We start from the raw sequence: 118,336 nt of genomic DNA, 5'->3' as shown, positions 1-118,336 counted from the left end.
GTTTGGTCCATGAAACAGATTAGTCAGACTGAATCTGTCTCTTCAACTGTCTGCATTTATTAACAGAAAAACCTAAAAGTAGATTACTTTAATATTTGTACTTTAATGTGTTAAGTAACTAAAACATTAGAAATTTGAAGCATAATTTCCTGAACCTTGAGTCAGACAGTTTTCTGCATCCCTGTAGTATTATCATCAGTTGCTGAACTGTGAGAGTTATCTGAGCCAAACTAGGGCCAAATCTTTTAACAGAGAAGTCTCAGTCAGATTTATCTGCAAAGTGTTATGATCCATCTTTGTTATATTAGACACAGTCTCGCAGTAAATATGTAAAAAAATACTTATCTAAGTATACCAATGCATTAATTAGAATAATCTGTTCAGTTCAATCCTCCATCTTGAGCTAAAGGCAGCGACAATGAAAAAAACAAACAAAAAAACAAAAAAACAACAAAAAAATTTAACATAAAGAAACCCTAGTCAGACTAGGAGCTATCTTTTAAACTAGCTAACATTAGCCTAGCTAACTTGGTCTCTAATTGACTTCAAAGAATCAATTCAATTCAATCCTCCACCCTGAGTTGCATGTGGTGACAGTGGAGAGGAAAAACTCCCTTTTGAACTTAAAGCAACGATAGAGCCTACCTGCTATCTGTTAGCCTAGCTAACATTAGCCTAGCTAACCTAGTCTAGCTAAAGGATTCTAAAAAACCTTCTCACCAATTTATCCCTCCACCCTGACCTGCCGAGGTGACAGTTTAGAGAATATAAAACACCTATTCAGCAGGAAGGAAAAACCTCCTTCAGAACCAGAACCAGGAAGGGTGACCATCTGCCTGGAACTCAACCTCGACTTTTAAAATGCATGTAAACACATTACTCCAACAGAAAACTGGATTAAAACACTGGGATAATATGGATGGGAATCAAATCCTTTATGTAAGTAGGGCAGAAATAATTGCTGTGATTTGTAACATCACATTTGTTGAACAGATCAGTTCTGCTGTTAAAACTAGCTTCTACTTGTAACTTTTTGCCAAAGTGAAGACATACCGACTCTATTACAACTTATAACCTGACTGGATTATTGTAAAATCCCTGTATGTTGGTTTGGATCATCTCTTAATCAGCTTCAGTTAGCTCAAGACAATGCCATTTGTTTCTTGATTGGAACCACTCCATTGGTTTGTTGTCCATTTTAGAATAGTTGCTGATCCCATTCTCTGTAACAGCTTACATCTACAAATAGGAACAGCTCAGATTGTGGCTACATGTAAAACTCTCCTGAAAACACATTTTTACTCATTGATCTTCAATTCTAGGTTCTAGAAGCTGTGTATGCTTCAGTTGTTTTGCGTGATTTTTTGTTTTTTCAAAAAATTAACTAATAAATAAATAATAAACTAGGGGTCAGTCAAAGCCTTCTCAGACTTTTAACATCTCTGATGTGAATCTTAATTTTTTAACTACGTCTGTCAAAATCAAATTTTAAGTAAGTTAAAAAACTTCTACAAAAATTAAAGCTGTATTTACAACAAGGGCTGTGAATCAACTTTCTTTGATCAGCTGCTAATGTCATTGGTAGATTCCTAAAGTTACCAGCCACTCAGAATTTCCAATGTTTTTTTTTCTTTTTTCTTTTTTTTGAAGGAAAATTAACCATTTTATTGTAATTTATTCCTCATTCAACAGTATTTTATTAAGGCAGTAGATTGTAAATGGCACCATGTGCTAAAGTAAGCACAAATGTAGGTTAATATATAAGATATCATGGAAAAGTTCATGGGGAATGTTGTGACAAATATACAAAATGTTTGCTTCATTCATCAGCTGTAAATTAGACAGTATGTTTTGATTTACACCCACTAAAATTAATTTTAATCCATATTTGGCATGTTGTTAAGAGTTAATTTAGAGCCCTGCTTACATGTACCATAATCTTCCACAGCAGAAGGTTGCTTACTTGGTTACATTTAGGCATGAAAACTATTTTGTTACGTTTAGGCATTTAAAATAATTGGTTAAGTATAAGTAGTAAAAACTAATTGGCCAAGTTTTGCATTAAAACTACTTGTTTAGGCATAAGCATTACAACTGCTTTCTTTAGTTTAAGCATTAAGCCTACTTGGTTTACTTAGATAAGTTTAAGCATTAGAAGCTACTTGGTTAGGTTTAAGCATTAAAAACTATTTGGCAAATTTAAGCATGAACTCTAATTGGTTAAATTTAGGTATTAAAAATACTTGGTGAAGTATAAGTAATAAAAACTGCTTTCTTAAGTTTAAGCATTAAAAACAACTTGGTTAAGTTTAAGAAAACATAATGGACTACATAAAACCAGACATAAAATAACATCCATCCACCGTCTACATCTGCTTATTCCAATGCAGGGTCGAAGGTAGGCTTACTTTTACATACACTATTATAACATCATCATCATCAGGTTTCCCGTTCTGGTCACAGATTTGACTAATTGCATATTTAGTACCCATCTCTGTGGTGCATTAACAATACAATTCAATCACATACATCAGTTCTACCATGAATTAAACTCTTCATTTTAAATTTTTTATTTTTTTTTTAGTTGTTTTGTGTTTTTCCTTAATCATACTTCATGTTTGTCATGGAAGTTGTAGTTTTTAAGTAGGAATACAGTAGGAATACAGCAAATGTATCTTTACTGGGATCAGTATGTCATTGCTACCACAGTAGAGCTGCCTGCTCGTCCATTATCCTGTCTGAGCAGCTCCACTCAGGCGTGAAGTAACGATTTGTTCAAGTATGACTCAATTAGTCTTGACAAAGTTCAGTCAGAAGAGCAACCTTCGAAAATCCCCCAGCCACAGAGGACACAATATAACTCAGCTCACCATCAATTGCGCCCTATTTATTTATTGACAGAGTATGTCAGTGTGAAAGGCTACACACACTCACAAACTCTCATTGGTGCTGATGGACTGGGCCTTCATCAGTAGGGTGTGTGATTAGGATGACTCCTGGTTGCCTCCTCTTGGAGGCTTTCCAGGCTTATTCTACTGGGAGGAGACCTCATGGAAAACCCAGGTCTCACTTAGGCATAGAGCTAGAGGGGTGACCCTCTAAAATTTGACTGGAAATCCAAGTGCCACCTCAGGTGACTGACAGGTTACTGGAGGAGGAGGAGGTCAGTAAGTTTTTCAAGGCACACATGGATCAGTATTACTAGTCATCCTTTAAAATATTAACATTTTAAAGAAATTATTTTGTCCCTGTAAAAGTAAAACTGCTAATGTTCTGTAAGGCTATTAATCTAATAATAGCATGAAGCTACATAGCAGTGCTAATCTAGTGATGTGGTAGATTAGTTTTGAGATAATGTTTGTTTGTTTGTTTGTTTATTTTAGATCCCCACTAGCTTTTGCATAGCAGCAGCTATTCTTCCTGGGGTCTGTACAATTTATATGGTGACTATACAAAAATACACATTCACACTACTTATCACAACACATAACAATTACCTAACATAACATATAATATAGGAAATACATAACACATCATAAAAACACACACCTTTTTGCAAGCTCCAACTGAATCTATAATATTATATAAAACAATCATTTAACTTTAAGTATTATACAAACATAAATTAAACAAAATAACATAAAATGCCCATAGGTTCATTACACACCAAAAATACCTATTCTTTTCCAAAATTCCCTCTTAAATAATGCTCTCTAAGTATCTTTTTAAAACTATATATGTTGTTTTGCTGTATAATATATTTTGGTAGAGAATTCCATTCTTGCATTGCTCTCTAAATTACTGTGCGTTGAGTTGACAAAGCTTTAGATTTTAACAATGTAAAACAACCTCCAGCAGCATGCCTTGTAGAATAATTATGTGTATGTTTACTGAAAAACTATTTTTTTGTGGAAAAGACATGGGATTTTTGTTGTTATAACAGTCCTAATAAAACCATCAACATATACAGAAATCTACTTTTTACTTCCAACCAAGCAAGACATTCATGCATGTTAATGACATTCGCTCTAAACCCACATAAAAGAGCTATCCGTGCTGCTTTATTCTTTACCAGTTGCAATTTCCTTATATTACCTAAGGAAGTGTTGGACCAAACTATTGAACAATAATCTAAATGAGACAAAACCAAAGCTTGAGTTACTTGTTTGATTGGTTGTTGTGTCAGATATTTTGCACATCTCTTGATTACTGATAAAGTGTTTCCCATCTTAGTTACTATTCCCTGTCTATGTTTGTCCCATGAATGTGTGGAAACCATGTAATTTTTGCTTTCAAATGAGTGTATTTAGGGACTAAACATCAACTCAGTTAATTAAGATTTTCACATTGGATCTGAAAATAAACTATAAAGATGCTAAAAGAGTACCTCAGCATCAAAGTTACTCAGCACTGACAAAGCTAAAGCTACATGATCCAGTTTAATTTAAACAGGAAGCTAGCAAAGCCACAGCATGAAAATGTGGTGAAACATATCTTGTAAACAGTCTGATTAAGGAAGGACTCAGACTAAGACAGATTCCAGCCCCAGTATTAGCAGCAAACATGGAGCTAGTCACACAAGGACCCAGTCTACCATCACCATCAAAAAGCCAGAACTGCTTGATCTCCTACAACAACATCAAGCTCCACATAAAACACCCTAAATTAATCAACCAACCTAGCTTTCTATGGACCTTTACAAATATTTCCACTTGGTGATGCAGATTATTGATGTAAAGATGTTTTTATTTCTCATGACTCTGATGTGACCACAGTTATCACAGCAGTGTGACCTGTGTTAGAGAAAGGAACATAATAATTTCCTTTCTTACAATTTGCCCCCCTGATAAAGCCTTGCCCACCCTCATGTAGAAAAGCCTAGCTTCACCACTGGACTCATAGGAGGGATCATATGTTCCCTCTAGCCTGGAAACATCTTATAATCCCCTAGGAGGAGTGTGTTGATAGTATTAGCTTAGAGATTTGGGTCTTATGTGAGTCTCCCTCCTAAATCTGACCTCATAAAAGTGAAAGAGATGGATACATATAAGCACAAATGAACCAGCTACTCATGGATTGACCCACCCAGAGTGGTTATCCTAGGGTTAAACAAAAATGGATATTCTATCTAGGCAATAACATGACATGCATGGATGCATCTGTTAGGCTTTGTAGCAGATTAGATGAGAAGACTTAGAACCCACTGCACAAGTGGTCCCAAAATGGGATGTGGGAGCAACACCAGAGGATGAAAACTAAATGGGTTTGTAGAAGACAGCTTTAGAGGCCAACTCAAAACCATTCGCACAGATAGTATCCACCAAGGAGAGGCTCTGTTCTGCAGACATGAACCTGCTGAGCCTGCTCATCGGATGAGTGACTATGGATGTCAATCCAAAGAGGTGCAACCAAAATGGATGTTGTTAAACTTTTGCACTCAAACACTGACTCACTGATGCACCTCACTGGGATATACTGCAGGTACTACAGGATCAGCTTAATAGGAAGAGCAAAGTCTACATCAGCATGAACAATATATTAACAAAGTACTGGGACACCCCTCCAAATCACTTAATTCGGGTGTCCCAATCAAGGTCCATAAAGACATGGATTAGTGAGTTTGGTTTGGAGGAACTTGACTAGTCTGCACAGAGTCCTAACTTCAACCCAACAAAACACCTTTGGGATGAATTAGCGTGGAGAATGCGAGTCAGACTCCTTGTTCAACATCACTGCCTGGCAATATAATGTTTGTCCTGTTAGCCACCAGATACCAAACTGGTACAACAGCCTGGCCAAAGGAGGAAATGAAGGCTACTACAAGACAGACTTCTTCCAATATGTGGAGGGTTTTTTTCCCAGGTCCAGCATCATGAGACTGTACATTACAAAGGAGGAGGGAGGCTGGGGGGCTAGCGCGTGTCAGAGCCAGCATACAGGATGAAACAATGAAGATCCAGGATCACATCTGTACTGAGATATGGATGGAAGTCTCAAAGGCAAAGTGGACTTAAAAAAGCTGGTCTGGTCTCAATAAATCCGCTGCGTTCCCCCTTAATTGAAAACTCAACAAAGTCTTGGTGCTAGCGTAGCATCACTTTTTCAGTGCTGTAGCCAGAGTTTGGGTGTTTGAAATATAAAACTGAACCAACACTGGAACCACTTTGGTGCAAAATCTCTTATCTAGATAAAAAAACAGTAAATGTTTGACAAAATCTTCAACAATGCCAAAAGTCAATCACATTGTTATCCCCAAATCAATATGAGACGATCACAAACAAAGACCATCTGTGAGCTGCAGCATGAAGAAGCAGGATGAAGTGGGACAGGGATGTGAGTTGATCGCTGATGTGATTCAGAGTTCAGAGGGGCAGAAACACTCCCGCTGTTTGTGTATTACAGCTCCATCTGTGGTGCTCAGAGGATGAAGGACGACTTTCAATGGGGTGAAGAGATTTAACGTCAGACACAGACACCATATGTAAATGATAAATGCTGATCTGCAGCCAATCAGAGTTGATTATTGATCACAAAACAGTATGAAGCTGTAATCGCTGAGGACTTTGAATGCAATTTGCTTTAGATGTATATGTAGATAATGATTATATCAGCAGGATCTCTGCAAAACATTCTGGGTGTTTGAAAAAGGCTGTAAAGTAACCAAAAATTAAATATCTGAACTGGACAAATATGCAAAACCAGAAAAATACCTCAGCATGCAACAAGGACTGGGAACAGGACGCTATTACTGAAACATTTTGTGTAATTTACGTCCATATCTGATCAGCAGAAATGGTTCTACTGGAGCCACGCCTCAGACAGTTTACTGGTTTACCCAAAGTATGGAGAGATTTTAAAGCTCTCTGATTGGTTCATCTGGAGAGTCTCGCGGTTCAAGGCTGGGAAGAAACTCAGGGCTGCAGTTCAGGATGTCAGAGACCCAAGTGGATACTAATGGTATGGAGAGAGAGAAGAAAGGGATTAGATGAGGTAAAGAGGGAGTGATGTGGAGAAAGATAGAAGGGTGGAGAGAGGAGGATGGATGCAAGGATGAACAGGTGAAGGAGAGAAGCGAAGATAAAAAGATGAATTAATGATAGATGTTGAGGATGAATGAATGGATGAAGGAGGAAGGAAGGAGGATGAATGAATGAATGATGGATGGATGGATGGATGGATGGATGGATGGATGGATGGATGATGGGGGATGAATAAGAGTGTGAGAGAACCAGACAAACAGATCTGAGTGGGTAGAAGAGACCCAGTAGGTGGTGGAGGTGTAGCTAGTTAGCACATTAACCAAAGTTAACCAAGTTAAAGGGTTAACATGTAACTTCATCTTGGACCAGGCTGGTTCTGACATGAAGTTCAGGATCTCCTCCATAGCTGGACCAAACGGACCACAGCAGGTCTCCAGACCCATGCTGATGCTGTGAGGATGTTCTTGAGTCCGAATCATCTCCTGAACATTTTACGGCTTTAAGAGGTTTTAAAATAATTTCCCCAGATATTTCATTTAGGTTAGAAGCATATTTAACCTGGATCATTTTATTACTTTATTATTATTAACGGTTCCACCGGGTCAATCAGGCAGATTAAACAGCTTTCATACTAAGTGTGAGTTATGTACTTCCATTATGTTCTCGTTTAGATAACTGTAATTATCCTGCTTTCCTCTGAGCTGTGACAGCACTGAGCTGTAATTATAGCTTTAAACTCTATTCCTCTGTACTTCATTTACTTATTCTTTTGTGCCCCTCTCTCTTTCTCTTTGTCTTTGTTTTCTCCTCTTCAGAGTGATGGATCATTGGGCTGGTGTCATAACCATAAACAGTGCTCAAAGGTATGGAAACTTTTTAAATAACTGCAGCAGCAATCACATCATATTCAAGACAAGGGCAACAAATGACCTGCCTTTAAGATGTCCAGCCGCCATGTCTATCGATGGCTACAACATAATCAGCTTGTTCTCAAATAATAATAATAATAATAATAATAATAATAATACATTTTATTTATATAGCACTTTTCAGAAACCTGAAGATGCTTTAAAGGTTAAAATAAGGCAAAAATACAAGAAAGCAGGTAAAACAGCACAAAGAAAATGAAACACAAAGAAGTTTAAATGAAAAGTTTATATGCTAAATCAGAGTGAAACTTGAGGTTTTAACTTTGTATTTGACGGCGGGTCAAATGTATTGTTGGAGAAATTTCCAAAAGGGTGGGGACAACAGCAGAAAAGGCCCCATAATAGAAAAAGATCATTTCCACGTGTGTCTCAATCAGAAAACAGAGGATTTCTGAGACCTTTAGAATATTTTTTACAGAATAATGACATGCAGGCTTTCATTGAGTTTAAGTTTGGAGGATTTATTGATCTTTGTTTTCTCAAATTAATGATCACACCTCTTTCCGGGCACAACCAAAAACAGTGTAACTAGTGGAAACGGATGAAAATATGCATTTTACTGAGCTGTGATGTAGCTGATAATTTCAGTTTAATTGTCCTGATATATTTTTCATGTAAAAGTCCAAAATGAGCAATAATTTTATACGTTATAAAATCTCTGGAGAGCAGATCAGTTGCAGAAAGAAAGTTGATTGGATCAAGCTTGACTTTTTCCAGATGAGTGAAATAATGAGAAGAGATAATAAAGAAACGGCTGCAATTAACAGCTTATTTACCAGTAAAATATTTTTTATTTGATTATAGCTTTGTGAGATGGAAAATTATAGCCCTGTTTCCTCCAAAGGGTTTCTGTCTGGGCTGGTGATTTTTGTGTTTCCGTAGGCAGAAAATGGGACAGATGCCAGAATATCCTGTGTGACCTATCTTACATTTTTGCCACCCTTCCATTTGGGTCCCAATCTTATTGATCCAATAGGGTCACAAAAAGTAAGGTAGGTCAAATTGAAGATTCCCTTCCCAGTTTTTGCCTGTTTAAATGCAAATAAATGTGTACTGACCCATCCCGTACTGAGCCAGACCAGTTAATTACCTGGTACCAGGTGCTACTAATACTAAATACTTGTGGAAAAGGTCCATCAGAAATCAATACATCCCCCTTAAAAACATGTGTGCAGTTGGTAAAACTTTCTCTGGGACACGTTATAAATAAATTCTGAAAAAAAATCCCAACCTAGGATCTTTGTCTTTGAAAGCATCTCTATCAGGACCAGTGCTGTGCTGCAGGTTTTTAGATGTTTCCCTGCTTCAACACACCTGATTTAAATTAAATGGATCTCCTCAACAGGAATTCCTGTTAATGTCCCAGAAACCTGAGGCAGGTGTGTTGAAGCAGGACACATCTAAAACCTGCAGGGCAATGGTCCTCAAGATCTGGACATCCATGCTGTAAGTGAACGTGTCAGATGCGCAAAAATTCAGAGCCAGCAGGCGGAGGTGTGGAGTGGATTGGCGGGACCACCCCAACACAAGTCTGCGTCTAAAGTAGCACAAATGTTATTAGCTCAGGAAAGTGCATCAGCTTGTGAAAAAGAGCAGAAAATGTCTCCTTTAAAATGTAGATGTGAACGTTCCCTCCTTTGAAACGCAGCTCCTTCATCCGATCTGCAGCACCAGAAACCAGTTTTTATATGCAGAAGCTCCACTGGGATCATGATGGAGCGTTGGGTGTTTCTTCAGTCACATTATTTGATCTGATTTCAGTGTCTGCTTGCATTAATTAAAGGGTCAGTTCAACCACATGCCAATTATCTGCTGCGAAATCACCCTTTAAGGCTACTTTTTGTAGCGTATATTGACAAAACTGCATATATAGACTGAAATACGTGCAATAAGATAGCTGCGTGAGTTAACAGAAAAAGTCTCTGACGTCTATAAAACATTCAAGAACTGAAGAATATAAAAATTTATTTCAGGCTCCGTTTGACAATTTCTTCTGAATGTTTTTGGACATGTTTTTGCTCAATGATGAGACATTGATGATGGATGGGAAAGGATGTGTGCTGCATCTCTTTTTTGTCTCGGCTACCGGTGGGGTCTCTCCTCCAATCTCAGCATCATCACCAAGTTTCTGCTTGTCAAATGCATTTCCAGCGTAGTGAGATGTAATTCCTGATGTAAGCATGAAATGGAGCAGAAAACTAACCGACGCAGAGGCACAGGGGGAAAGGCGTAAGAGTGGGAACGTCAGTCTGGATTAGTGGAAGAGCCCACTGGTTGAGATCGAGTAGGAGAGATTGGAGATGGCAGGGCTGGAAAGAGACGATCAGACATGCTTACAGACATTTTTCACTGCATACCAAGAAGAAACTAAATGTAGTCTATGTGCATTTATTAAAGCGAAAAGAAGTTTTTCCTCCTCATCTCCACACTGACCTGCAGTGTTTCATGTTGGTGGCTCTGACTGAGGGCCATGTTGACACTTCAGTTTCTTTTTTAGTTTTCAAATAAGCCTCTTAAACCAGGAGTTTTGAAACATTTTCTTTTATTCCTTTTATCTTTAACACATAATTGTATGACTATAAATGTAAAATAATGGTGCAGGTTTAGAGCTAATGGAGCAAAATCCTGCAGTTTTCTTCTGTATAGAATGGGTTCATTGCACTATTTGAGGCATTAATACGTTTTAAGGGGAGATCAAATGGGCGTAAAATGTAAATAAAAACAAAATAAATCCAAAAAACTCATTTTATTCCCAATCGAACATAAATAACTCATCAGATGTTGAAACTAAGACATTTTACTATTTAATGGAAATATGAGCTCAATTTGATGGCAGCAACAAGGACTAAAAAATTGAGTCCTTTGTTAACACAATTTGCAAAGTGTTCACAGTGTCTCCAACTTTCCATTTGACAGTGTCCTTGTGATGCTGTTGTTTATTCCTCTTCTCCCCACTGTTTCTCACTACAGCATGAAATTACAATCAGTGTTGACCGGCTCCCCTGGGTGGCCTCTGCTCACACGGACCTCATGCTGTTAATACTTGTTATGCTCCAGAAACAAGCTGAGGACTTCTTTATCTTTCTAACTTTTTTCTATTTAACAATTTGAACAGCTGCAGCATAAAACTAAAATGTCCATTTAGACTGTACTGACTAGTAGGATCATCCAGCGTGTGCTAATGTAAGCTAGCACAAGACGAGCTGGGGCTAACAAATACTCTGTGTTGTACAGCAGAGGGGACAGTCAAGGAAACCTGAGACTAAAGTTGGTCTAAGTTTTATCAGAAAACATACAAATATTTAATTAGGCCACCAGCCACATGATGCCATGTGATTGGCTGATTGGATGTTTATGCTAACAAGTAGCTTGACAGGTGGGCCTCTGAATCGTTCTGACCTTAGACGCGCCATCCTCCTCTGCATACTCGGCTTTCTTTGTTGAAGGCAAAACTTCCTCCTGCTGAATGGATAATCGGATATTAAAACTCCTCTAGAATGTCAACAGACTCATCCATGAACGACTTCCTACAGGAACCAAAAGTCATTTAGACACCTTCTCCATTAGCAGGGTCGGTGGGTCGGTGGGTCCACACAGTTTATTCATTGGTCTGACTGGCCCATAGAACTCAATAGATTGTAGAGGTGTGTGTATTGATCTAAATATCAATAATATCAATGCAAATGTTGGTATTGATCAATACCAGTGTACTGAGATTGATACTTTAGTTTTCAGTTTCGCTCCTCCACCCTTGATAGACCAGAGGAGGAGAATATTTCAGTGGGTGTTAGTGGTGAAAGTAATATTTTAGTCATCTTCAGCATTAGTTAATGTTCTAGTGCAGCTGGTTATTTGGTACTTCAGCCAAATAAAAAAATATATATATAAATGATGTCAAGACTTTTGTATAAGTTATCCCATTAAAATATTTTAATTAAATTACTAGATTCACTGGAAATGAAATGACTGGTTAACTGGTGAAAACAGCAGATCTTAAATTTATTTTTATTTTTTTTTTATCTTCCTGGATGAAATCATCTTATTGAAAGTGAGATGATTTTTAACTATCACTCATCAACATTAACTGTGAGTCAGCAGATTTATGGTCCTCTTTATCTGTTATTGGCTGCGATCTGATAGTCGGATACTTTTGGGACAAACTGTAGCGGCGTCTGTGTAGGTGTTAATGAACCCTTTTTAAGGGCCTCTGTATATGTATATTTTTCCATATATTATCATGTTTTCACAGTGCCTGGAGCCCTGCAAAGATTCCTGGAAGATGAAGAGGAAAAACAGCTGCAGAGAGCTCTGTGAGGTACGTCATAAATCAAAATCAGGACTTTTCATGGGATCAAAAATAGCCAAGCTGTACATTTTTTTATTTATATTTCTGCCCTTGTGTTCATCTTCAGAGTTACTCCCCTCTGACGATCTTTGTGTACATGCACAAAACAACAGCTGTAAAATATCACACATCAATATGCTTTTCTACTTATTTTCATAAATCACTCAAACTTTTTCAACAATATATTTTTTTAGGATTTTAAACCCTTATATTTTAACATAAATTAAAGATTTATTTAAAAAAACAAACATAAAAGATGAGTTATATTCCATGTAAAAAGTAGGAGGATGGAGCAGTTCTTAGAAATGTCAAAGATCAGTAAATTGATCTGATAGCCTTTATATTTTTTATGTAGTGTCAGTTCTGGACACCTTTTTGGATTTTTAATTTATTCATTTATTCATATTTGTTTGAAATAATTTCTAAATCAACATCTAATCAACATTTTAATGATCATAAATTATTTTGCAGACAAACACAAGTGACTTTTGGTGCATCTTGTGGTCACATAGCTTCAAATAACTGGAAAAAACACACTTCCTTTTTATTTCTTTACAACATTTTTTAAAAAATAAGCAGAATTGTGACTTTCCGACATTTTAGAATATTTGAAATGAAGTCAAAGAAGCTTCAAAGTAAGGCAAACACAAATAAATGTCTTCTGACTGTCCAGGTAACTTTGGGTAATTTTCTTATCTTTCAGTCTCTAGGTTTTATTGGGTTTAATTAACTGTTTTAACAATACATTTTTTTCTTCGTGGTTAAACACCAGTCACTCAAGATCCGAGAGCCATTTTGTTATAGAACATCCTTCTTTTCTTTGGTCTTCTTAACCACATTCGTACCCTCTAAACATCACTTTGTTTAAATTTCGCTCCTCATTCAGCTGAACTTTGTCCAGGCTTGTAAATGACGCCACACACGGCAAAGTCAGTGGATGATCTAGGTCATGGAATAGAGGTAATGGCAAAGGTAGGGATAACACTGCCAGGACAAATAACTGAGACTAGCTTCATTCATCACCTGCCAAACTGGACAGTAAGTTTCCATTTATCCCTTGTCAAAATAAATCTGGATCTTATTTGCTGGGTGTTAATCTAGAGTCCTGATCCATATAATGTGTGAAACAAACAGGAAAGATCATCTGCTGGAAAGGCCATGTACCACTAATACAAATTTAAACGAACCTAAGAAACAAACCCGGTCAACTTGAAGACAAAAGTTTAGCTGTATGCTAATGAACTCAAGCTAAAGTGTCAATTACTTGCACTGCAGCTTAACAAGAGTCTCACTTTACATCCTCTATTTATTTTTCTCTACATCATCTAGCGGGTGTTTCCCAGGAAGCACTGGGAGTGTGTGACAAGCTGCGAGTTCCTAAAGTCGGTCCTAGCAGAGAAGCAGGGCAGCTGTCCACCTCCAGAGAAAGCCAGCGGTTTCGCGGCTGCCTGTGTAGAGAGCTGTGATCATGACAGAGAATGCTCCGCCCTGAAGAAATGCTGCTCTAATGGCTGTGGCCACACCTGCCAGTCCCCTAAAGATCTCTACAAGGGTAAGCTGAACCAGAGGAGCTGGTGCAGGGACAGGAGCACCTAAATCAAGTGACCTAAACTTAGTATTTCGTATTTCTAGGGAATGTTATATGATCTGGGCTCAGTCAGCCTTCCTCAAAGTAAAATATCCCACCTCTTTATGACTGGATGGATCTTGTTGGTATTAACCAATCTTTAGGTTCTGATACAGATTCTTAGTAATATTTAGGTCTGTGATTAAAAAATTCTTCTTAAACCATTCAAGTGTATCTTTAGCAACAGGCGGAGGGTTATGTCCTGCTGGAGGGTGAACCTCAGTCCCAGTCTCAAATCTCTAAAACACTTAAAACAGGAAATTTCCCATCATTCCCTCTGTTCTGACCCTACTAATGAGAAACATCTCCACAGCATGATGCTGCCACCACCATGCTTCACAGTGGGGATGCTGTTCTTGGGGTGATAAAAAGTGGTTGATTTTTTTATTTTATTTTATTTTATTTTATTTTTATTTTTATTTTTGATGTCTGAAAAAAGGAAGTTTTAGTGTCCTCTGATCAGAGGACCTTCTTCCATTTCTTCTCCAAGAAATTTCTTCTGTGAGCAGTGTAATTTTTGGCCTGTATTCAGTTTTATTTATGTGTATTTGTCTTTGTAGTGTATGCATATTTGTGGTTTCCTGTCTCTTAATTAAAATTGTAGATTTTAAACATAAAATAGAACTTATAAACAACTTAAATAAAACAGTCAAATGAACAGCAAAACTAATGAAAAATAACTAGAAGTCAAGCAAAGCTGACTGAAATATAGAATATAAAAAACTAAAAACTTTAAACTCAAAAGACAAACTCCAGACAGCCTAAAAACTATCATCCCTATGGCTTTTTCTGAAATAAATGAGGAAGTTTCCGGTTATAAAAGCTCTGTCCTGAGGAACGCTGTGTGGCTGTGAGGCTGTGAGGCTGACTCAGGTGGAGCTTGGCCTACTTAGGTTTCCATTGTCAGAAAAGGATCAAAGCTGAGGGAAAAACAGGCATCGCTGCAGGTTCTGCAAATGATGAGAGAGGAAAGATGTGGGGATACTCACTTTAACTGTTTTCATACCCTGGCACCAAGTAAAGCTGAGAATCTGCACCGCCATGGGGAACGCTAACTGAGCTGGGACAGAGTTAATACAGCCGGTGCTGACAACTCCTGCAGAGAGACAATTCTCCGAGGGATGCAGGAACTTTTCAATAAATATGTTGGGTCACCAGTTCTCTTCAGCAGAACAGTGAATGCATCTTATAAATGTTTTCATCTGGAATCCAAAAAAGTCATAGTTTGATTTTCCTAATGAATATTCCCTATGGTGCATCAACACTGAATGAATGAATGAATGAATGAATGAATGAATGAATGAATGAATGAATGAATGAATGAATGAGAAAGATAAATTTAATTAATGACTGAATAAGAATGACTGAATAAGAATGTTTCAATGAATAAATAGATCAATTAGAATATTTAAAGAAATAAATTAAAAATAAGTTAAATTAATGAATAATTAAATTTATTGTTAAGCAAAGCTAAATAAAATACAAATGAATAAATAAAAATTAAAAACAATTTAAATAAACCAATAAATGAATACACAAATTTGCATGGATAAATACATCAAACAGAATAATTAGATAAATAAATAAAATATAATTCAAATAAATAAAAAATACACAAAATATTACAATTAATCATTCAAAATAAATACATAAATAAAATAAAAATCTATTTAATTTTAAATTAATTTAATTGAATAAATTATTTAATTATTGGTTTGTTTGTTTTTTGCTTGTTTTTTGTCTTTTAAATCCTCTGATTTGCTTTTGTTGCACGCATTTTCATGGCTTGATAAGAGGAATTTCCCATCCAGGTGTTCCTCTGAAGCCAAGAAAGGAGCTCGACTTTGAGGAAGTCTCCACTGGAAATCTGGAGGTGCGCTGGTCTTCCCGCTTCAATGTCTCAGCTGATCCGGTGGTGTACGTCCTGCAGAGGAGGTGGAACTTCGGCATCCAGCCCAGTGAGGACGCTGCCACCTCTTGGCAGGTGGTTGCTCAGGTAAGGCGTCTGCAGCTACTGAAAGGTCAGTTTAACAGATGTGGGTGATAAAAGGTATGAAACAGGGCTTAAGCACTAATTTAAAACTAAATCAGCTCCTGAAATTTTACATTTACAATGGCAGACATGCTTGTTTGACGTCTCAGTGTGTACGTGTGTGTCCTTATCTATCATATAGACCACAGAGCAGGGAGTGCGGCTGTCCGACATCCGGCCGGGTCGCTGGTACCAGTTCAGAGTGGCAGCTGTCAACACCCACGGTACCAGAGGTTTCACCACGCCCAGCAGACACATCCACTCCCACAGAGGTAAGACAGCTGTTGAGGTTTGTTCTTTTTCTTTTCAAATATTAGAGGACAAATGTTTCTAAATCCAACTCTCCCCCCTCAGACCCATCCAACCCTCCAGCCCCCACTGAGGTCAAAGTTTCCAACATGAGCTTTGGACCCGGCAGGGCCGTGTCAGCCAGGATCAGCTGGAACGTTCCGGATGACCTCGACGTTCCCATCCACCACTACAAGGTCAGCTGGAGCTGGACGGCAGGTGGACATTCCTTCGCTTCATCTGTGACTAAGAGGAGGAAGCTGGTCAGAGAGGTAAAGATGGACACATACTGCAGTGATTTACTTGTTTTAATCTGCACGCTCACCTGTACACGTGTGTTCCTGCAGAACCAGGTGGATCTGGACAGCATGCGCTCTAACAGGAGTTACACTGTAGAAGTCCAAGCTGTGTCCTACTGGGGACAAACTCAGCTGAAAGGTCCACGAGCTGTCCTCCATTTCAACACACAGCATGGTGAGTCCATACATGCCTCTGAACTGGACTATCCAAAGTATACTGTCAGTGGTGGGGTAGTAAGAGGAGAATAAACCCACTCAGGGTCAAGACGAAGGGGTCGAACTTTCAGAAGGCACCATAAAGACGTTCAGAACAGCTACAAATGCCTTGTCATACCACAGCAAAACTCACATTCCAGACAGGGAAGGACGAAGAAGTACTTACTACGGGAATCAAAGCATACTGAGAAATTATTACAACTGCATTTACTCACCAAAAGTTTCATGTACAGTGTGCTAATATTCTGTTGTATCTTCTCAAGCTAACAGCGCCACTCCTAAAACGCCTACTGGTGACATCCTGGATGTTGGAACACCGTTTTACCAGGACGGACAGCTTCGGGTTCACGTTTACTGGCAGAGCAGCACAGGTACGTACAGGTCCACCATGAAAACTGAATTTCCTGTCATGTATGAGTCCCACTAATAACCAGTCACAACCTTGTTGGAACTGGATTTTTTTTCAATAAGATTAAAAAAGTTCAAACAGAGGAAACGTGTCAAATTAAATTCATGGTACTCATGGTGTCTAGGTGTAGTAATGACCACTTTCAGCTGCACTGCAACCAAGTGCTGCACATATGGTTCATTTCCTCAAATTCACTCATCCTGGAAATAATTATAGACGTGAATTCCAGATGAAGAGTAGCAGGTGGGCGTGACCCTTTAGATCCTGTCTGAAAGCAGAAAGCTAGCTCAGAATAAATGCTGGTTTGTAGCATAAAAAAGGGGTTTTTCAGAATAATTTATTTTTGTAAACCAATAATAACTGTAATTATTTGGACCAGTCCAGTAATCTAAGGGTTAAAATATCTCAGAGGTTTTGCTTCATATTTAGATGACAGCATCACACAGTTGCTGCAGGTTCGTCAGCTGTATCCATGGTGAGAATCTCCGTTTCACCACATCCCAAAGCTGCTCTATTACATTAAGATCTGGTGACTGTGGAGGACGTTGGAGTCCAGTGAACTCATTGTCATGTTCTAGAAAGCAGGTGGAGATGATCTGAGCTTTGTGACATGGTGCATTATTAGTACAGAAGATGCTACACTGTGGTCATAAAGGGATGGACATGTTCAGCAACAATACTCAGGTAGGCTGTGGTGGTTAAACCAGGCCATGTTGGTACTAAGGGGCCAAAGTGGGATCAGAAATTATCCCCCTCACCATTACACCAGCAGCAGCCTGAAACACTGATATAAAGCAGGATGGATCCATGTTTTCATGATGTTTCCACCAGATTCTGAGCCTACCATATAAATGTGGAGCTGAAATGGAGACTCATCAGACCAGCAACGTTTCTCCATCTTCTATTGTCCAGTGTTGGTGAGTGTGTGTGAATTGTAGCCTCAGTTTCCTGTTCTTAGCTGAGAGGAGGCACCCGGTGTGGGCTTCTGCTGCTGTAGCCCATCTGCTTCAAGGTTGGACATGTTGTGTGTTCAGAGATGCTGTTCTGCAGACCTTGGTTGGAACCAGTGTTTATCTGACTTCCTGTTGTCTTTCTATCATTGTCTGCCCATTCTCCTCTGACCTCTGACATCAACAAGACATTCTGGTCCAGACAACTGCTGCTCACTGGATATTTTCTCTTCTTCAGACCGTTCTCTGTAAACCCTAGAGATGGTTGTGTGTGAAAATCCCAGAAAATACTCAACAACATGCTACAATCAGTCCCTTGAATCCCCTTTCTTCCTCGTTTTGAAGTTCAGTTTGAACTTTAGCAAGTCGTCTTCATCATGTCTACATGACTAAATGTGTTGAGTTGCTGCCCTGTGATTGGCTGGTTAGATATTTGTGTTCACAAACAATTAAACTGGTGTGCTTCATAAAGTCGACATCAAGTGTAGATGGTGTCAGATATTTTTTTAAAACATCCATTAAGACTTTAACAAACACTGTCACTGTTGTTTTTACAGACCCTTCAGTTGAATTCTACAGAGTCCAGTGGGGACCAGAGAATTGTGGACACAACAAGACCAAACTCATGGAGAAGACCAGAACTCAGGTAACCTCTTAAAGTTAAGCATCTGTCTTTTGCAGCACATATTAAGCACATATTTTGGAATTTTGGTAAAGGACAAGACAATCAATGTTAGTTTTTTCATTAAAATACATTTATTAACAGTTTTTTCTGGATTGTGGACTGTGGTAAGGCCTGATCCCCTTCTTTCTGCTTTAGGAGAACTTCATCAGCCTGCAGGGCTTGCTCTTCTCCTGTAAGTATAAAGTCCTTCTGCAACCAGTCAGCAAGAAGGGTCGTTCTCTAGCAGAAACCACCACCTTCCTCACTCCTTCCTGTGCTACCATCCAGGCCAAGAGCCCAAAACCCATCACATGTCCTGGAGAAACTGGTGAGATGGGAGCCTTCTGGTGTTTTAGCTTCTTTTGAAAGCAATAAGGACAAATTGTTCATTGATTTAAATTAAACTCACCTGTTGTGTTTCTTTTCAGCTGTGTCCTCTCAGAAGGTCCTGGTGAAGGCTGTCAACCTCACAGCATCCTTCCAGATCCGGGCCAGTAACGTGTCGGCCATTTTTAGCTGGGATTTGTCCATGAAGGCGCCCAGCCAGCAGCTGACTGGTTACCAGGTGACCTGGATGGAGGTCGTCCCCACCAGCCGCCACAGTAGCAACAAGCTGCCCCACAGCCTCATCTCGCAGTCCCAGATCCTGCCGCCGGTCAGCAGCTCTGATAACTTAACAGAAATCTGAGCTTAGCTGAGATCAGTGCAGACGGGGGAAATAAAGGGGAAGCTAAGCTAAGCTAACGACTACTTCAAATAGAGTCTCAAAACTACAGGAAACATCAGCTAAAAAGAATAAATGAAATCCTGTTTACTCTGCTCCTTCATTGCTAACAAGCTCTTTCCTCTCTTTCAGGATGCTAATGTCCTGGTGGTGTCAGGCCTGCACCCTGCCAGTGTGTACCGGCTGGAGGTCCATGTCATCACAGCTGAGGGTGAAGGTCCAGCAGCCAGCAGGACCTTCCAAACTCCTGGATACCAAAGCATCCCGAAGCAAAGTAATAAACCAGGGGGACATTCATATAAGCTACAAAACACTCATATTTGAGGTTAATTCTGCTGTACTTCTTGATTTCAGACAAGTTCAGTCTTTATGTGTTCCTCTGTCGGCAGAATGGCCTCCATAAGTTGGTACAGCTATAGTGATGGAGAAACTAAGCAGTGGCCTATTTAAATATGACTGGTTTGGAGCAAGAATGTGTCAAAGCCTCACAATTACAGAGATAATTAACTCTTTAATTTCACTATGAACCAGTATACCCAGCAGTAACCTGGAGCAGGAATACTGAAGGACTAATTATAAAGGAGAACCAGGTGTGACAGGAAGTTAACTGAATACACAAGAGAATAAACCCTACAAACTAAAACAGGAAGTAAATCTAACTAGAATACAAACTAAAGCAGAAGAAGAAATTTTTAAAGAATGAAGCTAGACTCTGCGAAGCAGAACAAAACACACACACTAACAAATATTTGTGAGAATGAGTTTGTTTCCAGACGTCACTTTTACACAGAAAACGGACCTAAAACTGAACTTTCCTCTCCTTTCTTTCAGGAATCAGGCTTCAGAAACGTCATCAAAATAAGCAGGTCTAAGAGCCCCCGAGTCCCTAAACCCACTGCAGCCTGCATGAACCGAGCCTCCTGAACTCATGATCCGCAGAGCGGCGATCACCAGTAAGAACTCATCTGCAAGATCCAGCAACGAGCAAACGTTTCTGACTCAGTCTGCAGCATCTTTGGTCTGTTCGTAGCGCAGTCATTCACTGGTTGTTTCATGCAAACAGCAGAAATGTCTGCAGCACGCAGAAGCTATAAAATCAAATGTTACATCAACAAAAAAGAAGGAGGAAGGAAGGAAACCTTTTTCAGTCTCATGTATATGAGGAATATGTAATTAAAGAACATCTGATCATCCATGTAGTGCTGATTTACAGCCTGAATTACTTCCTGTAGTGTCACTTAACTGCATGCAAATCCATGTTGGTGTTACTGAATTGTAGCGTCACTGTAGTTTAAAATACTTTTGTTCTATTTATGCAGATTTATGTAGCTCCTCTAAACTCTGTAAATTCTGTAAATACCGATTGTCTGCATTTATTATTTGTTATATTTGGTCTGAGCTGTAAACTGTGTGTCTTCAGCCTCGTAAACCTGTAGAGAAAAGGTCCAAAAATGATTTTAACTTCAAATAAAATTGGTGTTGAAATGTGGACAGACCACTTTTCACGTGTACAATCTTCTGTTAATGTTCCTGTTAATTTAAACCAGGTGTGTTAAGGCAGGAAAACCTGCAGGAGTTGAAGCTGAGGACCAGTCCCTGCTTTGGTCAGGTGGTGCATTGCTGCTTCTTAGCAAAAAGGTCAACCCACGTACCATTTCTTACAGTCCACAGATGCACGTCAAATTTATTTAGGGTTTTAAACTGACTTTAAGTGTGACTGGTTGTTTGTCTCCAGTGATGGACTGCTGACCCGTCCTCCAGGAGGTGGGACCAATTATCAGGCTTTAACTTTCAGCCTTATCCATTATCAAGCTATTTTTTAAAGTCCACTTAAAAACTGTGCTGCTCAAGTAATTTTTCCTTCCTACACTGGACTCTTTTTATGATCTGTTATAATGGGTATCCATGACAACATAAAAAGCCTCTCATTTTTATGCTTAATCTGAATTTTATGGATTTAATATTATTGCAGGCAAAAAAAAATATATATAATATAATATAATATAATATAATATAATATAATATAATATAATATAATATAATATAATATAATATAATATAATATAATATAAACCCACAGTGTTTTTTTAAGCCCATGTACCTGCATCTTTTAGTTTTTGTCTGTTGTCTCTAATTTTTCCCCCTTCTGTATGTTTGTCTAACATACTGCATCCTGTCTTTTGTAAATGTTCTATTGACTTCACAATTTAAAAAGAAAAAATAATAAAAATTAAACTATTAAATGTAAGAATAAAATCTGTGTCAGATGTTTTTTTATTGTGATGAAGTGGAGAGACTTGTGATGTCCTTTAATTATTCAGTGTAAATACCACATTCAGCCTTTCTCCAGTTTTTCCTCTTTAAATGACATTTGAAGAAAAGTCTGTAACCACTGATTTGACATTTTTCTTGGCAGCACACTGACAATGTGACATTTCAATGTAATTACCGAAATACTCCTCTTCCTCCATCTCCTCATCACCATTCCTCCTCTCTTTCTTTACCTTGAGTATGAACTTGTGTGTTCATTCATCATTAGGTTATGTAACCCTTCAACACCTTTCATTTTCACAAATGAGATTTCCAGCCCCTGAACACATCTTTACACCCTCCTTTTCCTCTGCTCTTCATTTCTCTGCAGGTGGCAGCATCCAGTCCAGTCTATAACAGTCCTGATGGTGCACAATTAAAGTCTAAATATAGAAAATAACACAGATAAGTTGGCATATTAGCGTACACGCCAGCGTCTTATGAGGCGTATAGGCACACGTCGGAGCTTGGCTAACAACTTAGTGACTATTAAGGGCGTTTTCACTTCCCTAGTGACTCTGTTTTAAATAATCGACTAGCGACAACTCTACTTTTTCTCAATGAGCAGCAGATGCTGCCACAAGCTCCTCCCCCTTCCAAAACAACACACTGCAGTGAGAGCAGATGTTTACCTCTGCTAGCGGTCCATCCATCCATCCATCCATCCATTCATCCATCCATTCTTCCATCCATCCTTCCATCCATCCATCCATCCATCCTTCCATCCTTCCATCCATCCATCCATCCATCCTTCCATCCATCCATCCATCCATCCATCCATCCATCCATCCATCCTTCCATCCATCCATCCATCCATCCATTCATCCATCCATCCATCCATCCTTCCATCCATCCATCCATCCATCCATCCATCCATCCTTTTTCTACACCGATTTGTCAAATTCAGGGTAGCAGGGAAGGTGGAGCCTATCCAAGCATTTAGCAGGTGAGAGGCAGGTACACCTGGACAGGGCTCTGCTAGAGGTGTCAGACTGGCTTCCCGTTAGATATTAATGCCTGTTAATGAGTGTGGAAGAAACCAGTTAAAAGAACATGTTCTAGACCAGGGGTATCCAAGTTCGGTTCTCAAGATATCCTGCAACTTTTAGACGCAACCCTTCTTCAACACACCTGAATCAGATGAATGGCTCATTACCAGGCCTCTGCAGACCTAAATGACATGTGGATAAAGGAATTCAGCCAGTTGATTCAGGTGATATCAGGGATATTTTCTATTTGTTTTTCTACTGTTTTGAATTGAAATGCAATTAAATGCATATTTACAGGCATAACTCGAGTTGGTGTTTATAGTATTAATGTCTGTCTTTTGTTTGATTATGCTAAGATCCATAGTGATGCAATAGTTCTCAGAACCAGTATGTAACATATATGATACACAAGGACCTAAAGTAAAGTTTCAGACTTGTTTGACGGTACAGTGACATTTATTATGTTAATTTCTGGAGTTATTGTGGCCTATCAGCGTCTTGAGGCTGAAAAACTGCACTTCACAACTTTTGCTCCTGAGACGATGTGTCACTTTACAGCCGAGTTTTGCTTTATGCACTACCTCACACGCTAGCAACTGGATATCAACACACTGGCTGTTTTATACATGCACTGTGGCTGATTCAGCAAAGATACACAAGAAGACATCATTAAAGGAAAAGAAGAGACAAAGTAACACAGTAAGAAGTAAGACAAGAGTTAACATTAAACTAACCTTTACTGACTGGCGAGCGCTTAGAAACGAGACAGGATGCAAGATTGATACTGAATTAGCCGTCATTAGGAGGTGCCTCTCTTAGAAAATCTGCTGAAGTTCAGAAGTACTCATAGTGAGTGTTTATTTAAAGAAAACTGGATTTAAAATGTTGAGGGTATTCAATTAAAGAGCGAAGAAATCAGCAAAGCCTCTCAGCTTCAATAAATAATCCATACAGTGACATTATCCAGGTGTTGTTGTGGAAGATGCTGCTAGAGATGATTAACTCTGCCATCAGCGCTGAAAAGAGACTGAGATCAGAAGTCAGATCCAGAAATGACTCATCCTCCCACAGCATATACAGGCTGATAATTAAACCAGCTGCAGCTGGATCAAGGTAACCCACTGTGAATGAATGTCAACCTCTGTCACTCTGCATTCATTCCTCATCAATATATCGCTGCAGTACAAAGCTTTGCTCATTATTTGCATGTCCTCCAGGTGATGCAGAGGAGGAGCAGCTTCTGTTCAGAGCTGGAACAACAAAGGCAGCGAATTGTGCATGCCTCAGTATGTGCAGCCTTCGGCTATTCCGTGTCATTGACCAGCAGAGAGAGCCACAGAGCTGATAACAACCATGGACTCATTGATCTGTACAGATCCTCACATCGCCTGCGGCTGCTGTTGTTGGTTTATTCATTAGGTAATGTCTGTTCGTTCCACCGCATTATCGACTTTTTAAACCCTGTTTCTAAACACTTAAAATCATCAGACTGTTCAGTCGATCTTCATTAAAGTATAAACTTTTTGAATTTTTATTTCACTGATAAAGAAAGCTTTATGTCCTTATTTGATCTCCAGATTTTTCATGGTGCACATAAAACCTCAATGCTCTGAGAAGACAGGGATAAATTAAACTGGTACTCCACACTTCATGTGCCATTCTCTTTATTAACTGATGTGTTGAGCAGATGGACTAGAAAATATAGCTGTGGGAGTGTGGAGGCACATTCAGAAGATGATAATCACATGCACTGTAGCTTCAAATTAAGAAGTGTGTTTTAATCTGCCCAAGAAAATAGTGTTTAGTAGATTTTAATGACCCTGACATGTGATCCAGCATAGGAAGAAGAGGTCTGATATTATCACATTTTACAAAAAAAGAAACACAAGTGTTTGGTTTTTACTGTAAATCTATACATTCTGGAAGAAAATGTATTTTTCCACTAGGATGCACATTAGAGAACTTAGACCAGACAGAGTTGCAGAAGATGTTAGGTGTGAGCAAAACAACAAACTTGGCAGTAATAGAGGAGGTTTGTATTTAAGATCATTGCAGAAAAAAAAACACTGCAGTGGTATTGTAGATGACAAGATAAGGACCCTAAGCCCTGCATGCTCTATGTCTTTGAAACTTTTCATCTTTTTTACAGCTGTCAACTCTGTGACCTTTCATACAGTCATGCCATCGGGTGGACACGGGGAGCCATCATTTATGTTTACATATTTTTTTACTACCAAGAGTCAAAGAAGTGATTTCATTGAGTTACATGTGCATAAATGAACCATAGTTAGTTCATAACTTTTTTCTGAAGGATAAAGAATGAGGAGGCAGTCCTGTTTCTGTTTGCAGATAAATTGTTACCTGCAGATGAAGCATAACCTGCCAGCCTGTCACAGCCAGATGAATCTTGCACAACATGTACCAGACCTGTCAGGAGGAAAGATACGGATGATAAGTCTGGATTCTCCTGAAGGTCTATGAATTATTAACCGTCCACTTTGCTTAGCCTCATTTAGGACAACTTGCTAGGATTAGTGTCAGAGCTGGCAAATATCATAGTACTGCAGTTTTAATCAGTTCCAATATGTTTACTAGTATTATTAAATTATGCACATTTACATCAAAAGTCCTAATAAACTGTATGTATGCAGAACTAGAATCACTTTGTTTACAGCTGTACATGCACCATCTTGTTGTTTGGCAAGTTTCTCAGAGTTAGCATGCTAACATTTGCTAATTAGCTCCTAACAAAGCATGTCTGTAATGAATATGGCCGTCCTCGGATTAAATGGTACCATTTAGTTCTCTATGATAAAGAACTCTGATTTCTTGTCAGGATGTAGCTTCATCAGGTAAATTTTTTTTTGTTTTTAAATAAAACTTAACATATTAATACGTGCTAGCTGAAAGCCTTGTAAATATGAATTTTCCTCATTTCGTTTAGTAAATCACGGTTACATGCCCATAAATTCAGAGTCACCAGATTTCATCCTGGGTGAAAGAAACAGATCCATTTACTGACTTGCAATGAACACGACTGCTTCTTTATGCAGAGCACCGGTTACCATGAGGGGGCGTTTGTGGAGACACATATCTTTGGTGACTAGATGAACTTTCTTTTTGGACCACGATGAGTCAGGTAAAGTAGATCTTACCATCTGCTCATTGACCAGGTGGAAGGTTGAGTAAACACAGCCTCACCATGAGCTTCAGTCTCTCACATGGTTGTGGAGGGATTTTGGTCCTCTCCTCTTTCCAGTGTTGCTTCAGTTAACTGAAGCTCTCTGATGGTCCCACCTCAGCTTTTCAGTCAGGTTAAAGTCTGGACTTGGACCAGATCACTGCAACACCTTGATTCTTTTCTTTTTCAGCCATTCTGTTGTAGATCTGCTGCTGTGTTTGGGATAATTGTCCTGCAGCATGAGACAGTTTCAGCCAATTAGCTGTCAGCACCTTCCCTCCAAGTTTTTTATAGTGACAAATTGTTTTTGCCTAATTCTAAGAAAAGATAAAGACCACACGTTGCATCATGCAGAGAATAACTGGAAACTGTGAATTTATTAGCACAAACATTCACTGTTTTTTAATTTTCACATTCACCTTCTGCACACATCACAAGCTCAGAGGTGTTTAAACAGACAGTTTATATCATCACCTCTCAGGTGTCTGGTAAATTCTGCTGGTGCCTGCTAAGTGTGGGCGAGTAATAACCTGAAGTCAGAGAGGTGTTTGAGGCTTAATAGCAGAAGAAAAAAAGAACAAGTGTTTTTGGAAGATGGAGTGAGGGTGTCATGATCATTTGTAGGTGAATCATGAAGTATTCACAGTTTATCCGAAGCCAGTTCACACTTCACCGCTCAAGAAAAGAGATGAAGTGTTTTTGTGTGTTCCACCATTAGATGTTAATATGTTGTGATCCACCCACTTACATACATCCTTATCCATCAAGTCTCTCAGATCTGAGGCGAAGAAAAACAGTTTTCTACTCAAAGTATGAAAATATTATGTGATGCAATACCTCCAACTCCAGCCTGCCTCTCTAAACTCCTCATTGGCTTAGATCGTTAGTAGAGAGAAAACAAAGATTAAAAAGAAGAAGAAGAAAGAAAAAAGGAATACAATAAAAACACCAAATGGCAAAATTATGAATTGACAAAAAGAGATAAAAGGAAAATGACTAAATGTTCAAAATAGCTGTAAATGCCTGAAAAATGCTGCAAGCATGCCCATTATCTGTGTATATTTATACAAACACTAGATACATAAATACACACAGAAAACAGTCATTAAAACTATTAAAAATACATGTAAATGGCTCAAATTTTTTTTTTTTATTATTTGTCATGAATCAGTTCATATTTATAGGCATATTTTTATGCAACCCAAATTCCAAAAATGTGGTAAAATAAAATCAGGATGCCGTGGTTTATAGATACTAATGCAACCCCTGTGCAGCCCCTTTTTCCCGAGAAGACTGCACCGATTTGCTGATTTGGGATCATTTTCAAAAATGGCTTCTTCTTTGTGACAGTGATTTCTGGAAGTGTTCTTGAGTTCATGAAGTTAAACCCAGTTTGTCTCAGATTGGTGAACCTCTGTCCATCTTTCCATCTGAGAGACTCTGCCTCTCTGAAATGCTCCTTTTATACCCAGTCATGTTACTGACCTGTTATATTTTATTTCTTCTGTGCTTTGGTTTGTGTTTGTCCTTCACAAGATTTGCGATGTTCCAGGATTTTGACTGTGAATCTTGGTGAATTCATCAGTGCTGGCCGAGGAGACGAGCCTCTTAATGACGGCTTTTAACCTTTGAATGTCCTTTCAGTCAAAAGAAATGAACATGAGAAGCTTGTTAAAATGGCGGCTCTGAAACAACTTTTAATTAATTCGATCCTGTCTGTCTCTGGTGACCTCAGCTATCAACACATTCACGATGATAGAAACTGAAATCAGGGCAAGGGAACACAGTCAGAAAAAACAAACTGTTTTGAAGAGTTTCTTTATTTCTGGATAAATAAATGTTCCGGGCTTATTGGATTTCTGCTTTGTATTGAACTTTCTTTGTAAGCTTTAACTCACACAGTGTTTCTGCATGACTGAAGACCCAGAGGGCCTCTGGTTCTGATCAAATCTGTTTCATGTTCTTTTTTCTTTGTTTGTTTTGTTTTTGTGCTGCTGCAGCTCTGTTCCTGCTCACGTGCACACACATCTTCATTTCTCTGCTGTCACATGGACACTCTGGCCTAATTTTGCAGTCAGAGCGTGCTTTCCCAAACCGCTGCAGGCTGCTGATGTCTTTTGCAGCTCTGACCCGGAGAACTCCGTTCAGCAATGGAGATTTTTTTTTTCTTTTATTTACCACACAAAGCAAAAACAAAACAAAATGCATTAATCAGAATAGTGGAATTTTCTTTAATGAAAGCATTAACTGAAGAAAATAATGTCTCAGTCTTCATGATGCTCTCGCCCGTGTCCCTCCTGTTTTTATTTTTTTGCTGTAAAAGTGACAACATGATTACAAGAAAGACGGACCTCTATTTGGGGTGAGAATAAGTCCCAGCTTCTTATTAAACACAGTTTTCTTGTCCAGCAGAGCATGGGTGTCAAGGACATCATGGGTCTCAATTTTGCATCTGAATGTCGTCTGTAACATCAGATGGACAAGATAAATCAAGATCAGATCCGAGGAGATAAAAGAGAAACATGTTTACCCCAAATCAAAGCTTACTCCAGTATGAAGCACAATCATCAACATCCACTTTATTAGGGCCACCTGTTCAGTTGCTTGCTAACACAAATGTCTAACCAGCCAGTCACATGGCAGCAACTCAACACATGTAGTCATGTAGATGTGGTAAAGATGACTTGCTGTTCAAACTGAGCATCAGAATGAGGAAGAAAAAGGATTTAAATGACTTGTTGGTCTGAGTATTTCAGAAACTGCTGATCTACTGGGATTATTCTGGTTGGAGATGATAGAAAAGCAAAAGGAAGTCATATAAGCACTGGTTCCTCCTACGGCTGGGCACTAATGCAAATTTTGGTATAGATCTGATACCAAGTAAATCCATGGTAAATATCACCGATCCGATACCGATCCGATACCGATCTGATACCGATACGATACCGATATGATACCGATACGATACCAATACGATACTGATACGATACTGACATGATACCGATACGATACTTTTTGCTTGAAACTACACAATCATTTAATGATTTTGCCTTAAATTATTGATCATGATTATTATCATACTCAAACACAGATTATTGTCATGAACACATTTGTTTTGCTAAGGGGACCTTTGTGAGAATAAGACTCCTCTTGATAATTTGATTTTTTATTTCTATAGTTATTTAAATATATATATTTTTTATCTTATTTATTTGGTATTATGGAATTTATGTAATCTTGCTGAAGGGAACAGAAGAAAAAAGGATAGTAATGAAGAGAAATAGAAATGAAAGTAGAAAAAAGAAAGACGAGACAAAGATACAGTGGATAGAAGCAACGACCCTTCAATCCAACCTAACACCAGACAACCAGCTTCTACACCTGTACAACAGAGAATTTCCTACAGCTTTGTATTTTTTTCCAATATGGCACAAAGAACTCATTGCGGCATATGATGCTCTCCGACTATCTGTCTAACACATTCGTTCCTCCCCCCAAAAAAGGGTGGTATGAGTGAAAATCAAACCAACAAAGTGACTGAAATATCCTACAGTAATAGCTCAACTTAAAGCACTGCAAGTAATAATCAAATAACTAATAACCCAGATCATTTGAAGATAATAAGCATGCTTACTGCATAAATTCAAATAAACTAAGAATATGTGAGCAATAACTCAGGTTACATTTATGTTGGCTGACTCATAGCGTGCTGTTGTTTTATTGTGAAGGAATTAATGGGGAAGAACTCTGACATGCTCTTAATAGAGCTTTGACCATTTTTGCTTGGAAAAGTTAGTTTAAATGGTTCAAGCATCTAATTAGGAAACCTTTTTGGTTTGCAGGGAGTCAAAAGTCAATTGAAGAGATGGACCTAATAAATTGAGTGTATATTTATAATAAACAGCTTTACTTTACATTGATCTTCCATAAAACTAAGGCCGCTTCAGGATCGTGAGCCCTGGGAGCAGAGCTCAGCAAATACAGCATAAAACAACAGAGTTGTCCTGTATGTTTGCAGGCTGATCGATCTGATCATTATCAGCTCACGTTATTGATCTGAACAGTGCCGACTCACATTTCTCTGTACTGTTAACATACTTTTAGAGGACACTGTAGAGAGAAGCAAACGCTCTGATGAACTTAATAATGCTGTATAGACCTGTTACCTTTTACTCTTTATCTAAATTGTTTTATTAAGATGTTTTACATAATTAAATGTACCCAATTTAACTATAATATTAGTTTTAAATTGAAATACCGTCTATGTTTAATTGTACATAAAGTATTTTCACTTTTAATAAGGAGCAGATTGTTCTTTGGGTTTCACTTCTACTTTAATCACACATGAAACTGAAATTATTTCACAAACGAGTCCTGCTCCTGCATCCTGACCTGATCCTGACCCTGCTCTGCTCTGAATGCCCTTTGGGATTATTTAACAACACTGCCCCCTGCTGGTGATACTGCAGCATCCTCTGTTGCACCTCCATGATCTCTTCTCTTTCTACTGCAGTTAAAAAGTGAGCTTGAACTGAGCTCAGACAAAAAGCAATCTAAAATTAAAGACAAATGGATTCAAAAAATAAAAGGAACAATAACATTGTTTTATTCCATTGACAGTTATTTCACTTGTGATTGGCTCCATTCTGGCTGTTAAAACCTCTGATTGCTTGCATCTCATGCTTTAGCTAAATAACCCTGCAGGAGGTTTCTGTGGTTTGTTCTGACAATGATATAGTGTCTGGAGAGGAGAAAAAAATGTAATTCATAAAAAAGTAAAGATAAGACAGCAAAGTCTTTAAAAGCTTTTCTCAGCAGGAGCTGCAGAAACCTGCAGGGATGGGAATTTACTTCTCTCCACAACAATCTAAATGACCGGTCTGGGGCAGAGACATGGTGGTGTAATCAGTTACATACTGTACGGTCTATTAAGCTCACCAAAGCAATATAGTAGTCAGTGGATTTAGACAAGAAACAGAAGCATACACAACCAGGCAGCAGTGAGTAGTTATCTGGATATTCTTCTTATATTAGACATTTCATTTCCAGGAAGAACATTATGCTGCACTTCTGCCCCGAAGAAAATTATTTCTGAAGAAGTCAGTGTGATTTTTACATGATATTTTTGATGAGACATCTTTTTTCTTTCTGAATGTGTTGTTAGAATTCCTAACTCTGCTAAATTTGGCCAGTCATTGCTCAGAATATTTTCAAACTCATTTTCTTGCTTATTATTCAAGGTTCGATCTGAGGGACAGCAGGGTGGGATCCTGAGACATTTCCTGGCCAGCCGAGAGACATAGTCCCTCCAGCGTGTCCAAGGTCACCTCCCAGTAAGACATGCCCGGAATACCTAATCAGAGAGGCGTCTAGGAGGCAAAAGTGTAGGATGCCTCCTGGACCGTTCAAATGTTCCTGCTTATTGTCAGATAGGGCTACTTCTATTAGGCATCAAGATTCCTCCATCATGGAGGTGATAAGAATTAGGTAGTTCTCTTTCAGACTGTTACACTTATATATATATATATATATATATATATATGCAAAGTTTATTTAATTGTTAGAAGTGTAAAGATGACAATAAGACCAATAAGTCGATCTGGCTCTGAGGTGGGATGTTGTCAGTGATAATCAGGATTCAATTAGTTGAAAGAAGTTAGATGAAATGAAATAACCCCAAATTATCCAAAATAGTTCAGATGCTGTGTAATATATATATATATATATATATATATATATAAAACGACAAAAAAGTGAAAAAAGTTCACAATTTACAAATCTCATGAACTCACTTTTTTTTCCTCTAATATATTATAAACAACATATCAGATGTTAAATCTGAGACATTTCACCATTTCATTTTTAACTTAAATTTAATGGAACAACATCATTTGGTTCCTTGTGTTTCTTTTACTAAATATTTATTGTGTTCTTGAGTGGCCTCAGTGCTTGAAAATATCTTTGTTGTTAGAAAGAAAGAAAGAAAGAAAGAAAGAAAGAAAGAAAGAAAGAAAGAAAGAAAGAAAGAAAGAAAGAAAGAAAGAAAGAAAGAAAGAAAGAAAGTTTTGTTTTGAAATTCAGAAGCGGAAGTTCCGGTCTGTCCGAGGGTTACCTGGTTTAAAACTTCGACGTATCGCGATATTTCCGCCTCAAACTGCTTCATCGGTCAACGTTAAACTGTCATAAAGTCAGCGCATCAGCGAGTCTCGTTAAACTAAACTAAATCATTTATTTATCTTTACAAGTTAAAGGGCAGCGGTTCAGAACTTCATTTAAATCTGCTGCTCAGTCATTTCCTGTCATGAAGAGTCTCTGTCACTCACGGGTGAGCGATTGATTGATCAGCCTTCATCGCTTCTGCAAGGTAAATTAAACCTTTTGTCGTAAACCGCGAGGAATGAGAACTTAATGAAGTTTTGCTATATGTATATAATAAGGTAAAGACAGCAAAGTGAAAGCAGCCTGCACGCGATATTTGGAGTTATGAGATTTTAATAAAATAAAAATAATAATAAAAGAATAATAACAAAGCGCTGTTTTATGAATGAATGAATGAATGAATGAGTGGCGCATTAAAGTATTTTGTGAAGTTAAAAGGGACCTGTAAACACTGCAAAGTGAATTGATGATGTCAAGTTTATATATATATATATATATATATATATATATATATATATATAGTTTAAGTTTATATATATATATGTTTTGCTACTACTGACAGCTGTTCTGAGATCAAGCCTGGACCCAGTAGGATTCCTGTGTTAGTAAAATAAGGAATCGAACACGGTCAGTTTGTGGGGTGAATCGATCTAATCTGTTAACTGTACCTTGTATAACTCAGAATACAACAGAGACTAGTGTAAACTTCATAAAGCTGCTGTACTGTACTAAATGTTAGATCTCTGTCCAACAAGTCACTCTTAGTTAATGACTTCATCATTTCTCACAGTTTAGATTTTCTTTTTCTGACAGAAACATGGTTAACAGAAGACAGAAGTGCTACAGTTCTTAATGAAACAGCACCCCCTCATTTTAGTTTTATGAATAAATGTCGAAACAGGAGGAAAGGGGAAGGAGAAGCTGCCTTATTTAAAGATTCATTCCAGTGTAAAGAGATTTCATTTGCTGATTTTACTTCTTTTGAATATCTTAGTTTTATTTTAAGGGGCATTCCTAAAATCCTATTTCTAATCATCTACAGACGTCCAGGACACTGTGTAAATTTTATTGATGAATTTTCTGAATTATTGTCGGTTATCTCTACTGATTTTAACCATTTCATCTTAACTGGGGATTTTAACATTCACATAGATAACATGATGGATGGTAATGTCAAGGAATTTTCTTCCATATTGGACATGTTTGGTTTGTGGCAACATGTAAAAGAACCAACCCACATTCGAGGTCACATTCTGGACCTGGTTATTTCAAAGGGTGTGGAAATTTCTTCTGTTGTGGTCACTGACTTGGCCTTGTCTGACCATTTTTGTATTTTGTTTGATTTACTGATCACTCAGAATGTCCAACCAACCTACTCCTCGGTTAGAAAGAGGTACATTAATGAAAGAACAAGTGCTTAGTTTGTGGAGGTCATAGCTATGTTACCAACAACCAGTGCAGAGTCAGTTGATGGACTCCTGGATCATTTCAATCTGAAAGTCTTGAATTTAATGGATGCTGTTGCACCGATAAGAATCAAGAGCAACTTGAGCAAACAGAAAACACCATGGAGAAACACCACTGTGGTTACCAGCCTAAAAAGAGAATGCAGAAAAACTGAGCGGAAATGGCGGAAAAATAAACTTCAAATTCACTATGAACTGTACAAACAAAGCCTGCGTAACTATAACAATGAGCTGTGCAAGGCCAGAGAGCTGCATTTATCTGAAATGATTAATAGGAATGTCAACAATTCTCGCACTCTGTTTGAAAAACTTACAAATCCTCCTATACAGATAAACCCAGAGCTCCTTTCCACTGAGAAATGCAACCAATTTGTCAACTTTTTTATAGAAAAAATTAAAACAATTAGGCAAAATATTAATTCCACACAGTCACACAAGAAAAGTAGTCTGTGTCTAAAACCCGGAAATAATTCTGATGTTATGTCGCAATTTAAAATGGTGAATTTAAAAATCCTACAAGAAACAGTTTTGTATTTGAAATCAGCAACATGCACTCTGGACATGATACCATTTAATGAAAATTAATTTTCTTCATTAATCAGGTTCTTGCTTTGTCATGGACTTTTTTCATACTTAAATTAAATTTACAAACATGAAAGTGGGAGCCATATTGTTTGCTGCCTGTTTCATTAACTGATATCTATTAGTGATAATATTACTTTATCATCACCAAACCTTTGGTTGATGGAATTAAAGTGTGCACTTGTCATCATCACACCTGCAACTAAGTTCCAGCATCACCTCCTTCTAATCCAGATTGGTGAGTCACTGAATATCACTGTTGTTGACCAGTTAATCTGACCAATGACAATAAAATATTCTCAAAGTTCTCTTGAATCATCATTAACATTATTTCATGACATCAGACGTGAACTTCCAGATGCCATTGGCTGCTATAAGAACATGTTGTGGGTACGTCTGTATGTTCTCCAGGGTTTCTGTCCACCAGCATGAAGTCTTTTTGGATGTCATCTTGTCTGCTGCTGCTTTTGGAGGTCAGCAGTGTGTTTCTTCAGGAAAACAACAAGCCCAACTTTGTCCTGATGATGGTGGATGATCTGGGAATTGGAGATCTCGGCTGCTACGGCAATAAAACACTGAGGTAAAAACACAATGATGTCAATATGTTTTTTAATTCATTTTTTAAATGTGTCATTTTAAGGTTTTTATTAAGAAATTCTTCAACATTGTGCCTTGGGAAAATGTAACTATCTGCATAATATTTATTTACTGTACAGCTTGTAATTTAAACTAGATTAAAATTATTCGTCCAGACATAGAAAGAATCTCCCATATTCTCCACATGACTGGAGTATGGGGTAGGTTGAAGATGGAAGTCTATAACCGGCAAACAAGTAAATTAAAAAAGAATAAATCCATTGAGTCGCCCATAAACATGAGGGAAAATATGATCTGGTCTGATGGAGCAAGACTGAACTGTGTGGAAAACCGCTTTGCATGACCAAAAGAAGACCTCACCCATGGTGAAGCATGGTGGTGGCAGTATCATGATGTGCAGTTGCTTTTTTAATTTGTACTGGAGCTTTTGTCAAAGTGGAAGAAATTCTGAACAGTTCCACCAGAGTGTTAGTTTAAACGTGTCCAGACTTTACAGGTGTGAATACTTCTTACCACTTTACCAACTTCTTTCTACTTTACCAAATGGGTAAAGTGAAATCAATTAAATTTTCCAATTATACCCCTTTTCAAAATAATCATCATCGGCTTGAGTTTTTTTAATTAAACGTTGATATTTTAAAATTTCTCATAAAACAATAAATGCCTTCAAGTGTCGGAGTCATGCAGAATGATGTCCTTGCACCATTTGTCCACTAGATGGAGCTCTGACTCCTTTCAATCCTTAGTCTTCTCAGTAATGTACAGGAGTAAGCTACAGCCAGACAACATCACAGGAGAGGGATGAGTCGAGCTTGTTGACAGGAAAGTTTTTAACAATGTTGTGAAATTTAAGAATGACTTAACATGTCTTTAGTTACTCGCTGTCTGTGTTAGCGATAACATCCCTGTATTTATTCCAACCTAGCTTGTGTTAGCTAACAGCCTAAAAGCCAGTAAGTAGCTGCAGAAATAACGTAAGTGTACAAAATATTTGAGAATCCAGAACGAGCGTTCATCAGTCCATCAGCTGCGTGTTGAGACGCCATTAAGGACGAGTGATGTGAAGCAGAAAGGAGGGAAAAGCTAAAAAATATTACTCTGTCTTCAGCAACCGTCCTAATATCATGTCGCTCTTAGTTTTGCTTTGTCAGAAAATGCTATAATGTGCCTGTTATCTTTGTTATTGTAACCGTTAGGGGATGAAAAAAGAAGGTAATTTAAATCAATCTGCTGATTAATGCAGTTATTAGATTTATTTTCTGCCATTTTCTGGAATCAGCATCGGCCTCAAAAAAAAAAAAAAAAAAAAAAAGATTTATTGCATGTTTAATGTCAGCATCAATTTTAATATTAATGTTAGATCATCTGAAGCAAAAATAATGAATTTAGACATTTTCCTTTATCTGAATCTCAATTTAACATCTTTGTCCAATAAATGTGTCTCCTGGAGCGTAGCGCTGCTGTACGCTTGCAAACTATGAAACACATAATAGCTATTAGATTTTTACATTTTATGGAGCTTTCAGGAATAAAATACTGAGTTATCTAACTATGTGTCTCCTGCAATCTTTAATTGAGTTATTAAAAATTAAAAATGCATTACTTTCATTTGAAGTCCTGTCCATCTTATTTAAGTGGGGAGATCTCGTTGGTCCTGTCAGCAGTAAAAAGTTTCTATCTGCAGAATTAGTTTTTTGTTTGATGTTTTATTTATCTAAAGGTTGGAATTAATTAATAAAAATACAACAGTTTCAGCTGTTGTCCAATACAAAGCCACAGAGTCATTTTTCAACACAGGGTTTGTTTTATTTATAAAGATATTTTAAAGATCTACAGAATGATTATAGCTGCTTCATTCATGCTGAAACATATCAAAAATGTCTCCAACCACCTGCTATTTCAGTCTAACCCACTTACTTTTCTAACTGCGTCGGATATAATTCTTTATCCACAATGAAAGCTTGATTGGAAAAGATTTTTAAAGGTCTTGTCTTGCTGTTTGTCTCTCTGGATATTGGGGATTTTTTTAGAACTCCAAACATCGACAAGTTGGCCGAAGAGGGAGTGAAGCTGACCCAACACATCGCTGCAGCGAGCCTCTGCACCCCGAGCCGGGCGGCGTTTCTAACAGGACGGTACCCAGTAAGATCGGGTGAGTTCAGAGAGACTTTTTCTGCACTGACTGGATGATCGTCACATTCTGGATCAAGTCAACATAGATTCAGTTATCTTTGATTCAATCCTCCATCCTGAGCTGCACACGGTGACAGTGGAAAGCAAAAACTCCCTTTTTAACAAGAACGAAATTCCTCCCACAGAACCAGGAACTGGATGATGGTGGGGAAAAGAGAAAGGAGGGGTCAACAAGCATCATAGCTTTAAGCCAGGGAAACCCTCTGAGAAAGAGAAACTCAAATTAATGGCAATGATCATACATTTATTCATGAAGAGTAAAGACAGCGGAAAGTAGCCCAGTGCATCATGGGACATCCCCCAGCAGCAGAACTAAAGGGTTGGCTATGGGTCACCTAGCTAGCCTTAGCTATAAGATTTATCAAAAGGGAAGGTTTGAAGCCTGATCTTAAAGGTAGAGAGGGTGTCTACTTCCTGAAGCCAAACTGAGAGTAGGTTCTACAGAGTGGGGTCTGATAACTGCAGTGTCTACCTCTCAATCTACTTTTAGATCCTCTAGGAACCACAAGTAAACCTGCCGTCTGAGATTGCACCGGTCTGTTGGAACTACCACTAAATTTATTTATCAAATTTTAGTTCTGAATCAAGTATGACCCCTAAATTCTAGACATAGTTCTGAGAATTGAACAACAATGGCTCTAAAACGCTCTCTGTCTGCACTGGAGAGTCTGACTTACTGTCATTGTACTGAGAGCAAATCCCTGATCTTAATGCAGAAAGTCCTGTCAGTTACTAAAGGTTACATAATGTTGCTGTTTTCTCATTTTTATTCTTCCAGGTATAGCTGGGGATTTGAAACCAGGAGTTTTTCTATTTAATGCAGCGTCAGGAGGCCTTCCTAGTCATGAAGTGACCTTTGCTAAGATTGCTAAGCAACAGGGTTACGAAACTGCTCTTATAGGTATGTTTGACCTGTTCACACCCTGTTCACATGTGTAAGCGGCTCATTTCATTGTTCAGTATGTTGTAAAGTTTTTTTCCAGTGCTTTTGTTACACTCATTCGAAAAAGCTAGAGCAGCATGGTCTGACTACAAATAAGTTATCCATAAAAACTTTTATGCACTCTTCGGCCACTTTATTAGACGTTGCTAGTACCCGCTGTTCATTGTGGCTGAGTCTGTGAAGTGAAATCACAGGAAATGCAGGAAAAAAAAAAAAAAAAAGAGACACTATCTGTACTATCGTTCTCCTGTTTGACTCTATTGATAAATTACAACAAGCTTTACTATTTTTTTCTGTCCAGGAAAATGGCACCTAGGTCTTAACTGTAAGAGCAGTGACGATCACTGTCACCACCCCAGCACCCACGGCTTTAACTACTTCTTTGGCATTCCTTTGACCAACTTACGAGACTGCCAGTGGGGACATGGGACCGTTTTCCAAATCCATAAATATTTACCGTACAGGACATTTGGAGTTGTGTTGGTCTCTGTAGTTGGGCTCCACTGCATTGGGCTCATCAGATTCCGCAGAGGGCTGATCTTCGGTCTGCTGTTGGTGGCGGTCATAGTCACAGGAATGATGGTGGGATTCATCAGGATCATCCCGTACTTCAACTGTGTTCTCTTCAGGGATCACAGTATTGTGGAGCAACCATTCACATCTGAAAACCTGACGCAGAGGATGACCCACGAAGCCGTGGACTTCATAGAGAGGTCTGTGTCTGCTTTCTAGACTGTCATGGGTCAGAGAACTGTCTCACAGATTGTCCTGTTCGATGCTCAGTGTTGTCCTAATTTCTGTGTATTTTAAAATGTTGCAGCTGGGATGTGAGAGGGATTAAACATAAAGTGAAATCAGGAAAATGGCTGTGCTATATTTGACTGTATTTTCTGTTTCTGCAGGAATTCAGCCAGACCTTTCCTGCTGTTTTTCTCTTTCCTGCAAGTGCACACGGCCATGTTTGCTTCTGCAGCATTTAGAGGAACAAGCCACCACGGCATCTACGGGGATGCCGTCCATGAAGTGGACTGGAGTGTAGGTGGGTCAACTGAGCTTTTTTAACAGCTTGGTGTTATCACGTGTTTCAATCATGGATTCAAAGGACAGAATCCAGTCCAAAATAACTCCAAGGTTTCTCACTGTAGTACTATAAGCCAAAGTAATATCATCTAGAGTAATTACATATTTGTATAGGGTCTTTCTTTCACACTCAGGCCTCAGTCTGTCGATGTTTAGAGGGAGAAAGTTCAGTTATCCAGGCTAATTGTCTTTAAGGAATCTTTGCAAAATAATTGATTGTTTTTTTTAGGCTTCATAGATAAGTATAGCTGAGTATCATCGGCATAGCAATTAATGCTATGCCGATGATACTTTTTTGTCATTTATATTTTGGAAAATATCATTTTCTACTGATTGAAAAGTAGATTAGCTAAGACAAGTCTATTCATTGTTATGAGAGTTGTACATTGTAAAACAAAGTTTAAAGTAGCGCCACATAACTTTTTGACTTGTTTTGATGGCCCACTGACATACATTATGTACGTTCCTGGAGCTGTCATTGTCCTGCAGCTTCCCAAGGCTGAAAAACTGCACTTGACAATTTATAATTTTTTTTTTTTTTTTTTTTTTTTGGTCCTGGCATATCAATTTACAGCAGCATTTTGCTTTATGACACCACGACACTTGCAAGCAATGGGATATCAACACGCTGGTTGTTTTGAGAGCGTACCGTGGCTGATTCAGGAAAAAAATAATAAAACATTATCAGAAGAAGAGAGAAAAAGAAAGAGAAAAGTGACAGAGCAAGAGCCTAGACAAGAGTCAACATCAGACTCACTTCCACTCACTGCAGAGAGCTCAGAGAAGAGACAGGATGCAAGATGTTTGGACACATTTTTCCTTTAGATTTAATAGGAAAGCGTGTCCAAACTTTTGACGGGTAGTGTGTGTAAATATGTTAAAGTTTTTTGGAAAGGAAGGGGAAAAAAAAACTGTAGCTGTTGAGGGACTGCTGCAAGAGGCCCGGTGTAGCATTTAAATCAGCGTCCCTGCCAAAGGTTGTGTTCCATGCTTCCCCCCCACTCTTACACTCCTTCTCTCCAGCTGTGAGAGCACATCTCCAGCACTGACTCTCCTGCTGTGTGGAAAACTCGCCATCTTTTCCTCCAGTGATAATGTGTTGAAACAGGTTATCTGCTCTTTCTTAAGGTCTCTATTCAAAGAGAATTTTATGGTTTCTGTTTGACGTCTTGGACAGATGTTCTGATCTGTATTCATGTTTTCAAATTGTTAGATGATGTATACCAAACCAGAGACAGTAAGAAAAATAGCTGTTAACAAATCGTTATTCTCAGCAGCAGATAAGACAACAAAATGTTTCAGAATGCTAACAGATGGTCCATCTTCTCTCAGGTCGGATCCTGCAGACGTTGGACAGACTCGGTCTGAGAGAAAACACCCTGGTTTATCTGACCTCAGATCAGGGGGCTCACTTGGAGGAAATATCTGCAGCAGGCGAAGTTCACGGAGGATGGAACGGAATATTTAAAGGTATCGCATGTTTGGCTTTACTTACCTGGAAAAAGTAAGTGCTTCATGCAAACAGTTTAACAGTTTTTGTAAAACCTGCACTGTACACAAAATCAAGAACTGAAAAGGTCAACTTTAATGTTAAAGCCCAATTCCAAAACGTTAGGCTGCTGTTTAAAATGTACAAACAGGATGCAATAATTTGCAAATCACATAAATACATAGATCATAAACAACATATTAATTTACCATTTCATTGAGAATATTACCTCATTTTGAATTTGATGTCTTTTCTAGCCTTTTGTTGTCCTTGTTCCAACTTTTTAGAGATGTGTTGCTGCCATTTTAATTTACACTTTTGATAGCAGTGCTTTTTTTTTTAAATTGGGGTTGAATATAAAAACAAGCTGCTGTGATTTCAGTAAATACATAGCTTAACTCTCCTACTCGTCGGAATGAGATAGAAAGGTTTGTCCAGCTCTTGGGCTCAACTCAGCACTGAATAAGCTGCGTGCACTTATGCCCAAGATGATGATGTGTGACGAAATCGTGATCTTGTATTTAAACAAAGGACTATTATATAGAGAGGGAAAAAAGCACTGCCTCTAGCACTACATGACAGCACCTGGGTCCAGCTGGACTCACAGCAGTCTACCACTTAATTATGACGTCCCGTCTTGTTTGAAATCTTGCTTGTGTTCTTCCTCTCAGATGTAAGTCGCTTTGGAGAAAAGCATCTGCTAAATGACTGTAGAATAGAATAGAATAGAATAGAATAGAACAGAATAACAGTTCATGCTCCGAGCTGTGTATGATGGTCCACCTGGTCCGGGATGGTCCTCTCTGCCCAGGAAAGCGTACCCTGGAGCAAATCTGAAGCAGCTGTCCAACAGTCCTTGTTTAGAGCTGCTACCACTAGGAGTGCTGGAGCATCTTCAGTGTTCCTGTAGCTAAACTCTGAACCTTCAACCAGCCTCTTCTTTTAAGCTTCAGACCAGGATCTGGACACTGATTTGGGCAACAATTGAATTGGACCCTTGAGGCTGGGTGGGGGACTCACATCTATTTCTTCCAAGCAGGTTTTAATAATTGAACTAATGTTTTTGTTGGAGAGTCAAATGGAAGAAGCAAACAAACGTAAACAGCTAAAGTACCAAAAGCTAGTTGAGCGGGGCCGGAAGGGAGACTGGAGTGGATGACGGGTCCTGAAACACAGCATGACCTCAGAAAAAATCACTATGATGTACACTACCGTTCAAAAGTTTGGGGTCACTTCCCTATTGAATCCCATGGCAAAGTGACCCCAAACTTTTGAACGGTAGTGTATCTACAAACTAACTGGAGAAAATCTGATTTCTTTATTTTACATTGTCTTTTTTTTCCTGTTGAGCAGCAGGGAAGTCCACAAATTGGGAAGGAGGAATCCGGGTCCCAGGAATCCTGCGTTGGCCAGCGAAAATCCCCAGCGGCAGACAGATAGATGAGCCCACCAGCAACATGGACCTGTTTCCTACAGTGGTCCAGCTGAGCGGAGCCTCAGTCCCTCAGGACAGGTGAGGCTGTCCAAAACCAAGACCACTTTCCTTCTCCACGAAACAGGGAAGAGTAGGAATGATTCACTGGGATATTTTTTTATTAGATCTGATTTCTACATTTCAGGACAGTTTAATACATCAGAGATAATTTTCTTATATTTTCCGGTTTGCAGGGAAATAGACGGCCGTGACCTGATGGATTTGCTGCAGGGCAGAGCTGGAAGACCTCACCATGAATTTCTCTTCCATTACTGCAACTCCTACCTGAACGCAGTCAGATGGAAACCTGAGAACAGTAAGTCGGATCCAACGTGTTCATAAAGAGAGGTAGAAATTCATTCACGTGTTTCTCTGTGATTTATTCGTAGGGAGGGATTGTACATGATGACATCTGTGATGGTCCATTTATTTAGATGGAAGAAGCAGATCAGGAATATAAAGAAAGAGGAAAAAAGTTGTATGATTATATTTTTACATTTCAGGTCTCCACACATGGCTAAAAAAAGGGTGGGATGGGAGAAATTTAGGGTAATTTATGAGAAGAAATGACACATTAACTGATTTTATTGATATTCCTCAGGCAGCTCCGTGTGGAAAGCTTTTTATTTCACTCCGAACTTCTACCCAGAGGACCAAACAGCCTGTTTCCACACTCATATCTGCTTTTGCACTCCGGACTATGTGACCTACCACGATCCTCCTCTGCTATTTGACCTCTCCAAGGATCCATCAGAGTCCACGCCGCTGACTCCGGACACTGAGCCGGCCTTTCACTCCGTTCTCGCTGTGATGCAGGAAGCCGTGGAAACGCATCGCCGGTCGGTGACGCCCGTGGAGAGCCAGTTGACTGCGGGGAAGCTGTTGTGGAAGCCCTGGCTGCAGCCCTGCTGCTCCACACTCGCACAGCTCTGTCAATGCCACCAACAGGAAGGAGATGAAAACAAACTAAACTAATCACAACTGGCTTATTCCACCTGTAGCTGGACCCAGGCTCCGTTAGCACAACCTGAGGCTCTCTGAGGGACGCATTTCCTGTCTGGTCTGGCTCAGGGTGCCATGATCGACCCCTCAGCTCAGATTCATGTTCCACCAACTTTCAGCTCTCCTCATGTCATTCAGACTCTGAGTCACTTGACAAAAACAAAATGTTCTTAACTAATGTCAGCTTTATGTTTGATGCTTCTTAATTTGAGGCTGAGCTGAAAGTAGAAAAACAATCCTGGAAATGAATGTAATTAGATTTTTTTAATAGCAATTTCTCTTTTTTTGTTTGTCTTGTTCTTTGGTTTGTGATTACTTTTCTTGTCCCTGTTTTAAATGAGTCTGTTTCAGCATCTGGTGTTGTTTATGTTCTATATGGAATAAATAATGGATTTATTAAATTTGCAAATCATTGCATTATTTTTTTTTATTAACATTTTACACAACGTCCCAAATTTTAGGGGAATTGGGGTTTTACAACATGAGCTGCTGTGTTTGTACAATTTCAAACTTTATCTGCAGACTGATTAACACAGAAAAACATTTGATTATAGCTGCTTTACATGAACGTGAGGGTAAATTCCTGCTGAAGTTTCATTTTTACTGTGTCAATTTGTTTTAAAACCCCAAAAATAATCATTACAAATTACAGGAGTGTTTCATTTCTAAATGTCCACACAGGACAAATGTTTGATTGACACTTTGCATCAATATACGCCTGGCTTTTTGGCTTCGGGGTGGCTAATTGTTCATTTTTGTTCAGTGTGTGTATGAACAGATGTTTGGCTGATGCATTTACATGTCTCTTTTGGTTTACCTGCCACACATTGATTTTGGCCTGTGGCTAAAATCCCTTCTCCTACGAGGTTAATGTTCTTGTGCATTATGTAAGAAACATAAATGGCTGTCACTGGCTAATTTGATGTTTGCGTTGTCAGCACAGCCCTGATTCAGACGGTTGTAGTTCTTCTGGTTGAGAGAAAACCCAACAAAAGCTTGTTTTATTTTTACCGTATGTCATGTGTCTGATCTTATGTTATTTGTGGCTTTTATTTTAATTTATCTTCTATACAAGATTTTGGTTCGATGCAGTTGTTTTAAAGTGCTTTATAAATAAAGTTTGAATGATTTGGACATGAAGAGAAATTATTTACGTTTGCTGAGTTATTAGATGTTTCGTCATGTCCTGAGCCTGTAACCCAAAGCTGCAAATACTATAAAGTTTACACACTGACCATTTCATCAAGCCCACCTTTCTAGTTAGACCCCTTTTCCTTCAGAACTGCTTTGGTTCTTGGTGTAATGGACTCTACAAGGTGTTGGAAACATTCCTCAGAGATTTTGCTCCATATTGACATGACAGCATCACACAGTTGCTGCATTCATAAGAATCTCTCGTTCCACCACATCCCCAAGCTGCTCTATTGGACGGAGATCTGGCGACTGTGGAGGCTGTTGGAGTCCAGTGAACTCATTGTCATGGATCCATGCTTGCACATCCATGATGAGAATCTCCTGTTCCACCACATCCCACAGGTAGCAACAATATGGTGGCTGTGACTTTTAAACCATGCTAGTTGGCCCAAAGTATGTCATGAAAATAAAGTCACAAGACCAGCAACGTTTCTCCATCTTCTATTGTCCTGTGTTGGTGAGGAACCAGTGCTTATCTGACTTCCTGTTGTCTTTTATCATCTCCAACCAGTCTGCCCATTCTCCTCTGACATCAACAAGATGTCAGCTCGCTGGATATTTTCTCTTCTTCAGACCATTCTCTGTAAACCCTAGAGATGGTTAAGTGTGAAAATCCAAGTAAATACTCAGACCAACAACCATGTCACGTTCAAAGTCTCTTAAATCCTCTTTATTCCTCATTTTGAAGTTCAGTTTGACCTTCAGCAAGTCGTCTTCACCATGTCTTCATGACTAAATGTGTTGAGTTGCTGCCATGTGATTGGCTGGTTAGATATTTGTGTTAACAAGCAGGTGAGCAGGTGCACCTGATAAAGTGGACAGTGAGTGTAACGGCATGTGAACCATGAAAATCTTTGAATTTCTCGGGACAGTGACAGACCTTTGTTTTGATGGCTGTGATGGAAACATTAAAAAAAGTCAATATTTCCTTTATTCTTTATTCTTGTGTTGGAGTTTGTTGAACCAAATGAGTAAAAGCAGCCGTTAAAGCAGCTGGTTGGATCTTCCAGCAGCAGAAATGTCATTTCAGGCACAATCACTCGCCTCAAAATGAGGAACAATGGAGCACAACAACAACATGCATTCTTACCAGAGAGGATTATTTCAGCCCTTCCTCTGCAGACGGCTTCAGAACCAACTTACATTTAGGAGCAGAGAACAGTGACAAATGTTCACTTCTATCAGCTGGAATTGTCTGCTGTTTGGGGACTCTGAACAGGCTTATCGCAGCTGTAACACACTGCAGGTGTGTGAAGTTTGTCATTGTCTTACAGCTGAATAATTACACTGAAAAACAGGCTGTGCTTGTCGGCTCAGCCGCTCAGTGTTTTTATTTTGAGAGAATTTTACAACAAAATGAGCTGAAGGAGCAGAAGACACATCAACACCTCAGACGTGAGCTGGAGTTTAATGTACACCTCGATCAGCACCAGGATAGCAGAGGAAGACTATGTTGTGCTGTGGCCTGTTAGGAATTGGTGAAATGCTTCGTTTTGCCATCATTTTCAATGAAAATGTTCTGTTGATTCGAAGACTTCATAACTTTCACCAAATGTAGACATTTTTAAATCCAGGTTAAAAACATTTCTTTTCTCATGTGCCTATGCATGAAATCTGCAAGTTAGCTTTTTTTTTTTTTTTAAACTTATCTTGCTTTTAATCATTTTAATGTAATTTATTATTTTATTGTGATTGTGTGTTGAAGCCTTTTACTATTTCTAAATATCTGTAATGCTTTTGTTTTATGTAAAGCACTTTGAATTGTCCTGTACATCAAATGTACTATACAAATAAACTGCCTTGCCTTACACTTGGTGAAAGTTTAATCTCCACTGGCAGTTTGTTCCACTTGTTTGCAGCATAACAGCTAAATGCTGCTTCTCCATGTTTAGTCTGGACTCTGGTTTGGACTAGTTGACCAGAGTTTTTGGATCTAAGAGCTCTGCTAGGTTTATATTCTCTGAACATTTCACAGATGTATTCTGGGCCTAAACCATTCTGGGATTTGTAAACAATCAGAAGGGTTTTAAAATCTATTCTGTGACTGACTGGAAGCCAGTGTAAAGATTTCAAAACTGGTGTGATGTGTTCAGATCTCTTATTCCTGGTTAAAACTCTAGCAGCAGCGTTTTGAATGAGCTGTAGATGTTTAATGCTCTTTTTAGGAAGTCCTGTTAAAAGACCATCACAGTAATCCAGTCTACTGGAGATGAATGCATAGATGAGTTTCTCTTGGTCTTTCTGGGAAACTAAACTTTTAACTCTGTTGATGTTTCTGAGCTGGTAAAAAGCTTCTTAGTGAAGCTTTGATGTGGCTGCTGAAAGTCAGGTCTGAGTCTATCAACACTCCCAGGTTACGAACTTGGTTGGTGATTTTAAGAGCCCGAGTCTCCAGATGTTTACCAATGCTGACCCTCTTCTCTTTGCTACCAAACAGAATAATCTCAGTTTTGTCTTCATTTAATTGTAGAAAATTCTCCTTCACCCAGGGTTTTATTTGCTCCAAACACTGACACAATAAGTCTATTGGACTGCAGTCATCTGGTGACAGAGACACATAAAGTTGTGTATCATCTGCGTACTTTGATAATTAATGTATAGTTCTGTAATATTTGACCCAGAGGGAGCATATACAAGTTTAACAGAAGAGGTCCAAGGACTGACCCCAGGGGGACTCCACAATTCATGGCCACTCGCTCACATTCATAGCTGTCGATCGTAACAAAATAACTCCAGCCTTCTAAATAGGACCTGAACCAGTTAAGGACCGCTCCAGAAAGTCCAACCCAGTTTTCCAGCCTGTGCAACAGGATTCTATGATCTACAGTATCAAACGTAGCACTGAGATCCAAAAGAACCAGGACTGATACTTGACCAGAATCAGTATTCAACCTAATGTCATTTAACACTTTGACCAGAGCTGTTTCAATGCTGTGATGAGGTCGGAAGCCGGAGTGAAATTTATCAAGATTTCCACTTTCGTTTAAAAAGTCATGAAGCTGGTGAAATACAACTTTCTCAATAATCTTGGAAATAAAAGAGAGGTTAGAGACAGGTCTGTAGTTGTTCATTATAGAGGCGTCTAGAGTCCTTTTCTTTAGGAGTGGCTTAATAGCAGCTATCTTTAGTGACTTGGAAAAAATGCCTGATGCCAGTGAGCTGTTAACTATCAGTAGAAGTTCACTTTCTACTGAGGTAAAAACTGTTTTTAAAAAGTCGGATGGTATCATGTCCAGAGTGCATGTTGTTGATTTCAAATGCCAAACTGTTTCTTGTAGGACTTTTAAATTCACCATTTTAAATCGCGACATGACAGCAGAATTATTTCCGGGTTTTAGACACAGACTACTTTTCTTGTGTGATTGTGTGGAATTATTTTTTGCCCAATTGTTTTAATTTTTTGGTTAAAAAAGTTGGTAAATTGCTTGCATTTCTCAGTGGAAAAGAGGCTCTGGGCTTATCTGTATAGGAGGATTTGTAAGATTTTCAATCATAGCAAACAGAGTGTGAGTGATGCTGAGAACAATGTAAAATTTGGGGTTCACCTAAATTTTTGGCTGGTTCACCTAAATGAAGAAGTTGGGCACACCAGTGCAACCAATGCTAAAAGTTAGTCTGGAGCCCTCTTATGATGAGCTAAGTAGGTCTATTAAACGTGACAATGCTGCGGTAGTTGGATATGAAGAAGTGTTTGTGGTGACTGTAAACCAAAGTAGTAAGTTGTTAAGACACAGCTGTAATCACCTGCACATCTGGCTGCTGTTTATCTGTATAGACTGTTTACATTTTGTCTAAAGAGGATGTAAAAGTAATGAAGAATTACCCTTAACAAATATTTATTGATAAAAACAAAAACAAAAAAACACGGACTACTTGTTTTTCAGGTGTAATGAAACAATAGAAATATAAGCCAAGATGTAGCAGAGCTGCTTTGTTTTTATGGACAAATGTAAATGTGTGATTGGAGCTTTTTCAGATAAAAATGATACAACTTCATTGATATGAGACAATAAAAACATCTCATACCACTATTTTGTCCACATACACTGAACTGCACAGAATGACACAGGCTGACTTGGATTCCATGGTTGCTACGGAGATGCATCATTATTTAAAAACAAACAAAGTTTTCACTGATAAAACAGATTTTCTGAAAATTCCGTTTTTTCTTAACAAGTCCTTTATAAAGACAAGTTGGCAAGTTCATCTTGAGAGTCAAGAAGAAATTCAAATATGGAAAATGTAAGTTTTGAGCTTATTTAAATTCTGTAGGTCATAATTTAAGACTTTTAACTTCCATTAATGAGGTAACAAAGTAGATTCAAGAGAGATTAAGTCTGGATTTAACTAATTGAAAGCAGAAAATGTGCATTTGAAAACTCTTGTTTTAATATTTGGGCTGTAAGTATTAGACTTTTGTACATTTCAAGAAAATAAATCTCCTCAGAAGTGATTTGGTTTAAGGAACTCTAAGATAAGTTTAGGAAAATGTTAATGTTTTACTTAAACCTCATGTGTTTGATTAAAAGCTGTTTTTGATGTATAAAACTCAGATTTTATCTCTGAATGCTATAAAATTATAGCTATGTCATATCTATATTAAACAATCACAGCACCAAATTTGGAAAATGTAAAATCTGAGCTCTTTTAAATTTTGTAGTTCATAATTTAAAACTTTTAAATTCCACTAATAATTTAACAAAGTAGATTCAAAAGTTTAAGTCTGGATTTAACCAATTTGGAGTGAAAAATTTGCATTTGAAAAACTGTAAAACTCGCTTGAAGTTTTATTATTTGGGCTGTTGGTATTAAACTTTTGTACATTTCAAGAAAAAAACAGCTTATAAGTGATTTGTTTTAAGGGAACTGTAGGACAAGTTTAGGAAAATGTTAATGCCTTCATTAAACCTCATATGTTTGTATAAAAATGTGTTTTAGATGTATAAAACTTTGATTTTTATCTCTAAATGTACTAAAATTGTATAGACATGTCTAAAACAAAAGGTTATACTGCATTATTTTGCATTTTAAACAACTAAAAGGTTGATAAACGAAATTCGGTGTCAAGACTGCAAATGAACTGCGCATGCGCCAGCCGCTGGCTGGACGCACGCGTTCACGGCTTTGCGTCCAGACTGCAAATGAACTGCGCATGCTCAAAGCCGCTGGCCGAGACGCCGACTTCCACTCCTCTGCTTCCAGACTGCAGATCAAGTACGCATGTGCGAAGTCTCCGCTAGCTTGTCTGCTTATTTAAAATCGAAATTCAGAGTCAGAAAACTTTAATAATCCCCGAAGGCGATTTGAGTCATTATAGCAGCAACGCGTTGCAACAAAAAAAGAACTTAGCAGCAACTTGTTCAAGGTGGTATTTTTAAGGGGCTGTAAGTATGAGAACATAAAATAAGTAATGAATGAAAAGCAACACTATACACTGGTATTTTCATAAGAGGGTTTCAAATAAGCCGATTTAAAGGCAACAAGTGATTAAGGTACATGTAGCCTACATGTAAACATATATGGAATTTGAATCTGGTCTCTCTTATTGTTCTACAATATACAAAAAGGATGTGCTGAACCAGGACAAAAACAGCTGAACAATAATAATAAAACATATTATACTGAAAACTTAACATGAAAAACACAAATATAAACATTTGCATTATAAAGCAATAAAAGACACTAACAGCGGACATGATAAATGTCTTAGGCTAAATAGTTTTTAACTATATGAATTTGACGTTCTTGTTTGCAGCTGGACTCGCAATCTTATTTTAAAAGAGATTATTTTAAATGCTGCTTTTTCATAAACTTAGACCAATTAAATGATTTCAGTGGAAAACAATAAAACAGGTAATATTACAGGAAGTAAAATCCAACACTGGCAGCAGAACTTTGTGGGTTAAAAAGGTTTACAGGCTTCTTAAATTCACTTTTGCTTCAGCACAACAGGTCTTGTAGGACGGTGTGAATTTCCCACGTGTCAGATTTACAGTTTGTCTCTTACGTGTGTTTATTTGCAGAACTTGTGGTGTCCCTGTTTCTTTGGCAGTGGGAGCATCTGTTCACCCTGCAGGGAAGTCCAGGTAATTCATAAATTTCTATATTTTAAATTAATCATTTTAATGTCATAATGTGGCCAATAATGAGTGAATGGGACATTTTTCTGAAGTAGAAACACGTTCCTGAGATAAACAGGAATGTTTTAGATGACAGTTTACTGTCCAAGCCTGCTGCACAGCTTGGAATTTAAAGGTTTGACATGTAAAGTCGGATGCAAAGGACAGAATAAGTGGGAGTGATGTGGTCACAGTGCAGCATTTGTACATTTTGCTCGGTGGGAATGTAAAAGTTAAGTCAGGAGGTTCCTCAGCTCGGAGCTTCTTTTCTGTGGAAGTGACCTTGTCCAGGTGGTTGATGCAGCTTTTAAAGAAGTGAATCCTTCAGTGCATCAGCTGTGTTGTATTTCAGTCTGCAGAGTCAGTCTTAGTGTCATAAATCTGCAGTGAGAGTCCGACATGTTTTCCTGCTTTAGTTTTCTGCTCTTTGATTTCTGGGAGACGTTAAACTGCAGCAACATGTCATCATGTGTCACAGGAACTCCTCGTCGGGGAGACGCCGCTGGGGGAGGTGGACTCCAGCCCTCCTCTTTCTCCTCTTCCCCCCTCTCCTCCTCTTCTCTTTATTTCCGCTCGTCTTCCTCCTCCTCATCCCTCCTCTCTTCCTCGTGTTCTCCCTTATCCTGTTCCGCTCCATCCTTCTCCTCCCTCCCCTCCTCTCCCTTGTCCCTCTCCTTCTCCTCCCTCCCCTCCTCTCCCTTGTCCCTCTCCTCTCCCTCCTTCTCCTCCCTCTCCTCCTCTCCCTTGTCCCTCTCCTCTCCCTCCTTCTCCTCCCTCTCCTCCTCTCCCTTGTCCCTCTCCTTCTCCTCCCTCTCCTCCTCTCCCTTGTCCCTCTCCTTCTCCTGCCTCCCCTCTTTCACCTTGTCCCTCTACTAGTTCTTCTCCTCCACCTCCTCCTCCTCCTGGTCTCCCTGCAGTCGTGGGTCCAGCTTACCCTGCTCCCATCATCCTGCAGGCGGCTCACCTGACCAGTCCGGTAGGTGCTGACAGGATTCAAAGTCCAGCAAAGTTCAGCAAGGGTCCAGGGAAAGTAGTCCAGTGAAATAGTTGGTCCACAACAAGTCTTTCATCTATAAAAGTCTGTTTTAGGCAACAATTTAAGGATTATAAGTTTAATTCAATCAATAAATAAATTCCAAAAACCAACAATATGGTCAGATAAACAGATGATTTCTTTCCAAAGATGAATGGCATGAAACACTTTTGATGATAAAAGCTGATCAGATGTAATTGATGAACGCAAACAGGTGAACGTGTCTCAGTTCCCCAACTCTTTCCTATGATGGAAGGATGTGTTTTTGTGTGTGTGAGCTGGTGGGCAGATGTCACCACAGCAGCTTGTTGTTTCACATCTGTTCTGTGTGTGTTTGTGTCTGCAGGTCAGCGCTTTACCGTGTTTCCGGCTCCTTAATGGCCAATTCTTGGTCCCTTTTGGATCCCAGTAAGTAAAAGACAAATCCTGATCAATGTTTAGCATCAGCAGCTGAGCTTCTGTTTGTGTGTCCACACTGTCTTCCTGCTGTAAAATGTGTGTGTGTGTTCCTGCAGGATGCCAGCCCGTCCTGCTGCAGCCACCCTGAACCCCTCACAGTAAGTTTTCTCTGGATGCTTTCACTCCAGATCTTCTCCTCACTCCTGATCTGTGTCATTGGATTAGGTTTATGCTTTTTTGTGAGTTGCCATGGAAACAGCTCTGATTGATTTTGTTCTGTTTTGTGGCTGCAGGAAGAGGAAGCGTGACGACGGCAACGGGCTGGCATGTGTCAAAAAGCCACGCAACGCCTGAAGCTAATGACGTAAGCCCCACACCCTGGTGGATCCTGTTGGGTCCTCCACTTGTGCACCACCTTTAGCCTTGACAGACTCCACCTATTCAGAATTTTAGGGAACTTTTTTGGCCCTAAAATCCTTATATATGGTTGTTCAGTTAGTTCCTGTTAATGGCAGGAAGCTTGGAGTCATTCTTGACCAGGATTTGTCTTTCAGTGCTCACATCAAACACGTCTCTAGAGTAGCTTCATTTTCATCATATCACCAACATAAGGAGCATCCTGTCCTGAAGTGATGCTGAACATCTGGTCCACACATTTTATCCCATCTGTGTTGGACTACTGTAACACCATCTTAAGTGGATCCCCAAACTACGCCCTTAAAATTCTTCAGCTGATCCAAAATGTTGCTGCCAGATTACTGACAAGAAAGAGCACATTTCTCCTGAGTTAGCCTCTCTACACTGGCTCTCTGTAAAATTTATCCCAAATATCTGATTGTTTCTTATTTCCCATCATTCCCAAAACATCGGAAAACTTGTGGTACCGAGAATTTCTGAAACTAGAATGGGTGGCAGGACTTTTAGTTTAAGGCTGACACACTTTCTGCTTTTAATAGAAAACTAAAAGTTGACCTAATTTGAAAAAAGCTTCTGAGTAATTTATTTATTATCATGATGTCATTCATGTTTCTTCTGTCTCTTGTAGGCGTCTGAATGGCCGTCTTGAAGTGTGTTTCCAGAGGGTTGACCAGAAGTTCTGGGACCCCGCCTGAGATCACCACTTCACTAAGTTTTACATTTCAAGAAATGTTTAACTTTTGTATATAGTTCACTTTTGTTCTTTCATGTTTTGTTTTTTTCATTTTACATGTAAATAGTTCATTCAAAATTTAATTTAAAATTTCAAAATAGTTTTTCTTTCTGTATAAACTGTCCCTCTGCAGTGTGCACCATCTACCTGCAGAACATCCACCTGCCACCTCCACCTGCAGCCACCACCATCGGCTTGCAAACACCACCCTCCTGTTTCCACCCACAGCCACCACCATCGGCTTCCTAAACACCAGCCTCCGTTCTCCACCTGCAGCCACCACCATCGGCTTGCTAAGCACCAGCCTCCACTCTCCACCTGCGGCCACCACCATCGGCTTGCCAAGCACCAGCCTCCGCTCTCCACCTGCAGCCACCACCATCGGCTTGCTTAAAACCAGCCTCCTGTCTACACCCTCAGCCACCACCATCGGCTTACTAAACACCAGCCTCCAGTCTCCACCTGCAGCCACACCATCGGCTTGCTTAAAACCAGCCTCCTGTCTACACCTGCAGCCACCACCATTGGCTTGCTAAGCACCAGCCTCCGGTCTCCACCTGCAGCCACCACCATCGGCTTACTAAACACCATCGTCCCGTCTCCACCTGCAGCCACCACCATCGGCTTGCCAAGCACCAGCCTCCGCTCTCCACCTGCAGCCACCACCATCGGCTTGCTAAGCACCAACCTCCGCTCTCCACCTGCAGCCACCACCATCGGCTTGCTAAGCACCAGCCTCCGCTCTCCACCTGCAGCCACCACCATCGGCTTACTAAACACCAGCTTCCTGTCTCCACCTGCAGCCACCACCATCGGCTTGCCAAGCACCAGCCTCCGGTCTCCACCTGCAGCCACCACCATCGGCTTGCCAAGCACCAGCCTCCGGTCTCCACCTGCAGCCACCACCATCGGCTTGCCAAGCACCAGCCTCCGCTCTCCACCTGCAGCCACCACCATCGGCTTGCCAAGCACCAGCCTCCGCTCTCCACCTGCAGCCACCACCATCGGCTTGCTATGCACCAGCCTCCGCTCTCCACCTGCAGCCACCACCATCGGCTTGCCAAGCACCAGCCTCCGCTCTCCACCTGCAGCCACCACCATCGGCTTGCCAAGCACCAGCCTACAGTCTCCACCTGCAGCCACCACCATCGGCTTGCTAAGCACCAGCCTCCGCTCTCCACCTGCAGCCACCACCATCGGCTTGCCAAGCACCAGCCTCCGCTCTCCACCTGCAGCCACCACCATCGGCTTGCTATGCACCAGCCTCCGCTCTCCACCTGCAGCCACCACCATCGGCTTGCTATGCACCAGCCTCCGCTCTCCACCTGCAGCCACCACCATCGGCTTGCCAAGCACCAGCCTCCGCTCTCCACCTGCAGCCACCACCATCGGCTTGCCAAGCACCAGCCTACAGTCTCCACCTGCAGCCACCACCATCGGCTTGCCAAGCACCAGCCTCCGCTCTCCACCCGCAGCCACCACCATCGGCTTACTAAACACCAGCTTCCTGTCTCCACCTGCAGCCACCACCATCGGCTTGCTAAGCACCAACCTACGGTCTCCACCTGCAGCCATCACCATCGGCTTCCTGAACACCAACCTCCGCTCTCCACCTGCAGGAACCACCATCATCTTCTTCCAACACAGTACTGTACAAAAGTCTCGTGCCACTCCTTTTCTTTTCTTTCCATCTCCAACGTTGACCTTGTCTCGAGCAGTAGTTTCTGTTGCTCAAGACAAGTTCAACTTTTCCTGAAACATTTTAAACCTGGAACCTTTTCTAGTTTCCTCCATCATCAGTAGTCCAGGCTTTCCGCATGTTTGGAGTTTTTCTTTAGATGTTTGGCTGCTTTTTAGCTTGTTTTCAGTCCAGTTCTTGGACCTGACTGGTTTAAGAGGAATGTGTCTTTGTTTTATTCATGTGTTAGTTTGTTTATATATTTATGTTTGTTTGCCTCTTAACACTGACCTCTGAATCATTCAGGTGCATAAAGGCTTCTAGCTCAAAGATGATCCAGTGTTACGTCGACACGACAGAAAACTTAAAACTGATTTTAATTTGGATCTTTAGGTTCTTTGTTAGCCGCCTGCCAAAAAGATATTATTATTCATTCTGATTTCTTTCTTAATTATGAAAAATAACAAATATAAAGTAGTTTGACAGGCATAAAAATTGTATTTTGACCCAGCAAGGTGATTCCCAGAGTTATCAGCAGAAATCTTGGCATATCTCAGCATGGTATCCACCAAACCACTGGTTCAGATATGTAAACTTCTTAAGGCTTGAGATGCAGACGGACGTCTGAATGTGGAGGTGTTGTGTTCATCTGTGTCTGAAGTGGTTGTTTGGTCTCTCCTGTATGAAGGTCTGAACACTCCTTGCTGCTCTGCAACACGACGTCACTCAGCTGTTTTGTCATTTGGGTGAAGCTGCTTCTGTATGAGAGTGATGTTTTGGTTTGAGATGAACCAGGATGTAGTTTTTGGAGAAGATCCTGAGTTTCTCAGACTCTTGCCACATATGGAATGACAACATTCTTCTCTGTTTGTGATGCTTTTCCAGACATTTCAGCTGATTTAATGAAGGTCTAGTTTTTAACTCACACCACCCACTGGATCACAATCTGTATGTTGAGGACGGAGGGAAAACGTAACAAAACCACACCAAGGAATCCATTTCAACCTGTTTTATCTAAACAGAATTTCATCAAATCAGCTACATTTCTGGAAACAGCACAAACGTAGAAGACAGAAAGAACAGGAGGAAGAATGTTGTCTTTCCATATCTGACAGGAGTGACCAAACATCAGTCTCTGACAGAGGCTGCTTCACTCCAAGGACAAAGCAGCCAAACACCAGCTGAGTGGCGTTGTGATGACGGAGAATCTACAGCAACAAAACCATGTGTCAGCATGGTGGACAGTGTGTCCTCAAATTAACTGGACAAGTTGATAAAGAAGTTCACATATCTCAACTGGTGGCTGGGCTGAAAGCTATTGACAGCATCTGAAATCCAGCAAAGAGCTGATAGTGGATCTGAGGTGTGCCAGGTGACGGCAGAACTGGACTGAAAATCAGTGGTAACAGGTCTGATGGAGGGATGAATCCTCCTCAGAGCCCAGACCTGAAAATCATGAAGAAATGTGGAATCATGTTGACAGAGAAGAGAACAAAAAGCAGCCAACGTGTTTCTGTAAATCTGCTTTTTTTCTACTTTTTTTTTCCTGGAGTGGCTCCAGACTTTTGCACAGTACTGTCCCCCAAAGTAAGAATCCACCTTCCATCCCTGTGATGGACACACACCATCAAATGTTCTTCACGATAACTTTTGTATATTTAACAACTCATTTCTGTGCCACATGAGTAAACTGTGGAATTCTCTTCTCTTCTCTTCTTTTCCGGGTGCCGGGGGGGTGTCCCGGTGCCCGAGATGTCCTGCCTGAGGAGAACATTGCCAAAGACTGAAGGTAAACAGAAGAAGTGTCACTTAAGTTTACAGGATAGAAGGTCTTTAGTTTCTTTCATTTATTTATTTAGGTTGATTTTTCTCTTCAGTGAGTCCATCCAGTTTCCAGCTCGGACCGTTAGAGTCTCCATCCTTTGGGACAGCGACTGAGATCACCATCGGAGCCACTTCACTAAGTTTTACATTTAGTTTAACTTTTTATGTAATTCACCATTTTTCTTTAAATTTTTCTTGTTTTCTTCTTATACGTAACTAGTTCTGAAACACAATAAGTGAGTTTTTTTCTTTTCTATTTATGTTATCCCTCTGCAGTGTCCACCATCCACCTCCCATCTCCACCTGCAGCCACCACCATCGGCTTACTAAAGACCATGCTTCGCTCTCCACCTGCAGCCACCACCATCGGCTTCATAAACACCTGCCTCCCTTCTCCACCTGGACCGTTAGAGTCTCCATCTGTAACCTCTGCGATCCATCTCCAGAAACACCTTAAGCCTCCACCTTCTGGCATCAACATCCAGGTAAAATTCACCTTCATCCTCCACCTGCAGCCTCTACCATCCACCTTCAGAAAATTTGATTGATCCATTGTCTATATTTGCTTATTCCACTGCAGGGTCATGGTCGGGGTTTTGGAGCTTATCCCAGCAGCTACCAGACAAGAGACAGTGTCCACCTTGGACAAGTCACCAGTCCATCGCAGGACCAACACAGAGACAAACAAGCACCCACGCTCACTCAGAAGCCAGAGTACCTGTAGAGAAGCCACACATGAACATGGAGAACATGCAGACTCCACACAGAAAGGCTCCAGCCGAGCTTCAAACCAGGAATCTTCTTGCTGGGAGGCCCAAGTGCTAACGCCCACACCTCCATCCAGCCCATCTTCCAACTTACACTGTTACAAACAGAACTACACATTAAACCTCCACCTGAATCGTTTCCATGGTAACACCTCTCTTCAGCTCCATCTCATCTTCCATCTAGCTCCATTAACTTGAGGTATTTTTATGTTCCTCTGTACCTGCAGCCTGGCTGATGGAGTCCTCCACCTTCTGCTTTGACACTCAGAATTTTAATTGTATTTCAGACTAAAATGACACAGCTCCACCTGCAGTCTCTGACACCCACCTGCAAAGCATCCACCTCCAGGAAGAAAAATCTACCTTCCTTCTGTACTGGTAACCTCTGGCATCAAGAAACTACAACCACCTTCAGCCTCCACCTTCTGGCATCACCCTCAAGGTAAAGCTCGCCTTCATCCTCCACCTGCAGACTCTATCACCACCCTGAGCTAAAACACCTCCATCTATTCATGTACTTTCCAACTTACACTATTTACAAACAAATCTACAGATTGAGCCTCTTCCTGAATAGTCTCCATGGTAACGTCCTCTTTTCAGCTCCAGCCTCCATCATCTTCCATCTATCTTTGTACATGAAGCTTCACCTTCAGCCTCCACCTTCAACATCCAGGTAAAACTCACCTTCATCCTCCACCTTCAGCCTCTTCCATCCACCTTCAGAAAATTTGATTGATCCATTGTCTATATTTACTTATTCCACTGCAGGGTCATGGTCGGGGTGTTGGAGGTTATCCCAGCAGCTACCAGACAAGAGACAGTGTCCACCTTGGACAAGTCACCAGTCCATCGCAGGACAACCACAGAGACAAACAAGCACCCACGCTCACTCAGAAGCCAGAGTACCTGTAGAGAAGCCACACATGCACGGGGAGAACATGCAGACTGCAAAGCATCCACCTCCAGGAAGAAAAATCCACCTTCCTTCTATACCGACCAACTCTGACATCAAGAAACTAAATCCACCTTCAGCCTCCACCTTCTGGGACCACCCTTAAGGTAAAGCTCACCTTCCTCCTTCACCTGCAGACTCTATCATCCACCCTGAGATTAAACACCTCCATCTATTCATGTACTTTCCAACTTACACTATTTACAAACAAATCTACAGATTGAGCCTCTTCCTGAATCGTCTCCATGGTAACTTCCTCTTTTCAGCTCCAGCCTCCATCACTTCCATCTATCTTTGCACATAAGGCTTCACCTTCAGCCTCCACCTTCTGGCATCAACATCCAGGTAAAACTCACTTTCATCCTCCACCTTCAGCCTCTACCATCTACCTTCAAAAAATTTGATTGATCCATTGTCTATATTTGCCTATTCCACTGCAGGGTCATGGTCGGGGTTTTGGAGCTTATCCCAGCAGCTACCAGACAAGAGACAGTGTCCACCTTGGACAAGTCACCAGTCCATCGCAGGACCAACACAGAGACAAACAAGCACCCACGCTCACTCAGAAGCCAGAGTACCTGTAGAGAAGCCACACATGAACAAGGAGAACATGCAGACTCCACACAGAAAGGCTCCAGCCGAGCTTCAAACCAGGAATCTTCTTGCTGGGAGGCCCAAGTGCTAACGCCCACACCTCCATCCAGCCCATCTTCCAACTTACACTGTTACAAACAGAACTACACATTAAACCTCCACCTGAATCGTTTCCATGGTAACATCCTCTCTTCAGCTCCATCTCATCTTCCATCTAGCTCCATTAACTTGAGGTATTTTATGTTCCTCTGTACCTGCAGCCTGGCTGATGGAGTCCTCCACCTTCTGCTTTGACACTCAGAATTTTAATTGTATTTCAGACTAAAATGACACAGCTCCACCTGCAGTCTCTGACACCCACCTGCAAAGCATCCACCTCCAGGAAGAAAAATCTACCTTCCTTCTGTACTGGTAACCTCTGGCATCAAGAAACTACAACCACCTTCAGCCTCCACCTTCTGGCATCACCCTCGAAGGTAAAGCTCGCCTTCATCCTCCACCTGCAGACTCTATCACCACCCTGAGATAAAACACCTCCATCTATTCATGTACTTTCCAACTTACACTATTTACAAACAAATCTACAGATTGTGCCTCTTCCTGAATCGTCTCCATGGTAACGTTCTCTTTTCAGCTCCAGCCTCCATCATCTTCCATCTATCTTTGAACATAAAGCTTCACCTTCAGCCTCCACCTACTGGCATCAACATCCAGGTAAAACTCACTTTCATCCTCCACCTTCAGCCTCTTCCATCCACCTTCAGAAAATTTGATTGATCCATTGTCTATATTTGCTTATTCCACTGCAGGGTCATGGTCGGGGTGTTGGAGGTTATCCCAGCAGCTACCATACAAGAGACAGTGTCCACCTTGGACAAGTCACCAGTCCATCGCAGGACAACCACAGAGACAAACAAGCACCCACGCTCACTCAGAAGCCAGAGTACCTGTAGAGAAGCCACACATGCACGGGGAGAACATGCAGACTGCAAAGCATCCACCTCCAGGAAGAAAAATCCACCTTCCTTCTATACCGACCAACTCTGACATCAAGAAACTAAATCCACCTTCAGCCTCCACCTTCTGGCACCACCCTTAAGGTAAGGCTCGCCTTGATCCTCCACCTGCAGACTCTATCACCACCCTGAGATAAAACACCTCCATCTATTCATGTACTTTCCAACTTACACTATTTACAAACAAATCTACAGATTGAGCCTCTTCTTGAATAGTCTCCATGGTAACGTCCTCTTTTCAGCTCCAGCCTCCATCACCTTCCATCTATCTTTGCACATAAGGCTTCACCTTCAGCCTCCACCTTCTGGCATCAACATCCAGGTAAAACTCACTTTCATCCTCCACCTTCAGCCTCTACCATCCACCTTCAAAAAATTTGATTGATCCATTGTCTATATTTGCTTATTCCACTGCAGGGTCATGGTCGGGGTTTTGGAGCTTATCCCAGCAGCTACCAGACAAGAGACAGTGTCCACCTTGGACAAGTCACCAGTCCATCGCAGGACCAACACAGAGACAAACAAGCACCCACGCTCACTCAGAAGCCAGAGTACCTGTAGAGAAGCCACACATGAACATGGAGAACATGCAGACTCCACACAGAAAGGCTCCAGCCGAGCTTCAAACCAGGAATCTTCTTGCTGGGAGGCCACAGTGCTAACGCCCACACCTCCATCCAGCCCATCTTCCAACTTACACTGTTACAAACAGAACTACACATTAAACCTCCACCTGAATCGTTTCCATGGTAACATCCTCTCTTCAGCTCCATCTCATCTTCCATCTAGCTCCATTAACTTGAGGTATTTTTATGTTCCTCTGTACCTGCAGCCTGGCTGATGGAGTCCTCCACCTTCTGCTTTGACACTCAGAATTTTAATTGTATTTCAGACTAAAATGACACAGCTCCACCTGCAGTCTCTGACACCCACCTGCAAAGCATCCACCTCCAGGAAGAAAAATCTACCTTCCTTCTGTACTGGTAACCTCTGGCATCAAGAAACTACAACCACCTTCAGCCTCCACCTTCTGGCATCACCCTCGAAGGTAAAGCTCGCCTTCATCCTCCACCTGCAGACTCTATCACCACCCTGAGATAAAACACCTCCATCTATTCTATTCTATTCTATTCTATTCTACAGTCATTTAGCAGACGCTTTTATCCAAAGCGACTTACATTTGAGAGGAAGAACAACACAAGCATGAATTCAAACAAGATGGGACGTCATAATTAAGTGATAGTCAGACCGCTTTTGAGTCCAGTTGGACCCAGGTGCTGTCATGTAGTGCTAGTGCAGTGCATATAATTTTTTTTTTTTTTTTTTTTTTTTTTTTTTTTTAGTCATTTTATTTAAATACAGGATCACGATTTCATCAAACAATATCAACTAGGTCATAAGTGCATGATTTCATCACATAATATCAAATTGGGCATAAGTGCATGATTTCATCACACAATATCATCTTGGGCATAAGTGCACACAGCTTCTTCAGTACTTGGTTGAGCCAAAAAGCTGGACAAATCTTTCTGACTCATTTAGTTAAGCTAAATGTGGAAATGCTCCTTAAACAACTGAGTCTTTAGCTTGGTCTTAAAAGTGGATACGGACTCTGCGGATCGGACGGAGTTTGGTAGATCGTTCCACCACCGGGGAACAACAGAGGAGAAGAGTCTAGCTACTGATTTTGCGCCACGTTGTGGTGGGAGCACTAGGCGTCTTTCGCTGGTAGAGCGTAAGTTTCGAGAGGGAGTGTAGCTCTGGATTAAGGAGTGAAGGTAGCCCGGAGCCGTTTGGGTTATTGTTTTGTAAGCCAGAAGCAGAGCTTTGAATTTGATGCGTGCTGCAACTGGAAGCCAGTGAAGAGCAATTAGCAGCGGAGTGACATGAGCTCTTTTGGGCTGGTTGAAGACCAGACGTGCTGCTGCGTTCTGGATCATCTGCAGAGGTTTAACTGAGCATGCAGGCAGGCCAGCCAGTAAGGAGTTGCAGTAGTCAATGCGTGAAATGACCAGAGCCTGGACCAGGAGCTGGGTCGTGTGTTCAGTCAGGTAGGGTCTGATCCTCCTGATGTTGTAGAGAGCAAATCGGCAAGACCGGGAAACCGAGGCAACATGGTCCTTAAAGGTCAGCTGGTTGTCTACCATGACAAGATTCCTGGTAGAAGACGTAGGCACTAGTGTGATTGAGTCAAGCTGCACACTTATCTGTGGCGGTAAAGAAGGACTGGCTGGGAAGACAATAAGCTCAGTCTTGGACAGATTTAGCTGAAGGTGGCGATCCTTCATCCATGCAGAGATATCAGCAAGGCATGCTGATATTCGCATTGAGACGGTTGTGTCATCAGGTGGGAAAGAAAGGAAAAGCTGAGTGTCATCTGCATAGCAGTGGTAGGAGAAACCATGAGAGCTAATGACTGCTCCAGGTGAGGAGGTGTATAGGGAAAAGAGAAGAGGGCCGAGCACCGAGCCCTGAGGCACCCCTGTTGTTAGCCCATGTGATCTGGACACGCCCCCTCGCCAAGATACTTTGAATGATCTCCCTGTGAGGTAGGATGTAAACCACGAGAGGACAGATCCTGAGATGCCAAGCTCAAAGAGTTTGGAGAACAGTATATGATGGTTGACAGTGTCAAAGGCAGCCGACAGGTCCAGCAGTATAAGGACTGAGGATTGACCAGTGGATCTGGCAAGCCGTAGGGAATCAGTAACTGACAGGAGAGCAGTTTCAGTAGAGTGACCTTGCCTATATCCAGATTGATATGGATCTAACAGGTTGTTGTCCTGGAGGAACTGTGAGACCTGACTGAAGACGGCACGCTCTAGTAATTTAGACATGAATGGAAGCAGTGAGACCGGCCGATAGTTTTCAACCTGGGCTGGGTTGAGTGTGGGTTTCTTCAGCAGTGGGGTAACCCGAGCTTGCTTGAAGGCAGAAGGAAAGACACCGGATTTAAGAGAGGAGTTGATAATATGAGTTACTGCAGATTTGACTGTAGGTAAAATGCTCTGCAGGATGTCAGAGGGAACAGGATCAAGAGGACAGGTTGTGGGTTTTGAGCTGACTAGAAGTTTAGAGACTTCGTCCTCATTTAGAGAGCGGAAGGAGCAGAGTGAGGCACCAGTAGCTGGTTTGGTAAGGCTGAGTTGGTCAGGCTCAGTGAATTGGTTACTGATGGTAGCAACCTTTTCAGTGAAGTAGGAAGCAAACATTTCTGCAGTCAGCACAGTGGGAGGCTGAGCAGGTGGTGGAGATAGAAGAGAGTTAAACGCCATGAACAGTTGTCGTGTGTTGGGAGCATTGCTCACTCAGAAGCCAGAGTACCTGTAGAGAAGCCACACATGCACAAGGAGAACATGCAGACTGCAAAGCATCCACCTCCAGGAAGAAAAATCCACCTTCCTTCTATACCGACCAACTCTGACATCAAGAAACTAAATCCACCTTCAGCCTCCACCTTCTGGCACCACCCTTAAGGTAAGGCTCACCTTCATCCTCCACCTGCAGACTCTATCATCCACCCTGAGATAAAACACCTCCATCTATTCATGTACTTTCCAACTTAAACTATTTACAAACAAATCTACAGATTGAGCCTCTTCCTGAATCGTCTCCATGGTAACATCCTCTCTTCAGCTACAGTCTCCATCATCTTCCATCTATCTTTGTACAAAGCATCCACCTCCAGGAAGAAAAAAATCCACCTTAACCTCCACCTGCTGCTTTTACCATCCACCTCCAGACAATTCCAGCCTCACGTCCTCCTCCAGTCTCTTCCTCCATCTTCCAGCTGATGAGGGAGGTGTTGATGAAAGGAAGCTTCATGGTAAGGGAAATGTTCCTGTTTAAATGAGCCTTGCTTTGAACAGATAATTTCTCTTGCTTTGACCTTTTCACAGACTGATCTGTTCAACCACCGACACACTGCTGTCCTTCTTTGATTGATTATATCTTTGTTTCCTTTCAGGCCGACATCAGGAAGTTCATCGTGATCAGACAAACGATGGTCAAGTCTACGCAGAGTCAAATGAAGAGCACTTCCTCAGAGACCATCATGATGAAGGTGCTGAGTCAGATGTTTTTAAAAGGTAAAGAAAATAGACTGATCCACTATTCTCAACCCAAATAAAGCCTTTGGTCTCTGAATGCATGTCAGTCTTTACTGTGATTTTCCTCCAGACCCAGCTGGACTTCACAGACATCCAGATCAGGCAGCAGTGGACCAAGAGCCATTCCTCCACAACTGTGCATCCCATAATTTCTGCTTCCTTTCCTCCACCTCCACACTCAGCACCGACACCACGTCCTCCTTGCTCCGACTGGGAATGCTGCTTCACACAGGCCTTTTCACTGGACTTGAAGCTCAAACAAACTCTCTTCTGATGAAATAAAACTTCCTGACTTTGAATTGTTAAAGATTTTGTGCTCATTCCACAAGTATTACCATGAAAGAGAAACCTGAATAACTTAGATTTTCATCAGTTTGTGGGATTTTAATGTTTTTAAATATGATTAAAGTTTTCTCTGCGGTGTTAAATCTGAAAGTGATGAATTGTTTTTACATTTGGGTGGAAACAAGTGTGTAAAGCAGGAGATGTTACTTCACACCTGCAGAGGAAAACAGTCTAGTAGTTTTTTGTTTTTAATGCACTTGTATTGCTTTCTGCATCCTGCTGTAATGTTTTATGTAAAGCACTTTGAATAGTCTTGTAAATGAAATGAGCTATACAATTAAATTTGCCTTTGGTAAAGAGTTTAATTGTCTCAATATTATAGTTCTTATTTTAAAAAAGGTTGTATTAAAAGTATATCTGTAGGAACTATTTATCTCTGATAGTAAAAATCCACCTTTGTTGGATAATTCAGTTCCAGTTATTTTTCATATTTGTTCTGAGAAAATGTTTTCTGTCATTTAGCTGAGTTTCTTTGTTTTTGTATTTAATTTTGAGCCATTTGGGAAACTAAATTTATAAATATCATGTCAGTTATAATGTCTGCTTCTTAGGTGTTTACCATTCGAATAAACTAGAGCATTTAGTCATTTTCTGGCAAAATTTCCTTCAGAAAATGAGTTCAGAGGACGACTGGAATGCACAATAAGCACTTGGAAATATTGTGTGCATTGTTTAGACATTTCACAGCAGTTTATTACACTTCATATTGGACACTAGACATCACATAGTTTCTTGCTATACACGAGGAGAAATAGCAGCCTCTAGCCAACACGTCACATACTTGTGCTATTACATCTAGCAAACAGTTTCACAACACCATCACCCATGTACCTCCACCCATGTACCTCCAACCATGTACCTCCACCCATGTACCTCCAACCATGTACGGACGTCAATAGAAGAAAGGCCAAGAAGCATCTGTTGGAATGTTAGCAGAATGAGGATTAATGAATGCAGCGCTGCCATAAGGATACAGGACCTAAGTGGGAAACGGTATGAATGATTTAACATCTGACTACGTTTACATACAGCAAAATATGCTGCAAAGAAGGGATCCTCAGAGTACTTAACAAAAAATAAAAGAAAAAATCTGACTAATGGAGCAGCTAAAGGCTATTTGTGAAGAGGAGAAAAAAAAACAAGGAGAAATTAAAGCAACACTACAGAACTTTGGAGGATTTTCTCACTTTGGCGCCCCCCTGACGAAGGTTTATTCAGCTAATTCTGTCTGCATCCTGTCTCTTCTCTGAGCTCTCTCCATCCAAAATGGTCAGTCTGTTTATATCCAGTTGCTGGTGTATGGTACAGTACCCTAAAGTAAAACACAGCTGTCACTCGATGGCCTGGGCTGGAACACAAAGTTGTGAAGTGGGGTTTCTCAGCTCCAGGATGCTACAGGGCAATGACAGCCCCAGAAATGTGCTTTATGAATGTTACCGTGCCACCAAAACAAGTCAGAGGCACAGAGTTGTAAGGGTTGAAACTCATGTAGTGTTGCTTTAAACTGAGGGAGACAATGACGACATGGAGGTGCTGCAGTTAGACACAGAAACCCGATGTAGCAGGAAGCAAAACTAACTGGGATGAACAGGCGAAGACAGGGAGGTATTTAATGAAAGATGCTCAAAAAAGCAAGACTCACCTGGAATACTCAGACTTAAACTAGCGCCATCTTTTAATAAAGCCTGAAGTCATCCAATGAATGCAGAACACCTTTGTTTTATCCAGACTGATTCAAGACAGACTCGTCTTGTCTTGTCTAGTCTTACTAGTGGACACGCCCAGGACATCCAACAAGCCCAAATGAACGGATTAAATAAAACCTGATAAAATGAACGACACAAAAGGCAAAATCAGAGGATCAAACTTTGCTGACTGAGCTGCATTAAGAATAAAAACATATTTCCACTTAAAACAGGCAAAGCTGCAGCTATTAACAGAACCAGGGAGGTGGTATGGTAGAAAAATGCTGACAGACCAGCAGGAAGACAGTGAAAGGTTGAGCAATGCAGAAGAGTGTCTGCCAGATGAACCAGGAAATGGATAGAGAAGCCATGTTACCATTTAGAGGTTAAACTATGACATTAGTCTTATACCACAGGAAAAGTATGCATGAGAACTATTGATCAAGTCCACTTGGGGGCCCACAGAGATGTTTGTACAAAGGGCCCAGATTTTTGTGGTACACCCCTGCACCAGTGTGATGGGTTGTTTGGGGCTGTTGGCAGGAGGTCTTGCGCTTCCCTAATGGCTTTTTTTTATGCCGAGGACTTGCAGATATCCTCTCAAACTGGATAGATGCTTCAACTCTACATGTCTCCTCAAATTAGAAGCCGATGAGGCTGACGTTCTAACTTTTGTCTGCCTGCTTTTTAAGTGCAGGCAGACATAACTTGCATAGAAATGTTAGATTTTAACTGTTGGAATTCTCTGCAGACAGTACGTAATAGTCCCGTAAGTAATCATAAGCACACAAGGCATGTGACTGAGGAGTTGCTGAGGAGCGTTGCTGGTTAGTTGTGCTAAAGTGTGCAATGCATGGTGGGTAACTTAGTGTGAAGTGGGTATAGCTCAGGTGCAAATGGACGCAGTGACTGCTACAGGACTTCACTGAACCTGAACAAGTTCACGTTCAAGGTCTTTATTTACAAATGTGTTCAGTTCATAATTCACATGAATGAATGTTTTCAATGAACGTGGTCATTTTAACTTGTTCATGCACAACACTGGTGTCAAGTCACCTGGCTGGCAACGAAGGGATGTGGCTGCTATTAATTTGGGATAAATGCAAAGACAAAACCTCTAAACTAGGATTAATAAAATATTCATTTTTAGTTCGTGTTCTTTAAGCATCCATAAAGTTTTAAAGACAACTATCAACACCACAACCTGCATTCATGAACGTCCTTGAGAGGCTGTCATAGGCTCTCTTCAATAAGCAAGTTACACCTTTCAGGATCATTCAAATGAAATAAACTGTAGAGAAATGTTTGGTTTTTGTTTATATTTAAAGAGAAAACATTTAATTAAACAATTAATTTAATAAATAAATGAAAAATGAAATGAAAATAAATAAATTTTTTTCAGAGTTGCCAAACATGACAGATGTTTTCAGCATCTGTAGCCAATTTTCTTTATTTCTTTGTTGTTTGTTAGTGTTGATGTTTCTTTGCTAGATGCAGCTTTAGTGTTGAAGGCTTCAGGAATGCAAAGCGTTAGCTAACACACCACACACACCTCTCAGCTCTGCCTTGTTACCTCCGTTCACAAAAGCATACTTTATGAAATGGATGTAAATGGGTTGTAGACATGAACATGTTTGCAGCACAGCTTCATGAAAAGTTTTGTTTATACAAAAAATGTTTAAATCTTCTTTCTTAGAATTTAAAAAAAGTTTGGGAAAATGGTTTCATTGGAATTGTTTTGCTCTGTCTAGGATATCTGAATACACGAGATTCCCAGAAGGGATTTCATTTCTAGGTAAGATGTTGATTTTCTATCAAATTCCCAATAAAATGTTATATTAACACACTTGTGTGGATTTAATTCAGGTTCAGTGGTAGTTTTCCATCAGTCAGGAGATAAATGGTCGCTGTGGACAGAAGTCATGAAGTAATGTCCACCTTACATTGAATGTCTAATGCTTGTCCTTTATATTGAATAACCTGATTTACAGAATGTGTTTTATTATCACTGTAAATTCTTTGTGGTTTCTCCAAATCTTGGAATTATTTCTCTTACTAGTGCTTTAGCTACTATTTCTAGCATCTGGGTGTGCACATGGAAATAGTTCAACCCATTCAGAAAATGTATCCGTAATTATCAAACAAGATTTCTTTCCTTCACGTTCATTTAATTCTATAAAATCCATGAAAATATTTTGGAAATGATAGAATGCATTTAGAAATTTCCTCATTCTAGTCTTAATGTTACCTTGAGGATTGTGTTTTAAACAAATTTAACAGTGTTGTCAAAAAAATTTTGAGTAGTTTGAGAATCAATGATGTGTAAATATCTGATAAATATTCCCAAACATTCCTCCTGCTGACACATGGCTGAAGCCATGAGTCACTACAGAAAAATACAGTTTTTTTCCTGAGGATTGGTTTTCCTGCTGGTTATCTGTAGATATTGTCTGTCTCATTCTGTTCTGACCTTTTTCATCTTTCTTACAAGATCCATCAACAAAATACACAACATCTGGATCTGGTAAAGGTTCATCCTTTAGATCAGATCTAGGCCGTTGCATTTCCTGTGTCAGTCATGTGGGTCTCCATCAGCTTCTGTGGGGAGAAGTGTCGCTGGGTTAAGAGCTGTACAACGCTCTACTGTCTGATGTGGCTTTGAAAGCAGGACAGTCATTCATGATAGGTTTCTCACTGGAGACAAATGCACTGTTTTGTGCTGTAAGCGCAGAACAGAAAGAGTGTGAGGTACTTTCAATGTCAAAGGGTGTAAAAGAACGAGGCTAGCTGATGCTAGCACTGCCATTGATGCTGCTACAACAGCTTGAACACAGTGGGGCAGGGCCTGAGCCATAGTGTCCAGTCTAGAGGATTAGTATGCCAGGGGGCGTAGTTTTCCACCAAAGGGCTGCCATCGCACAGATGTCACATGACCGTCTCTGCAATCAGCTGTCTGCACAAACGGTTTAGAATAGTCAGGTAAAGCAAGTGTTGCTGCTCCTATTAAACACTTTTTTGCTGCACAGAATGTCCACTGTATTACGTCATGCGCTGCCATAGGTTGATCATAAATACAGTGGAGCAGTGGAGCTGTCGATGTGGAGTAATGTGGTATCCATGCTCTGCAGAAGTTCAACATTCCAACAAACCACATCTGGTTCTTTGACCGTGTCTTTGGAGCTTTTGAAATTGCTTCAACTCTGCTGCTGTCAAGAGAACGCCCTTCTGCACTCACAATATGTCCCAGATATTTAACTTTTTCAGACCACAGCTGCAACTTTTGTTTTCAAACTTTGTGTCCCTGCCCTGCCAAGAACTTTAATAAAACCAAAATGTCTTCTTTACATGCCTCTTATGGCAAAATGTCGTCGACATATAAAAGAATTTGACTGCCCTTCTCACCACGGGGGCAGTTCTTGGTTATTTACACTGGCTTACTGTGTAGAAAAGAATTTATTTGAAAATGTTGCAGCTGGTGTAAAAGACACTGAATGGTTCTGGTTCAAAATAAATATCTGGTCTACCGACGCCATGAGCCACATGGACTTCTACATTCATCTGAATCAAGTACGCTTTTCATCCCGAGAGTTAAAACATAATTTTGTGATTTTTCTCCAAATATCTTTAACAAACTACCAGAAAACCTGATGTCTGCTCCAAATCTTGGTTCTTAGAGCAGAAATTTGGCTCTTAAAAGACTTAAAGACTTGTTGACTGGTGAGTCTGACTGACTGTAGTGTACCAAGGTTTCTAGGTCAAGACGAAACAAGTTTTTCAAGCAGTCTAAGCCATCAATCAGGTAGGAGCTGACTAAATTTAGCAGAGGAAACACTTTTTTGTTATCTATATGATTTCATGTTTATCCAGAGGTAGGCACCTGCACAAATCACAATAAAAAGCTATTAGCAATGGCCCAACACCTCTATTTACCATGGCAACTGCTAACAATAAGCATTCTAGTTATTTCACCTCATTGGAAAAAGGTTCTCAAACAAGTGAGAAAAACAGGACACACTGTTGCTGTTAAAGAGAAGCATCGTGGGAGAATCCACTTGTTCACTTAGTTCATGTGTAACATTATTAAAACTGTGGCATGTGGACAGAATAAAATCTGGGTTTTATTTAGATTCAGTCTCACTGGGGAAAAATGCAAATGCAGGAAACTAAAGATGAAGAATAAAAACATGCTTCAGAAAGGGAAGCTTGTTCTAGGCATTGATTGGATATCAGTATTTCCAACAGTGACTAAAATACGAAGTATAGTAGCTATTTCAACATCGACTCTTGTTTTAACACATATATGTTCTCTCACCTAATATTCGGCCTTGTAGATAAATATTTCAGCTCCATTTAGTTGACAAAAAGAAGGCAGTGGTCCACGAGATACATGGAGACCCACCACCATCACCTCCAACAGAGGCTGAGGAACTGGTCCTGAACCATTAAGAAGCCTCATAGTTAAACAAACAAACAAAAAACTATCTGTAATGTCAGCTCATGCCCTTGGTATGCCATGTTGGATCTCTACAGCTGGAGAATCTGGGTGACTGTAAAATGGAGCCGTTTGATTATATTTATCTGGAGATGATAGCTCATCTGTTTGAGTTATATATGTTGTTAAGGTGGTTTTACTGGTTTATAATGCTCCATGTAACACTGTTAGAAAGTGCTATTTAAATAAGGTGATCAGACCTGAACCCAGTTTCATGACACACACTCGGGTCCTCTACTGCTTGTGATGCTGAAAAGTCCCTAAATAACTTCCGACTCTGCTCAGTGGCATTATGTAAAAATATATATTTCACCTCCTAGTTAATTTTCTTCTGGTGATCCAATGGGAGCTCAGGGAGTTTAAAATCAAACCAGGACACAAGTGCAGCATATTACAGAATAAATTAGACTGGACCAGAAGACAGAAACTATAACCCTTTCAGGTACAGGACCTCAAAGTAGTCCATAAAATAATTCACATTGGCTTATTTTTTAATATTTTTTTTCTCATTTTTCAGCAAATATGTCATATTTTGTACATCCAGCACACGATAAATTAACCAAGCATCTCAGGTTGCCAGATCTTTTTCAGCTCTTTGATGAGAATCTGCTCAAGTCTCTTCATGCTTGCAGACACATTAAATCCAGCAGAAACATCCAGAACTTCAAAGACAACATCCCATCCCAAAGTCCCGAAGGAGCTCCTGACATGTATGATGGCAGCACAGACTTCCGTCTACTTTCCTCCCACTGCTTCAAGCTAAAGGCCAACATGAAGAGCTTTTTATCAGGTTCTGATGTCACAGTTTGCAAAAAAAAACAAAAAAACAAACAAAAAAAACTTTAATCACTCAGAAAACAAATTAAATTGAGTCACACATTTCTGTAAATGATAACTAGCTTCATGTCAGCTCATCAAGGCTTCTCTCTTCAGGAACCTCACGGCGTCGGAGAAACCTTCCTCACATAAAGACTGCATGGTGCTGCTGGACGGAGGGAAGAGAGCCTGGTTCAGACGTTTGATGTTCTCCACTGAAAACTGAGGACACCAAAGAAGCCGTTAAGTCACCTAAATAGATATTTATTTATTTATCCATGAAAGACAGGGAAAAAAACTATTTACATTTTTTTAATAAAAAGTCAAACAATAAAACAAAGACATTGTATCACAAAATTTGACACAAACTGTAATGAAAATAAAATAATTTAAAAATTTAAATAATGAATACAAAATCTAAGAAAAGAACAACAAAGATTTCTTTTTAAATACCAAAGATTTAAAAAAACACTCGCCAAAAGGCTCACACATCTGCATAAAAACCACACAAAAAGCAACATAAGCCAGAAATGTGTCTAAGCAGATGTACAATAGCATGGAAATATTCAATCAACACTTATAAAAACAAATATTTTAGAAAGGTTGAAGTGCAGACAGCTCATCAGCTGATTTTATTTGTTTCCACAATAGTTACTTTTTTTTATAAAAGAAAAAACCAAAAATTTTTTTATTTTAAAAATGCATTTCTATTATCTATTTCCTTTATCATAATTTCTGTCACGATATTAATTAAGTTTTCAATACAATTTTCTTCTAAACTCAAACTTCTTCTAAACTGATTTTACTCTGACTAACATGCTCTTTGTTTCCGTGGCAACAGCAAACTTAGCCAAGATAGCGCTGGTGCTAACCTTGCTAATGGGTCTAAAGAAAATTACATTTCCTTATTTTGTTTAGGATCCAAACTATTTCTCAGCAGCTGATTTATTCTCATCACATTCAGTTTCCAGTTCACTGGGTTTAAGATTCAAACTCATTTTTCTATCAATGAACTTTTTCAAGACAAAATTTAAACTATGTGATTCAGGTCATTTTATTGTTTGCAGTTTTTCCAGTTGAGCCAAAAAAAATCTAATTATTCAAATATACACATAAAATAGAGTTCATTATTATAAGTGTGATTCCAAAACACCCAGAACTCACCATTACGTTCATATTGGGCAGTCTGAGCTGGGTGTTGTAGCGCCCCCTGTGGGTAGGACACACATCCTGCAGGCCGGCAAAGGGGGACACGGTGACGGTTCGTCCCACAGGCAGAATGGGCAGGCTGTCAGTGAAGCCTCCATCAATCCATTTCTAATCAAACAAAACAGAGTTAAAGAATAACTTGTTAGTGTCAACATTGCTGACTGAAGGTGGACACTAATCTTTATGTGCTCAGAGAGTCACGTCCAGAGTTCGAATTACGGGGGAGCCAAGGGGAGCTCGGCTCCCCTGAAAGGCACAGGAGCTCCCCTAAAGACATTTAACCGATACTTTGAGGGGGAGCCCTAAATATAGCTCACTTTCAGGTTACATTTAATTTTCCAGAAAGGTTCCTGATGTGTTCTATTTATTTATTTATTTAATTGAATGAATTAAATCCTCCAAATGTGTTCCGTTCCTTTTCTTTCAGCTCTGTGGACTGCAGCGTTGTTTGTTTGTAGCGTGCTGTGAGCATCCATACAAAAAACACTTTATATGCTTTCTTTTGTGGTTGTTAAAAGAACTTTCCGTCCGTGTTTCCGATTAAACGAGCTGCATTCAGTAGGAGCAGAGAGATCTTTTGTAGTAACCATATTTTTGACCGTGCTACATGCACTAATATATATGCGCGTGCAAATGACTTGCAAAGTCACGGTGAACGCCTGACAAAGGCTCCGTAAAAAGCTCAGGTGTAATTCGAGCTCTGACCACGTCCCATTTTCCAGTTGGTTGCAGAGCACTAACATTTGGTTCCTAAAACAATAATTTCAGGTTTATCTTTATACAGCTGAAAAAAGTTCTGCAACATTCATTGTTTTGTCCAGGACACACATTTTTATGCTTTGTATGGTACCAGAGTCTCTTAGTGAAATGGTAATATAGTGTTTAATATCATCAGCTTGATTATGATCACATAATTTGCTTGATTCCATGATCTGAGCCAGTGGGAGTATGTAGCTGTTAAACAGTGAGGGCCCCATAACGGAGCCTTGGGGAACCCCTTATCTTTGTTTTTAATTGATCTATAGTAGGGCTGGACAATATCTTGTTATTTTCAAATATATCTAGACTTTATGACATGATACAGAATGAAGGAATATCGTTTATATCAAAATAAGCTTTTAACTCAAAACAAGCTATCTTTTTGCATTTCGCACAACTGTATTTTTGTTATGCTCATCAAAAAGTATTTTTCATTCCTTTTGTTTTAAGAGCGTAGATGTTCCAGATGAAAATGTTCATAAAACCCCAGCGGGTCATAAACACCTCATCAACTACGTAAATTATATTTGTTATGAAATTTAATCTTATATAGTGTTTTCAGATCTCTGATAGCGGAATGATTTCACATAGCAGCTGATAAAACAGACAACAGTAACCTTCCCCTGATTATAAAGATTCAGTAGCATAAAAACTCCACTGAGTTCTAAACAGTCTAGTTTTATTCTATGAAGTCTAGAAGTGGGCTGCAGCACAAAGCTGGAAAAAACAGAACAAAACTCAGACACCTGCAGCATGTGAGGCAAAGTCTGCTGCAGGAGAAGAGACCTGATCCACGCTGGCTGGGACTTCTAAATAGTTTTTTTTTAAAGCATTTGTAGATTGTTGTGACTGTATAAATATTCTTGCCTTCTTTCCACATGCATGTGCTTCTTTGCACACAAAGGCAGCATGCATGTGGTTGATACAGTAAGACTGCGGTGCAGTAAGAACATTCATGGTTGTTTCTCCTTCATAAACTCTGCTGGACATCTCTATGCAGCTGCTGCAGAAACCGCTTTGAGCTGTTTGGGTTTCAGTTCACTGATGATGTGAATATTAATTCTTATATATAATGTAAAATACAGCATCGATCCATCTCTGCATGCCACCTTTTACTTCCACATGATCTGATCCAGAACAACAGAAGTCTAAAAATAGAACCCTGTACGATCAAAATAACCACCTGTGGTCGAAACAGGTAGAAAATGATCATATTTCCTCAGTTCTTTACATATTAAATATTAAAACTAGTTTTAATGGAAATTCATGTAGTTTAAAAAAAAAAAATTAGGGGCTGCAGGAAAAACTGAAAATCCTGGTAATTTTAGAGTTAATTTAATATACAGCTACTTTAATTTCAGTTTTAATGCACATGTGCTGCTGATCCTTAATAAAAGTGCATTTAGCACTCAAGGCTGTAAATTATATTTGTCTCTTTGGGTACTTGACAAAAATAATCAAGACACGTATCATATATTTTGATTCAGGTAAAAATACTGAGATATGAAATTAGGTTCATATTGCCCAGCCCTAATCTATAGTTACTAATTAATAAAGTAGTCCCTGTCTTTTGAGTTAAATTAAAACCATTTGAGAACCAGACTGGAAAGTTCAACCCAATTTTCCACTTTGTCTAATAATATGTTACTGTCAAGTGTGTCAAACATGGTGCTGAGATGTAGCAGAGAATCAGGTGTTTCCACATCACATGGACCTTCCCATTACCTGTCCTCTGAACTCCACTGGTTTAAGTCCAGCATACATGGGCACAAAGCTGCTGGCCAGCAGGGCCTGAAACACACAGTCAGATGGACGAGTCCAGCTCAAACATCCTGTTAGTGCTGCTGATAAAATATAATATCAAGGCATTCATTAAATAAGTATTGACTTTCTTTTCATTTTAGGGGTAAAGTATTAAAAACCAAAACCTCCTGTAGTAGACTGGGAAAAAAGGAGGTTAAAAAAATCATTAAACATTTACGACTGTTTTAAAATGAACGAATCTAAGAGGACACTTACCTTTATGAGCTCTTCCCTGGAAGAAAACTGAGACACAATGTGGTTTTTGCCACTTTTGGAGTGTGTTATAGAGACATGGAGGCGGTGTGAGGCCAGACTGTGAGCATCTGTGGGGAGAATCTCCTCTATCCCCTCTCTGCAGACATATGTCAGATTTTTATAAAAATACTCATCACATTATTCCTACTTAAGCCACTACATTTGTAAAAACATACATTTACAGACTTGGACAAAATTGTGGGTACCCTTCGGTTAATGAAAGAAAAACTATGAAATTTAACCAGTGAAAGTCAGACATTACTTTTCAACCATGCTTCAAAAGGATTATTTAAAAAAAATAAACTCATGAAACAGGTCTGGATAAAAATGATGGTACCCCTAGAAAAGACTGAAAATAATGTAACAGAGAGACGTGTTAATCCAAGGTGTGTCCACTAATTAGCATCACAGGTGTCTACAATCTTGTAATCAGTCACTGGGCCTATATATAGGCTACAGGTAGTCACTGTGCTGTTTGGTGACATGATGTGTACCACACTCAATATGGACCAGAGGAAGCAAAGGAAGGAGTTGTCTCAGGAGATTAGAAAGAAAATTATAGACAAGCATGTTAAAGGTAAAGGTAATAAGACCATCTCCAAGCAGCTTGATGTTCCTGTGACTACAATTGCACATATTATTCAGAAATTTAAGATCCATGGGACTGTAGCCAACCTCCCTGTAGCCAAGGCTCATCAGCTCTATGTTTACAGATGGAAAAATGAAGCATATGAAGAAAAGAACACCGTCCCTACTGTGAAACATGGAGGAGGCTCTGTTATGTTCTGGGGCTGCTTTGCTGCATCTGGTACAGGGTGTCTTGAATCTGCAGGTACAATGAAATCTTAAGGGACTATCAAGGGATTCTAGAGAGAAATGTGCTGGCCAGTGTCAGAAAGCTTGGTCTCAGTTGCAGGTCATGGGTCTTGGAACAGGACAACGACCCAAAACACAACTAAAAACACCCAAGAATGGCTAAGAACGAAACATTGGACTATTCTAAAGTGGCTTCTATGAGCCCTGACCTAAATTCTACTGAGCATCTTTGGAAGGAGCTGAAACATGGCGTCTGGAAAAGGCTCCCTTCAAACCTGAGACAACTGGAGCAGTTTGCTTATGAGGAGTGGGTCAAAATACCTGCTGAGATGTGCAGAAGTCTCACTGACAGTTACAGGAATCGTTTGATTGCAGTGATTGCCTCAAAAGGTTGTGCAACAAAACATTAAGTTAGGGGTACCATCATTTTTGTCCAGGCCTGTTTCATGAGTTTATTTTTTTAAAATAGTTCTGTTAAAGCATGGTTGAAAAGCAATGTCTGACTTTCACTGGTTAAATTTCATAGAATTTTTATTTATTATTACTTTTGTCAGATTCAAGTTATTTCTGTGGACATTGTGAGTTTTTTTTTTTCATTAACCGAAGAGAATCAACAATTTTGTCCACGTCTGTAACTGAGAACCAAACCTTATAGTTTCCAGTTCATGTAGATTTAGGTGAAAAATAAACATACTCATGAAGCTAACTTACTAGCCTCCTCATGTAGAAGTGTTTACGTAGATTACCGTAGAGTGAGCATAAAGTCATATCCCGGTGTGACGGCTCCAAACTTCTGCTGTCTCACACTTTCAGCAAACCTGTAGGTGAAATCTTTACAGTTCTGGAGGAAGAAAGCACATCACACATTATTACTGTCATCATTCAGATTATTAAAAAGATATTTTCTGCACTATATCGACCATCCTCACCAGTGTCACATTCTTTCTTTACGCTGCCATGATGGGTGTCAAAAAGCCATCTGCCATTACTCAATAACTGTTAATTTGACTTTTTTTTTTTTAATTATTAATTTACTGAATAAACAAACACAGTTATACAGAGATATTTTCAGCAGGTTACATAACATAACTACATTTTTTCTTTAATAAGATAGAATAATTTGCCATTAACTGTTTCTCTTTAGGGATGGAACTAACGGCCATTTTACTTTCCAAGCCAGTTGAGCACCTACGTGGTGAGGTCAGATGGCTATACTTTGAAAATGTGCGGTTGTTGGTGTATGATTTGTATGATTTTCCAAAATCCTGGTTTCCAAACCTCCAAAACTGCCAACTGATGGAGATATTGATACCTGATATAGTTTACCACAGCATTTACAACCACCTACCTACCACTGACAAAGTGCTCCTACACAGCTGACAGCTCTCTGACAGCTTCCAATTATTTAATTTGACAGCAGCAAAACCTTTATCCCGCCGTTCAGGGTCAGCAGGCAGTCTGTAAAATAAAATCCCATTCTCGGGATGTTGATTGGAAAATCCACTGGCCATACTGACTGTACCATTAGCTTTTGGTAGCTAATGCTAATTCATTCCTCCAGAGAAAATGTATAGTGGTCTGATTAGCTTATGCAGCATTTAACTAAATGTAGGGTCCTATGAAATCTTTTTAAGTTTTTCTCAAATCCTGTGTTTTCCACTTTGAACCTGCAACAGCTGCATGAAGAAGCAGAAGGCTCTCCTACAATAATTTTGTGGACATGGATGGACATGTTTTTCCCACGGATCTTCCTCAGGACATTCAGCTGCAGCTCCACAAAACTGAGACAGTATTTTAATTTTTTCTAGACACTTATGGTAGAATTTCTTCATTTCTTGAACAATTTTGGTGTTTCTGTTGGTCTCTTAGCTGCTACTGACTCTCTGAAGGAGACTTAAGGCCTGACAGAGCAGGTGACGTCACACAGACAGAAGACTATATCGTTCAGAATTAGGGATGCCACCATTACTTCATTTCACAAGTGATGGCCATATTAAATATTACCACTTTTCAGCAAGGATTATGTCTGAACCATATCAGAATTTACAAATAAATTGTTTAAAAATCAAACAATGTGATTTCCTGGATTTTTATTTCACATTCTGTCTCTCACAGTTGAAGTGTACCTATGATGACTATCACAGAACTCTCATTTTTTAAATTGGGATAATTTGCACAATTGGCGGCTGCCAAATATGTTTTTTTGTCCCACTGTCTGTAGGTTATATTTCTTTTAAAATTATCTGGCAACGCCCTGAAATGATCTTGGGACCTACATGGAGATCAGGACTATTTCTATGGCAATAATCGTACCAAGAAAATCTATAATCGGGACGTCACTAGTCTGAATATTTTTTACTCTTATCTTGCTTAGCTTGTCCCTGCTTGTGTGTGATCATGTGACTGCAAGCCTGCGTCTGATTGGTGAAGCTGGTGGCATCTCTGTGGCACAAATAAAGCATATTTAATTGAATAAATGGTTTAAAAAAATAAAAGGATGCTCAATGCAAAAGAGTAAAAGTAGCATTTCGTCTTTACAAAATCAAGTAAAAGTAAAAAATATTTACAGTAAAACTACTCTCAGGAGCACTTTTTTTTTTTCAAAAAGTTACCCCAGTAAATGCAACAGAGTAAATGTAATTTATACTACCCACTTTTGACTTTGTACAATGTATTTTTTAAGAGTTTGGTTTTGTTATGTGACATAAAAAAACACATCTGTGATCACATATGTTTATATAGAAACCAGAAAAACCTTGAAGGATTTTCCACAAGGATTTCAACCTGTCATGTCCAACATCATCTCTAAACTGAATGCAGTTTTAATCCTTTTTATTTTATTTAATGTATTTACGCAAACTCTCCAAGAATCTAGACGAGATATTATCTTCACAGATGAACCTTCTGTTAAATTTAAGTGTTACCGCAATGAATACTCACATTTCCAACTTCTAAAAGTCTCTGTGCTACCTGAGAAAACAAACACGTACATCCTTCTAGCTTCAGAAAAACCTCAGTGAGGGTTTCCCCAATCCCACCTCTAGCTTGTCAGGAGCTGTGACCACCACAGCAGCCACCAGCGCTCCGGCTGAAGCCCCTGCACAGGCCCTGAGAGAGCCCAGCAGCTTGTCCCCATGGCGGAGGAAGGCCCCCACCGCACCCAAGTGGTAGATTCCCACAAAACCACATGCAGCAAAGGAAAGGTTCAGGATTGTCATCCTCACCACCTGCACAGACGTTACACAATGTGGAAAAGGACAAATAAAAATCTCTCTGCAGTTTCTACAGTGTAACTATCTTCTTCTAGGAGAAGTCGGACTAAAATGTTTTTGCAATCAGCAGCCTGTTTACTTGAGAGGCCGTCGCTAACTTCCTGTTCAGTGCACATTTTTATTAAACACACACAGTACAACACACAGTACAAACCAGACTGGCCAGCTGTAGTGTTTTTCCTCCAGAAAATCAAAGCAGTATATTCGGTTGTTAAATAGCTGCAATCACTCACATTTAAGGGGATCTAAGCGGTCAGATTTGCTCAACACAGCAGCTGTAGATCTGTAAGCTATAATCAGAGGTTTCATTTAAACACAATCAGGTGGTGTGTGTACCCCCAGGATGTTTCCATAACATGTTTTGTACCTGTAACTGACCACTGATATAATATGTAGTATATTACTATTAGGAACCTAACTGGACATCAGAGAGTCATCCAATATGCTGCCACCTTCTGAAGATTAAATTAATATTTTATCTAGTTTAATACACATACATGCATTCTTATTACCAAGTTTGCCTCAGTGATAAATAGGACAAGAAAATCGTATAGCTATGTTTTTAATATATATATATATATATATACGACAACATATTATTTTATAAATATTTTACAGAACAGATTTAAATAAACCAACTAAATAAAAAGTCAAATAAAATTAAAAATAAAAATAAAACATCACTGTATATGTGTGCAGAAGGAAAATATAGTATGTGGGAAAAATGTGGCACTGTTTTTAAGTAATTCATAAATCATAAGGTTAAAATATTATTTAGAAATATTAAATATATATTAAGTTAATATAACATAAAACAAACATATATGTATGGAATTAAATATATGTGTTTATACTAATAAATAATAATTTATAATAATAATTTATAATAATATATAAAAACATAATTTAATCAAATTATATTTAGTAAATTATGTTATATATAAATAAATAAAACTAACAACATTAAAATACATATAAAAATAAGGACTTAAATATTATTAAGTTTATGAAATTACATTCTTTTACGATTTACGATTCTTTAAGATTAAATATGATGAAAAGAAGAAACAAGTAATAAACTAAGCAAGTTAAAACAATGACTCTTTTTTTCTTAACTTGTTTGCATAAATATTAAGTTTGTGGTCAAAAACACGTTCAGTCTGATTTCTCTCACAGAGAAACCGAGGCTAGCTAAACTGTCACAGAGGAAGACTTCTTTACAGAGGAAGACTTCTTTACAGAGGAAGACTTCGGACGTACCGAGTTCTGGTACCAGCGCCGTCAGCATGTAGCTTCAGGTCAGTAAAGTTGGTTCAATTAATTTAATAGAGCTCACCCGAAGGAAACATTATGTTTTTACAGAAGAGATTCATGTTGCACAACTATTCTCTGAATACCGGAAGTAAACAAGGGCACATCCGTTTCCTTTCACATTAAACCTTCGCTGTCACAAGGAGTTCTTTTAAAAATAAAAGTTTACTTCGTTTGTTATGGAAACACATTTCATTCACTCGGGAAAAAAAGCTCTGTTTCCGATTGAGTTTTTCTAAATTTAGGGAGAAATGTGGGAATTCATTTGACACTTTTACAAATGTTTTTTTTTTCCCCCTGAATTTACAAGATAAGAATAATGATTGAAAAAAAAAAAAAAAAAAATGGAATTATGACACAATTTACAAGAAACTGTTTGTTTTTCTGAATTTATGAGATTATAATAATAATAATTTAAAAATGCAGATTTTTCTGCATTTACAAGATAATTTTATCCTTTCCCCAAAAATTCAGTAATTTTTTTTCTTTTTTAAAGTGGAACTACACCTAATTTTTGCATAACTCCACCCACTGCTGAATTTGAAAAATGCATGAGACATCAAGGGTTGGGGGGGAAGTGTGGGGTGATCAGGGAGTGGAGCGTGGGCAGGATGCACAGGCAGAAATGATTGACAGACAGCAGCTCAGCTCACTGGCAAGATGCAAAGTGAGATTTACAAAGCACCTACACCACAGAGCGGTCTTTGAGGTGGAAGACTTTTCTCCTCCTGAATCCTCAGCTACACATGAACCAGGTTGTCCTGAACCGTATCAGTCTGAGCCGTTAGCGCTGTTACGCTACCCTGTCAGCAACTCCAGCAGCTCTGGAAAGCTGTGAAGACTCGCGGCAGGTTGTGGCAGCTGCAGGAAGTGCTGCTGGTACGATTTGAGCTGCTGTCTGTCGCCAGATGAGGATCAGCAGGTAAAGAATAAAGTCCAGTGTTACTTTTATACCCCTCAAAAGCACAAATCCGTCCCATTGCAGGAATATTTCATCAGAAACTCTGTGAAACAATAGAAATCTGAAACTAGCAAATCTACACCAGATAAGTTCTCATCCCTTCATATGTGTTGGCGGGCGTGGTTTTCTACGCCTGCAAGGCGAGGACCCGTCTGTCTGTATCTGGATGGAGGGACTGTAGGGTTTTTAAAACTTTCTCGTGACATAGATAACCTCTCTGTCATAAAAACATAACCTGGTTTTACCCTGCAGAGGGCATTATGAGCCATTTTTACCCACAAAATCCCATTTTTAAAATAAATGAAAAAATACAAATTTTATTAAGAGTATATGAGGTTTTCATTACAATTAAGTAATACTGTAATACTGTGTTGTTTACAGCTCAAAAAACACAACTTTGGGTGTTCTACCCCTTTAGTTTATGACATAATTAAAAAGAAGGAAAAATAAACTGAAGATATATGTTTATGTAAATAAAACAAAAAGATTTCCATTTAGTATAATTGTACAACACTCACACACACACACACACACACACACATACACACACACACACACACACACACACACACACACACACACACACACACACACACACACACACACACACACACACACACACACACACAACTCATCAATAATCTCTCCTCTCAGGTCAAGAGTGTGGGTGTCATCCTCACACCCTTTCTTTTATTGCATGCACCAATCCTGTATGACCCATTCTGCTTACTTCCACCTCTGCTACACCCATCTCTTCCAGCCATCACTAATCCTCCCCAACAGCACTGCCATGCTGGTTTATGCTGTTGTCACTCGATGTCCACTGGTTCCGACAGTTAACATCAAACAGACTACAATGTCTCTTTCAGCGACCACACAGGCGTAAATTAGTTCATGAGAAAGATCAGTATCCGATAAAATAATGCAGATCCTCAGATCAGGAGTAGCAACTGACGGAGAACTACTCCATGTCTGGACACAAAGTCAAGCTCAAGTTTCTGGAAAAATATGACTTCTATGGAGTCATGGAGAATTTGCCATGGAGCTCTTTTTTGCTGAGTATTTCATAGTCCCATCATTTCAAAACCAAAATAATTAATCAGTGAGTACTTTTCTTTTTATTAGTCCTACTTTGTCATTTTTATCCCAAAGCCGAGTCCCCCGAGTGTGATTCTTCCTCTTAATACCACTTCGGTCAGCATTTATTTAGCTTGAACCATGGATTTCTCTGCATTATGCTCACGCCCTCCTCTCCTTTCGGTCTTTGTCAGCACAAAGTTACAAATTTTTTTGTGTGTTGGCTTCAATCATGTCCAGCAATAAGTGGATTTAATGGTTTACCAAAAAATTCAAAGGAGGAAAATGCCACGTTTGAGTAAAAATCTAGAAATGAAAGTATAGATTTCCAATATATCATTTTCAATTTTACATTACTTTTAATTAGACTGCTTAGGTTATATCTGCCTCTTTTCATCCCATTTTTCTATCTGAAATAACTATTTTACCAGTAAGCTTAAGTCATACATGGAGTTTTGACGGGACGATAAAGTACAAGCACAACAAAGATTACACAAGTATTTACATGTGAACACAGCATGAATCAAGTAGAAAAAAAATGTAGTGAATATTAACATAACTGTCCACAGACAGCAGCAGCAGGGTCACTGTTGCTGTCATCTGCTGCTGTTTAAGCTACTGTATAACATGTAAAACAATCAGCTATTCATACATGAAAATAATGACACTTCAACCTCTGGAAAATTAACAGTACTTAATTATGTTTGGTATAATAACTGCTATTAATTCTGCATCAAGCAGGGAGACAGAGGCAATGATGTCGCTTTAAATTAACCTTTATTCCATCTTTAAGACTGAACAAAAATTACAGTGTTTGGATAGTTATACTGAGTGATTAATAGCTGGTTTTGAGTAATTAAACTGTCAGTGTAGACACATTTCACAGATATACACTCACCACCCACTTTATTAGGGCCACCTGTTTAATTACTTATTAACTTAAATATCTAATCAACCAATCACATGGCAGCGAGCAGCAGTTGTCTGGACCAGAATGTCTTGTTGATGTCAGAGGTCAGAGGAGAATGGGCAGGCTGGTTGGAGATGATAGAAAGACAACAGGAAGTCCAATAAGCACTGGTTCCAACCAAGGTCTGCAGAACAGCATCTCTGAACACACAACACATCCAACCTTGAAGCAGATGGTCTACAGCAGCCGAAGACCACACCGGGTGCCTCCTGTCAGCTAAGAACAGGAAACTGAGGCAGTTCTGAAGGTAAAAGGGGTACAGCCTGGAACTAGCAAGCTGGACCAAACATGGACTTAATCCGAGTTTAAACATGTCTTCATGTGGTTCTGCTCTGTTGGTGAAGGTGAACAGGTCTAGGTATTTATCTGTTGGCTTTAAATCTGCATCAGAACAACTTGACTCCTTCAAAACTGCTCCAGCACCCGCTGAGATCAAACGTGTGATGCTTAAAACTGAGCTGTAATTTAATTATCTTCCTTTGAGTTGGGTAGTTACTGAGCAGGATGCCTGTAGGGAAGCTTTGCTGCAAGACAGCTCATGTGAAGGAGATGCTGTCATCACAGAGTCCTTGAAATTCATGAATAAATGAAATGAAGCAGTCTTTTGTAAGATATCAGTCATTATCCAGACTAAAACTGTAATTAAGATGCAATGTCAGAAAAAAAAGTTTGAAAAAGCATAATCAGTCATTTTCAGGTCAGAAATGAGGAGGGATGGGCTTACTGCTGACCCCCTCAGTCCAGCTGATTAAAGCCTAAAACATTTTTAAATAGAGGAGGAAGAAATCCTTTTCCTCTTCCCTGGCCTCTGCACACTCTGTTGGAAAGGCATAGCAAGGTCAAACAGATAAAATGAATCTGTTAAAAGATCAAATAGCCCCTTTAAAAAAAGATAGAGGTGAGAAATCAAAGTGAAACTGAAAGCAGAGCCGAGAGGCTGCAGCTGCGATGAAGCGTGAGAGTGGAAGATGATGATATGAGGACAAAAAAAGCAAAAAGAGGAGGGAGAGGTGACAGCTGGCTGAAAGGCCATTAGAACAATCACATCAACACTGTGCAAACATGTACCTGCACATCAGATCTGCAAACAGACGAAGGAGAAGAGGATTACTCTGCACTGCAACATGATTTTACATCATGTTTGCTCTGTATCAGAATCATTTCACAGCAAACACCAGATCCTGTCTGACTAATTAAAGATTACTTACAGACAATAAAGAGTTGCAGACTGAACGTCTGAACTCAGGCTGATCATTCTGATGTGGAGAAGGAAACAACTGCATCGATCACAGGAGCGATCAGCGGCTCGTCGTCTCCGGGCCATTTTCTGAAATTTGACTGCATCTCCTCTGAAAATGGAGGACAAACTATTTACGGAGGAGAAAATTGGATATCCTCTAGACAGGGGTCGGAGGAAAACAGTGATTGTGATTCTTTCAACGGATGCTCAGGCAGTGGGAGGAAGAAAAAAAACTGTGTTGAGTATCACGTTTAAACTTAATGGATTTCTGCAGTGGGCAAAGAAAAGGACGAAAGGTTTAGGAGACTCATTACAAAAGAACAACTTTACTTCCAATTACAAGACTGCAGTGTTCCCACGTTCCATTTGTGCTCGATAAATTTTCAATATGAAGACAAAATCGCCACATTTCATCTAGTCTAAAGATCCAGTCAATTAGCTGTAAAAACTAACTTGTACTATCAATGCATCGCTCTCATTATCTTCCTTCTACACAGACTATGATACAGTTCCAGTATATGAACTAACCAGCTGGAGCTGGCAGAGAAACAAACATGCATCTCAGATAAATGGAACCTGGTAAATGTTGTTAAAGGACAGATACAGTCATGTGCCAATTTTAAGATCAGTCATCTGGTTCTTTCTAAGTCTGAGGTAAAAACAAGCTGAGATTAACAACACATATTACACGGTGTGTACCTAACATTCTTCTTTAATTTACATTTCACACAAAGTCCCATTTTTTTTAGTTGGGGTTGAATTTGACTAAAACTAAGCTATAATCCAGTCCAGTTTATTTATAGAGCAAGTTAAGAACATATATATGTGTATATATATATATATTAAACACATTAAAATATAACCCCCAAAACAGTCAGTTAATTATAAAATGACCAAAAACACTATAAAACCTTAAAAGACATAGAAGCATAACCTCAATTAGTGTTAAAAGCCAAAAGAAAACAAGTAGGTGAGGAGGCCTGTTTAATGTTTGAATGCAGCTGGTTCCACAGCTTTGGTGCTGCCACAATAAAAGCTTGTTCCCGTCTTAAAACTCACCTGACCTAGTGGAAAGACAGGCACAAGAAAGCAAGGGAAACCTTTTAAAAACAAACTTTTAATGACATAAGACGACAGGGCAAGGCACTAAAGTAAATAAATCAGTTTGTTTGCATAATGAAATTATAAAAATAAACCTTGGGGAAGGAAAAATGACAAACTGATGGATGTCAGTGTTCCTGGCTGCTGCTCCTGAATAAACAATTATTTTTTTTAAATGACAGTAATGGCTAAATTAGCTGCAGACCATAAATGTAGAACAGCTGTAACATGAGCTAATATCAATCAGTGTTATCAAATAAGTGTATGGATAAAAAAAGTAATGCCAGGGTAAAGAGGGAAGATAAAAGAGTGGTAATGAATAGAGATGCACAGGGAATTAGTGAAATATAAGTGAATTAGGAATCAAATTTAGGTGGTTACTACTCAGTTATTGGTGCATGGAACATGGAAAGCAAAAGGAGACAAGGCAGTTTTAATATTTAAACATTTTAAATAAAATTTAATGGATAAAAGTCAGTAGGCTCTGGACCTCATCTGCTCTGTGACTTTCTATTATATATAATAGAGAATTCATAAAAAGCATGACAAACTCCCGAGCTTTCCCTGCTACGCATTAAAATCCCTAGTACATGAAAAAACTGTTCACAGGACCCTGAAATGTCATCTCTGGGCACCGGGCTAAAAATAACCAGCAATATGAGAACACAGTGATGATACGTTTCCACTAACCTGAGTCATATTAAACATCAAATTCTATGAATCTATGAATAACAATGCGCTTGATCAGTACACTAAAATAAAGAATAAGACCGTCACCACACTTTTTTTAAACTAAAACAAAAAAGCTGGGAGGACATGGTGTAAAAGCACAATAGCTTTAACATACAAAGACAAAATACATTTAAACACAATTTTATCACATTTAACAGACGCAGATATGTTAATGCAGGAAGTCTGACAGAATGTACGCATTTTCGTGACTTATGAGACTGATATTGCTTCGACTTCCCTCTGAAAATAAAAGGAATGTATTGGCGATGAACGCAGTCTGATGTGGTGTTTGGAACGTCTCCAGTAACCCGGAAGTGCGCCGCCATTTTTTGTACACGACTTGGAGTATATCGACGGCTCTCCTCCATCGTAGTAACTGTGGACGGGGTTTGTGCATGCAGGTTAAGGGAGAGGTGGCGTCATTGGTTCAGGAAAGATGAGCATGGGTTGTAAGACAGAAACAAAACGGCGGTATTTTCAGATTTATTCACTTTGGGACCCGATTTCAGGCTCCAAAACACAAATTCCATGTGGAAGAACTGAACAATAAAAATGTGAGCAGATAAGTTGTCTCCATGTGGACTTGACCAGGGCAGCATCTAGCAGCAGCAGACAACCACCCTTCCTGGTTCTAGTTATACTGGAGACTTTTCTTCATGTTAAAATCAAGTTTTTCTTCTCTACTGTCATCCATGCATGCTCAGGATGGACTGAATAAAAGTGAAGATTCAATGCAATCCAATGTGTTAGTTTGGAATAAAGAGACCTTTTAGATGACACATTTTTACACATCCTGCTTCTGTTTGTCTATTTAAACACAATTATGGACCGTTTATGTAAATAATGTATATATTCATGATCACATGCTGACTTGAAAAAAACATTTTCCTTATTATTTATACCCTTTATGAAAATATGAGTATATGTAAAAAAGATATTTCTACCTTTCTGTTTTAACTAAAGTTACAAACAAAAGATAAATGTGGTCCTGAATCACAGCTGTAGTCTGGCTGCTAGTTAAAAGCCTTTATCCTTACACTGTGGGTTGTTCAGGCTTATTAAATATTTATGTTCTGTTCCAAAAATAAAACAGAAAATCTATCTGTAATTTGGAGAAGACAGCAGGGTCTCTGTATGGTTCCCAAACACATTCTCATCTCTCCAGAGTTTCACGTCTACACGCTGTTCTGTTCCACGGCAGCTCAGGCTCGCCTTACTGATCTAATCAATAAACACAAATTAAACCTGCGTCTCTGTTTTGCTCTTCACATCTGAATATAAAGAACAACACTCACTTAAATGCATCCTCAAAACTGGATCCAGACTGAAGGACTGGACCCAGATCTGTTTTCCAAGAGGAAACCTTTTTAATATTTAGATAAACAGGCCAATTTCTTATATTATTTGTGCAAGTGTGTTTGATGTATAAGAAGCAATTATCAAATGCAAAGTTTACAGTGTGCACACCTCTCAGGAACAAATTAAACACACCTCCATTGCGTTACTACAGATAATAAGTAAATAGTGGCAAATAATATAATAAATCTGAGATTAAATCATTATTCTTGCTTCTTTGTTTGTAGATTAGCAGTTTTATCAGTGCAGATGTGGCTGAAAACAGAAAACTTTAGATTAAACTGCCTAACTTTGTATTTTCAAACAAGCAGACCAACAAATGTACTTCCCTTTGAACCTGAACCATGCACTTTTAACTTTTCTCAGTTTATTCTCTCTCCAGCTGGCACTGCTGTGTCTGCAACACGGGAATAAATCACACTTTCATAGATTTGTGGATGTTTTCTGCATCGTCCTGATTGGTCTGTAAAACTCTGCTGCCGTGTTCCTTTGTCTGCAAAATCACTGCAGAATCCCTTGGCAGAGCGCCTCATGGCCAGATTTGATGTTAAAATGCTATGGGGCACACTCTTTTTGTCTCCCGTAGCCTCCTTTTATCTGTATTTATCTAGTGTGGCTCATATGGTGAAACTCTATTAAAAAAACAACAGAACAAAACAAAAACTAATAGGATTCAGTGGTTAGTGTTAGAGGTGATATGACACACAGCATTTTCATAGAAAAGACTAAACATGGTACCCCATGTAGGACCAGACAAGGAAAAGCTAGTTATCTTTCAGAAACCTGTGATTCCTGGCCAAATAAATGGATTAATCAATGATCAATCCCAGGCTGCTGCTGATGGGAGTCCTCCAAAAATGATCACTTAAAGCAAATTACCTTAATGGACCAAGAAACTGTCCATGCACCTGTAACACTACACCCTGCACATGCATCATTATTAAACACCATTTGAAAAAAAGTATACTATCGTTGTTGATCTATTTATTTTACTCTTGCAGGTCAGTCTGCTACTGTTGTTTTTAATATACACATACTGCTTGTATATTTAATTTAACTTTATTTTTGGCTTCCTCTCTGACTTTATAAAAATAGCTGAGGTGCTGCCTTCAGAGACATTTTTTAATTAGTAATTTGGTTAACTGTGGGATCTGGGGTGTGTGTGTGTGTGTGTGTGTGTGCGTGTGCGCACGTCTGTGTGTGTTCCGGCAGGCCAGTGGATGAGTACGCCTTAAAGTGCATCATGCGTTATGTTGTGGAATTTTTATTTATCAAAGATCACACACTAAGTGAGAATCAAACAAAGTATTTAATTAAGAGCTGATCAGCAATGAGAGTCACACAGTCAGAAAGATCTGCTAAGTGAGTCTGAAGAGATACATGTGTGCTCTGGTTAATATAGAGCCAGAGCCTGAGCTGATAACATCGAGGTCGAAGGTCATTGTAGTAAACCCCTCATGGCCTGGTACAAGGAAGAAAAGAAAAGGGGGAAGGGGAGCTCACTAAATCCTTATCTGGGTACACAGTCATTCTCCTCCCTAAGTAAAACATAAGCCAAGCTTTAACAATGCAAAGTGTAGTCTACAGAATATAAGGGTTCTGTGTAAATTTTCCATTACAGTTAGCACTGACGGACATGCTGTTTTGTCTCTGCAGGTGGAAGGTTTTGTCTTGGATCGATGTCTATCTATTCAACCGGATCCCGCCAGCCAGGTATCCTGGTCCGGTGGCTGGGTCGTCGTCCTTATCTGTATACTGAATTTTCATTTGATAGCACCTGAGCATTGTGGGTGTGCTTAGACCTGGCTCAAGAAAATGATGCTAGCTGTTTAATCGTTATGGAGGGTTCTGTATAGGTTTTTATTGCATGTATTAACCCTTTTGTTTTCAGGGTTGTGACCCTTGTGAGAAGCTATCCAGCTATTGCACCTTTGTTTTATGCAGGAGTCATCAGTTTGAATTGTGGTTTTTAAGCTCTACATTATTGTGAATAAAACATGGATTTTAACTTGCAGATCCATCTGTCCAGGTGCATGATTGGAACCTACATGCTTTACTGGTAGAATTCCTGGGGTGAAAGTCCGCAGGTGGCATTATCAACGTCTTTTATCTTAGTTTATGGCAGGAGTGTTCAAAGTCGGCCCACTCTCCATGTTTTCAGTGTGTCCATGCTCCAACACACCCAGCTCAAATTAAATGGATCAAAGTGCTTGTAAAGTTCTGCACAATGACTCATTAATTTGAGTCAGGTGTGTTAAAGCAGGGATGCATTGAAAACCTGCAGGATTGTGTCCCTCGATGACCGGAGCTGGACTCCCCTGGTTTATGGTAATTGCAACATTGGCCACTCACCACAATAGTTATCATCATGAATTCTCATGGCCTTGTTATGAAAATTGCCTTGCTCTAGTTGTGAATTTGATGATTTCTTTGGTATTATCTGTAAGCATGCCACTTTTATCTGAGTGGCCTGAATCTTAGTTAAAATATAACACGAGTCAGACACGTTCTGTCATCTTTAATTTTCACTGGTAATCCTTTTCTCCTGAATTGCAGATAACTGTGCTTGCATGCTGCAGGGTATGCAAGTCTCTACGGAGACTGATGCCATGTCCTGAGTAATTTGAACAACATGCAAACTGGTTACAAACAGGAGCCCGCGAGGCGTTCTGTTCTCTGCTTTAATGCTCAATCACACCATAACGACACATCTCAAGTCCCCTTCGAGAGCCATGAGTAAAGAGTGATCAATACCAAACGAGACATCCACAAACCGACTTTAGCTATTCCAGTCTTTTGTTTAGGCCTGTGGTCAAAATGGGATGTTCTCTTGATAATTCCATTGATCACCGCCTGGAAATGCTGAACAGGGAAGTCTGTATAATTTGCTACAGCATTTATTGAAACTGCTTCAAACACAAAGAAAACAACCCTTTGAACTAATTTAAATATCTTCTCTAGTTATTACAGGCCATTTCCTCAGATATTAGTTGATTTGATTCATTCTTAAATGACTGATTCAGCTAAGATGTGTCATTAAATCAGCTAATTTTCCTTTAGGTTAGATGCACTGAAATGTTCTCAGTGGAGGAAACAAGACACAACAAAGAGGACCAGTGGGGATGGAGTTCTGTTATTTGCAATGCTGTCATGTTTTTGGCTCATCTGCAACTTATAATGTATAATTAGTTTAACCTTAAAACTCTGCTGGATCTCCGGTGCCGCTCAAGCACTAGCGCTTATATTGTCAACAGTTTCTCAGGAATTGTAGTTTCTTACTCAGAGGTGAATTGTGATCAGTATCTTACCCTTTAGATGATGTGTGGAAGTTTTCCAGACATCCCGTCCAGGAGGTTTACAATCAAGCCGCTAAATGTGTTTATTCAGAGACTCTAGATAGTAAATACACAATGAGTGATGCATACCAATTTTTATCATAACAAAACACGACCACCACTATGTTACTAAGAGACCTCTATTTTGACTAGGAAATTGTCACTTCCTGTCAAACTTGTTTCCTGAGAAGTTGTTGGACCCATTTAATCTGAAACTGGTGTGTTGAAGTAGAGGAACACCTAAAACCTGCAGAGGTCGGAGGAGATTGTGTAGACTGAGTCTCCATTTCAGCTCCACATTCAGATGGTAGGCTCAGAATTTGGTGGAACCTTCATGAAAACATGGATCCATCCTGCCTTGGATCAACGCTTCAGGCTGCTGCTGGTGTAATGGTGTGTGGGTATTTATTGGTCCACTTTGGGCCCCTTAGTACCAACATGGCATAGTTTAAATGACCTTTATAACCACAGTAAATATATTGTCAGCTTCCTTCAAGTCCATTTGTCACCGCTTGTGTTTCTTCTTAAACTTCTTGTACCTTGTAGTGAAGTCTGGAAGTGGCAGCCAACTTTTTCTTCTGTCTAAAAAAACCTGCTCCTGCATAAACCTACCTGTGGAGAACTTCTCAGCTAGTGTCAACTAGCTTTGTTTGGCCTCATTTTTTTTTTTTTTTTGTTGGAAGTACAGATTAAATCACAATTGATCTAGTAGTAACTATTGGTTTAATATGGTCCTCATTGTCCTGCTGAAGATGCTTTTTCTTTTCTATGTTAATTCAGTATTTCTCAATTCCAGTCCTGGAGTACTGGTCCCCTGCAAAGTTTAGCCCTTCAGCCCTCTTGAGCCACTGTCCTGCAGGGTTTAGATGCTTCCTGCTGCAACACACCTCAAATCAGTGGGTCAATAAAAGGCCTTTTCCAGAAAAAGCTTTTAGACAATGATTTCATTTAAATATATTTATTTCGGTATAGTGAAAGTAAATAAAACATTAAAAACAATTACAGAAAAGATGAAATAAACTGAAAGGGTGTAGGCAGAAGCTAATAGCTTATAAAACACCAAAACAATGTTACCAAATTACCCGTATATCAACAAAATTAACATTGAAAATAAGATTTACATCACCATTGATAGTAAGAGCAACTTGTAAAAATATTACCCACACAAAGATCTTTAACAAGTATCATTTTCATGATACTTCATTATATAATTTATGTACTTTTAATGATTTTAAAGTAGAACTCATTTTTAAGTCAGAACTGTTCCACAGCTTGACACAGTGACAATGAAACTTAATATTTATCCATATGCTAAACATTTAACATTAACTTTATACAGAATTTGAATTGTGTTGTAATCTACTAGATCTCTAAATTTTAGTATGTGTAATTGAATAAATAGTGGATTTGTCGGTTCACAATACATTTTTTTTGTTCTACAGATTATATGTAAGGCCTTCTTTTGCAGTAAGAAAACTGAATTTGTTTGTGTGATAAGTGTTTCCTCAAATCCCCACATAATAGGTCATATATGGAACAATGAGTTATATAAAATAAAAGATTTCTGACACAGAAATTGCAATAAATTTTGACACCTTGCTTTTGACATAATTTATGTGATTTCCTGTTTAGATTATGGTCTGTTAACACCTAACACCTTAATTTCTGTAACCATTTCAATTCCATGATTTTACTTATTGTAACTATTTGATGTACATTTTGCAAATATAAGACATTTTGTTTTTCCAAAATGAGAAGATAATTGGTTGACAACAAACCATTGGTTAACTAACTCAAACTTATTTTCCACTGTATCCAGAAGCTGTTTTAAGTTTTCTCTGAGGCAAAAGAAAGTTGAATCATCAGCAAATAAAATTTACTTCAACAACTGGGAAACAAGACACAAATCATAAACAGTATAAACAATAAAGGGCCTACTACAGAGCCCTGTGGCATCCCACATGACACCTGTAATAACTCAGAATCCGTATTATTTACATGTACAAATTGATATCGGTTTGGTAAATAACTCTAACTATTCATGTGCAACTCTGATTCCATAACCATGAAATCTATAAAGAAGTGAATTATAATTGACTGTATTGAATGTCTTCTGCAAATCCAAAAATACACCAAGTGTATATTCTTTTCTATCAGTTGCTTCTGTTATTTGTTCAGTAAAATTCATTAGTGTCAGTGAAGTGTTCTGATTTGTTTCTAAAACCATATTTTTTCACTCAGTATACCGTACACATGAAATCATTTAGTCTTATGGAAAATATTTTCCAATATTTTGGAGAATTGAGGACATGGGTCTATAGTTAAGCAGCAAATGTTTATCACTAGTGTTACATAAGGGAATAACTTTTATTTTAATTTTTTTCTGTGAATTTCCCAGCAGTTGGTGACAGATTGCAGATGTAAGTGAAAGGCTTAACCATACATTTAATGTTTGATCACGAACATGCTGTGACCGTTCTAATCAGCTGTTTTTCTTTATTCTTGAATTTATCTACAATATTAATAATTTCCTGTAAATCAGGTGTGTTGCAGCAGGAAAACATCTAAAACTGGCAGCACAGTGGTGATCCCTGTGGCTCGTTAACAGGCTTGCAAAGAAAAGTTGCATTAAACTGGTTCAGGTGTGTTGGAGCAGGAAAACATCTTACACATGCAGGGCAGTGGTACTTGAGGACCGGATTTGTGAAACATTGTGTTATTCTATTTTTGTTTTCAGCAAAAGTCAAGGAGAAAATAAGTTTAAATATTCCTCAACCAAAGTCCTAACTGATGTCTATATGCTTAGATGGCATTCAGAGGTAATACGCTGTTTTTTGACATCGGTGTGGTGGAGCAGAGCAGCTTGTCAGGCACACTGAGCTGAAAGCTGATGGCCTTTCTCTCACTTATTTCTATTCCCCTGTGGGTCTGTCCTGAAAAGGTTACACTACTGTTTCGTAAAAGTCAAGCTGCTGCTCAGCGTTCTGCTTTTACTTTTTAAAAAGTTGCTCTTATTTATGTAATTCGGCAGTTTATTTGCTAGCAAAAAGAAAAACTAAAAAAGTAAAAAGGCTTTATATGATCAGCCCCTCTCACCCACAGCTTTGTTGCATATCATTCTATTACTGACTGAAGGCTTAAAAAGAATAAGTGTTATTTTTCCATGAGCATTGTGTTGAATTAGATTTTTCTAGTACTAAAAAAACAAAACAAAAAACAACTTGAAGAGAGGTTACAGATTGAATGATTTTAAAATTGGACTTAATTCTGTGAAACCCTCCATACTGGCACGTTGTAGATAAACACTGCAATTGAGCAGCACAGCACAGATTCTGTCAGAGTAGCAACATTCATTTTAGGCTTGAAAAGCTTTTGTAAACAGCTGCAGGCCATTGCAGCAACCAGCATTCATCCAGCCGCGGTTTGCAGAGAATGACCGGTGCTTTTTCCTGAAATGGAGCCCAGACAATAGTCATCTGGAGAAAGACTTCTTTGTGTGTTATGACGTCTATTTTTCTCACTATTGATGTGGACATGAGGAATTTTCACATGTTTGTCAGTGCGTGGGAGTGTGTATCTGTGGGGACATGCAGTACAGATTACATTTGATGCGTAGGTGTGTCCTCACCATGAGCAATTCTTCTAGGATACTTGGAGGCCAGGGGCTTGTAGTACCGCCTGCTGCCATGTGGAGGAGCAGTTGCTCTGCCGCTGCCCTGCATGTTTCCTGTGAAGCTGCTTGTTATTCAGCTCTCTAACACAGTCAAAAGAATGGTACTCTGAAATAGATGTGCTTTAGTCCTGTCAGTTGCCGTAATACAATCACTTACCTAAGAGATGTTACCGATATCTATCTATGCGGGGAATAGCAGGCTGATTTTGCAGCCCGCATAAAACATCCCATAGTCACTGTTGCTATAGAGATTCTCCACATCTTTAGTCAAACCCCTGCTTGATGTGAGAGCACATTTTGTCAAGGTGGATGAATTTGCAAACAACAAAATGGATGTTGTGAGAGTGAAAAGGCGGCTGTGTCAGAGCTGTGGAGGGAAGGTCGGCGTTGAGATGCTGCTTCATGCAGATGATCCTGTAAAGAGGTCATCTCTCTTCCTTTGGTTTTCTGCCTTCTGTTTTCAGCTTATCAGCCAGAGATTATACAGCAACTTGATCCATTATTCATGACTCAGCAGAAGTAATAACGCTTCCTCCCAGAGCAAGCAACCAATTCCTTTTTTAGGGTTTTTATGTTCCCGGAGGTCTCTCTCTTACAAGTTATGAGTCTTAATGTATTTGGAAGTGTTAAGGTGGGAAGCTCTGCACACTGTGATAAACTGCGAGTTCCAGACATTTGCTGCTGGGCTGGAGTGGCGAGCTTTCTGGTTAGCAATCACTTCAGGCGCACAACTCACTACCACCAAAGTGCCTATTTGTTGTGCACTGTGGTGTGAAACAAGCTTTTACACTTTCAGGAGCGATGCCCTGCTCCATTTTAAATCCCTCCTCCTGGAATTTTATTAGAGACAGTAAGAATTTCAGGTCACCGAAGAGGAAAAGTTTGACTCTCAGACTGATTAAATAAGCTGACTACCAGACATTTCTATCACAGACTAAGTCCTACACTTTTTATCTAACATACATGCATTCATACGTCAGGGGGAATGTTGGTTTCACTGTCTTGTTCATGGAAATCAACCTCAGCCATGTCTGAAGGTTTGCTAGTTTAATGCCGAGTCTGTAGCAGCAGGCACCATCAGTAAGATGCATACGGCTGTTTATTGATGAAAAAATGACAGATGTTGGTGGCTCAGAATATGAAAAGGCTTCATCTGAAAGCTTTGTTAAGGACAAACTACTAAAGTAGTGATAGAAGAACAGCCTTGACACAGATCGTCAAAAATTCACCTTTATGAGGAATAAAGTGAAACACTCACCAGCCACTTTGTTAGGCCCACCTTGCTAGTACCAGGTTGGACCTCTTTCGCCTTGAACTGCTTTAATTCCTGGTGTCATAGCTTCAACAAGGTGTTGGAAACCTTCCTCAGAGGTTTTGCTCCATATTAACATGACAGCATCACACAGTTGCTGCAGATTTGTCAGCTGCATCCCAATGTTGTTTGGGGTCAATTTAATTTAAAGACCTTGAAACAAATGAGGCCATTTTTGACAGTCGGTGCTGCTAAAATCGATCATGTTCTTCTCACATTGAATAGTGCATCACAAGCTGGTCATTTAAAGGAGAAATACATGTTAAAAAACATTTAATCATTGTAATATTCTAGAAAACTTTTATATTCTTAGTTTTCAGAATTTTATCAAGCTGCATGGTGGTGTGGACGTCCACACTGCTGCCTCACAGCAGGCTGGGGGTTTGAACAAGGACCTTTCTGAGTGGCGTTTGCATATTCTTCCTACCATAAAGATATGCATGCTGGGTTAATTGTTCCCTCTTAACTTCTTCCTAGGAGTGAGTGGTTGTTTGTCTCTCTGTTGGACCTGCGATAGACTGGTGACCTGTCCAGGTGTTCCTGCCTCTCCCCATGACCCTGAATTGGAATAAGCGGTATAGAATATGGATGGATGGATATATAAGGTTCTCAGCGGGCTAGTCAGTATGCTTACTGTATTCCTGTAGTAAGCATACATCACTGTTCATTAATTTTCTTCTTTTTCTGCTCTGACCCCTACAACCTTGAATTGGACTGAGTGGGTATAAAAATGGAAGGATTTTTGGAAACTTTTTGGGCCGTTTGTAGGCAAAAACTGAAAGCATTTTATTTCCTGACTATTTAACTTTACAGTTAAGCTAAATCACATCATTGCTGGAGTAATGTGTGAGAGGAAAAAGGTGAAGAGCAAAAGTTCAATGTGCCAGCCAGAGTCGCCGATCCCCAAGCTCTTAAAGCGATGCACTAAAAGACAGCAATGTTAATGTAAGCTGTATGTAAGAGTAGGAAATAGCTGGAAAATAACAGCAAGGCCAACACACATAATGCAGGAAACACACACCTCTCCAAACAAGGGCTTGGAGATTTACAGCTTGTGATGATATGAGGTAGGTGAATGTTTCCCTCATTTTTTAAACACTTGGCTGAAAGATACTCCAGGGTAGCAATGCACATCATTATCAGTGGATGCAGAAAAACAAACAGAGAAACATTCTAAGTTAAAATCTCTTCAATGAGGTGAGATTGGAGGAAGGCTGCAGGGCTGCAGACTCAAGACAAAAACCCAAGGCTCTTTGATGTCGAGGTAGCAAATACAAAGCTTTGGACACCTAGGACCTCGAAGTCTCTCTGCAGTATCTTAGCTGGTCCCAGGACTACACTTTTCTAGATGGAGATCTCTGATGAGATCTTCCTGAGATCTCTTGGACAAGCTTTCTCCCAGTATGGAAGTCAGGGTCCCAAGTGCTCAGTTACCACTGACACCACTGTTGCCTTCACTCCCCACATCTTTTCAACTCCCTCTATTAACTCTTTGTATTTTTCAAGCTTCTCATGTTGCTTAAACTTGATGTTGATGTACTTGAAAGAGCTTTTTCTATCACTACAACGTTCTTCTGTTTTTTTCAACCACTAACATGACTGGTTGGTTAACCATAACCAGTTGATTAGACTGGATCTCTTTTCCCAGTGATTCACCCCCTCCTTTTGTAGTATTCCTGGGACTTTTAAACCAAACCCAGTACAGATGTTCCTGTGCACTATCCAGTCACCTGGTTATGTTGTTCCATGTCTACCTGCATGCATCCTACACCCTGCTGCTGTGTGCTGGACTGTCTCAGAGGCACCTTCACACAGTTTGCAGCTGGGTCCTGCTTGACTCTCATGCTCAGCACCTGTTCTTACGTGGCCACAATTAGAGCTTCCCTTCTGTCTTTCACACCATCCTCCTCCATCCACTGATAAGACTTGTTGATGTCATCCACTCTTGATGCAGTCAGTGGTACATGTCATGTGTGCCTGTTCTTCAATTTCAGCTGGCTGAGGCACTCTCTCGGCAGTTCATCCCTGGGGACCATCTTCCTCATGCATCTCTGGACCTTTGCTGTTTCATCCTTGAAAGTGGCTCTGACGCTCACTAGCTCCCAGCCTTGTTCCTTCCTCTTAGAGTACAGTCTCAAGTGTTGTACTTGGGGTCAAACTCTGCATGCATCATGAGGAACTTGTCTTGAAATTAGTGGCTTTTAGCTACGTGATTCTGGTCGTCTTACTGGAATCCTTCCTCCTTTTAAGTCCTCTTCCTTCTCCACTCTGATAAGCAGTTTAAACTTAATAAAGTCACCATATTCACAGCAATGACTTGTTTCTATGTGATTGGCTGATTAGAAATACTCGAGTTAACAAGCAATTACACTGGTCGACCTAATAAAGCAACTGATAAGTGTATGTCTCCAAATAAATTTCACCTTTAAGTCACAAGTGTATAAATATCTATGTGTAGCTTTATTATCCATATAACTCAGTTAACTGTACAGTTACTTCTGATGCTGCCAAACTGGTCAACAAGGTCAACTGGGTCAAATGGTTTCACTCTTCACTCTATAATGATCCAATAATGACCTTGGTTCCAGTTTTAATGAACCGTGGGCTGTTGTGATGTATAATTATGTATGATAGAGCTTCTAAACAGGTCTAGAGTTTTTAATTGTACTGCCTAATGTTGTCATTAGAAAAGGCGGCTTCACACCCACACATGATCTGTATGCACACATTCACATTACTCATTTGGAGATAAGGTGACACCAGCATGTTAATTAGCAAGATGACTCTGTTCTTAAAACTATTATTGATGCTTCAGGAATCATAAGAGCTTTGACTAAAAAAAAAAAAGAGGGATTTCTCTTCCTTTTTTGATTAACAATAAATTCCAGTGAGTGATGACTGAAGCGCTAATTTATGCAAACAAAGCAAATACCCAACTTTAATTACCTCAATTATAACAGCCAGAGAACTTCCATTTCTCAAGTTATCATTTTTTCCTCAGACATCATTGCACAGAGAAGGACATTTTTATTTTTTTTTCTTTTCTGCCACAGAAGACGAGTGTGACGCTTGTGTTTCAGCCTTCAGGGCTCGCATCCCCAGTGTATGCAAATAAAGAAAAACTGACAGAGAGGAATCACAGGGCGGTGTGAACAGAAGGCCTGTGGGCCCTTCTACATATCAATAATGAAGGATGAGCTGCAGCTCTCACATGTTTTGGTTCCATCTCGGGAGGATGACGGTGCCCTCAGCAGGCCTTGCATAAACCCCCAGGTTTCATGTGGGATCGTAGGGTTTATTATCCATCAGTGTTTCTCTGTTTTCTTGGCTTTCCACAAACAAACTGTACAGACTGATGAAGAAATGAAAGAAGTGCAGGCCAAGGATTTGCACAACATGTTAAGGATTAGGAGGATGGAAGTGGCATCCATTTTGTTGATATAACACAAGATCAGTACATCAGTCACTTCAGAGACTATTTAGACCATTAAACAAACCAAATGTTCCCAAAAGGTTTATTTTTTTCTGTTGTAGTTGGGTGATCTCAGCTTAATGGTGGAAGCATGTCTCAAAACCAAAGGTCAATGACAGGAAATGTTAATCTATCTTTAAAACCTTTTCTATTGCTCTCCAATCACTTTACCAAATAAACTGTTGTGTTTTTACTCTCTTGAATGAGCTATTTACATCTACATGCTGTGGATCTACATCCATTGTGCTACCACTTTTACTACAGTCTGAAAAAAAAATAATACTCTGTGTGTGAAGTGAGAACTCTCTGAGCTTTAAAACAGCTTTGTTTAATAGGAGCTAGATCGATGTTTGGGATAAGTAACACCCTAAAAGGACCATAGAAGAAGACAATACAATGTTGAAGTAGGTACCTGTAGTGCAGTCATTGATGAGGCCACTAGTGCCACTCACATATAAAACATGTTTATGTCTAGATGAATTGTGGCCACTGACGACCACTGTCCATTTACAACTGTGCTTCGCATTTAGATAAAGTCTACGTCCATTTTTACCACTGTCAGTAATTCTTGCACATCTTTAAATGTAACATGAAGGATGGAACTGCCATGTTGCTTCAAAAAGTTGTTTGAACTAAACTATGTACCCATTTATACAGAAATAATCAATTTGCAGAGCTTTTAAATGGGATTCTGAGCAGATTAGCGTGCAAAAAAAGCGCTGGTGAAAGTTACCAATGATGTCCTCACGGCCTCGGTCTATACTGGTCCTCTTGGACCTCAGTGATTGTTCTCATTGATGGTATTAAATCATTCTGTTAGAGATTTAGGGAACCACAAAAGTCTGGTTTAAGTCATAATTGTCTGATAGATTCCAGTTTGTTCATGTAAATGATGAGTCCTCTTTACACACCAGAGCAAGTCATGGATTTCCTCAGTGTTCTGTACTTGGACTTTTCACATTGTAAATGATTCCTGATGAAAACACTAATTTTGTCAGATTACAAAGATGTCTTTGGACCTGAGCACTTCAGGGAGACACTATCTATTCATGTAATTACTCTGGATGCTATAAAACTAGAACAACTTTGAGAAACCTTGGATCTGCCCTTTGACTCACATATAAAACAGGTTTTTAGGACCACTTTCTTCCATTTACGTAATATTCCCAAAATGAGGAACATCCTACCAGATAGCAAAAAATGTTTAGTCCAAATGTGGCCCACATCTGCAGTTGTGGTTTGGCCCCTATTTGGCATTGACTTACAGTGCTGATGCTATGTGAGAGTGGCTGTCGAAACCCGACCACGTCACTACCAGATGTGGCCCATAAATGGCCAAAATTTTCTCTTGGCCCATATTTGACCTTGACTAACGGTGTTGACGCTATGTGAGTATGGCTGCCGAAACTCAGTCCCATCACTAGCTGATATGGGCTACATCTGAAATGTTCTTTCAGCTCATATTTGACCATGACAGTGTTCTCATACTTATGTTTCAGGATGTATAAGAAAGGTGTTATATTGGAGCACATTTGGTCTAAATTTACAGAACGTACTTGGGGCAAATTTGGCATCCAAAACTCTGTCACACACCCAAATGACCTGGTCCAACCCAGACAGCAGATATGTTTGGGTCGGAGCAGACTACTTTGGCTACTTTTGGCCCAGTTATGGCTCTTGCAAGTGTTGTCTGGGCCAGAGGTGGACCAGATGTCAGTTGCCAGCCTGGCTTGGGTTATGGCAAGACTCCTGTGGGCCACATGTGATCCTGATGTCAGTTGTTAGCCTGGACATGGATTATGGCTAGTGTTTTGTGGGCCAGAAGGGATCCTAATACGGGAGACCTACCTTGTTGGGTGGGGTGACCATGTGACTGGGTTTATACAGCCACACTCACGTAGGGTCAAGGACAAATGTGGGCCAAAAGAAAGTTTTGCCCATTTGTGGGCCATCTATGGTGATGAAGTGGCTATGTTTCGGCAGCGAAACTTTCATAGCGTAAGATAATGTGGGAAAAACCATGTCATATTTAGTTTTTAGTTTATTTTCGGACTAAAAATCAACTCAAATAATAAAGATTTGCACATTGGACCCTGAAAATGAACTATTAAGATACTCAAAGAGTACCTCAGTATACACATTACTAAGGGCTGACTAAACTAGTGCTACATGATCTAGTTTAAAGGTCATGTTTAAAAGTCTTGTTCTCCAACTCCCAAAAAGTGCTTCTTTGCCCTTATTTGAACACAGGTTTGCATTGAAAGTGTAACTGCCTGAGTTCTGATCTCAAAACATATGAATTTATGTAGAAGACAACAATTTTTTTTAACAGCTGTTCTTGTCTTGATATACACTCACTGGTCACTTTATTAGGTCCAACTGTTCACTTATTTGTTAACACAAATATCCAATCAGCTAATCACATGTTCCTCAATGCATTTAGTTATGGAGACAACTTGCTGAGGTTCAACCTGAGCATCAGAATGAGGAAGAAAGGGGATTAAAGTGACTTTAAACATGGTATGGTGTCTGAGTAGTTCAGAAAAACTGGATCACTTGAGCCAGTGAGGCTATAGTCATCCATGTTTCAAGCAGCAGCACTAGCAGCACTGCAAATGTTTATTACATTTTTACTCTTTTCTTCCCCTTTCACTCTTTCATTTATACATGCAAGCAGTTTTTTTCTCTTCAGCTCCATTTTGTCTTGAATCTTTCACTGAGATTATTGCTTGACCGAAGGTCAGACTATATAGTCTGTACTGCATGAACCTTAGATAGATAGAGGGAGGTGGATATCTTCCATTATATTTACTTCCTATTTTAAATGATAACGGAACCTATGGGTCCATAAATGAACATGGTGATCATGCTCTGCGTTTTTTAATAAAAGCTGATGATGGGACTGAATAACAGCTCATGGTTAAATGCTGAAAAAGGATAATGAGGACAGAATTTTCTAATGGCTGTTTCTCTGCAATGTCTGGTTTTACAAGCCAGTCAGTCCCCATCATCAACTCTTGTTAAACATTTCTGCAGGCGTTCTCCGCTGACTGCTTCATTTCTCTTGGTTTGAACTCTATCAGAAAATCCGCCATCTTTTTTGTAATTTATGTAAATTGAAGAGCATGAAGCAGAAACTTGTTTAATTGCAGAACTTTTTGTAATGAATGGCCTATCTGCTTGGACCTAAAGTAATATGTCATTGGTAAGGGAAAAAATGATTATAAAATAACAATAGTGAAGTGGAAAACTTACTTTAGGAGTGTTATATTGGAGAAGCTACAAGTTACGCCTGGTCTTAGTGTTCCCGTAAGTATTCATAATTAGACTCCTTGTGATTTCTGGTGCAGCTTAATGTGAAATATTTTCTCTGTACTCTGTATCTAAACTCTCTATGAAAATGAGAAGTCTGGAGATATGGAATGACTCCAGCTTTTAATTACAATGTGTGTAATGACTTCCTCCGGCTTCTGTCACATCAGCCATTTATTCAAAGCCAAGTGTCCAAGCAGGCTTTGTCCTAGATTCCCTGCATGTATATGTGGTCCATTCAGTGGTTGTTGAAGTCAAATGAAAGTGAGAAAACTGGCAGGATCCCTCTAACATTTAGTTTATGGGGTCTAATTTAAATATGTAAAAGGAATGTCAATTATGTGGTTGTTAAAAATACAACCTCCATGAGAGCACTTTAATTATTCCTCCGTGCTTGCATAGATGAAAGAGTGAATAATGATTATTTGTTGCCTTTTACGTCTTCATTACCTGCTTGAAGTGAGACTTCAGTGAGTGGCTGAAGGATCAGCTCCCAAATGTTTCACCAAGACATTGTTAGCCCATTCACAAATTACTTGAAGGGAAAATGTCTATACTAACAATTATATGCTAACTTTCAGGCATACTAGTCTTTAGCTGGATATGTTGCTTTATAAGACTGTGTTATAAGAACTGATTTCTTCTGGTTTGTCTTACTTCCTGTTTTATTTTGTAGAGCCTGTTTCTTGCAATTTAGTTTACTTTCTATTCACCTGGTTTTTGCACCTGCCCCTTGTCTTACTTTTTTTTGGTAATTTTTGTATTTGTATCCTACAATGGTAGCACCTTCTGTTAGTTCATAATAAACAGTCCATTTCTTTGTCTACCTGCCTGGTCCTGTATTTAGATCCTGCCTCCACTGACATTCAGATGTACACATGGACAAATTTTCATCGATTTCAGACAAATTGATTCTAGAAATTGTGGAAGAATATCAGAAATGTGAAATTAAGAAGACTGTGAAGATCCCACCATCTAAATTGTATAATATCATCAAAAGATTCAGAGAAGCAAGAGGAATCTCTGTGCGCTGGGGAAAATGCTGAACTGGATGCTTGTCATCTTTGGGCCCTCAGGCAGAACTGCATTAAAACAAGAGATGATTCTCTTTTGGAAATCTCTGCATGGACTCAGAAACACTTCCAGAAATCACTATCTGTGAACACAGTTCACCCTGAAATCCACATATGCAGTTTAAAGCTTTATCGTGCTTTCCAGGCCACATGTGGGCATAGAAAAATGCAAATGGGACCATATGAAACCCCTACCCCTGAAATCTCATTGACCACTCCTGGCCACCCCGACTCTGATTGGTAGCTTGTCAAATTTATTAGCATGGAAACCATAATTAAGGCCCATGTTTTTGCTTTTGTCCCTATCTTCAAAAACTACAGTTAATTTGCAATATTTGCTCTTACACATTTGGAAAAGTTCTATAAATTAAGTTTGTGAAATACATAAAATAACCCTGTCTTCTGAATTTATGATAGAAAATGACAAAAAATGTTACAGATGTATTTGTTCAAGAGAGCCGTTATATCCAGTATGTGAAATACGGGCGGACATAGTACGAGCGGTGGGATTGAAGGGATTACGGGTAACCCTCTGTCACCTTTAACAGATCAACACTTCAGCCAGAAGCTTCCAGAAACTACAAGCTGCACTTGTGTTAATAGGTTGATCATTGCTTTTTCTCTGTTTTCTCTGCAATATGAGAAATGTTTGGAGCCTTCCTTTCCTCTGCGTTTTGTGCTTGTGATATGACATTAGAAAGAGCTTAAAGCTGTTTTAATTCCTGTATTTCACACACAGATTATAACCAAAGTTAACAATGACCCTGCTGACATTGCAGTTAGTGGAATTTATTGATGAGCTACTCCACATTAACTTCTGTCTCATCTTGGCCATCCTATTAAAAATTTTCTGGATATGCTACTGTCTAGGAGCTGTAAACCTTTGTTTTTGTGGATATCTCAGTCAGTGTCAGCATTTAACTTCTATTAATGTTTCTCTGGATGGCTGAAAAACTGCTAACTGGTATTTATTTACAAGTTTATTTAACAGGGACAAATGCATAAAACATTTCTTTGTAAAATTATACAAAGTGAAATCCCTGCATACAGCTTTCTAGCCAAGGCTAATTTGCAACCCCTGTCCCTGGTTGGACTTGAAAAATAAAAACAGACAAAACAGTATTGAGTTTAAAATACACTATTAAAAATGTGTACAATAAAACATCCATGGGCTGTGTCTACCTTCCAATCCACAATAACATGAAAGATCTCCTTGGACAGATTGTGCTACTTTCATGTCTGTGGTCTTTCCAATTTCTCAACTGCAGAACATACACCATCTCTTACAGTAAATACAGCAGCGTTTCTCAGTAACTTGTTCCAATCATGTAGGAAGGAAGTTTAATACAATCTTCTTTCTCTGGACTTGTTTTTTTTTATGTGGCTGTCCAATAATTCCATCTATCTTCCATTTTAGAGAAAAAGCTCTTTTCCACTTCTTGTCTAGAAAGTGCTGAATGTCACGACCCTTTATTACCTGAACATGAGAGAGCTTCCAGCAGCTTCTCCTCTTGCTTACCTGTAAGTGACGTGTCAGCATGCACTATCTGTGGAGAAAGGATGTAATTTTGCAACCTTAATTTTAAACTGACCTCCCTAAACTTGACACTTGAGTGGTCTGTGTCTTTCCTCGATGCCTCTGCACACTCCAAATGTTTAAAGCAAAGCTGATGGAATAACCTGCATTTTCTGCAGCTTTACAAAGATATATATATATATATATATATATATATATATATATATATATATATATGTATGCATGTGAGTGGCGATGTCACTTCCTGTAAATTTCAAAACATCCGGTCTTTGTTGATCATAGCAGTGCCTGTGGTATTAGCTTGCTAATGTGAGCGCTAATAAGCTGCTAAAGAGTCTACAGATGAATGTTTTACCTTGGAATCAGGTAATGATCAGATTTTTGGGAGTGCATGTATCTGGGCTCAGTATCTCCGAAAGATAACTGGATCAACACTTAAAAAAAAACCCCAAAAAACAAACAAACTGATGTATATTTTTGCTTTGCTTTAATTTATCTCTTAAGTTGTTCCATAACTTTTTCCCTGATAAATGCCATTAAATACACCACAGCTGCTGCTTCTTTTTTACTAGTTGCATTTGTTACTGTGTTTTTAGTGGCAGGGTCTTAATTGCTCCAACTGGTTATGCATCCACAAGCTTTCTGAAAACAGACCAAAATAAACACATAAAGGTCGGTGAAGACAGACAGAAGTCTCCATTTGCATGAGTAGTTAACCTAGAGCATATAGTAAATGAGGCTTTACCCAGCTGTTACCAGCAAAATTTTAACCAGCCATAATTATACGCTCAACAGTGTCACACAAATATAAAGGATTATGTTATTTATTAATTTATAAATATTAATTTATTCCTGGCTTTGTTTGTGTGCTCTAACTGCCTTCACTACTGAGTGATAGACTCTTATATTAAGTTTAGTCTTTAATAATCACCCATATCCCCTCAATTTATGTTATTAACTTCAGTAAAAATAGTTAATTATGGATTCATAAAAGTCTATGGAACAGAAAGAGTATGAAAAATGTAGGGCACGAAAAGAGTTCCCTTCATGTCTGGAGACATCTCTCATGGCAACAGAGCAATCCTTGATCTTTGATATCCCTGAGCTACAAGTCCATCTAAATTGACCCACTTCTGACTAATGCCTTATCCTGATAATTTGACAGCGTTCACACTGATGGAAGCTGTATCAACCAGTACAAACTAGATGATTCAGACAGGAAGTCAGACATGGGAACCTCACAGATAATCAGGTAAATTTAATCAAATATTTAAAAATGACATCTTGTGCAGAGTTTTGATTGTATGTCATATCATAGCATTTAAAAAAAAACCCAAAGCATGATGTCAGAAAGCAGGTTGTCAAAGGCCTTTAACATGATGGAAAACATAAGGAGTAGTATGACACCAGAGGTGTAGTTCTTGTAAAGGACAACATGGATAAGACATGGAGATTCACTGCAGTCTGACGCAGTGGAAACAAGAGATCATTTTTATCTCTCTGTCCCTGTATGCTGACATCTGCTTCTCCTTGGACGGGAAAGGCTGGCAGTGCACCCTACGTTTGCACCAGTGGTTTGAAGCCTTTGTCTAGGCAAGGCAAGGCAGTTTATTTGTATAGCACATTTCATGTACAGGACAATTCAAAGTGCTTTACATAAAACAAAAGGATTACAGATATTAAGAAATAGTAAAAGACAGAAACACATAGCAAGAATCAAAATAAAATAATAAATTACATTAAAATAATTTAAAGCAAGATGAGTTTAAAAAGTTACCGTGCATAATTCATACATAGATGCATGAGAAAAGAAATGTTTTTAACCTGGATTTAAAAATGTCTACATTTGGTGTTTAATCTCCACTGGCAGTTTGTTCCACTTGTTTGCAGCATAACAGCTAAATGCTGCTTCTCCATGTTTAGTCTGGACTCTGGTCTTGACTAGTTGACCAGAGTCTTTGGATCTCAGAGCTCTGCTAGGTTTATATTCTCTGAACATATCACAGATGTATTCTGGGCCTAAACCATTCTGGGATTTGTAAACAAGCAGAAGGGTTTTAAAATCTATTCTGTGACTGACTGGATGCCAGTGTAAAGATTTCAAAACTGGTGTGATGTGTTCAGATCTCTTATTCCTGGTTAAAACTCTAGCAGCAGCATTTTGGATGAGCTGCAGATGTTTAATGCTCTTTTTAGGAAGTCCTGTTAAAAGATGATTACAGTAATCCAGCCTTCTGGAGAGGCATGGATGAGTTTCTCTTGGTCTTTCTGGGAGACTAAACTTTTAACTCTGTTGATGTTTCTGTGGCTGGTAAAAAGCTTCTTAGTGACAGCTTTGATGTGGCTGCTGAAAGTCAGGTCTGAGTCTATCAAGTCTAACACTCCAAGGTTACCAACTTGGTCAGTGATTTTAAGAGCCAGAGTCTCCAGGTGTTTACCAATGCTGACCCTCTTCTCTTTGCTACCAAACAGAATAATCTCAGTTTTGTCTTCATTTAATTGTAGAAAATTCTCCTTCAACCAGGTGTTTATTTGCTCCAGACACTGACACAATAAGTCTATTGGACTGCAGTCATCTGGTGACAGAGACACAAAGTTGAGTATCATCAGCATAACTTTGATAATTAATGCTATAGTTCAGTAATATTTTACCCAAAGGGAGCATATAAAAGTTGAACAGAAGAGGTCCAAGGGCTGACTCCTGGGGGACTCCACAATTCATGGCCACTCGTTTGGATTCATAGCTGCTGATCGTAACAAAATAACTCCGGCCTTCTAAATAGGACCTGAAACAGTTAAGGACCGCTCCAGAAAGTCCAACCCAGTTTTCCAGCCTGTGCAACAGGATTCTGTGATCTACAGTATCAAACGCAGCACTGAGATCCAAAAGAACCAGGACTGATACTAGACCAGAATCAATATTCAACCTAATCTCATTTAGCACTTTGACCAGAGCTGTTTCAGTGCTATGATGAGGTCGGAAGCAGGACTGAAATTTATCAAGATTTCCACTTTCATTTAAGAAATCATTAAGCTGATAAAATACAACTTTCTCAATAATCTTGGAAATAAAAGAGAGGTTAGAGACAGGTCTATAGTTGTTCATTATAGAGGCATCTAGACTTCTTTTCTTTAGGAGTGGCTTAATAGCAGCTATTTTTAGTGACTTGGGAAAAATGCCTGATGCCAGTGTCTACCATCACTCCCAGGGCTAACAAGGCCTTGTGTGATGTATGCTGCAGTTATATGTGGTGAACATCTTAGTTTGAAAGGATAAGGATGCTGTTTGAAAATATTTGAAGTCCTCAGGGAGGAACTGTTTAACTCCTGCCTTTGTAAGGCAAATGCACTGGGGCCCAGTGTAGTGGCTAGAAAACCTGTCCATGCTGCAGTAAGGTGGCTCACAGTGGACTGGTTGAATCAATAAACCAGGCTTCTCTGCTTCAAAACATCTATGAGGAAAAAAATCGACTGGAGCTGCTGTCTCTACAGAAACAAAATAAAAATAAGATAAAGGTTGATTTTCAGACTGGTTGAATCTTTTACAATGGTTATGTCCACTACACAATGGGGAGAAACACTGCATGTTCTTCCTCAGTGATATACACTTTTTAACTGTTTAATTGCTTGTTAACACAATTAGCTAATCAGCCAATTACATGGAAGCAATTTAATGCATTTAGACATGTAGACATGGTCTTCCTAAACTGCCCAAATTCTCCCATACATCCTTTGTGGTGGAATGGCTGCTATAAAATATGTCAACTAGATGCCAGTGCTACCCCAGACTTTGCTTCCTCATCAGAAGACGTGTTGGTGGGATTGAGGAGGTCTTCGAAGTATTCCCTCCACCGCCTCACAACGTCTCGAGTCGAGGTCAGCAGCCCCCCATCCCCACTGTACACAGTGTTGATGGAGCACTGCTTTCCCCTCCTGAGCCACCGGATGGTGGACCAGAAACTCCTCGCTCGCCTATCTCTGGGGCTGAGGTCGCTGAGGTGGTTAAAAATCTCCTTGGTGGCAAGGCCCCGGGGGTGGATGAGGTCCGCCCGGAGTTCCTTAAGGCTCTGGATGCTGTAGGGCTGTCTTGGTTGACACGCCTCTGCAGCATCGTGTGGACATAGGGGACAGTCCCCCTGGACTGGCAGACTGGGGTGGTGGCACCCCTCTTCAAAAAGGGGGACCGGAGGGTGTGCTCCAACTACAGGGGGATCACACTCCTCAGCGTCCCCGGTAAGGTCTATTCAGGGGTGCTGCAGAGGAGGGTCCGTCGGATAGTCGAACCTCGGATTGAGGAGGAGCAGTGTGGTTTTCGTCCCAGTCGTGGAACAGTGGACCAGCTCTACACCCTCTTTGGGGTCTTTGAGGGGGCATGGGAGTTTGCCCAACCAATCTACATGTGTTTTGTGGATTTGGAGAAGGCATTTGACCGTGTTCCCCGGGGACTCCTGTGGGGGGTACTCCGGGAGTATGGAGTGCTGGACTCGCTTGTAAGAGCTGTCCGGTCCCTGTACGACCGGTGTCAGAGCTTGGTCCGCATTGCCGGCAGTAAATCAGAATCGTTTCCAGTGCGGGTTGGACTCCGCCAAGGCTGTCCTCTGTCACCGATTCTGTTCATAACTTTTATGGACAGAATTTCTAGGCACAGCCGAGGTGTGGAGGGGATCCGGTTCGGTGGCCTCAGGATTGGGTCTCTGCTCTTTGCGGATGACGTGGTTCTGTTGGCTTCATCGGGATGTGATCTTCAGCTCTCACTGGAGCGATTCGCAGCAGAGTGTGAAGCTGCTGGGATGAGAATCAGCACCTCCAAGTCCGAGACCATGGTCCTCAGCCGGAAAAGGGTGGAATGCTCTCTCTGGGTCTGCGATGGGGTCCTGCCCCAAGTGGAGGAGTTTACATATCTCTGGGTCTTGTTCACGAGTGAGGGAAGGATGGAGCGGGAGATCGACAGGCGGATCGGTGCGGCGTCCGCAGTGATGCGGGCTCTGCATCGGTCTGTCATGGTGAAGAGAGAGCTGAGCCAAAAGGCAAAGCTCTCGATTTACCGGTCGATCTACGTTCCTACCCTCACCTATGGTCATGAGCTGTGGGTAATGACCGAAAGAACGAGACCTCGAATACAAGCTGCCGAAATGAGTTTCCTCCGCAGGGTGGCAGGGCTCTCCCTTAGAGATAGGGTGAGAAGCTCGGTGATCCGGGAGGGGCTCAGAGTAGAGCTGCTTCTCCTCCACATCGAGAGGAGCCAGATGAGGTGGCTCGGGCATCTGGTTAGGATGCCTCCTGGATGCCTCCCTGGTGTTCCGGGCATGTCCCACCGGAAGGAGGCCCCGGGGCAGACCCAGGACACGCTGGACAGACTACATCTCTCGGCTGGCCTGGGAACGCCTCGGGATCCCTTCGGATGAGCTGGTGAATGTGGCAGGGGAGAGGGAAGTCTGGGTTTCCCTGCTTAGGCAGCTGCCCCCGCGACCCGACTCCGGATAAGCGGAAGAAAATGGATGGATGGATGGATAGATGCTAGTGCAGAGTTTAGAGTTTACCTCTAAACTCTGCACTGGCATCTGAAGAATAGCATCTCTGAACTCAGCTAACAACGGAAAAACTTTTTCCAAGAAAAACAAATATTTTTGTTTTGTGTATTTGGAAAAAAAAAAAATTGTATTTACACAACAGTGGAATGAAAACCATGTCCAATGAGTTCATTGGACTTTAGTAGAATGTTTCCAACACCTTGTTGAATCTGACACCAAGAAGGTGTCCGAAGGAAAATGGGGTCCAACCCAGTACTAGTAAAGTGGACCAAATAAAGTAGCGGATGACTGTATATTGGATTAGGACGTATGGGTTTAACTGCAACACCTCATTACAAGAGCACTTTGTGTATTCCAGCAGGACTCTGGTGGACAGGAGTCAAGTAAAAGGTTTGTGGCACATGCAGTGATTCTGGCTGAATAACATGCTCCCACGCTGCTGTTTCATTGTTATCATGGAGTGACACGGTTGGCTTGAGCTCAATTTCTCAATTATGGTTTTTCCACCATCTTACACTTTTGTGGGCAAACGAGTCCTTCAGCCTCTCTGCACAGTGCTGACTGGCCCAGATTACAATCAACAAACCATCTAAGAGAAAAACTGATGGCTGCATTTATAACCCCGTTTCATTTCAGATAATAATTTATAAGATGTGCTGAGAGTCCCACTCTCAGCACATCTTCCCTAAAAAGAACCACTTTTTTTTTATCAGAGATTTACAACAAATTAAACAAGAAATCTAGAATTGTCAGAATGATCCCAGTCAGCTGTAGTTATTTCTGATGCCCCTTCCCAAACACCCTGCAGGAAGACACAGACTCAAGTCAGATTAATTATTTATAATTGGCTTTTTTATTTTTTTTTTTTTATATATTTGATTTGCATTCAAGGGAGTAAATGAGAAAGCAGAATGACAGCAGAAGTCGTCTCAAAGCCATCCAAGTCAGTTTGGTCCAGTTTGGTTTAACTTATGTGCTGCTTTGTAAAAAAACAAAAAACAAAACATACCCTGCATAAAGAATCCCACAAATTAAATAATTTATTCACTTTGATTTGAATTCCTGTCCTGATTATGCACCAAACAGCTGGAGAGGAAGAGCTCTTTTTTAAAAAGGAGACTTGCAGCAGAACCGGAAAACGACCAGCTGCCTCAACTGACCCAAGTAAAAAACATTGGACCAAAAGTCTCTAGGAAGCAGGGCTGGTGGTTTAATGAGATCATTTCAAGTTCAGTTCTGGTGTCAGGAAGCTTATTCACTGAAACCTGATTTCTGCATTGACTCTTACCTTATTAAATGGTTTAAATATATTTTTTTCTTTCTGTTTGTTCTTTACTTTAGTGCAGAGATCATTTAAAACAACCAGCGTTCTGGTATCTGACTGATATTTTAGAGATTTTAGTGTATCCTCTCTGTGGCTCCAGATCCATGACATACACATCCACAGATCCTGTGCTGATTCACAAAGATAACCACAATACCCTTGATATGCTTCATAGTAGTTTTCAGTTTCCTTTGTATCAGACATACCAGACACTAGATGGAGAGTGATTAATTATCAGCTGATGGGTTGGCGTGCTGATAGGGCGTAGATAATTACATCATCCTCTATTTAAATGAAGATGTAAGGATTATGGGCTCCACACACAGGAGGTGACACCGCTCCTTCTCCATTCATTTCCTATGGAACCTGCGCAATGAGGTGAAAATTGCTGTCCTCCTCCAACCAAGCAACAGGTGACGTTCGTGCATGTGAAATGTTGCGCTCGTTCATGTAGACATGCACACGGGGCTTGCGACGCGACACAAGAAAATAGAAAAATGTTAAAATTTTGAAGCTGTCACCTGGCACTACAGCCAACCAGCGAGGGGCTTCATGGACTGACCAATGAGAGCAGGCTAGACAGCGCAGTCTGCAAACACTTTAAACATGGAAGAATAGATCATTTTAGTCCAAATGTAGGTTCTGGATTTATCTGGATCAGCCTTGAGGTCCATCAAATGATGATATTCACAATGCTGTTTGCTATTTTGTAAACCCGGATGAACCCAGGTTGTCTCTCATTTATACAGTAAACGGCAAGATTTCTGTCAATTCGTGCAAAATCTTCTGACTCGTCATTGACCATACTTTGTCACGTCACGGACTAGTTTTAAATAGTCAAAATCCCCACAAATATCATAACCGATCAAATTTCTTGGATAAAAGCGATCTTGGAGGGCGATGCACGGCACTGCTGCCATCACTGCCGTTTGTCACGTCCTGTTTGTTCGGTCTCACGAAGGTTGCGAGGAGTCTCGCCTGTTGCTGTCGCTCCCATGTGTCGAGTCCATTACCGTCACAACGTGACAGGTATGTGTGACACATTACATGTGATACAAAAGAAATTAACACTATGAATGTGTTTGAATTATTACTTCATAGTACACCTCCAGGGATAAATGGAGCACCCAAAACATAATGGTTTTCATATTGTGTTTCAATTTTCTTTGTGTCACAACGAGTGGAACGAGCTAACGGATCATTAATATCCCAGAGGAGGCAAAAGACGGATCAGTAAGGGTGTTGACTGATCACAGAATATCTACACTCACTGGCCACGTCATCAGATCCATCTTGCTATTGACGGGTTGGACTCCTTTTTGCCCTAGAACTGCTCTAATTCTCGGTGTCATAGATCCAACAAGGTGATGGAAACCTTCCTCAAAGATTTTGCTCTATATTGACATGACAGCATCACACAGTTGCTGCAGGTTTGTCGGCTGCATCCATGATGAGAATCTCCCGTTCCACCACATCCCAAAGATGATCTACTGGACTGAGATCTGGTGACTGTGGAGGCCGTTAGAGTCCAGTGAACTCCTTGTTCTAGAAAGCAGCTGGAAATGATCTGAGCTTTGTGACATGGTGCATTATCCTGCTGGAAGTAGCATCAGAAGATGCTACACTGTGGTCATAAAGGGATGGACATGGTCAGCAACAATACTCAGGTAGGTTGTGGTGGTTAAATCAGGCCACGTTGGTATTAAGGGGCCCAAAGTGAGCCAAGAAAATATCCCCCACACCATTACACCAGCAGCAGCTTGAAGCTTTGATCCAAAGCAGGATGGATCCATGTTTCATGTTTCCACCAAATTCTGAGCCTACCATCTAAACGTGGAGCTAAAATGGAGACTCATCCGACCAGCAACGTTTCTCCATCTTCTATTGTCCAGTGTTGGTGTGTAGGTAAGGGTGTAGATGTTATGGAACCCTCAAAACAGGAAAACAGTCAGCAGTCTCAAAAGGTCAAGCATGTCACATGATTGAAAAGAAAATCTCTACAGTCAGTTCTTAGAGCTCTGAATTTTCTTTTACTTAGAAATAAGTGTTTTTCTTTTCATTTACAAACAGCTCACCGCTAGCAGGGTGGTTCATAGCAGACATCACCACAGTTGGTTTCAGCAGTATCAGACAGTCATTCAACTTGCTCCTCATCTCTGCCCCACCCCCCTTGTCACACCATTACACAGCTCCTAAATAATAATTGGTTGGGTCATCGTACAAATTGATGGTGTCCCTCACATTTCTAAATACAAACAAACTACTATTTACAACATAACTTCCCTGAAATTTTTTACAAACTACATACATTGTGACTAACTAAACTTAATACACAACAGAAAAGCAAAAGTAACATTCACAGAAAACAAACTAATCAAAAACCCCCTTCACTCTGATTTCTTGGTTCAGCCTAATCAGGTGATTATTGGACAATCTCCAGCAGCTTGGGTCACTAGACAGATTTCATGTGTGCACTCCATGAAGCCACGTCCAGCAAGACCTCAGAGAGAGATGTTAGTGACTTTTCCCACAATCAGTCACAACTACAACTTAAGCAAAAAGAACAATGTCACAATATGTGGAACACATTCACCTTAGTGAACTGTCCCGCCACACCCTCACATGGTGAGTGTGTGTGAATTGTAGCCTCAGTTTCCTGTTCTTAGCTGACAGGAGGCACCCGGTGTGGTCTTCTGCTGCTGTAGCTCATCTGCTTCAAGGTTGGACATGTTGTGTGTTCAGAGATGATGTTCTGCAGACCTTGGTTGGAACCAGTGCTTATCTGACTTCCTGTTGTCTTTCTATCATCTCCAACCAGTCTGCCCATTCTCCTCTGACCTCTGACATCAACACGACATTCTGGTCCAGACATCTGCTGCTCACTAGATATTTTCTTTTCTTCAGACCGTTCTTCAGACCAACAACCATGTCATGTTCAAAGTCACTTAATCACATTTTTACCTCATTCTGAAGCTCAGTTTGACCTTCAGCAAGTCATCTAGACCAATCTCAATCCTGGTCCTCGGAGACCACTGTCCTGCATGTTTTAGAGGTGTCCATTTTTAACACACCTGACTCAAATTAATGGCTCATTAGCAGGCTTGCAAAGAACTTGACAAGCAGTTCAATTAATCTGAATCAGGTGTGCTGGAGTTGGAAAGAACTAAAACATACAGGGCTGTGGTCCCTGAGGACCAGGATTGAGAAACACTGATCTCGACCATGTCTACATGACTAAATGCACTGAGTTGCTGTTTAGATATTTATGTTAGCAAGCAGTTGAACAGGTGGACCTGATTAAGTGAACGGTTAGCATAGTGCCAAATGAGATGAAAAATCTGATGGCAGCAACACCTCCATTGAATAAATGCATAAAATGTAAAGGGATAAGCAGCTAATTTGGAGCAAAGGGATTTGGAACCACATTATAAAGTTGTATGTACACAGAAACATTAATTCACTCTTATGACTGCTGCTAACATGCTAACAGCTCTCTCCAACCTCCAGCCTCGTCTCTCGTGTCTCATAAAAACTTAGTAAGTTTAATATTTGCTTTCACTTTCCAGGAAATAAATTGGGACAAGTAAAGCAGAGAAAAGTTATATTTAGATATTTATTTCTTAGGAGTTTAAATATACAACAAGCCTTAGAATTATCAGGAGTCTTCTGCCTTCACGAATAAACTTATTGAGGGCAGATCTTGGATGAGATGTGCTGAGAAGGTTGCCACAAAACACAGATGAGATATTCAAGAGGAAATGAAAAAGTCTTGAGGGACTTTATTTAGGTCCTTCCACCATAAGCTTACTTTGACTGTGTTTGTTAGTGAAGGAGCTTTGGCAGAAAATGAAACCAGCTCTTTAATATTAGTACATATTTCTCTGTTCGCTCACCAGACAGAATATTAATCCTGGATTATTTTGCTAACCTATTATTTGACAACAATTGTTATTATATCCAGCTGCTATTAAAAATATGAGGGGAAACTACAGTTTTCATAAAGCCGATGCATAAATGTGAACCTTAATGCAGTTTTCAGCACCAGAAACTACTTGACGAGTCATCATATAAATGTATTTTTCAGCTCTATGTGAAACTGTCAAGAAGCCGTGGACGTGAGGACCCAAGTGCAGGCTTGAGGAGGCGGACCGATGCAGGGAAAAGGTTTTAATGACAAAAGCTAAACTCAACTTAACAAAAGACTCTGGAGGCAAAACTCTGACATGACATGGACTAAATCTAACAGCAAACAACTGTAGACAAACAGAAGCAACAACGGACTGGCACGGAGGAACTGAAACCAGTGGCTTAAATACACTGAAGGAATAACAAGGCACAGGTGAGATGAATGAGCAATCGACCAGCAACACGGGACTGAATATGACTATAAATACCAGAACCCAAGCGCTTAAAAAATAGAACAAAAACCAAGAACATGAAACAACATAACAGTAAACAAAAGAACATAAACCGTGAATCATGACTGAAACCATATCTGATAGTTCTTTGTTGCAGTTCTAAGTAGGGTTGTAAATCACAACTTTGATTACAATACAGTAGTAAAGGGAGTGTACTTATGTAGCGCAGAGGTCCCCAACCATGGTCCTCAAGGCCCACTATCCTGCAGGTCAGAGGACATCTAAGACCTGCAGGATGGTGGGCCTTGAGGACCAGGGCTGGGGACCTCTGATATAACGCTTTTCTAGTCATCTTGACCATTGTACACTTCACACACACATTCATACAGCACTTTTACTGTTACATGCTACGTGCTTTGCTCTGATGCACATTCATTTCCAGATAGACACACTGGGAGGAAACGTGGGGTTTAGGACACTTTGGCATGTGGTCAGGGGAAGCCTGGAATTGAACCACCAACTTTCAGGTTGGCGGAGGACTACTCCTTCACCTGAACTGTGGATGTGTCCGAATGTCCACCCTACTCCCTAACCCTGCACTATATAGCACACTACATAGTGACTCATTCTCTTGGCGATTGGGACACGAAGCTGCTTATTTTTCCTTGCCACAAACCACGTGACTACCGCCGCCACCACGGCAACCACAACGCACGTCAAGATGTCATTCCAAATCCAATCCAAAGTTGTGTACAAATATTCTTTTATTCCTTATGTTGTATTTGTGCTTCTGTCTGCAATGCATTGTGGTCTATATTGACCTGTCTATTGACCATCGATGCTCACTACTTTTCAAGATGCATTGTGGGTAATTTTGAGTGCCCTACTTTTTTCTGTTTGGACATTCGGACACTCCTACAAAATGGTGTTCCCCCTATATAGGGCACTACGTAGGGAGTAGGGTGCACAGCCAATAAATAGCAAATCAATAATTGACAATATCTCAAATTCTGATTCTGTTTTGATTAGATTCACATCAAGATCCAGCAACTGATATCACTTTTATTCACATAATTTCGATTCAGCCTCATTTGTTATAATCCAATCAAAATAAATCAATTTTATTATCAACATGAATCCAATTTATAAGAACTATAAACCAATTCATAAAAAACAATAACCTAGCTAAGGAAATTGATGGATTCTATCAAATCTTCTCTTTAAGTGAGTCCTCCATTCTGAGCTGCAAACTGAAGAGGAATAACTCCATTTTAACAGGAATGGAAAGCAGAACCAGAACCAGGAAGGGCAGCCATTTGCCATGACGTCTATGTATGTCAGATAATTAAAATGCAATATCTAAATCTAGTTTTATAGGGTGGTGTGGCTCAGTGGGTAGCATGGTTGTTTCGTAGCCTGAGGGTTGCCGGTTCGATCCTCGGCCTG

General features: G+C 39.8%; 3 protein-coding genes and 1 long non-coding RNA gene across 4 annotated transcripts; 2 read left to right on the top strand and 2 right to left on the bottom strand.

Moving 5' to 3' along the window:
• The first annotated feature begins 887 nt into the window (after nucleotides 1-887).
• anos1a (anosmin 1a) lies at nucleotides 888-20,537 on the top strand. Its single transcript, XM_041978565.1, has 14 exons — nucleotides 888-939; nucleotides 7,796-7,843; nucleotides 12,159-12,224; nucleotides 13,584-13,806; nucleotides 15,693-15,877; nucleotides 16,056-16,185; nucleotides 16,268-16,473; nucleotides 16,549-16,675; nucleotides 16,980-17,087; nucleotides 18,633-18,721; nucleotides 18,896-19,067; nucleotides 19,168-19,394; nucleotides 19,596-19,737; nucleotides 20,295-20,537. Exons 1-14 carry the CDS (start codon nucleotides 916-918, stop codon nucleotides 20,333-20,335), a joined length of 1,788 nt encoding a protein of 595 aa, XP_041834499.1. The 5' UTR covers nucleotides 888-915; the 3' UTR covers nucleotides 20,336-20,537.
• An 11,529-nt stretch (nucleotides 20,538-32,066) lies between these two features.
• On the top strand, nucleotides 32,067-43,333 carry sts (steroid sulfatase (microsomal), isozyme S). Its single transcript, XM_041978566.1, has 10 exons — nucleotides 32,067-32,307; nucleotides 34,562-34,730; nucleotides 36,778-36,899; nucleotides 37,719-37,841; nucleotides 38,185-38,596; nucleotides 38,786-38,922; nucleotides 40,296-40,433; nucleotides 41,806-41,965; nucleotides 42,121-42,242; nucleotides 42,528-43,333. Exons 2-10 carry the CDS (start codon nucleotides 34,579-34,581, stop codon nucleotides 42,899-42,901), a joined length of 1,740 nt encoding a protein of 579 aa, XP_041834500.1. The 5' UTR covers nucleotides 32,067-32,307; nucleotides 34,562-34,578; the 3' UTR covers nucleotides 42,902-43,333.
• Nucleotides 43,334-57,374: 14,041 nt separating this feature from the next.
• Nucleotides 57,375-59,109, bottom strand: LOC121635441. The gene is made up of 3 exons (XR_006009460.1): nucleotides 59,081-59,109; nucleotides 58,053-58,131; nucleotides 57,375-57,435 (listed from the first exon to the last, which is right to left on the bottom strand). It is a non-coding gene; the product is annotated as an uncharacterized LOC121635441 (long non-coding RNA).
• Nucleotides 59,110-71,111: 12,002 nt separating this feature from the next.
• On the bottom strand, nucleotides 71,112-80,620 carry pnpla4 (patatin-like phospholipase domain containing 4). The gene is made up of 7 exons (XM_041978574.1): nucleotides 80,476-80,620; nucleotides 78,982-79,170; nucleotides 76,690-76,784; nucleotides 75,089-75,224; nucleotides 74,795-74,860; nucleotides 72,266-72,418; nucleotides 71,112-71,323 (listed from the first exon to the last, which is right to left on the bottom strand). The coding sequence occupies exons 2-7, from the start codon at nucleotides 79,159-79,161 to the stop codon at nucleotides 71,192-71,194; spliced, it is 762 nt and encodes a 253-aa protein (XP_041834508.1). The 5' UTR covers nucleotides 79,162-79,170; nucleotides 80,476-80,620; the 3' UTR covers nucleotides 71,112-71,191.
• Between the last annotated feature and the right edge of the window lie 37,716 nt (nucleotides 80,621-118,336).

This window comes from Melanotaenia boesemani, chromosome 24 (assembly GCF_017639745.1).
Source record: "Melanotaenia boesemani isolate fMelBoe1 chromosome 24, fMelBoe1.pri, whole genome shotgun sequence".
Lineage (NCBI taxonomy): Eukaryota > Metazoa > Chordata > Actinopteri > Atheriniformes > Melanotaeniidae > Melanotaenia > Melanotaenia boesemani.
Note: the sequence above shows the minus strand (reverse complement) of the source record. Positions and strands in the feature narration are given on the sequence as shown.

Bases quoted from the DNA above. Each gene is read 5' to 3' on its own strand.
- anos1a (XM_041978565.1), top strand. From the start codon at position 916: ATGGATGGGAATCAAATCCTTTAT. The intron at 7,844-12,158 runs GTATGGAAACTT...ATGTTTTCACAG, and splicing joins ACCATAAACAGTGCTCAAAG to TGCCTGGAGCCCTGCAAAGA. The intron at 17,088-18,632 runs GTACGTACAGGT...TTGTTTTTACAG, and splicing joins TTACTGGCAGAGCAGCACAG to ACCCTTCAGTTGAATTCTAC.
- sts (XM_041978566.1), top strand. From the start codon at position 34,579: ATGAAGTCTTTTTGGATGTCATCTTGTCTGCTGCTGCTTTTGGAGGTC. The intron at 34,731-36,777 runs GTAAAAACACAA...GGATTTTTTTAG, and splicing joins TACGGCAATAAAACACTGAG to AACTCCAAACATCGACAAGT. The intron at 42,243-42,527 runs GTAAGTCGGATC...GATATTCCTCAG, and splicing joins CAGATGGAAACCTGAGAACA to GCAGCTCCGTGTGGAAAGCT.
- pnpla4 (XM_041978574.1), bottom strand. From the start codon at position 79,161: ATGACAATCCTGAACCTTTCCTTTGCTGCATGTGGTTTTGTGGGAATC. The intron at 76,785-78,981 runs GTGGGATTGGGG...TTCTTCCTCCAG, and splicing joins CAGCTCCTGACAAGCTAGAG to AACTGTAAAGATTTCACCTA. The intron at 72,419-74,794 runs GTAATGGGAAGG...TTGTTTGATTAG, and splicing joins CAGTGGAGTTCAGAGGACAG to AAATGGATTGATGGAGGCTT.